The sequence below is a fragment of the Cololabis saira genome, chromosome 14 (assembly GCF_033807715.1).
Source record: "Cololabis saira isolate AMF1-May2022 chromosome 14, fColSai1.1, whole genome shotgun sequence".
Taxonomy (NCBI): domain Eukaryota; kingdom Metazoa; phylum Chordata; class Actinopteri; order Beloniformes; family Belonidae; genus Cololabis; species Cololabis saira.
Genome location: NC_084600.1, coordinates 19,783,840 through 19,913,103, shown reverse-complemented (window position 1 = coordinate 19,913,103; position 129,264 = coordinate 19,783,840). Strand labels below are relative to the sequence as shown.

Genomic DNA, 129,264 nt, shown 5'->3' with positions numbered 1-129,264 from the left:
TGTTCTTGTGTGTACGTGTGTATTTTTGCGTTCTTGTGAAACGTCATCTTCTGCAGCTGAAGTACTGTTCCCATTCTCAAGAACGCATCTGACCAAGAACAGAAGAAATACCTGCAACTGTGCTTGCGCTGCCCATTTTATCAAGGATGCATCCAGTGGAGGCATGTGTAGACGGCTGGTTTTCTTTGTAAGGGGCGCAGCCATGTGGCTCAGCGAACTGACGGGAACATGCCCACCACATGTCAATCAAAGTTAGCTTTGGTCCCAGTTCCTTCAGCTGAACCCCACTGGAATATCTGCAGAGGTGCCGTGAGACGTTTACAGTGGGATATATACCATTTAACATGTTGACTTGACTGCAAAACCAAAATGAACGTGATATTTGATGCTGGGTTTATACAAAGTTTATACAAACGGGTTCTTTTTTCGCGAAGATGGTAGCATGGTGATTACAAATAAGGAACTGATAACTGCCATTAACTGGCTAAGCCGACTGCCAATCAATTATATTAGAAAGAGATGTATTGCTTGATATAAACTCGCCTGGCGTGGTACAAAAAACCCACCCCCTCACAGTTGTCATGGATGTGAAATCAAATTATTGAGACCAGAACTGTTTTTAAACCAGGCTGTAAATTTGTTTATTTCTGCTCTAAATGTGGACATTTTAACTTGGGAGTCAATGGAAACTGACTCACTTTTGAAGACGGTCTTTGGTGGTCAGTAGAGAAACTGCAACGAAACTTAGTTCCACAAAAGCGTCAATGCGGAAGCGAGATGGTTAGCACTTGGTGTAGACGTGAGATGGCAATGTATCCCAGAATGCATTTTGCACCAACAAGCAAACGTAATAGAAGAGGCGAGAGGAGTAAATATGAGGTTATAACTTTTTCTTTTTTTTTTTAAATTTGAACAGAATGTACTTTTAAGATGTTTTTATATTTGTGGTAAAGTTAAAAAGATTTTAAAATTTTCATCTGTCTACTGAACTTTTTTTATAAATATAAATATATGGCTGGCATACAAAAGTGGAAAATCTATTAAAAACACATTGTATAAAGTAATGGTTACAAAAACTTAAGCAAGAGCAGTATACAGTATGGTCCATTCTCAGCAGAGTGTTTATTTTTATAACCAATTAAACTGTAGATGTTACATGTAATGTGCAATACGTGTTGGCCTGTTAGCTGACCTGTGATGTCATCAAGAACACAAGTATGCTGCTGTTCCTACTTCAGAAAGAGAGACATGCGTTTTTGTGTCCTCCAACGTACCTTCTCCCAACTTGTACATGCCAAGTATGGACTACCGGAGAATTCCCAAGGACGCAAGTCTGACTTGAGGTCTTGGCCATTCAGAAACAGCCCAGGTTTTAACAGCACTCCTCAGAAAATCAATAGGTGACATCATAGGGGGTTTGCTTTGTGCTTTTTATTCACTTGATGGGATAATGGAGATTGGCCCAATTTGGGAAACAGCTGTGCCAGTCGAAGACTACAAAATTCTCATCCATCCAGGGTCTTAAATAGATCTTCTAGGTACTTAAAAATGTTTCACCTGCCATCCAACCAGCCTCTTTAATATTGTTAATGTAATTGAGAAACCTTTAATATCATCAATGTCAGGTTAATCTAATTGACATGGCATCTATTCAACACCTAATGTATTGTGACTCAAAACCCCAAAATCTAATAAACCAAATCTTAGAATCAGAGTCATCCCTCTCAAATGTTCAGACGGTTAAAGATTCTGATTTCTCGGTTACAGATTCTGGGTTTTTGTTCTCAGTTTTTTTTCAGCAAAACATTTGATGTTGTATTGACACCATAAAAAGACTTCCACTCGCCTTTTTTTGAAGTCTTCAAGTTGACCCACGGTTATTACAGCAAATGGATATTTCTACACAGAATTCTACCGATCTAAGGAGTATACAGATTTACAAAATTCAACCCATACAGGACTCTGGCATTTGGTCTTTAAAGTTTGGTCCTTACAAGTTTGTTTGAGTATAACGATGAGACATCTGGTTAAGAGTGGTCACTGGAAAACTTTGTGGAGACACTTTTAAATTCAAACTGTTAGCTGGAGCTGTCTGTTGTAATTGGATCACCCAAAATGTATGTTGATCATAGTATGAGCAGGTGCTTGCTCACATGCAGATGCATCTGCATAAGTCTGTTTCAGCTCAGTTCCAGATGAATACTTTAACCCAAAAATGAAACATAGATATTAATCTCTGGGCTTATATTTGAATCTAGTTGGTAGACTTTGTGCATATGCACGCTTCAGTATCTCTGAATTTCAGCTACCTTGTACCATGCTGATACAAATGCAAACCCATTTGTCAGTAAACATTTCAACCCCATGCTTCAAGCTCTGAATAAAATCTGTCAGAAACAATACATTCTGGTTTGTAAATGAAGTGGGCCTGACAGTGTTTGTTCTGTGCTATTCTGCCTGAGCAAAAAGCAAAACATTTGTCACTTATGTTATGGCAAGCTGTAGACACAGATGCAATACCTAGATACATCTTTTTTATGAAACAGCAAATATCTAGTAGAAATGGCAAACACTCAATGTGCATTTTTGTCAGAGAAAACCATATATTTGCTGTCTCTGTTCTAGCCACATTGAAAGAGGACTGAAAACTAGATACATGTTAAAACTGCAAAAGATGGGAGCTAAATGACTTGTATATATTATGGCGAATGTCATCTGCTGTTATATTGTAATTTTTCGATGCGAGCTGAATCCTCCATACAAGCCACAGAAGTTTAGTTTAATAGCTCTTCCAGGACATGCTGGTGCTGTGAATCGGTACATGATTTATTTCAAGGATGGACGAGACTGACAAGAGGGACAAGGGGGTGGAGCCGGAGTCTGATGGCTGATGCCTGATTCGACCAGCTGAATGCTCAAAGTAGGTCATTATTTTCAAAATTACATCAAGGGCATTGATAAAAAGGAGAGAGTTTAGGTATTGACGTCATAATGACTAGTGGAATTTTTTTTATCCATCCATATTATTATTATTTAACTTTCTTTCTTTCCTTATTTCTTTTTAATTCAATTCAATTCAATTTTATTTAGCGTCTAATGGCACTTTTCCACTAGTACCTACTCAGCCCGGCTCGCCTCGGGACGGCTCCTCAAGCATCGTCCCGGCTCCACCCGCTTTGTCCCTGTTTGTTTTTCCACAGCCAGGTGAGAAGTGGGTGGGTTGGGCTGAAGCTGCTGTGACATACTCGATTGCGCAACCCCTTTGTTCGTGTCGGCGCTGATCAGAAATCAGCTGGAGCCGCTGAGAAGAAAACAGAGGGCCTGTGGATCTGATCGTTCCTTATCGCCCGTCTACATCCCTTTTTTAATTCTCTCCTCAGCCACCAGGTTTATGAACATCTGCACCTCAGAGTTGGATCACCAAACAGACGTTTGCGCTGTACAATAAAATCGCCACGAGCCGCGAGTCGCGAGTCGCTCTCCCGCTGACTCCCGCTGACTCCCGCTGACTCCCGCTGACTCCCGCTGACTCCCGCTGACTCCCGCTGACTCCCGCTGACTCCCGCTGACTCCCGCTGACTCCCGCTTCCTGATTCAAACGTCTGACGGCCCCGCCCCCCGACCAATCGGTGGCGTGTACAGTGATGACGTCAGATATAGTGCTGGCTCAGCCCGCTTATGCCCCTTTTGCATTAGTCCCGCTTCAATACGGCTCCGTTTTGCGCTTTTGCACTAGGGCTGAGACGGGTAGAGCCGCTCCAAGCCGATACTATTTCTGTAACCATTCTAGCAAGGTTCTATCCGGGCTGAGCCGGGACTATTTCTGACGTCACCACCCTCCGCGCCACTGATTGGTCGGGGGGCGGGGTCGTCAGATGTTTGAATCAGGAAGCAGGAGTCAGCGCGAGCGCGACTCGCGGCTTGCGGCGATTTTATTATAAAGCGCAAAACGTCTGTTTGGTGATCCAACTCTGTGGTGCAGATGTTCATAACCCTGGTGGCTGAGGAGAGAATTAAAAAAAGGATGTAGACGGGCTGTTTTACTCGCAGCCGCTCGCGGCTCCAGCTGATTTCTGATCAGCGCCGACATGAACAAAGCGGTTGCGCAATCAAGTACGTCACAGCAGCTTCACCCCAACCTGCCCACTTCTCCCCTGGCTGTGGAAAAACAAACGGGGACAAAATGGGTAGAGGCGTGACGAGCCGAGTCGGGCTGAGTAAGTACTAGTGGAAAAGCGCCATTAGAACCTCGGCAGAATGGTTACAGAAAAAGTATCTGCTTGGCACGGCTCCACCCGCCTTGGCCCGTAGTGGAAAAGCGCAAGACGGGGCGTGGCGAGTAGAAGCGCGCTGAGTAGGTACTAGTGGAAAAGCGCCATAATACAACAAAAGTCTCTAGAGGCTTTCCAGAGACCCAGATCATGACCCCCGAGCAATTATTACATAAAAAATGGCAGGTAAAAACTTCCCTAGTCGGAGAAAAAGCCCTAAGCCAAGCAGTAGCAAGGAAAAACTCCCCTTTAGGAGGGAAGAAACCTTGAGCAGGACCTGGATCATAAGGGGGAACCCTCCTGCCGAAGGCCAGACTGGGGTGGTCGTGGACATCAGCAGCACACAGCAGGCATCCACGCAGGCAATACACTTTTACACTTTTACTATTTTATTTTTCATCTTATTGTTAAAGAAAAACATGGTTATGTGAAATAATACAAATGTAGGCAGAATTTGTCCATATAACCCTCTTTGATTTTCCCTGGTTATAAAAGGGTTCATGAAGCTTTCAAAGACTTAAAATTTTCAGAAAGAAAAGAAAAATGTTATTCTACAATTAAATAGAAATGAATGGTTTGGGCAGGTGTCACCGAGAAAAAAAAAAGGCAGTTTGTCTGGTTCTGCCGTACCAAATGTTCATCTTTAGGTGGGGATTGAATTGGTTCCATTTACACAAAACTATAATATTGACCATTTGGGAATTACTGGTATTTTAAGTAAAGTACCTCCACTTTCAGGAAAATCCAAGTATTGAAACAATTTAAACAAAAAGAGGTTAAATGGCCGGTGTGGTCCATTCCAAGTACTCCAAGACCAGTGGAGCAGATTAAAAGGTTTGGAGTTGATATCAGGTGTTGAGTTTACATTTGTCTCTGTTTAACTGGAGCTACTGATATGAAGCCCGAGGAGAACTCAATGCAAGTGAAGAAGGACATTATTAGTCTGGGGTATCTACTGAAAAACATTAGATGTTGGAATATTATCAATAAAAACCTCCTCACAACATGAAAAGAAGTCAATAATATTTCATCCAAGTAAAATTTATGATGGGATTAAATAAATACCTTGTTCATCCACAAGGAAAGACACAGGCGTCCACGAGCTCACAAAGCACAGATGCTCAACACTTGTGCCAAGATAAAAGACAAGATAAAATGAATAATAAATTATCATTAAAAGCATTGCTCAAAGTGGAAAAAAAGTTCAAAGGTCAAAAGTTGGCATGCATGACAATCAAAACAGTTCTTTATTTCTCTGGAGGGTGAGCTGCGTCAGCGGGCATTAAAGAGCCTCATGTGAACATAATCTTCCGAAGCGCCTGGACCTGCAGCGCAGCGACAGCAAGTATTTGCTGCTGCAGCTCCTCTGTCCTGGCAGGAGGCGGTGCAGAAGGTGTCCGCTATTGTCCATCATAGCCTTCGGTTTGTTTAGTGTCTCTCCACCACAGCTTTGAAGGAGTCCAGCCCCCTGGCAAGTCCAGACCTGGCTTTTCTCCCCAGCCTGTCCCACCACTTGGTTCTTCTCCATCAAGCTGCCCCCCCATCATGCAGCAGCATAAAGGAGGGAACTGGTCACCACAGAGCGGGATGTTTGCATGGTTGTATTTACAGTTGTCTCATTTTGTTCATAAACGGCCCTATTTTTCTCGTTTTTCTTCTCTCGAAATGAGGGCTTTTTTGCCCCCCTAAACGTGCCCCAAAAGTCACCAAATTTTGCATGCAAGCCAGGCCTGGCGAAAAATGTGATATTTAATGGTTTGCATTAATGGGCGTGGCGTAATGGCTCAACAGCGCCCCCTAGAAAACTTTGTGCCTCAAGCCCCACAATACGGTTTGACGTACATGCACGAAAATCGGTACACAAAAAAGTCTCTTGGCGCCATGGCCGAAACCGAACAGGAAGTCGGCCATTTTGAATTACATTTTGGCTAAATTTATGCCATTCCTTCCGCAGTTAATGCGGCCCGAACCGTAACGTGCACCCAGGTGTGTTATACATCAAAATGTGTGTCTCGATCCTGCGACGACGCGCATTACTTTTCTCAGTCAAAAGCATTACCGTGGCGACGATAGATGCCAAAAAGCGCGTCCCTCCTTCATCTGATTGGTCCATATTTTGTGTTCCTACTTTCTGCCATAACTTTTGAATGGTTTGACATAGACTCGTGGGTGGTGTCATGGGACTCGGTTTTGAGTCCTTGAACATAATTGGTGCAAATTAGCCCCGCCTCTTCTTCTAATTGGTCAATATTTGATAGTCCCTATTTTCTGCCATAACGTTTGAATGGTTTGACATAGAGAATCGTGGGTGGTGTCATCGGACTCGGTTTTGAGTACTTGACCTTCATTGGCATGAATTAGCCCCGCCCCTTCTTCTGATTGGTCGATATGTGATAGTTCCAATTTTCTGCCATAACTTTTGAATGGTTTGACATAGAGAGTCGTGGCTGGTGTCATCCGCTAAATGTCCAGGCCTGAAGAATCTACATGCAAGTCATACAAGCGCTTCCACTGCAGCACGCCTGAACGTGCACAAGGGTGCGAGGGCCCGTTCATCGCTGCTTGCAGCTTTAATTAGGGCCCGAGCACCTTCAGTGCGAAGGCCCTATTGTATCTGTAGGAATTTTTCTTTCTTTCTTTCTTTCTTTCTTCTGACGAAAGGAGGGCCTTTTTGCCCCCCTAAACGTGCCCAAAAAGTCACCAAATTTTGCACGCAAGCCAGGCCTGGCGAAAAATTTGATATTTAATGGTTTGCATTAATGGGCGTGGCAAAATGGCTCAACAGCGCCCCCTTGAAAACTTTGTGCCTCAAGCCCCACGATACGGTTTGACGTACATGCACGAAAATCGGTACACACCTGTATCATGGGACAACTTAAAGAAAAGTCTCTTGGCGTCATGCCCGAAACCGAACAGGAAGTCGGCCATTTTGAATTAATCGTGTCTGTTTGGCACAATTTATGCCATTCCTTCGGCAGTTAATTCAGCCCGAACCGTAACGTGCACCCAGGTGTGTTATACATCAAAATGTGCGTCTCCCTCCTGCGACCACACGCATTACTTTTCTCTTTCAAAAGCGTTACCGTGGCGACGCTAGACGCCAAAAAGCGCGCCCACCCTTCATCTGGTTGGTTCAGACAGAAAAAACTTTGCGCCTCAAGCCCCATAATACGGTTTGACGTACATGAACGAAAATTGGTAAACTCCTGTATCATGTCGCAACTTAAAGAAAAGTCTCTTGGTGCCATGGCCGAAACCGAACAGGAAGTCGGGCATTTTGAACATTCTGAATTAATTGCGTAATTTTGGAGCAATATATGCCATTCCTTCGAGAGTTAATTCAGCCCGAACCGTATCGTGAACCCAGATGTGTTATACATCAAAATGTGCGTCTCCATCCTGCGACTACACGCATTACTTTTCTCTTTCAAAAGTGTTACAGTGGCGACGCTAGACGCCAACAAGCGCACCCCCCCTTCATCTGATTGGTCCATATTTGATAGTTCCCCAAAAGGCACCAAATTTGGCATGCAAGCCAGGCCTCGCGATAAATTTGATGTTTAATGGTTTGCATTAATGGGCGTGGCAAAATGGCTCAACAGCGCCCCCCAGAAAACTTTGTGCCTCAAGCCCCACAATACGGTTTGACGTACATGCACGAAAATCGCTACACACCTGTATCATGGCACAACTTAAAGAAAAGTCTCTTGGAGCCATGGCCGAAACCGAACAGGATGTCGGCCATTTTGAATAAATTGTGTCATTTTGGCGAAATTTATGCCATTCCTTCGGCAGTTAATTCAGCCCGAACCGTAAGGTGCACCCAGGTGTGTTATACATCAAAATGTGCGTCTCCATCCTGCGACTACAAGCATTACTTTTCTCTTTCAAAAGTGTTACCGTGGCGACGCTAGACGCCAACAAGCGCACCCCCTCTTCATCTGATTGGTCCATATTTGACAGTTCCCCAAAAGGCACCAAATTTTGCATGCAAGCCAGGCCTGGCGATAAATTTGATATTTCATGGTTTGCATTAATGGGCGTGGCAAAATGGCTCAACAGCGCCCCCCGGAAAACTTTGTGCCTCAAGCCCCACAATACGGTTTGACGTACATGCACGAAAATTACTAACGGCTCAACAGCGCCCCCAGAATACTTTTATCTGCCATAACTTTTGAATGGTTTGACATAGGAAGTTGTGGGTGGTGTCATGGGACTCTGTAATGAGTCCTTAAGCTTCGTTGGCCTTAATTAGCCCCGCCCCTTCTTCTGATTGGTTGTCCCTTTTTTCTGCTATAACTTTTGAATGGTTTGACATAGGAAGTCGTGGGTGGTGTCATGGGACTCTGTAATGAGTTCTTAAGCTTCGTTGGCCTTAATTAGCCCCGCCCCTTCTTCTGATTGGTTGTCCCGATTTTCTGCTATAACTTTGGAATGGTTTGACATAGAGAGTCGTGGGTGGTGTCATCAGATTCTTTATGGAGTCCTTGACCTTCATTGGCCTGAATTAGCCCCGCCCCTTCTTCTGATTACAAATATTAAAAAAATTAGAAAAAAAAAGTTCCAGACATTTTATTGCTATGTTGGTCTCTCCTAAGCCAGTAAGTCAAAGAGAAAGGAATAGCTGAGACATAGCTCAGCCAGAAAATTGCAGTCTTCGGTGCCAGAGGTCGGGAGTTTGAGCCTGGCTGTATACCGAAATTTTTGTCAGCAGTTTTTGTGTTTTTTTACATCAAAATGTGTGTCTCTGTCCTGCGACGACGCACATTACTTTTCTCTTTCAAAAGTGTTACCGTGGCGACGCTAGACGCGAAAAAGCGCTCGTCCCCTTCATCTGATTGGTCCATATTTGATAGTTCTCCAAAAGTCACCAAATTTTCCATGCAAGCCAGGCCTGGTGATAAATTTGATATTTCATGGTTTGCATTAATGGGTTTGGCAAAATGGCTCAACAGCGCCCCCTAGAATACTTTTCTCTGCCATAACTTTTGAATGGTTTGACATAAAGAGTCGTGGGTGGTGTAATCAGACTCTGTATGGAGTCCTTGACCTTCATTGGCCTTAATTAGCCCTGCCCCTTCTTCTGATTGGTTGTCCCTATTTTCTGCTATAACTTTTGAATGGTTTGACATAGAGAGTCGTGGGTGGTGTCATTTCTGATATGCTTATGGGGGGCGGTGGACGTGAGTGCGAGGGCCCGTTCATCGCTGCTTGCAGCTTTAATTATTATTATTATTATAATTATTATTATTCCTAAATTAAAGCTGAAAGTCTACACTGATCCTGGTGGTTTTATTTCAAATCAATTGGGGTCTTGTAAAAAACGCAAACTGTCCAGAACAGAATCAGATTCACTTTTAACAATGTCATTTTGCAGATAAAGACATTTCAGTAACTGGTGACAGAAAAACTGCACTGAGAAATGTTTCATAAAGATTTTATTTATTTATCACTTTCCCTATTGCAGCTCTCCTCCTTTCCATGGAAGTATTCATCCGTGTGTCTGAGCTGTTGGTCTTGGAATGTGCACTCTCTTTCTGTCGCCTTTTGTGCTCACAGAGATGAAAGAACATCATATTGTCATGGTCAGCTGGATCACAACTCAAATAACTGTGACCTGAAGGTGGGGGGGCTCATTTCATCCGTCGACCATGAAATGTCATTGTGCAGCCAGATAAAAGGCAAAAATATTGAAATGTTAGAAATACAAATTTGGATATGATGCTGAAACGAGGTGGGGGGTCTTGAAGTTGTTGGGGAGCCTCACAGCAGAGGGGCACACTTGCTTTCCAATGCAGGCGTTTAATTATTTCGTTTTTTCCAAGATTTAGAGAATGAAGCATTGATAATCAGGGAGATGAGGAAGAAATGCCTCGCCTGACTACTTAAGAAGGATGACTGCATTGACACTGACATCACAATCCCCAGCGGTGCACAGAGCAGCTGTTTCAGTGGATCCCTGCGCGGAGGGCAACATTTCACACTCACTCTGCTTTTTCCTTTTAACTGCTAGGAACTTGTTACTTTATCAGTGACAAGTTTACCTGTACTCACAAAATGTAACACGCAGGCACTCAGACCGACCTCTTGTTTAACCTGAAAAAAAAAATCTTGAAAAAATCTCTAATCTATGCTCCTTCGTCACGGTGGTTAAAGACACTTGAGGTGGCAAGAAAAGGTCATCAACTCAGTAGCATTTAATTAAGATTAGAAACAAGGACCAATCACGTCAGTGGCCTCAGTAAAACCTGCAATGTTGTTTTTCAGACTCCCATTTCAGTCTTGACACTGACCATGAATGAGCAGCTGTGGTGTCAACAAATAAATAGCTCACTGCAGATTTGAAGTCAGACTTAATCCCTGTCCCTCAGGGTTAGAGCTGAGCTTGTTTGCGCTCTCTGGTGTGACTGCGGAATGCAAAAAACCCTCCTTGGTCCTATATCTCATGTTATGCGTATACTCTCTTACCTGTTTTGGGTTTAATTTATCTCTAATTATTAACTGGTAAAGTCCAGTTTTATAAGTAAAACTGCATGACTGCTCAGATTAAAGTAACATAAATATATTCTGGACTTTTGCATTAAAGAAGACATATCAAATGACCTTTTGGCAAAAGTGGTAGGTTTCTTGGAAGTTAATAAAATGGCATGGTTTGGTTCAAAAATAAATAAATCACAGAGACACAATGGAAAAGCACCTTTTGAAACACATCTGTTTTAAATTCTGTGTTTGTGTTCTTCAGTCTGTGGTTTGGGCTCAGCTGTGAGACAGTGGTTCTGGTGTTAGCGGCAGCCGAGTGGGCCAGCTGCCTCCACTCTGGTAATCAACACCTCTCCTTTAAAACAGTGGCAGCTGGCGAGCGGATGAGGACCCCCCAGATTGTGTTATAGTGGTTTTAAGAGAGGGAGTGCTCTAGAAAGATGTTTGGTTTTTAAAAATATTTTTTTTGGTGGAATAAACAGTGATGAACACCTGTTACTACTGCTACTGTGCAGCCGTCTCACAGCAAGAAGGTCCTGGGTTCGATTCCCGCTGCTGTGGGCGCTGAAGTGCGTGTTAGTTCCCCCATGACTTCAGTGCCCACACCCTGGGTGGGGTTGGAGAAAGGATCTTTCTGTGTGGAGTTTGTATGTTCTCCCCGTGTTCCCTTGGGTAGCTAATGGGAGCTACCCTCACAAAAACATGCAACAGTCCTGGGCTATACATGCCCCCTCTGGCCAACCGGGGCGCCAGATGGGGTGGGGAGGATCTGGCCGGAATAACGTGATCCTTCCACGCGCTACGTCCGGCCAGAGAATCCTCACCCTGTCTGGTGAAAAGAAGCGGTCCATCACTCCTCAGGATAAGAAGGAGACCTGAGCCCAGTGTAGGGCCCTCCCGGGGTTGGCAGAGGGGAGCAATGCCCAGGACTGTCTAGGTATGAACACTGGGTGATGAAATGGGTAAAAAATCGGGGATAAAAAAAAAATATTTAAGCAGCTGAATCTTGCTGCACACTTTCTTGGAAAAGAGAATGGCCAGTTTATCCCTGTGATCGAGAGACGACCTGTACAGGGTGGACCATTAGTGTTCTGGGGTAGGCTCCAGCACATCCCTGTGTCCCTGCATATGTATACGTGGGTATATTATAGTATAGTTAGTGGATGGATGGATGTTGTTGGCCTGGAAGGCTCCAAGCAGCTGGCAGCTTGCGCTCACTGCGCTCACTGAATGAAATCTAAATGTAGTGGTGATTTTTGATTTCACCACCAAAACAACATTGAAAGAGGACGTCCCCTTTGCAGTAGCTTCACAGCTCCTCCGGCATGGATCAGCCACAGGAGACGGATCATTTGACAACACTTCCAGTGGAAACCTGGTGGGACACGCAGTCACTCATCCAGCGATGCTGTGAGGCTTAGTCAACGGCAATGGGCCTAACTCAGCTGAGCAACTGCGGGATGGATCATTTTACTCTGATCTGGGTCTGTCATGTCATGGCAACTTTCCAGTCGGAACAGCTCACTGAATAAGAAGTTTTCAAACACATTTACCTTAACTAAGTGGCAGGAGTGTTATATTGGACTTTCTTAGTTCCAGTGACTTCAACTGCAATATTCTTAAACTCAAAGTTATTTCTTTAACTTTCAAAAAGCAATACTCATCAAGGCTCTTGTGCCTTTAATTACCATACAGATCCCAATCAAGTAGTGTTATTCATACGTTGTTCAAAAGTCCCAGAGACATATTTGCACGTATGGCTCCAACATACTTGTAAAGTTATTTTTCTGGTTTTCTACAAATCTTTTTTTTCCTAATCAGTTAATGTAGGAGCTCAATTAAGATGTAATGTCAGTGCGTAGGTGTGAGAGATTATGCCCAAGCATTAAATTACTGGCAGCATTATCAAAGGCAAATTTACTGCAGAACAGATTTACTGTAGGTAGCCAAACATCTGTTTGCACAGAGCTATTTATTCTGAAGTAGTTGTAATCATCAGGATGTGGCTCGCATTTCGAAGGTGCTCCTCCAGTCTGGAATCAAAAATTACATTTTGTAAACCAATTTGGCCTTGATTTTTTTACGATTAGATCAGGGAAATATCCCTGACGCACTTGTCTTGGATGGACTTGGAGAATAAATACATTCTAATGGAGTCGTTTAATAAAACTAATATTGTTAAGTAAAAGCTAATGTGCATCCTCGCAGAATTTGTGCAGCTTGGACACTTTTAAGCTCTTGGTTTTTCAAAACAAATAGTCTCGCTGTAAAGATAATTATGCTGTAATTATGGGGATTAAGCCATCAGTTGGCAGGTGTGGACAAGTTTTGGACAGGGTTAGATGCTCTGGCCTGTTTTTGGCTTTTGTTTGTGCGACTAGAATCGAAAGTGATAAAACATCAAGAAACCAGCAGCAGCATTCTGTTTCTTATTGCTTATATATTTAGGAAAATGCTTATCATCATTATCATCTTCATCACGCTTTTATTGCTGCATGCTACAAAAGGATCAATACAAAATGTGAAGCTGTAGTCACGCCACATTGAATCTTGTGTAATTGGGTTTGTTTATTTACCAAATTGCACAAATCTCACTGGTACAGAGGATGTCTTTTGTAAGCAGACCCTGCATACTAATAATCAGGATCATATTTTCCTCTACACGCTCTAAGATTACACTCTAAAATCAAGTCTCAGTCCATTTCCACTCAATATCAGAAGAAATTGTTCATTTACTTTCTGCCAATTATACATCCGAAATGTGTATGTGCTTTTACTCTTAAATATACTCTCAGGTTAACAAGATATATATATATATATATATATATATATATATGATATAAAACAATATGTGAGATGATTTTGGTGTTAAACCCTAAAGTCATGTAAACCCATTTTTCCGCTCAGTCAGTTATCCCGTCCAGCCTACGTTGATGTACAGCACGTCTTCTGTCATTCAGGTCCACTTTTGTTTTTTTTTTCCCCACACTTTCATATCTCTCGCTCCATCAAACTTGATCATGTTGACCAGAATTTTTAGCCAAACTACAAAAGCTGAGCAGGCAACAGGATGGGAACAAGATGGTATTTACCCTCCCGACATACTGTACAGTCCTGTGTAGCAGACCTTCACTCTCTGTAAGAAACCTGTGACCTCACCATCCACCCAACCATTAACTGAGTCATTCTATAATTAGGGGTACATTTCATATCAACCAAAAGTGACAAAATGACTTTTCTTTTTTGATAAATAATCTAGTTGTTTCCATAATATACCCCCTAAATGTGCTAAATTCATTAATTGCCAAGCTTAAACTCTAATTACATATTAAATATTTTAATGAAAATAAACATTGGACTCATTATTTTGTCAACCGTGTTACGGACAAATGTTGTGTCATATACAACAAGAATTAGGTACTACACATTTGATCATACATTTGTTTGAAAGGTTTTGAGTCTATTCACCAGGGGTTTTAAGGTTGCCTGTCTAACTGATTTAAAAATATGAATTTTGAGCTTCATAATGGACATTCTATGGGATGTTATCAGGAGGGATTAATATTTTTTTTCAAAATAAATGCATATTACACTGAATTTAGAGTTATTCACCAATCTTATGTAAGACCTCCCTCTCTACAGATATCCCCCCATCTTTTTTGTTACAGTTTAGTCAATATTTAAAAGATATATGACACAAAAACCATTCATAACACAGTTGACAGGCAAAAATTACTATGTAATTAGACAACTCCTATGTAATTACTATGTAATGTCTGTGTTATAACAATAGTTCATGAATGTTTTTTTATCAACAACACTCAATATAAGCATAAAAAATGACAATAAACTGCCAACATTGTCAACCGTGTTAATCCCTGTCAACTGTGTTACAGTTGGGTAACACAGGTGGGTAACACAGTTGACAGGTAACACAGTTGACATTTCGGCCATTTTAGGGCCTTGTGCTAACTGCAGACCTTGGACCTGTCACTACATGGCCTTGATCAACTCATGTTTTTATACAGTTTCTCTGTATTTTTGTAAAAATAACATGTAAAGCAAGTTCACAAGAACATGTTGATAACACAGTTGACGATCAATTAACCCACTCTATATGCACACAATAATATTGATGAAATATTGAAGAGGAGGAGTAGAAATGTACCACACCGTCTTCAAATCTCCCTCCCTGAAGGAAGTGACATCATATAATTTTGGACATGTGACTTTGGAGCAAACCATTGCTGATTAATAGGGGTTTTTTCAATGGGTAACACAGTTGACAGAGATTTCTCGGACACACACAAAGTGGATGATTTAATGTACATGCATGAACCAAATAGTTTTAAAACACCTTTCTCATATTTTAATGATTATTTTGAACAAATAATTATGGAAATTAAATACAAAAAAATGTATTTTTGTGTTAATCTGAAGAGCAAAACCTGACATTTAGCAAATCGGACAGCACAAAAACAATAAAATCCAGTATAGAATAAGCATCTTTTTTTAAATAAATGATGGAATCTGTTGACATTTTTGTATTAAATGAAAGAGAAATGTGCCCTGATATAAAGTTGATCATTGCTTTAAGTGAATATTTAGTAAATTGATAAATACAGCCCATGGACATGACATGTACCCCTAATTATAGAATGACTCAACTATACTCCTTTATTCCTGTTTAGGGTCATAGGGAGCATATTATAGGTCTTCTCAGGCAAAATGCAGGAGCAGACCCTGGATAGGTTTCCAGTCCATTACTTTGGTTTATGTCTAAAGACCAAAATTATTCACTCTCACATTAATTATCAAATATTAGCATGTCAGCATTGCTAATATAACAAAGAACTGATGACTACAGACAATATTTTTTTTGCTTTTATTTTCTCTTTAGACAAAAAAAAACAGGATTTGATGTCATGCTTTGTTTCATTACTGTAATTTATTTTATGATATACATCTACTTTTATATTCCCTGTTCTTTTGTTTTGCATTGTGAGCAGATTCTCAATTCTTTCAGATTTGGGGTTTATATAGCCTGGAAACGATTTTTCCTCTGGAAACCTCCAATATAGATCTTGGTACTTTCCTGACTTGTAAGTGGAAGTAAACAAGTATGGACTTTTGTAGGAGGTAATTCATGAATCTAATAGTTCCAGCATTATTTTGAACAAGCACAGAATTTAAATCTCAACACTCTTAATTCCGAAAAGAGCCCTCCTTATCACAGTTTTTATAAGCCTCCTCAGTCAGCGGTGTTCGTAAGCAGTTTGCTTGCTACAAGTACGATAAGGAACCAGACACAAACTGCAGATAATGTTCGTGTGATCTGTTAACTGCCGGTCTTCTTTTGAAGATTGCCAGCTGTCAACGTGACTTGGCAGATGTTGTGAGAGTGTGCAAGTTGGAAATTTTCTTCTACATGATGTCCCTCCCAAGTTAAGTGATGCGAATTTGGTTCGATGAGGAATATTTGATCTTTTGTACCATTATACAGCAATATTTGCTCATTGCAGCAACCTGTCATTTTACTGATTTTACTTCATCATTCACAACTTTTTATTTTACACTGTTTCCTCTTCTGTTGATTCTCACAAAGAACAGCTCTTAAAATGAAAATGCAGCAGTCATGAGTGTGGACAGATGACAGATCCCCACTACTCGGCCAAGTTGTTACCCAACCTCTCATACGTGTTTAAAGTTGTTTTAATCTGAAGAAAAAGACTAACTGCAAATCACAGAACTTATTACAACAAATCACACATTGACATTGCCTACAAAATTAACTCTAACTCTATGAATTAAAAAGATGAAATGGTCCTTATAGGTATTCCTCAAAAAAAGAAAAAGAAAAATGAAGCAAAAAATCTGATTATGAAAACAAGAGAAGAGCTGAATAATTATAATAAACTAACAAGTATCATATAAAACTACAATATGTAAGTTGCAGCATCTTCAGTAGAATGTCGATTGCCACAAAAAGCACAACTAGTTGGAGAAAATACCTAGAAAGAGAATTGCTAACACAGATATAGCAGCCAACATTTGGTGCCCAAAAATGAGAAAAACTCAACTGCTTGAGCCGAAATAAAAATGACTGTGTATCGAGAAACAGTGTGTTCCTGATGACAGCCTTTTTCTCATCGGCACGGCTTTTAACATCCCTTTCTCCTCTATAACTACCTACTCATTTACCACCCAACCTGGGAAATGAGTGGAGCAATCAAAGAAGTGAGTGCTGAGACACCAACTACCAACAATTTTTTTTTTTACATCTGGTCCTTTAGGAAGTAACTCTTAAGCCGCTGCCACCAGATCCAATCTTTTTCCTTATCTTAAAACTGCACTCGTATTAAAATCACACCAGGCTATGAATAACAGAAACGGTTTTGACCATTTCCCAGTGGCTCATCTTTATATCATGAGTTGTGTTCAATCCACTGGAGCGCTCATTTTAATCATCTCAGACTGGAGCAAAGCTCTGGAATTGTAGGCAAAGCCATTCTGATCAAACACCACAGAGATAAGTTATACCGACACTATTAAAATGGTTTATCTATTTCTGCTCTGACTGAGCCTATCCATCTACACAAAAAAGAAAAGAAAACAAACACTTTCTTCCTGCACTGACTCTCATCCTGTACTTTTTCATCAACACAAATAAGTGTTAACTGACATGTGGTATTTGAATAGATAAATGGGAATCAAAATGTCTTGTTTTTTTTAAATTATGTTTTCACAGTGGGTGGTCAAATATAACCTGGTCATATCAGAGATGGATGAAGAGTTTCACCCGAGATTCACAACTCGCAATCGCAACCTGAACCCTGTAAAGGGTTAAAGGGTTAAATAAAACATTCATTGTAGTCACCCAGAGATGCACCAGTTGTTGAGCCGAATGTAGAACAGAAAAGCAAGTTTATACTCTGTTATGCTAGGGTTCATCAGGATCAGTGTGGCGTGCATTTCATCAACGTGGTCGGCTGCGTACCCCTTGATTGTCTTCTGATTCATGCGTTCCTGGCCACATGGTCCAGCATCTGGAGCAGGTTTGAGCATTTAACCGGCACAATATGGATTGTTTGAGGAGAAGTTGTGCGATGTGGATGACTCTTTTTGTTTCCAGTTTGCAGTAAGTAAAAGAAACAGTGGAGTTCATCTTCATTTTGTATGAATTCTGCCATTTTTATGCTTCTTATATGATCTGGAGTGCACAAACAAACTACATTTTCCACTTGTTCAGTTATTTGCACTGTGCTTGCTAGCATTGGATGACAGCACAGTGTAAAATATTGTCTCTGAGGCAAATAAAACCAGGGGAAGACAGAGTTTTGCAACAGTTCTTTGAACAGTGTTTTTCTTTTTATGAGCGTAACTCTCCTAATTCTCCTTCTGTATCTCCATAACTCTCCGTGTCTCATCCTGCCAGACTTCTCTTCGAAACAAAGAAAAAGAAGAACTCAACTTCGAAGAAGATGAACTAAAGCAGCTTAAGATTTTTTTTTTTTCACTTGACAGGCACAGATACGTGCAATGAGAAGCAAAGAAAAGAAAAGACCATCACTGATCCCACACCCACCCTATACTACATAGTTTGTTATTGATCATTAATAGCACACATCCCTCCTACTTGCCACAAGCACATAACATGTACGATTAAACAAAACTTAAAATGAGGATAGTGGAGGAGATAAAAGAAAAGGGAAGCAGAAAAGTAGCAGTTTTATTGTACTGTAACATGGCAGTTCACTTGTCCCGTAGTGTCTTTAACTGTATGTAGCCCCAGCCTGAATCAAATCTTCCAGCAGTCGCCCTCAGGTTGTAATTCATTTTCTCTAGGTCTAAGAAACGCTTGAGATCCTTAAGCCACATGGAGGCCTTAGGGGCAAATGGCGACTTCCCCTCCAACATCATTCTTCTGCGTCCCAGGTTCTGCACATGGTATCAACTTCACATTTAACGCTTCCGCAAGGTGATTGAAAATAGCCGTCCAGTAAGCTTGCAGGCGAGGACAAGACCAAAACATGTGGGTCATGTTTGCTGGCGTCATGTGGCACCAGTGCATGTATCTGCGATATTGGGGTAGATTTTGGAAAACTTGGAATTGGTGAAATAAATACAATGAACAACCTTGAATTTTTTATGATTAAGTCTGGAGCAAGATGTACTGTTATTTATTCGGATTAATGCTGAGTCCCAGTCACTGTCATCAATAACCCTGCTGCCACGTTCTAGTTCCAGTCTTTTCTGATTTTATCTAGACAAGTCTCTCTGAGGAGTAATATCAAGGTGTACATTTTGGAGATCAAGCCTTTTTGATTTGTGGGAATGTCCAACATTAGATCAATTGCTGAGTTAGGAGGGCTATTAAGGAAACGTGCCGTTAGATTGTACAAAGTTGTGGATCTGGAAATATCTGAATAAGTGAGATTTTAGAAGGTTACGTTTTTCACAAAATTCCCTAAAGCTAGCGAAGACGTTATTAGAATATAGATCTTTTAGCCTGACAAGGCCTGAGCTCTGCCACAGAGAGAAGGCATCATCAAAGCTGGGAGGAAGGAAGAGATGGTTTTTATGTACGGGGCTGTGGTTAGATAAACCCTGATGTCCAAAAGAATTTCTAAACTGGGACCAAATCTTAAGGGTAGAAATGACAATTGGGTGACATGTGTATTGGGATGATCGAAGAGGCATTTGTGATGTAAGCAAAGCTAAAAGTGAGGTAGATCAGGAGTCAGCTTCCAATTTACACCCATTTAATTCAGGTTCACGAATCCAGAGAGTCATTTTATTTACAGTATGTTAGCTGCCCGATAGTAACATCTTAGATCAGGAAGAGACAAACCCCCAACGGACTTGTGCCTTTGTAAAAACTCTCTCCTTATCCTGGCAGTCTTGCCTCTCCATATAAAAGATGAAACAAGCTTATTTATTAAAAAGGAAAAAAGGAATTTGGCAAAAAGATTGGCAAACATTGGAAAAGATTAAAAAAGCGTGGAAGCACAATCATTTTGATGCAATTTACCTAGCCAGCTGTGGTTTTTATGTAAGTTGTACCATCTTTGCAGGTCTGACTTAAGCTTGTTGATTAGGGGTGGAAAGTTGATCTTGTAGGGATTCTAAATTCTTTGCCCGTAGGTGTGAGTGTGAGTGTGTATGGTTGTCTGTCTCTATATGTGGCCCTGCGATGGACTGGCGACCTGTGCAGGTGAACCCTTACCTCTCGCCTGAAAATTAGCTGGGATAGGCTCCAGCAGACCCCCGTGACCCTGCAAAGGATAAAGCGGCTACAGATAATGGATGGATGGATGGAAGTTGATCTTGTAGAGATCTGAAATCTTATGGCAAATGTGCACACCTACATAATTAAAGCTCTCGTTAGACACTGGTAATAGAAGATACACACCAGGGGTCTTAAGGGCTAAGTTATTAATAAGAAAACATGCACCCTTTGAAAAGTTTAATTTGTAACCGGAAAATGCTCCAAAGTAGTTTAGCAATTCAATTGTCTTAGGGATGCTGGTTACTGGATCAGAAATACAGAATAATAAATCATCATATCTTTGGTTTTCTAGCACCATTTGGACAAATAATTGTAACTGTCGCTACCGCTGTTGCAAAAACAATCAACAGAGGATGAAGGCTATGGAAGCCCATCTGTACCATAATTCACATTAAAGTGGATTAACAGAAATGCCTTTTCATTTTCATAAACAGCTGCATTTTTTGATGCAGACAAAATTAATAAGAAATCATCCAAACTGCATTTTGATTTTCTTCTTTAAGATTCCTCATTCTGTAACTTAATTAAAATGATAAAGACAAGCATATTGTTTTTCATTTTCATGCCCACCCACAAAAGGTTTTCCATAATTCAAACAGAATCAGCTGCGCCGGAGAGTGACATCAGCAGTCGCTCTTCTTCAGTCCCCAGTCTGACCGTACTACGCATCCAGTACGTTGGGGGGCGTTGTGCATAGCCTATTTCACGCTGGAGCAGGAGAGGAAAAAGTAATAGTAGTATGCTGTCGCCCTTTTGGCTGTATTTGGGCCGATAACACCACAAATGTACAAAATGTGTTGTGCTGTAAGGATGTTATGTACAATAAATCAGCCCTGCAACTGTTGGCATGTTAGCTTGTTAGCTTGAAATCTGTCCTCGAGTGGTATGGCACTCAGGAGCAGAAGGTGGCCTTGTTGGTGGGAGTGTGGTCCAATCCTGTTGTTTCCGGCTGGTTTTGTCATTCCAGGGCTGCAGCCTCCCTCAGCAGCTCTGGCAAGGATTTGCTGGATTTTCCTGCCTCTGAACAAAGTGTCACAACCTCCACGGTTCACACTGTCCTCTCGTCTTATATTTCCTCTCTTGCTCCAGCGTCAAATATGCACAAAGAATTTCTGTTAATCCATTTAAATTTGAATTCTGGTACAGATTTGCTTCCACAGAAGGCAGCCGATGATCATTCAAACAATTTTTCAGAGACAAAGACTTTTGTAATGCAGTAATATATATTATGAATGGATATAATGAGGCCAAAAACAGCTGGAAATTTGATTTTGATGACTTTAAATTACGTCACATACAGTAGTGCTAAAGACGTTGACATGCATATAAAGTGTTTCCATTACACTTTTGCGATAAACGGGACCACTGACACATCAGAAATACCACTGCACGAAAGGGTGAAAAGTTTTTCGCAATATTTGGAAGTTTTTTAGAACTTCAAGCGTTTCCATTGCAGGTTTTTCTTTGCCATAAGTTAGGTTTCGCGCAAATCAAGGGGCAATGGAAACACAAGATTACGGCCTCTCCCGCAGGAATGACTGGACTAATGGACATACCACACGGGTGCACAGAAGCAAGTCCAAACGAGGCATAAACGATTACAGTAATGACTACATCCTACATTAGTCAGCAAGCCTCGCGCGAGCCAGGGGATACCATTAGATCAAACACGGTTAGTACACACTTAAAGCAACAACGTAGGACATCTCTGAATAATTCTGTGTCAGGAGAAACTGGTTCTTTATCAAGAGAAAGTAAAGCTGACTTAACCGTGTTTGTATTGTCATGGGGGCACACTCTTGTTTGCATGCTGCTGGTGCAACTATGGATGAACGCTCTCGTCGAGATAACCTCCATGACTGGAGGGCCGTGCTCAGAGATCCACTAATGATACCCCGATCAGACCAAAGTGTCTCATCCAACAACTCTTGTTGTGTTTTATTTATGTTCTAATCTGTTAGCGGTCAATCACGACCGGGGCGGGGAGAGGGACCCCACGCTGTGACACTACTCGAGATTGTTTTAAATTTCTTTGTGCATTATGAGGGTCTGCAGCTTTATCTCGTACTCAACAGGAGCTCACACTGAGCAGTGTCAGTTTTATTTATTGACTCATAAAGCACGAGCCTTTGGGAGTTTAATAGTGATTACAGGCTATCCAGAGAGCCAATAACAGCTGAGAGCAGAGACGGGGAGGATACTTCAGTAATCTGCACCCCTGTTCACTCAGAACAATTCTTCTTTAGCTGCAGGCTTTTCGTCTCCTCAGGTTCGTCTCAAGTGGCCAGGTCTTTGTCGTTATCATCATTATTATTATCATTAATTTGTCTTCCTGTCATTTAGAGAGGTCTGAATAAATAAACAAAGTGTGCATAGAAATCCTGTGAATGTCAGAAAATATCCTACTATTATGGTTCATAACAGGTGTGTGTGTGTGTGTGCATATGTGTGCGTGTGTGTGCGTGTGTGTGTGTGTGTGTGTGTGTGTGTGTGTGTGTGTGTGTGTGTGTGTGTGTGTGTGTGTGTGTGTGTAGCACCGTATTTGACAAAAACCAAACACAGCATTTCAGCAGAAACTCCTCGTGCCTTCTGTGACAGCAGTCGAGGGGTGACGGATTGCAGTTGTTTTCCAGCCACAGAACCTGGACACCTTGCAGTTGTTGAGTGAACCGGGAACTCCTCTGTCTACCAGAATATTCTGGAGGCAAACGATCCCAGACACAGCAGTAAATCTGTATCACAAAGGCTGAAAAATAAAAGAATCAAGATTTTTGGACCAAAATTGCTCCATGACTATGTGAGACTGATAAAGTCTTACAGGAAAAAGACTACTTTAAGCTGATGCTGGTAAAGGTCAATTTACAAGCTATTAAATCATTTGGGGAGAGGGGGTGGTGGTGAAGGGGTAGTATTGCCTTTTTCCTTTTGGCTTCGTATTCAATCACATAGTGAAAAAACAGGATGTTGTTGTTTGTCGGAGGCTGTATTAGCCTTAATCTCAGACCCACTACGATAACAAATGATATATATAATATGATTTGATATATATATAAAGAAAGAGAAAACAACAACAGCAGCAACACAGGATTAAAACAGGGGTAAAAATCTTTGCACATGACCATAAGTGTGTATGAAAAGATATACAGTATCTCAGTCAGGCAAAATGCTCAGATTAACCAGGTCTGTTTGTTTTTATTTGTGCATCCTAATGCAGCTCTGATTTTTAACGAAGAAAGAAACAAAAAGAATCCATTTGTATAAAAAAAAGTATTTTGTGCGGCTGTGTGTTTTACGTTGCGCCCCCCACTGTCCTCACCAAACTCAGAGAGGAGGACGATCTAAGTGCTCCAGACCTCTCAGTCTTTGATAAGATTACATGGTCCAAAATTAAATAGAGACATGAACAAAGGTCTGAGGGCTCTAGCGCAGTCAGGCAGGTCTGAGGTAATGTCACTTCTGTTCTGATGTTTATTGGGAGTGCCACACAAAAACTCCCACCCTGCACACACCCACTTACACCCACGTGCATTTCCCTGTATTGATTAGCTGGGGAAAAAAGAGGGGAAAAAAACAGTTGAGGTCAGCAAGCATATATCTAAATTTCTTTCTCTCTGTCTCTCATCCTCCATTTGTCTCTGTCTGATTCAATACTTTCCTTCCCCCATCAGGAGGCCATGCTTTATCCATATGTCTGCGACTCCCCTCCCCTGACCTGCTCTCGCACTCTGTAGTTTTCTTTGTGTCCATCTCTTTGCCCTTCACTTGACATCCATAAATCAATCAGTCCAATTTCATCCAGAACAAAGCCTGATGGACTTGCTTCTGAGCCGCAGTCCTGATAAAGTAACAGCATCCATAGTGCAATTACCCTCAGAATTAGATGATGTGGTTATATGACCATGGATTTGATTTAGCTTCATTTTCAGTATGGACATAAAACACAAATACACACAAACACACGCATACAAGATAAATAAATGAGATTCAATTTTTGGAGGTGGTCCAAAACCCTGGACTGTCAACAGGCAACCAGGGGACTCATGTTTTGTCTCCATCATGAATCAGTACGTTTCAAACTTCATTGTGATGGTTGAGCTTGCAGGACTCGGTCATAGACAGGATTTAACAAATGCATGTAGCCCCTGTGATGTCAACAGCCGGTTTGTGGACGGTCATTTTGAAACCTCAAGCTCAGCATTTTCGCCATCTTGAGCTGATGCAGGTCTGGATGAGAACTGGAAACACTGCACACATCTACTGGGGGATTTACCCACCAGTCCAAGCACTGCTGAACAGAATGGTGCATATAACGATTGAAATTCCTCTTTGAGAAATATTTAGACCTTGTTAACATTCCAATATTTCTTCTTTACGTGCCAGCTCACATAAAAAGCAATAACAGACAGTCTCCCTCCTCAAGAATTTACGGCTGAATATCTCACATATTGGATCATCAAGAGGAATCTCAAGCCCTTTTGACACAGCCATCGTGCCATATTGGTGCAAAAAAATAATCCTGTTCTGCTTTGGTCATTGACACCAACCAAACGGAAAAAAAACATCAGGTTAAACGGATTTTAGAAATAAAGATTCGTTGTTAAGGGATTATGGAGTTGTCGTGGTATTGGGACTTTGATTGAGTTTGAATCTTGCTCATTTCTTTTGCTTTGTAGGGTTTTGGTCTTGATTTACTGGTGCATCACTTCCTTTGGTTGGTCTGTTTTATCTATACCTGTGTCACCTTATCCATTAAGTGATTGCCCTTTGTCTCATTCCTTCCATGCAAGTCCATTGTCTTTCTGTCCCATCTCTGTCCATCTTTCTGCATGCTTTTTCTTTGGTCCTTTGTTAATTTTTAGTTGCCTGCTATTTTGTTTTGGTTATCCTGCTTTGCAGTGCTTTAAATTCAAATGAAAGGACTTTATTGTTGGTTCTTCGGAGCTCCTGAATCAAAACATGAGCAGGACACTGGCTGTCTAATTTGGGAATCTACAAAGAATGATACACATTTGGGGATAGCTTCAAATGGTCATGAGACATTTTGGATGAATAAAGTTTGATTAGGTAAAAGAAAAAAAAAAGGAAGATGTTTAACTTCCGCACCACCAAGATATTTTTTTATAGTGACTATAACGTGGAGGTCTGACTAACATGATCATTTAGGAAGAAAACAGGGATATTTATACAACATTTATGGTATATGTTTTCAACATAGTGCTTATTTTATATATTTTAAACAGCACCTTGTTTTTGATCGTATGTTTACTGTTTTTGCATAACGTGAACTAAATTTTTTTGCTTGTAAATTTCGCATCTCAACCGCTTTTTTGCATTTACTACTCATTAACTTAATTACAAGCATTGTTTATTGTTTTTTTTAAATGGGTAACAGTTCTAATAAACTATATCATACAATGTATATTTGCAAGTAAATCTACTCTTTGGGCTTATAGTGACATACAAAGGTACTTGGCAGACATTCTATTTTATTAAGTTTTAATTGTTATATGCTGCATGTCCATGATGTTGTCTTGTTTAAAAAAAACCTGAGTCAACACAGACTCCAGCAGACCCCCATGACCCTGAATAGAAGATGATGGATGGATGGTTATTTTTGATCAACAGTTTTCGGGGTAGCAGTGTAAACACAACATTTTTGAATTAACACACGTGTATGTATCGTGCTACTGTCTTCACAGCAGCACATAGATTAATTAAACGAGCCATGCCTGAATATTAACGCTTTCCCTCACAGATGAAGTTGATAGATGGTCAATATGTGCCAGACTCAATCAGTCAGTGATGTCCCCCTAGCCTAACCCCGGTTGCCTCTCAGTAGCCTTTTCAGACCCAGCTGCAGCAGCTCGGGGGCTGATTTGTCCTCTGTCATTTGTCTTTAGATTTCCCTTCCATCTGATAGCTGCAGTCTTTCCACATGCCCTCGCCACTGTCAGTGATTTATGCTCGTCCCCGGTTGTCACTAAGGACACCACAGGTCCATACTGCTTTACACAAAGTCATCCGATCTCATTTTTGCCTTCTTTCTTTTCTTTTTCTTGCCAACATGCCTAATTTTTTAGGTGGAAGTTTCTCCATTAATAAAATGTACAACTATATTAAACAAGGGGATTAAGGATGAATGCAGATGATTTCTTATTTCCATGTATTGAACAAATTTTATTTCATGCACAATAATAGCTTTCCAGCATATCTCTGTCTCCCTCCTTTGCACATTTGTTCTTTTGATTTTCTCAATTTGCTCTCAACGCCTCCCCCTACAGGCAATTCACGTGTGCAGTGAGCCGGAAAGGAAACAATTTGTTCCCTCACTCTCATATACCTCCGTGGCCATTGACACACATGAGCATATGTGCATGTTGTACAGAGAAACGGTCATTATTATGCATGTATGCTGCATCACCAAGCTTCAGTGTCTTGTGCATGCATTATTAGCACCAACATGAAGCCTGTCATGGCTGCCAATCTGCAGGATGTCAAGTCCTAACTTTTTAAAGCAACAGCTCTGAATATTTTTCAGTCCTGTCAGGCATTTCCCTTTTTTTTTTTAGTAGAATTAAGTCACACCTTCTCTCTTTTATGCCAGTTGAGTCTTAAAATATTGCTAACACTAGCAACAGACCACATGATATTCTTCTGTGACAAATGTTATGAAAATATCAGCATTCTGTCTTTGCAGCAATTAGCAAACTTATGCCAACGGACACATTTCAAACCATCATTGATCTTCCACTTGAAATGACTTAGAGGGTCGATATGACAACGTTTTGAGGTAGGTTTGCAGATGAAAGGTTAACATCCTTATCTGAGGTGACAGAGCTCATTTGTCATTGATGCACTCAGGCGTCATTCTAATAGGTGCTTTCAGAGCAGAAAAAAGCAGGAAATCTACAGTAAAAGGGGATTTGTACTGCCAAATTAAGTCAATCAACTTTCAAAATGCCTAGCATCTATGATAGATTATTATTGAACTTTTAAATATCTCTGTCTATAGATGTCCAGGATAATAAGGTAAAATAAGATAATTTGTCAAATGGGTTCAATTAAGAATTACAACAACTAGAATTGACTATCAGTTTCGACCAGTTATTAGACATAATGCAAAGGAGCAACATGGAGGTCATGGTTTGACTACCAGCTGGGCTGTTTCTGTGTGGAGTTTGCTTGTGACGGTGTTTCTCCAGGTACTCCAGCTTCCTACCACTGTCCAAAAACACATAGGTCGGGTTAATTGATTATTTTGAATTGCCTAAAGAAGAGAATGTGTGGCATTGTCTATATGTGGCCCTGTGATGGACTCGCGACCTGTCCAGGGCGACGCATGAGAGCTGGTTTTGAGCAAAAATATGTGACCCTGAATTGGAATAAACTGTTATAGATAACAGGTGGATGGTATTAGATTAGATTAGATTAGATTAGACAGTCCTTTATTCACCCCTCAGTGGGTAAATTTGCTTTGTGCAGCAGCAGTACACACAACACACACATGCAGCGAAAGAAGGATGAAAAAAGTAAAAAATATATAATTACAAAATATAAACAGTATATATAGTGGAATAAAAATAAAAGTAGTGCAGTACGAGAAGAAAAAAAAAGTTACTTGATAAGTAATAATCTCTATATTAAAATCATACATTTAAACAAATTGTTTTATTTTAACTGTAATTAATAATGAATACATTAGTAAACATTTTCATCTGAGGGCTTATAAATAATTTGTAAGGGTCTTGAGCAGATAGATGGGTTTGGAATACAAGCATCAAGAGAGGATCCGTAAATTGTGTGTGTGCCTAAAGGTGTAACTACTTGTTTGCAAGAATTAAATACTTTTTGCAAAACTTTAAAACATCTAGATATCTAATTAACATCCTTAACATACCTGTCAAGTCTCCTGTTTTGGTCAGGAAACTACGGTATTTTACTCCTCTCTCCCGCCGTCCTCCCATATTAGTATTTTCCCGTAAATTTGCCGTTTTATAATATAATACATTTTAAAAAGAATTCCTGTGTCTTTCCTAACTGAATTGTCACTGGCCTCGCAAGAACTGCCACCAGCTGTAGCCTGGTTGGCAGTTCTTGCGAGGTTAGGGGCAACGCGGGAACAAACTCAACAAATCAGAGAGATGGATGAAACAAGACAGGAGACAATTCTGCCAAAAAAGCGAAGACTTCGTGTAATATCTGTAAAAATGGGATACGAATTTAATTTCTTAAAGATGAGCAGGATGGGGCACAGAAACATGCGTCTGTGTCATCAGTCAGTGAAAGCCAGAGAGCCTCATGAGTGAAAATGACAAATTAAAAGAACATGTAAATGTTTCACTTGAAGACAATCAATGTGTATATAAACTGAAAACATTTAAAATAAATAAGTGTGCTTTAATTCCCTTTTGTGTTTTCATTTAGGCTCTGAGTCAGAGTCCCACACCAGGAAACTGGACCACATTACACCGGTCATGAAATCACTACACTGGCTTCCAGTGAGTCAAAGTAGAGAGTTTAAAATCTTACTGCTGAATGGTCTTGGACCAAAATACATGGTCGATCTGTTAGTTCCTATGAAGCTCCCAGACCCCTGAGGTTCATCTGGATCTGGTTTGTTGTGGTTCCCAAGAACAAGAACCAAGCAAGGTGAGGCAGCGTTCAGTTATTCTGCTCCTCACCGGTGGAACAAACTTCCTGTAGACCTGAGGTCTGCTCCAACTGTAGATCCTTTAAATCAGGCCTAAAAACATTACTGTTTACTGAAGCGTACTCCTAAATTAAATACTTACCTGATGTACTCTACTGCCCTTACTTTTTAACAACTTGTGCTTTTTATTATTTTACCTCTTTTCGTATCATTTTATTTCATTTTATTTATTTAGTTATTTACTGTTTAATTGTGTCTTGCTGCTTTTAATGTTGATGTAAAGCACTTTGAATGACCTTGTGTTGAATTGTGCTATACAAATAAACTTACCTTGCCTTGCCTTGCTCTATTATAGGAACGTCCACAGCATTTCAGTGTCAACAAAGGTCGGCCTGTCAGATTCTGAGCACCCAGTCATAGATTTTATGTGGTTGACAGGTAGAATGTAAATACTTAAAATATAATACTGGACCTCGGTTGGACTGGGGGGACAAAATTTGCCGTATTTTTAAATCCAAAATTTGACAGGCATGCATCGTTCTACGTTTTTCTTCTTCTCTTAAACTAATGTGAAAGAGCTTGCACTCCGGCTCGTAGGTGGCAGGATGAATCTGCGAGGACTTGATATCAGACCCACGAAGAAGAAGCAGAACCGGAAGAGACGTGGCACATAAACACAGATGAGATGGAGCCGCCTCACGTGTGGATCTGACCAGACACCTTAATGACAACCACCTAAAGCCAACGGGTCTTGATTAATGCCTGTGTGACAGGTAACGTACATGGTCGTCTCTGAAACCTCCTCAGCTCCAGATGCTCGCTAGATTATCTCACTGACGTCACCTCCCATGACAACTTTAGCTGAGCTAAAGGCTAACTGGCGTTAGCGTCGATTAAAAGTTGTATTTCCGCTGTCAGAGGGTGCACGAAACGAAACGTTGATTATCAAACACCGCATGAGGGATGCGAAACTGCCTCGGGTTTCTCTACGTGTTGCTATTTACTTGTCATTTCCCCAAATAACCATAAAGTTAGTGGTTACCTTTAAAGGTCCAGGTGACGTCAGTAGATAGGAAGCGCTAATAGTAACTAGGTAAAGATTATTGATCATTTGTAAGTATTACTAATTGTTAGTCAGTCTGGTATGGGTCTGTCCAGACACTTGTCCTCACCTGACAACAGGCTGACGTCAGAAGGCAGTGTTTCACTGCTATTTGTATTTAATTTCCACACCATCAATAAAAATCCACAACAGTAAATCAAGAAACTGGTAAATGTGTTAGTTTAGCACTGTCTAATTAATCATTATAACTATTTTTTTAATAATGGTTTTATTGAAAAAGAACATAAGAAAATTTTAGTCGCTGAATTACAATTTACATTTTTCCTGTTAAACATATACATACCGGTATATGCATATGTACGTATAGTATAATAAAAATATACATACCTAGTATATACATACATACTGCTAGAGAGAAGAAAAACACTGTGATCAAAAGAAAGAGGATGAGACATCTTATTTTCTTGCATGCAAGGGTAGGCGCACGAGCAGCGAACTACAACGGTCCTGCCCCCAGCAAAGTTTATTTAAAGACATGAAAAAATGGGTGTGTATTTACAGAAGAAAAGGGTGTAGATTTCAGAGTACAATCAGGAATTAGGCGTGCTGTGGGTGTGTTGCGGATCACATCATCGCACATTGGATTCAGATGAGGCTACCTTGACACGGCTAACATGGTGCAGCAAAGAATGGTGAGAAAAGCAGATAGATAAAAGAAACAAATCCAACAGGCCACATCATGAGTAAATATTTTCCCTAACACATACACACACATGAAAACTTCAAAATAAAAAGCAAATAAAATAGGAAATAATACAGTTAAATTGTGAAAAATGAACAATGAACGAACAAACTACCCTCCATCTCCAAACTACAAATTCAGCTTTGATATTTACATTAACCAGAGACAATCAGATATATTAATGACACTATTAATGTCCTTTCTGCACTGTTTTATGTTTTTTTTTCCACTTCAAACAACTGAGATTCACATCTTACTATTTACCATCTCAGGAGTGATTGACCTGATCTATCAGAGCTCCTTCAGCTTCAGGCTTGTGAGTGCTTATTGTATTGTGGGATGTGGTGGTGATGTTGGTGGCTATGGAAAACAAGAGAATAAAAATCATGAGAATTAAACAGGGACGAATAAGAAATTGATTTATAATGGGATGTTACCAACTGAATCAAATGAGGTGATTTGGATATGATTGATCTTGATTGATCTTGGTGAACAGAGGAGGTTTGATCATAACTGTGATCTGGTGACACACCACCAGTAGGAAAAGCATTCATTCAGTCATGAATGTATGAATTCATTCTTTGTCATGCTCTCTTACACAGTCGTCAGGGCTTGTTTGAGAGTTTGAGCTACCTCTGTGTGTTATTTCCAAGCTGAAGGACTTGTATTACGTTACTTTTCTTTTTAAGATACAACAAAGTGGTCTGTTGGATATACATCAGACAACATATGTGACCAAGTTATATTTACTTTTATTTTAGAATAAAAATGGAGGACTTAATCCTCTCCTCCCTGGTCTTCATTTTCTCCTGCCTGGCAGATCCATCACTTAACCTAAATATCTAAAATGTCCAACCCAAGTTAAATTAAACTATCCTTTGTTTGAATGGGACAAATCAGCTTGTGCTTAATTCATCTGTAAAAACTTAAAGGTTTCAATTTACATTGTTGTTTTACATCAGTGCCATTATTTCAATATCTGATCATCGAATTGTAGCGTCCCCTATGGATGAAATTCATCAAAATTTAATTAGCTTCCAAAGAAAGTCCTAGTGATTTTCAGTGTCGAGTTTTGTTGAGTTTGGATCTTTACATGACAGGATTCACACCAAAGAGTGACTTTGGGCTGCATCCACAGGTTCTATGTGAAATTGAAACAGACTGGCTGATCCAAATTCTTTTAACCACTATTGATTTTTGGGAGACGTGTGGATATAAAGTTATCAGAATTGAGAAGGCTGAGCTGTGCATCTTTAATCACAATGTATTGTTTTGACCTTTCAAGTTGTGTACTTTGTGTTGTCGCATAGCCACATGTGGACCTGCATTATGATCCTTTCCCCAGCAATAAAACTAATCAAAGCCTGCTTTCATTTTAGAATGTACAACTTTTTTATTTTCTTTGGGCGGGTAATTAAGTTATGCAAGTGATACACCATTTTCACATCCAAACTACTATAATAACTTAGTATTCTGAATATAAAGGGAGCTAAGAAGCTCATTAAGCCAAAATTGAAAACACCAGGTGTCTCTGTGGGAATTTATAGTTGCCATGAGATATGGAGTTAATAAAATCATGTCAGTCTCTTTTTTTTCTTTGCTGTATTAGATGAAGGATACTGCTCTGAGGATAAAAAGATTTTCTGCCAAGCTTATAATTTTTCTTCTTTTTTTTCCTGGTGTAAATAAATGCAGATTCCTCTCATTTGGGGCTTTTCACATGAGAGAACTGTCTTTAATTTTCAAGATGATTATAATTTCACTGTTCAGCCTGAGGATGTGTTTTTTCATGAGTCTATAACAACCCTGTGTATGTTTGTCCTCAACACACAGCGCAAGTGGCTATGGGTCTCTGCAAGTGTCCTAAGAGAAAGGTGACCAATTTATTCTGCTTCGAACATCGTGTGAACGTGTGCGAGCATTGCCTCGTCTCCAACCACAACAAGGTCAGTGGGGCGGAATATAGTTTACCGTGTGTGTGTATGTGTTCAAAAGTTGTGAAATCACATTAATATTCTGTGTTCAACCTGCTGCTCTTCAGTGCATCGTGCAGTCTTATCTGCAGTGGCTTCAGGACAGCGATTACAATCCAAACTGCACCCTCTGCAATGTCCCGCTGGCGGCGCAGGACACCGTCAGACTGGTGTGCTATGGTAAGATTGTTAAGTTGCTTTGTGTTGTAACATCATTGTAAATACGTGCTTGGTAACTACACTGGATTTTTAAAGAAATATTTCAACTATAATAACAGTATCATGATTTTAATCTTAATACCTGTCCAGAAGGCCAAACAATGAAGATGAATGAGTTTTGCTTGTCGCCCTAACGACATTGAAAAACAGTGGCGGTCGGTGCATTTCACACTTAGGCCTTCAGTGATGTCCAACTTAGTCAATAAATACCTTTCATTATGCCAGCATTTATAACACCAGGTTAGAAACACACTTAAGCACTAGTAGCCATTGCATCACCTCAGTTGTGTACAAACTGGCCTATTATCTGGCGCATTTTAAAAGTCGACAAACCTGTATCAGCAATGAAAACATATCTGGTATGCTACTGTCATAACTCCAAAACAAAAGGGTCTTTAAAAGGATCTTTCCAAAAAGTTTTATTAAATGAGTCCACAAAATATATGCAAGGTTTAACAAGATTGTACAACAAATTGCAAAATCGCAGTTCAATATCAGAAAGACACTAACAAAACGGCCATACTTTGGCGACAGCGACACAATAAACAAGTCTCTTTGTGAGAAACGTTTTCATGTCAAAACGTGATGTATCACGGCTTTCTGAGACCTGTTACTTTGAGTACAACCACACAGCTGCGCTGCATTTACATACGTTGCAGAAGGGCAAGATTTTTTTGTTCCATTTTCAGTATATTTGTCATTTTAGTCAGTTATTATGGATTTGATATGAACAAAATAAATTAAACGTGAAAAAAATAAATAAAATGTTTGCACTCACCAAAACAGCTGTGTCCCTGAAAACGCATAACACTGCCGTGGTTCAAACTAGCAAGTATTGATATCCAATCACAGGACGCGTAAATGTCACGTTCAACATGACGCTAGCTAGAGGGCCTTACTGACACAACTCGTGATGTGATTCGCTATCGCAACTATCTATCAACTGTATTTGCCCGTTCACTTCCAGTGCACAGACGCCGGCATTGTTGTTTCTAAAGGCCCGGGCAGATTTCATACAGCCTGGCAACAAATGATAGCTGAATTCTGAAAAAACTCAAACCTAAAAACAACAGCACTTGAAGGAGCATATGAAATGAAGAGAATATGAATACATTTAGATATTTAGGGAAAATAAATCAAATCAACCTTTATCACAATTATGATCATGATTTCTGGTTATGTTAGGCCAGCAGAGAAGGCCTTGCTGGCCCTGACGGACCACCACTCCAATGAAAAATGACATCTGAGCCCGTTTTTTTTGTTGTTTTTTTTTCCTCCGTAGATGTGTTTCACTGGTCATGTCTTAATAACTTGGCGTCGCGGCTGCCCCTCCACACGGCCCCAGCAGGGTACCAGTGCCCCACCTGTCAGGCTCCACTGTTCCCTCCTTCCAACCTGGCCAGCCCTGTTGCCGATGTTCTGAAGGAGCAGCTCTCATCTGTTAACTGGGCAAGAGCCGGTTTAGGGTTGCCACTAGTAAGAGCCTAGTTCCTTCACTTTGTGCTTTAAAAACAAATGTACATTGATGTGGATTTATTTCAAAACATGATATTTGGCAGATTGAAGAGCCCATTGGGGTGCTGGAAGAAACGACGGCGAGTGATGTCACTGATTACACAGACTGGTCAACATTTGATGGTGAGCTTTAATCTTTCCACAGACTTGTTCATACCTACTAGTAACCGTTTTTAGCCCTTTCACGCAGTAAATGATTAAAATAAGGTGCAACATGATGTGTATTTCTTTGTTTCCGCAGCCCAGGACCAAAGTAACATATACCCCAGTCATTCTTACACCGCCAGCCTCAGCCCACCCCCTGTCCCACCTCCAGCACAGGAAGATCTGGGTGGGCTTCATAAAAATGGGGATCCAAATACGCAGGAGCACTCTGTGATCAACTTTTCTGCTGCCAACAGCTGTGACACTATTACAATACATGCAGGTAGGGACATGGAGAGCCCCTGGATGTATTTTTTGTTTCTGCATACACATTCTCAAATATTTCAGCCATTTTTTGTGTATAAAGAAGGCAATTCAAAATGTTTTGCTGGTGTTATTGTTCAGCATCACCAAGAAAGATCTACGACACCCGGGACGTTGCTCACAGCTCTGTCACACAGATCGACTTCGATGACGACAAGTACCGGCGGCGACCAACGCTGAGCTGGTTTGCACAAATTCTGAAGTTAGTATCGCGCTGCGTTGCTAGGTGGAGTTCTATCACACGTATTTGATATCTACAAAGTGTATGTGGGGGGGAAATCTTCTCAATCTCAGATTTGTTTGTATGTCTTTTCAGAAACCGCACAGGTGGAAAGCGGACGTCTCTGACCTGGAAACAGCGAGTCTTCATGCTGCTTTTGGTGGGAGTTCTGGCATTCTTTACGCTGATAATCATCATGGCTAAACTTGGACGTGCCTCGGCCAGCTCAGACCCAAATTTGGATCCCCTTCTCAACCCCAACATCCGCGTGGGGAAGAACTGATAACAAGCAATGTTTTGTTTTTATTTGTGTGTTAAACTACTTAAGCCTGTGTGGAGTGGGTTGAAATGGAACTCTCCGGTACGTCATCACCCCAGCAGAGGGAGCTGTTTACCCAGCTTTCAGAGGGCGGTTGCCTCCATTTACGCCAGGCTGTTGGAGCCTATCAGGCCTTTTATGGACCAGAAAAACAAACAAACAAAAAATACTTTTTAGCAGCATTCAGGAGATTTCTGTGATCCAAGCAAACCCCAACGGTGACCACGGCCCAGTCCATAAAGATGACTTTTCCTGCTATTGTTGCTTCGGTGAAGAGGGGCTTTACTTATTCCTAACGTTTGTCCGTGATCTTTGTAAGTTAATAGATTTTTCTCCAGAGGTTGTTTTTAGAAACACTGTAGATGTTGTGAGAACATCTCATGTCTGCAAATGTGTCATAACAATTCTCAGCGTATCATTTACACAGTGACCAACTCGATTAATTCTGGTGTCAGAGATACCCCACAGACAGCATTACTTCTACAAACTGAGTGCTTTACTTTTAGATTTACTATATATACTGTATGTTTTTGTCTCTCCATTAAATGGGAATACTGCAGAAATGAACATTTTGATGTTTTTTCAGTCTGTTGATTTTCTTCAGTTCACAACTAAACTCCTGAACGACTATTTCAGAAGAGTCGGATGTCTTTTGTAGCTTCCAGTGGATTACGTGGGAAGCCCTTCTAAACATTTTGTGCATTCTGGTGTCACAATGACAGTATTGTCTTCCTGAGGTAACTGCGGGGGCATACTGATGGGAACACAGGCTCACATTGCTGAATAAATAAGATAAAAGGAGTGCTCAGATCACATTTTTGAATGAGTCACTTAAGTGACATCCTTGTATGATTCTTAAAAACAACAGGAAGGGTCACAGCAAGACTAAAATAATGCATTGCTGTTAGTCCATGTTTATCCACAGGGCTGGTGTATAAAGAAACATTGAATTAGGATAAGTTTCATTATGACTTTGGTTTTTTTGGTCCTTGTGTTTTTATGCAAGAGCAGTCTCACTTGCTGTTCCTAATGATCACAATCCAGTGTAGTGAGGATACTGTAGACATTTTTGTGACATTGATTTTGTGACTTTGATAAAAGGCCTGAAAACTTAAACTTAAACATGGCTCTTAAAGCCATGTTTCCTGAGAGCGGTACATGATTATTCATGTTTCATAACAGACTGCTCTGGTTTTCAGCACTTTTCTGTTCGGTGACCGAACCAGTGATGTACATTTAAACTGGAGTTAGACACACAGCAATCATTTGATCATCTCGTCTGTGTCTTTTTGTGGGATTCAACACATGGCGCATTGTTCTGAAGTCTTTCCTCCCAAAAAGCTCAACTTCCTCTTACTAAGAAGAAACATCGGGGCCAAACTTTACCGTACTGTCCCAGGCTGAGATGGACTGCACTGTGGATGAGAGGCGTAGTGACTGATGATAAGCAGGACGGCTGCAACAGTTGTGTGTGTGTGTGTGTGTGTGTGTGTATATATATAATATATATATATATATATATATATATATATGAAAATGTTTTGAATGAATAGAGCAATTGTCGTACTTTAACTTTGCTCAAGCCCCTTTCATTAGGCACCCTGTGATGTCATGGTCTGTCCTTGGGAATCCTCCCAGTGTAGATATTGGTCTTTCCATTGTGTCTGTCCCGGCAGCGTGCTGTAGTCCACCATTGATTGTCGGTAGATGTTGAGCTGTGGCGCACGCTCATGCGGGGACCGTTGCTGGCTCTGATCAATTATATACATGTTATTCATTTAGAAATGACATCTGTAACACCACAAAACTCAGATATTTTTGTAGTCTGATACATTTCTTGACAAATTAAGATGTTGAGGATGTTGTGTAACATATTCATATAATGATGTTTATTTGAGTTTCTCTCTATTGGAGTTCAATGCGTTTCTCAGTAAGTGAGTTATTCGCTTGCCAATTGGACTGACATAATAGGGACATTCTTATTGATAATTTGACTTTGGTGTTAACATGCTGCACATTGTTCTGCAGCCTTGCTGTACATGTGACATTTATAGAGGCCAAAAAGACCTTTAAAATATGTATCTAAAGAAATGGCCCTCATGCAGTAATGTATTCATGCTTCCTTAAACTAAACCAGCTCTTTAGATTCCGACAAGTGAGAGAATATTTTGCTCAACGTTGTGAAAACTAAGAAAACAGTGGGTGAAATCTGTTTCCCACCTACAAGAGTGCCTCCGGTCATGCAGGCTCACTTCAGCAGCAGAGTTCACCTCTGACATGTTTTACATCTCCTGTTACTGATGCGTCTCACTGAGGGACTCTTGTTCAAAAAGAGAAACGAAAGCTGGAAGCCAGAGCTTTTTGGCTGCCACAGCAGCTCAGATCTGAAACACTGAAAGATCCATGTATTTTATGATGTGCCCGGGGCAGCTCTTGAATAAAAATATCTTTGACATTATACAGATATATTAGAAATGAAAAGCCAGTCTGCAGAAAATTGTGATTTACGTCAATATTTTGCACATTGACTTATCAGATAAAATCTTCAAAATATCCCCATGTTGAATAATTATCACACTGATGTCTTTAAAGTTACACAAATTCTTTGAGAAGAAACCAAACCATGACATGTGTTTGAATGTAGAATTGATATAAGACCACTTTTTTTTTTAGGTTTTACATCTGAACTTCATAAAACCATCAGCAGTAAAAAAAAAAATTAAAAAAAAATGTTGAACAACAGCACATGAGGTGCTATAAAGATATTAACCAAGTAGTGGAATCAGTGTCTTAAAACTCTCACTGCTCCCTCGGTAATCCAAAGGGTCAGTAGTACCCAGGTACTGATAATCAAATGTAACTGATCCGTTGATAATCAGCAGGTGTGAGCACCTCTATAAAAGCAGAAGTTTTGACAGTTTGAACATTCAGGTGTGTATAACACAATGCCAAGGAGAAAAGAAATCAGCAATGAGCTTAGTTATGGGTAATAAAAATTACATGTTCTTAAGCCTCAGTTCTCACTCACCTCATTATTTTCTTTCCTTATTAAATTGCTTAATTTTTACATCAAGTAGTGTCTATTTAATTTGTTTAATCTCTTAGGTTAGTTATGATTACCAAAATTATTTTCATTAGATAAATACTAGAATAATGATGGAGAGAATTTCTTGAAGGTTTTTATTTCTTTCTTCCTTCAAAGTCAGAGGTTCTCAAACACTAACATAAGTATATCAATTTGGGAAAGCCCAGATGATGATGTCATGGCTTTGGAAGCTTCTAATAGGTCAATTGACAACATTTGAATTAATTGGAGGCACCACAAACACATTGCTTCCTTGTGTGACATGATGGGGAAAAAAAACAAACAAAAAAAATCAGCCAAGACATCATAAAGAGAATTTGTGGAAAACCAAAAGTCTGATTCATTCTTGGGTAAAATTCCTAAAGGTACCAGATTCATCTATTGAAACAATTATACGCAACTATAAACACTATGGGGATGTCCGAAAGACAAACCTGCTTTGGTGTGAAATATGTGAATCAAGCCCAGAAGCAAAAGACCTTGTGAAGATGCTGACTGAAGCTGGTAAGAGCGGGTAATTATCCACTATAGAGTGAGTCCTGCATCGACATGGGCTGAAAGGTCAGGCGGGGAGAAAGGAGCCATTATTCCAAAAGTAACATAAAAACCAGATTAAAGTTTAAATCTAAACAGGGGACAAAGACCCTAAGTCACATTCGGAGGAAAAAGAAAGAAGTTTGCAAGCATGAGAATACAATCCCAACTGTGAAGTATGGGGGTGGCAGCATCATGATGTGGGGTTTTTTTGCTGCAAGTTTTGGAAGTACAGCTGCATTTAAAAAAATAGATGGCATCATGGTAAAAGAACATTATGTAGAAGTATTGAAGGAATATCTCAATACACCAGCCTGGAAGTTAAAGCTTGGGTGCAACTGGGTCTTTATTATATACTATATACTATATATATATATATATATATATATATAAAAGCCACATGTGTATGTAACAGTGTACTATGGAATCTGCTCATGTTCAACTAATGTATCTACCTACCCTTAAGCGACAAATTCAAATGTAAATGTAAAAATGATGTACTTTCTTTACATGATTGTCTATGTCCCATACAATGCAGCACAATTCAAATGAATATTTCCAAGCTGTACTTACATAAGCTGTCATGCAACACAGTATTCAGCAGGGTGTAATAATGTTCAGCATAGATTCTCACAGCAACGATTCCCTGTCATTGGATGGCACACAAGTATATATTGATAGACATGTGCATGTGTTTCCAAAGTACCTCCCAGTTCAATGAGAAGGTGCATCACGCAGGCAGAATCTGTGGATCTGAATAAGCAGCAGTGCCGTCGTAATAGTGTAAGTACAGCTGAAAAGTTTGTTACGAATATGAAGCGTAATTTATTTCTTCTTTTCCTTGGGAATGTTTGATTTTCTTTGAATTTAGTGTTTCATTCTGGTGTTTGCGACTTAACTCAGTTTGAAGAGAGTGTTGCTCCCTCTGAAATGTATCAAACAGTCTTTATATTTGAATTTTTCCAGCAGGAAGCCTTGCTTTATATCTGTATTACAATTTCAATTTCATTTTTTTTGTCATTTTGGCTGTTTTAATATTTTATTGTTTCAGTAAACTCTATTCCTAGTCTTAGTCTACACGTATCTGTAATATCTTGTGTTTTTATGGACACCATGACTCTACTAATCTATTGCAACAATAGAATACAATTTGAGTTTGGATGTATTTCTGTTTTTGTGCAGGTTAAAAGAAGAAAGAAAGATTAGATCTTAGATGAAAGTTGCCGTTGGACTATTGTCCCCAAGTTTTTATGAAAGCAGTTGTTTTTCCAGGGACTGATAATTTGCCAGTGTCAGAAGTCAATTACGAGAACTACGAGAAGGTTTGGTGGGGGAATATTTCACACCTGTGCATCCCCATCAGGACAGAACACAGGCTAAAGTAACCATGTCCAAAATGTGCGACCCTAAAGAAAAGGAAAGCAAGCATGGAAAGACCACCAGCTCGAAACCTCAGCATGTGGGACACCATCACCACAACCAAGGCCGTCGTCATCATCATTATCATCATAAGTCATCCGACAATGTTCAAGAGTAAGTCTATCTATGTTCTCTATTCTCTATGTTTTAACAAGATCATAAATCTATTAAATTAAAGGAGTTGAAATAATCTTAGGTCTATAATTAGGTGGTAAAAAGTGTAAACCAATACAACATGAACTGAATCATTTATGAGTGAGAATGGGCTATGTGTTTTCAGTGAAATAATAATCAGTTTTAGCACTTGGGGCTATTGACCTATGACAAAATTAGATACAAGTTTAAGCCTCTGAGAAGACTCATAAATATCAGTGTTAGAAATTGTTAGTAGGGTCCCTACAGAAAAACTGAACTGTATAGGCTTCTTCCAATCGCTGAGTTCATGGCCTCTGCTTCCATAGACATGGATCAGTACTTTGATATTTAAGACAAAATAAGTAATTATTAGACGGCCACAAACACTTCTAATTTTGCTTTTATTGACAGTTGACAGTTTGAGTGACATTGTTAGTCAACTTGATCAGATTTATATTAAACTGAAAGGAAATATCTCTACAAACATCTTTTCATATGTTTTCTACAGATACAAAATTAAAATCATCTCATTTTATGTGCAGATATGTTCACACTATCACCAAGTGGGATGACATTTTTGAGTCTTGTAAGAGGATTATTACAGCTATTTATTTTTATATGGTTTGGTTGTCCCTAAGTGATAAAGTTTATTATCTGCTTTGTTTTGGTCCTGAAGGAAAGCACTAATAACCATCAAATAATAGACCCAGGGTTGATTTAACAATTTGATGCAATTATGGTTTATTTTGAAAATAAATTCTAAATTTTACATCTATTTCAGTTCATACATATTATGTATTATGAGTTCTGATCTTCTGAACAAATATTTCCTTTTTTAAATAGCTCCCATTCAGCAGGGGACAAGGTTTTCAGTGATCATCATTCAAACCATCAAATCCAATGTGATAATGCCAAAACCCGTCCCCTTCATCGTCACCACAGCAACCACAGCAACCACCGCAACCACCGCAAGCCAAAGTCACGCTCTCTTTCAGAACCATCCCCAGGCTCATCATCAACATCTTCATTAACTTCCTCTTCCTCTTCCTCTTCCTCTTCCTCATCATCTTCTTCTTCTTCTCCATCGTCTTCCTCCTCCTCTACGTCTTCCTTTTCTTCATCTTCCGCATCATCTTCTGCCTCTTCTCTCCTGTCCTCTACGAACAGCAGTGAGTGTTCGGATAGACATGTTCCTCAGAAACCCCAGCACTCTCAGTCTTGTACAGACATTTCTGGAAAACACAGGCACTTTGAAGAAGGAGATGATACAGTCCCTCTGATAAACGAAAGCGGTAATCGAAACATGCCATCTGCCAAACAGAAACCAAGCAAGTCCTCTCACAGTGGCCCTGTCAAGAGATCCTCAAAGAATAAACGAAAAGTTAAACAAAACTTGGGTAACGACGGAAATGTCCGTAAGGCCAAATCAATGGAAAATCTCACAACACGAAAAGACAAAGAAGGGAATGGAAGCGATGATGAAAAGGAACAAGAGAGGTACAAAATGGAGGCCAAGAAGAATATGATGAAAGAAAAAAGGCAGTTTTCTGCATTCCTAAATGAGATCACTCGGCAAGTGCTCAGTCCCATGAGACTCACCTCTCTTGGGGTTACAGTTGCTCAAAGACCCAGTAGTCCAAGGCAAGTCCAAGCTAGGTCAAAGGAGGCAGACAGCAGTTCTGAGAAATTCATTCAGCAGAGAAGTCGACCAACCAGTGCTAACTCAGTTAGCTCCAGCAAGCACTCCTATACAAGCAAGCATTCACACTCTTCTGGGTGTTCTCACTCTAAATCTTCTCACCATGATGATCACCATTCCCCAAACTCACGTGATCATGGGCATCACAGATCTAGCAGCTGTCACTCATTGTCTCCAACTCATGAGCATCACGCTCGTTTGCCTTCTCGGAAGCACCATCACCACCATGACCACCACCCCACTGCTAATCATCCTCGCCATCACCATGAAGACTCCAACAGGCCAAGCCATCACCATCACCACAGACACCATCGCAGTCCTACCTATCAACACAGAGATCACCATAGCCCCACTTATAACAACCAAGACCACCAAAACCCATCACATTGCCAACACTGTGGAGACCATTACAGCCCAACTCATCACCATGGTGAACGCCAAAGTGAAACTTACAGTCATGACCAACATGGCCATGGTCATGAGTATCACCATGGAGTCTGCCATGACCATCAGCATGATGGTGACCAAAATCCAGGTCATGAAGATCACCGCATTTCCCCATACCACCATGAAGAGAGTCACAGTTCCGGCCACAACAAAACCAACTCCCGCCCCACCACACCACATCACCATGGACATCATAGTCCAACCAGTGACCATGAAGATCGCCACAGTCCAACACATCAGCATCACCATGGACATCATAGTCCAACCAGTGACCATGAAGATTGCCACAGTCCAACACATCAGCATCACCATGGAGACCAGCACAAAGAACCTCATCAGCACCATCATGGTGATCACAAAAGTGGACCCCACCATCTCCATAATAGAAGCCCCCACAGTCCAAATGATCACCATCACCATGGTGACCAGTACACTGAAGCACATCAACATCATCACAGAGACCAGAAAAGTCCAAGCTATGAGCACCACTCTGGACAGCACCACAAGGAATCTCAACACCATCATGGAGATCATCATGAAAACCAGCATGGTTCAGGTGATCCCCATCACCATGGAGACCTCAAAAGTGTGCCACATGGACATCACCATAGAGATCATCACAGTCCAGGTCAACACCATCACCATGGAGAACACCACAGTGAAGTTCAACACCCTCACCATGGAGAACACCACAGTGAAGGTCAACACCATCACCATGGAGAACACCACAGTGAAGGTCAACACCATCACCATGGAGAACACCACAGTGAAGGTCAACCCCATCACCATGGAGAACACCACAGTGAAATTCCTCATCATCATCATCACCATAGAGGCAACCAGAATCTAGGTCATCACCATCACCATGTAGACAAGCAAAAATCAGGCCATCATCACCATGGAGACCACCAGAATCCAACCCATCACAATTTTGAAGATCACCACAGTGAAGTGCATCAGCATCATCATGGAAACCACCACAATCCAGGCCATCACCATCACCATGCAGATCACCATAGTGAGCCTCAACAGGATGACCACGGAGGCCACCACGGAGAAGCTCATCACCAGCACCATGGAGACCACCACAATGAAACTGATCAACATCACCACAAACGTTGCCATGGTTCAGGCCATCAGCATCACCATGGAGAGTATTACAATACCAGGCATCACCAAGACCATCATCCAGAGTCAGAGTCAGAGTCTCTCGTCAGTACAAAGGATTCACCGGGGAAAATCCACAGCCCATCCAGTCAAAATGAGGCACAGACAAGTTTCACTGGCCCATCAACACACAAAGTATGTTACGTTTTTAAATAATACACATACACAAAAAATGACAGTAGTACTTACATAAAATCTGACATATTATGCAGCATGTTCATTTAAAAATCACTGGATATGGCAATAAGCTGTTTAAAAATGATGAGCTACATTAATGGGTTATATAATGATTTTCCACTCATTTGCTTTCTTATTGATTTTGGCAACTTTGTGCACATTATGTTTGAGAATAGATTGTCTATTACAGAACAATTGATTCATTGTCATGCACAAACTATTAAGGTCAAACTGACATCAGGAAATTAAGATATATTTTATTACATCTTTTTTATTTTCATCACTTTGAGCCTCATCGAAAGTCCCTTTGAAATATTATTTTAATATCCAAGTAATTTTATTTACTTTTTTTTCCATTTAGGAAAATGCTCATGAGTTGGGTAGAATCCCGTAAGTATGATCTTTATTTTTTATTTTTTTTGGAGGGGCGGGGGGCGTGACAAGTGATAACCATGACTGTTGTAGATTAATTGGCTATATACACCTGCAGAAGTAATCAGACAAAAAAGCAAAGTAATGTCTCTATTAAACATCGAAAGCTTTTCTGTATTGTCTCACTTTTTCAATGTATACACCCCTTATAGGATCGTACAGGACCAAAATAAAGGTCTGCACCAAAGTCTGTTGAAGACAGCAGTGAGGATGGAGTGTTTGGGGGAAGAATTCATCAGCAGCCAAAAGCTGTTGGAGACTGATCTTCAGAAGACACGCATGGAGCTCAGTGATCTAATGGAGAAATTTCAAAGGTGCACAGTACACTTTTAAAATGATTTCTCCAAATGTTGACGTTTCGTGTATTACTTAAATTGTTTTGGTGTCTCTGCTTTATTCAAGACTCCATGAAACCTGCTCCTCCACACAACAGACCAATAATCTTCTGGAGCTGAGGCTTCAGACAGTGGTGAGATAGAAATCTCTGTTATATGTGAGAACATCTATTCCTTTTTCTTTCTTTTTTTGATTTCTTGCTTCTACTTTTTTGTTTTTTCCCCATCTATTTTTCTACTGTATTTTTCTATATTCAGTTACTTTATACTACTGCAAACGAGGAATTTCCCTGTGGTGGGACTAATAATGGATTTTTAAGTCTTTAGATTCATTTGAAGTGTTTAAAGTGTCTAAACGTAAGTAATTTGAAGGACTTGTTGAACACTGTGCTTATTTTACCTTCTCCATCAGGCCGAAAATATGGAAGGGGAGCGGGTGAGGTTGAATCGGCGTATTTCAGAGCTGACTGAGCAGCTCACTGATGCAAGCATTGCCAGCAGCATGGGAGTATTGAATGTGAGGTCTTTATCTTCACCTTTACATTTCAGTAACAGAAGGAACAACCACAATAAGAGAAAATGTTCAATAAATTCTGATGATTTTCGTCAGTTGATATAGAAAAAATAGCCGGATCAAGCAGTGTACATGAATAATTAGAATAAAGAGAAAGAGATTACAGCATTTACAGCATTTTGCATTATGTTTTTACATTTTCAAGATAATGACTGTATTTTGTCTCTTCATCATATTTGATTAATCTAATCTGCTTACCGTAGGTAACATCAGCGCTACACAAAACCAACCTTCATTCTCAAACAGATAGGGCTGTCATTCAGATGGTTCCATCCATCGCCCCCCCTCCAGCTGAGTTCATGGACAGCCAGAGTTATGGAAAGGACAAAGCCTCTGTGCAGGAGCAACCTTTGGGGTCAGTTCCAGAGGAGGAGGAGTCCGACTGGTCAGAGATGGGAGAAGAAACCCCACGACTCATACTGACAGGATCACACAGAGGTCAAGTATGGAGACGGCAGGAAATAGACATGGATAAAGACAGTGAGTCAGGAGGTGAAGATGTTGTCAGACCACACTCTCCACGCCCGCTGCAAATACCTCACCTCCAGTTCACTGTCCACAATGAATTCATGCCGCCGTCCCACACAAATTCTGTCGCTTCTGGCTTTAACAATCGGTCTGACGGCATACCAGGTGAGGAAAGTTACAGGATCACCAAGAGTCCAAACCTCGGATCCATCCTGATCCGGTCAGCAAGCCTGGAAGAAATCCCTCTAGCACACCATCACATGCAAGAAGAGCTGAGAGGCACGGAGGCCATGATGGACCTCCATCACTCAGGGCATGAGGCTATAGAGGTTTTAGATACTGAAATCATTCATCACTGGAGAGTGAGCAACGCTAGGGACACAGTTATCAGAGGAATGGCAGATAGCAGCCTGTCCAGTCTGCAGTCAGCTGAGCAGATGCTCAACCATTTGTTGAGTGATCTACCTTCCAGCCAGGGCAGAGTGCCAGGCATGGCTGAGGTGCATGGATGGGGCGCAGGGATTCCCGAGGAGGTGCTGAAAGGGGAGCGAACAAAGTTGTGACAGCACATGGAGAAGAAAAGTGGAGAATTGACGGTGGATTTTCAACAGTGAATTATTTGATTTCTCACTGACTGTAAACTATTAAATTCATATCCCTTTCAGGTACTTTATCCTAGTAGTTAACAAATTAAGTAGATGTCTGATATTTATTGCTATTAAACAATGTTTCCTGGCAGACTGCCACCTCCCTGACGCCCACAAAGTCACAAGGACACCTTATTTAAAATTGTGGGCTGTTCCAAAGGTAAAATAAACTTGCAGATAAACATGTTAACATCACACTATTCGAGCAGCCATGTATAAAGAGAGATGTTATGTAAAAAGCTCAGTAATAATGATAACAATAAATACTAGTTCAGATTGCTCATAAACACCAAAAGGTTGTGTTGTTTCACAAACTTGATAGTTTGTAGTATATTATCATAACTAGTTTAGATTTTTTTTCCTTTTTAAATGTATTGTTTTTTTCATTTGTTTTGTTGAAAAAAGAAGCATTAAGAGTTTAAGAAATCACTCTTTATAAATAAAGAGGGACAAACTGTAAAGCTGTAAAACTCACCGTTGATCAACTGTGATATACTGTAATTCATGTAGAGTAGTTGGTAGGCAGTAAAATAACCGTCCATTACTGTCATCTCTGCTACGCATAATTTACAGTTATTTTATGGTGTAATTCTATACGGTGAATGGAAACAGGCTGTTTGACGCCTTGATGCTTCAGATGGATGGAAGATTCTTCATACTGAGACCAATTAGAGCTGATCGTTAATACAGTAATAGCCGACAGAGAGTAAAATATTATGTACAGAAAAATGTCCTTTGCCAACGAAATGTAAATGTGTTGTTGCTGAGAGGAAGTTCGAAGGAAATATAGTTACTTACCTATTTTTGATCAATGTAATATATAGAAAAGTAGTGACTGTGTTATTTTGACTTTATTCTAAGAGGCATTATATAATCATATAAAGTTCATTTTATGTATATAGATATTATGTGTTGCTGGATACTCCAATGCTCTATAATGAAAGTATTAAACACAGTGTAAAAAAGAAATCTGAAAAATATCCTTAAAAATTCCATCTCTTATGTAAAGTATTATGGTATGTAAATTCTGTAAAATCCTTGAATTTCCCTCATGATTAATAAAGTATCTATCTATCTATCTATCTATCTATCTATCTATCTATCTATCTATCTATCTATCTATCTATCTATCTATCTATCTATCTATCTATCTATCTATCTATCTATCTATCTATCTATCTATCTATCTATCTATCTATCTATCTATCTATCTATCTATCTATCTATCTATCTATCTATCTATCTATCTATCTATCTATCTATCTATCTATCTATCTATCTATCTATCTATCTATCTATCTATCTATCTGTACTGTATACCAGTTAAACAAATTACAACAATTGTTACAAACTACAAATACATCTCATATTACACACATGTAGTATGTCTTTTCCCTGTAATTAAATGATTAACCTATTAAAAACTAGTTCTTTAAGATGAACAAATTAGTACAACAATATCTGTGTTGCATCTAATGAAGCAAATAATAAAAAAGATCATGAATACACGATGTCAAGTGTATGTACTGTATATATATATATATATTGAGATGACTGTTGCACATACATAAGTGTTTGTGCCAAGTTACAGCGACCGTATTCACCAAGGTTAAAGTCAGAAACAGGAAAAATATTCTGTTGTGTGATTTCTTTTGACACATTTTTTACTATTTTAGAATGATAGGAGTCTGGAGACTTTAGAAAGGCTATAAATGAGATAATGAAATGGGATGTTCACACCTCAAGAAATGATTTTGTCAAGTCTCAGAGCAGCGCTCACTGTGCTCTTACATACTCTGCCAATGTTCTCTAGAATTTGATTACACGGGACAGAAACGTTAATTTGCATGATATTGATATTAAATTATAACAACTGCATGAACTGATCTCCACTTTCGATTAACATCTAATAGACATTAATGATGTCCAGAGAAAGACTTCCAATAACGATGATAATGATGAGTTTTATGGTGATAATGATTTTTACATTTTATGGCTGATGCCTCATCAATATTTATTTAAAAAAAAAACTTCACCTGAGACAGGATGAATTTTAATAACTCATAACTCCCAACTCATGTATTACCATCATCAGGTCAGAATTTTAAAAAGGTCAGGTTATGCATTTAGGATCTTTCATTGTTTTCCTTCATGTCAGTGTATTATTTAGCTTTTACGTGCACATAAAAACTTTTCAAAGTTGCAAAGCCCAAAGTCCTGCTGAAAAGACTTATTGTCTCTTGTTGAGGACACTGCTCTTGACATGTCTGAAATATCACATTTAATAAAGTAACAGATAATGAAACATGTTTATGCAGGCTTACTGTCACACCACAAACAAAGAATGATCTAAATATTGATGCTATGATGCTGTGACCATTACCCATACTCGTCCATTCATCACCATTGCAATAATAGAGCAATAATAGATGATCTATTTATCATCTATTATTGCTTTTATTTATTTAGTTTTTAGCTACATAGCATCTGAATTTTCTTGTTTTTATTATGCACTCTGCTTTCATCTGTTCTTCTGAATGGTGACCTTGAGTGCCATGAAAGGCGCCTATAAATAAAATGTATTATTATTATTATTATTGTTATTATTATTACAATATTTCCTATATATGTATAGTCAATGACATCACATCAGTGACATCTTGTTTTTTTTTCCTCAAAACTCTTTATTCTTTACCTTAAGTTAGTATAGGATCCAGAAACCTGGAATAATCATGGATCAAAAGTTACAAACTAAAATACCCATTTCATTTTTATCTCATGGTGTATTTTCTTGAAATGTTATTTTTACAGAATCTTCTTTGATGGATCTGAGATTTCTCCTTGTTTCACAAATAACAACTTATATACTAATAATAGCCTATAGGTGCCTGTCAGATTTGATTTGGTTTGTCATCCGTGTCCCTCTGCGTGAGTAATGGGTGCTGAGATGACAGTGGCCTGGATCCACAGCCCAGTTTAATAGGATAGGTAGGCATTAGTGGTAAGACGCTCGCAGCCTTCAGGTTTGCCAAATCCAGTGTGCCAAACCCCACTGCGTGGCACACTGGAAGGTGCACAGTGGTCGGTGGAGATAACTGGACTTTTTTCAGCACTTTTTGGGGATACAATTAAGGTGAACTTTGACACACTGACATCTCTGGACTTTAAGCTGCACCGTACGAGACGTGAAGCTGAAGATAATATCCAAAAATGTTACTTGGAATAATAAATCTTTTTAAAACCTTTTTTTCCTAACTAATTTATAATTGGTGTGGTTCAGTTGTTTTTATGCTGTAGCTCACATTACTGCTATCGTTTGAAAGTTCAGTGTTGTGTTTGAGTCGTCTTCATCCTTAAGCCTCTGGAGACCTGCCTCTCACTTCTCCTCTCCTCTCGCAGACAGAGCACAGCATCGTCCCTCATTGCCTCGTCGTTCTCCTTCCCCTCTTCCCCCGGTAAGACTCGGACTCCCTCGCTGCAACCATGGTGGTGATGAAGATGAAGTTCCCCTTTGAAAAAAGGGTGAAGCTGGCCCAGGGACTGTGGCTCCTCTCCTGGTGTGCCACGGTTGCCGGGGCCACGACCTTCACCCTGGGATGCCTCCTCAAGACAGAACTCCGCCGGAGGGCAGAGGTACCTAATGTTTTAAATACTAAAGTAAATGTTTCTGAGTTGGCTGTTGATTTTACCTTTTTCAAACACCCACTTGAAAATCACCTGAATATCAGAATGATTTGAAGTGCCATTACTATTTTATTACAAACGTTATTGGCTTGAAATAGTGTCTGAGCAGTCCTTTGTCTATTTTGGTAAGAACCATAATCCAAGCTCCATAAATGATAATTGCAATTGTTGAAAACAAAACAGATAATCAGATAACTATAATAACTCACACTATGATGCCATGCAACAGAAATAAATTGCAACAGAGATATTTTCAGAATTGTTCAGGTGATATACTGCTGACGATGAATAATTTGCATCTAAGTATCATTATGAATAGACAAATGCAATATATGTGCGTGTGTGTGTGTGTGTGTGTGTGTGTGTGTGTGTGTGTGTGTGTGTGTGTGTGTGTTAATTTGAAAATCCTGACACAATATTTTAGTGAAAAGAGAAAATATGTGACATGATCACATGAATATCCCTGACTGAAGACTGCCAAGAGGTGAATACACCTGTGACCCACTTTGGATCCTGACTAATCATTTCATAAATCAGGCTCTGTCAGTCTTAATCAAACTAATCCCCTCTACTGAAGACTGCCATCTTAGTAGTTTCCATTTGTCTGATTTGAATCAATGCTGAGTTCACATCAAAATTATTTTATTCATACATTAACATATTTGGAAAATGTCCCCATGTCATGTAACTCAATAATAAGAAAAAAATCTTTAAATTTCATTATACTACAAGTACCCACAGCAGGAATCAGTAAACTCAACGTGGGTGTTGTTCCCTGTATGAACCAATGGAAATACCTCTCAGATTGAACAAGAACCTACCTAATAGGTCTGTGTTTGCACATATTAAACAACAAAAACATGATAGTACAACATTTAGGTTGGTGATCTCCACGATAATCACTTGACCGGTTGACTGAAGTGTTTTTGGACTCACAGTAATGCTGATGATGAGAATCATTAAATATTTGCTCAGGAAATCAATGTAAAAGAGGAGAAGAGCAAGCAGTCCGTCCATGCTCGATCACCTGGGGACGATGATCCCTGAATGATCAAATCACGCTTTGGAGGGCACATGTTTCTACAAGGGGTGTCAAGCACATACATTAGGTTTGGTGTCAAAACATTTCTGACATATGATCTCACTTCCTGCTTTGGCCTGCTTTGGCCAGGTTTAATCAATTTGATAAACTTTGTAATAGGTCGTCTGAAAAATATTTCAGTGAAGATCTAAAAATACAAACCTGTGATTTTTCTTTTTCTAAACAATGTCATTATAGCACTGATATGACAAAATACACATTTGAACACCTCATCAAAAGAAAAAAGAAAAATCAATGGCCAAATTTTGTTTTCATAAAACTTTGAGCGAAAAAATAATGAAACTGTCTCCAACTGGTGTACTAAATCTTAAAACCCTGAAGATGAAAAAAGATATCTCATTAACCTTGACTGGTACTTGACCTACACACCTACACAGTTCCTCTGTTTCGCTCTGTCATAATATCCAGCTATATATGTCTGAAACTGTAATCATAGAAGACAACTGTTGTACCGATCTAAACGTATACAGCATATTTTTATTCCTTTGTTGAAGAAACAATCAAATAAAAATGTCATGCCCTTCATTTTAATTTCAGGTAATGGACAACTCAGATATACATATTGTGCCCAATACCCTCATGATCGTTGGCGTGGCCTCCTTGGGCATCAACTACTTTGCGTCAAAGATCTGTCAGGACGCCCTGGATGCAGAGAAGTTTCCTCGCTGGAAAACCTTCCTGAAGCCCTACTTTGCGGTCTCTTGCTTCTTCACCGTGCTCATGCTGCTAGCCGTCATCATGAGCTACGCGATGAAGGGCAGTCTGGAGTCTTCTCTGAAGGCGGGCCTGAGGAACGGCATCCGGTTCTACAAGGACACAGACACCCCAGGTCGCTGCTTCCAGAAGCAGAACATCGACCGCCTGCAGATGGAGTTTCAGTGTTGTGGAAACAACGACTACAGGGACTGGTTCGAGGTCCAGTGGATCAGCAACCGCTACCTCGATTTCGGCTCCAAGGAGGTGAAAGAGTAAGTGAATGTAACACAGGGAGTTTCGCATCAGGGTATTTATATGGGGGGATAGGGGTAACACACCTGATTAGAGTACTGCATCCAAAACAGAAACAGAGATAATGTAACATTGTTGATATTCTCTCACTTCCTTCCTTAGCCGCGTCAAAAGCAACGTGGATGGCCGTTACCTGGTAGATGGAGTCCCGTTCAGCTGCTGCAACCCCGGTTCTCCAAGACCATGCATCCAGTATCAGCTAACCAACAACTCAGCTCACTATAACTACGAGTACCAAACCGAGGAACTCAACATCTACCTTGGAGGCTGCAGAGAGGCCTTGGTCCACTACTACATGGGTTTGATGAACACCATTGGTGGTGGGGTGTTGTCGATCTTCCTTTTACAGGTAAGAGATGAGAAAGGTTTCGGCAGTCTCACAACAATTTCAGACAGACTTGGTGTTGCTATGATTAGTTGGGATTTTTTAGGGGGCAAATCAGGACATAACATTGGCTTTTAAAGGGATTTGTACAATTGGAACAGTTAACATTAAGTTAACATTAAACGACTGATTGAAATATGCCATCAATAAGAATCTGACTTCACTGAAATGTAGTATCAGGTGTTCCCTTGTTCGTTTATATTGTCGCAATGTAAGTGATACAAGCCAATCCCAAATTTGATATGGTGGACCTAATCCATGATTGTTTATTGTGTTGAAGCCTTTACTACATCTCAATGACTCCCTTTTCTCCCCACTTTCATCCTCCGCAGGGCTCTGTGCTGGTAAGCTTGCGTTTCCTGCAGACTGCCATGGAAGCAATTGAAGGGAACGAAAACACAGAGGTCGAGACAGAAGGATACTTGCTGGAGAACGGAGTGCAAGAGACCATCATGGAGTACTTGAACCCTGTGCTGAAGTTCTTCCTGCTTACAAACAATGTGGAAGAGGGCACCCCTACCACCCCTGAACCCTAAACCATGGCATGATGTACACACATGTAAATTATTTTCAATGAGAGATGGCAATTGATTAATTATTTCTATTTAATGAGAAGATGCAAATTTCAATGAATTTCATAAATTTAGATACAGTATTTTTTTATTGTCAGATGAACATCACAACACAGCTATTTTCCTACCTGCATTGATCCATCAGTAAAGGGACCCACATATGTCAACATAAACCCACAATTTCTCATGGTTTTGGGGCACTCCTTAAAACAAATAATATGCCCAAAATTAAAAAAAACTAAAGAACTGCAATCTTTTTTGTATTATTGCATATTTACTTTATTTGTCCTGTTCCTTACTATGTATGAGTGGCTAATCCTTTATTGTTTCACTGTATTTGTTTACAGCCTCACAAATACACTTAACCACCTCACTGGTTTTTGAAAGGGATATGCACTGCTATTTACATTTTCACAATCTCTGTCAAAAGCAACAATCCAATCATCATCAACCAGTGGAAAAGCAGTATTTGAGAAGGCGGTGTGCAAAACTTATTCTTGTTCTTACAAAAACAAAGATGTAAAGCTGACCGTAGAGAGACAAGAGGCAAAATGCTCTGCTGTGCAACAGGTCTATGACATAATTTTACAGATGATTTATTAAAGTTTGACGTTAATAAATGCCTTATGGAGTGGAGTCACTTCTTCCTTCCTTTACTAATGAAAATAAAGAGCGTTTAGAAGCTGCAAAATGTCATCCTCTACAAAATGCTCTCCTTCCCCTGCCGCCCTTCTCACGGTCAGTGAAAGTAATAGGATTAAGAAGATGGGTTAATCAATGTCAGTAATGCAGTGAAAGCTGTTAGGTGTGTCCTCTGTCCTGCCACCTTTGTTAAAGCTACCATAAGCCCATTTGCTGCCATAATCCCCGACCTGCTGCCCTTGCATACTCACCCGTGTCAGGTGGCTGCAGGGGTAGAATGAACAGTGCAACTACATTTTAAAAGCTGAAAAAAGAAACTACTGCTATGATGGATCAAAAAATAGATAGTTTTGTTGAACACATTTTTCTAATTTAATCCCACACCGAAAAACCGCTGGGGATACTAAATAATACATTTTTTTGTATTCTATTTTTATTTTACCAGTGCAGTTTAATAGTAGCGTTTCACCTCCGCAACAGCTTTTTTGCACTTTTATTTTTTGTTTATTCGTATTTATACTACAATGTAGTGTGACTGATGTTTTTATCATTAGACTATGTGATTTTATTCTACTTTATAATTTAGTTGTTGTTATCTTAAACTGAATCATTAAATAATATTAATTGATATTTACAATTGATGAAATATAACCCCTTGAGACTCAAGCTTTGGTTTAACTTGCATTTTAGATTTCTTTTCGCTATTTAGGATCCATAGAAACTGATCAATATAGTTTTGGTATCAACTTAAACATGTATAACAGTAAACAGTATGATTTATATTTGATATATAAAGTATCAGTCTGAAATTTGGGCACATGTAAGTTGAATGAGTAGGCGTGCCCAAGCTGTTGACTGGTACAATATTATACGTACCGGTATATTATTATACATATATAAATTTATGAATGTCATTTTAAATAATGTTTTTATTTTATGATAGCACCACATAGCAGTCTTAAGTTTCCACACTTTTGTACAACATTCCAGTTACACTGAATGGTCAGACAACCAAAACTAGGATGTTCGCTATGTGGAAGCCAGGTCTCAGGAAGGTAAACAAACTATCAATCACTTTGTAGAATAATGCAACAGCACATATTGGTCAATCGGCGCTGGAGAAAAATCAGCTTTTTTTTTTTTTACATTTTCAGTTGATGCGGTTTCAGTGCAGCTCTGATCTCAGATCACTTTAGTGAAAGCAACTTTGCAATTGCATCAGGGGTTTATTGTATTTTCTGTTGACCTAACAGGCTTTTAGTGCAGTTATAATCTCTTGCTTGTAGATGATTCAACAGGCAAAGAGGAATCTTTGTGGGAGTAGGATTATATTCTAATACACAGAATAAGACAACCTGATCTCACAAAAATCTGTGAAATGCCCACGACCTCTCAGCACTATTTTCTGTGGTACCAGCACGGACAGTGGTAAAATTCCGTGTGATTACCACGGATATTGTACCTATGCGAAGTCCAACCTGGTTGGAATAATAATAGCAAAAACATAAATAATAATAATACATTAGTTGGGAAATGTTTCAGGGGAAAAAAGTATTTCCAGGTATGTATAAATATGCTACTTTTCTCATTATCAAGCATTGACAAACATTTAATAAACAAGAGTTCAACTCTACACAGACGGGCTGAAATCTGAGAGGTGATCCAGCGAACATAACATTTCTCAAATAAGATAATATAGTTAAGTACATTCTAAAATTTGTTCTCTTGTGGGTCTTCAAAATATGAGAATACATTTTTAAGATAGCATAGATTTATCAGGAGTTTGTCTGTGTCTCCACAGCTCTGATACCCTAACCCTGACCCTTACATGAAAAACATCTTAGCTAAAAAAAACTGTGGCCCAGTCGGCATCAAATAATGTGGGGAAAGTGGAAACATAGAGCTGGGGGAGAACTGGGAATAAGAAGATAAAAAAATCTTAGAAATGTGGGATGATAAGGGTATGGGAACATAGGGATTACACGATTCCTAGTTCTAGTTATCGAGAAGTGTGTCCTAAGGTCTGCGCAGAATTTGCTGGAGATCTCCTACTAAACTGGTAGCCTAGTGGCTACACAGGAGGTTGCAATCCAGGTTCAAGCCCCTGGATTGCAACCAAGATCAACCACTTTGGGCCCCTTAACCCTTACTGCTCCCCGGGTGCCGTGCCATTGCATGCAAACCACTGCTACTAGTTTGACTAGAAATGGGTTAAATGCAAAGAATAAAATGTCCCCATTGTGGGATTACTAAGGGACATTTTTTTTTTTATTTGGTTAAATGTGGCAAAAAAAACCTTGATGATTGGTATTTTCTGTGAAGAATTGTAATATGCATTATTTCAGCCTTGTTGGAAATGCAAAATTTGAAGATGTAAAATACTTTTTTCCCCATAGATAATATTTTCAATCGTCGATCTCCAGATAAATGTGATAAAATATCTGGTAAATACAGATAAATGTGTTTTTTTAGAGTGACCCTCCCAGATAAACATAATCATCAACCTGCTGGATTTACAGCTGCGATGACGCGATGAACACGTGACATGAAGAACCCGCCCACAGACATTTGATTTGTTTTTTCGTATCAGATATTTTCTTAAACCCTCATTTATGTTGTCTAAAGTTTAAATAATAACCCTATATACGCTTTGGGTCTCACATTAATATATCTATAATACGTGTTTTATCAGTAAATATTGTGACGGTAGTCAAGCCTGAATAATGGTTCCGCGTTAAATCGACGCAGAGCCTACGCCGTAGAGTACGCCGTAACCTACGCGTAGGCTCTGCGTTGGTGTAACGCGGAACCATAAATCAGCCGTTAGGTGTCTGCGGCGCGCCTGGAGCGGGTCGCTGCTTCCTGGAAGGGGTTTTGAGGTTTTGAGGCGGCCACGGGACTGAGACGAGCTGCGGGGATCTAATGTACTTAGCAGTGTTTACACAATTACCACAGCACGTTCAGAGCAAAACAAACCAAAGGAGGGAATACTGCGGTAACTGAAAAGGTACGTGACGATCAGACACATGCTTTACACACAAACACCTCAAACAAGTTTAGGCTGACAAACTCTGTTTCAACAGCGATAAATAAGCATCGGTAGGTGTGGGACGACTTGAGTCGTCATCGTTTGGTACTTTGGTGTTAAAGTCGTTTTTACTGTCCTTTTTCTCTTGTTTGTTAGCTAGCATGAGCTAACGGTATGGTGATGGTGGACTCTTCCCCCAAATGTCTAATATGATATAAACAAACAAAACTACGCCCTTTTTAGTACTTGAAACACAACATAGTGGCTCAAGACGGCCGCTGGTGTTGAGATGGCGCCAGTAAAGAGCTGTAGGTTTGGTATCATCTGTGTAGGGCCAGTAGAAGTGCTGCAGGTCTGTTTATAAAGTGACATGTTTGTGCTAAAGAGCAGCAGGGTGAGGCCCAGTCCTCCTGTACGGGATCTTCACTCAAGTGGAGATTGTCCAGTATCTTACATTTTAAGATAGGTTTACAATAAATCCAAAATAACTACCTGTAAACCACTTACAAACTACAAATATGTTCTCATATCCTGATAAGTCTACCTTTGTTGACACTGAAATGCTGTGAACATTCCTATGCATGTAATTCCTATAACAGAGCCTAAATGAAAACACAAAAGTGGATTAAAGCACATTTATTTATTTAAAATATTTTCAACAAGTTAAGTTGTCATTTTCACTCATGTGGCTCTCTGGCATTGACTGACTGATAGGGGTGTAACGATACACTAATCTCACGATACGGTACCATACACGATATTGAGGTCACGATAACGATACGATATTATAGCAGTATTTTTTTAACAACCTTGCATGAGGAACATATGACTGGAAAAAATTGTCTTTTATTCGAAAGACACAAAATACAAAACATACAAAATACAATGCTGTGCATTTGCCCTATTGTTACAGTTTGTAATGCTTTATAACTATTTAAGTTTTAAAGAGAAAACCAGGCCAACCATTTTCCGCAAACTGAACTAAAAGTAAATGTCAGGTTTTTATTATGCATCTTCAGTTTCACACAAGTAAAAATATTTTCCCGTGATCGGGACCGCAAAACAGTATTACTTTCTTCTGAGCGTAGTAAGATTTTGGTCCGCGGGTCGAGGCGCAGTCGGCACGCGTGGTCGGATGTGCGTTACTAGTCAACACAATAGATTAATATTAATAACCCAATATCGTGATACACTTTGTCACCTCCATGACACGTATTGTGACGTTTTTGTATCGTGAAATTTCGTGGCACGATATATTGTTACACCCCTACTGACTGATGATACAGATGCATGTTTCTGTACCTCCTCTTTAGGAAAGTAGATTTGGTTTCCCGTTTTTAGACATATTTACATCAAGTCTTCTTTTTTTGGCTGAAATGCCTTCTCTCTCTTTACATCCATCCATCTCTGAGTTGTTGTTCTGAGTTTGCTCCCGTTGTCGCCACTAACCTCGCGAGAACTGCCACCCAGGCTACAGCAGGTGGCAGTTCTCCTGAGGTTAGTGACAATTCAGTTTTCTGTTTAAAAATGATTATATTATAAAACTGGAAATTTACGGGAAAATACTAATACGGGAGGACGGCTGGAAAGAGGGGTGAAATACGGTAGTTTCCCAGCAAAAACGGGAGACTTGACAGGTCTGGATTGGACGGGATCTTCACCACTTCAAAAGCCTGGCTTGCCCTGAGAACTGGGTAGAAACTGCTGCATTCCTGTCTGCATTTAAACAGGACTAAAATAAGGGATGAAGTGTCATATGTGACTAAAAAAAAACCCCTCCAGTTCATGTTGCTATTATCTGTCTGATCTTTTGAAACTGTTGCTTGACTGTCAGTCCAGTAATTGAAGGTAAATGTGGCGCATTTAAATTTAAACAAATATACAAAACTATTTTAGGTCACATACTATTTTAGTCACATACCCATATGACCATTTGCTGGCATGTTACTTAAAACTGTGTCCTATATGTGTTCATAAGCACAAGAGGGAGTTGCAGATGTTAGGATTTTATGAAATTGTTTGAAGTAAAGGGTAAAGGGTTTTTCTATAAGATTCTACACTGGTGGTTCTTCTCTATTTGGAGGGTCACCTCTTGTTCAGGAGTTTAGCTATAGTTCAGCTATTTTCTCCAGGGTCAACTCCTGTTTTATGACTAGGCTGTTAAAATAGTTCAGATATTTACTCTTCGTTAGGTCAGGACAATGAAGAGAAACAGATATCTGGGGATTGAGAAAAGTGTGCCTCCGGCAGGAAAACATTGTGCATGATAAAATAAAGCTTGTAATAACTTTGATTCTGTTCACTGGTTTTCTTATGGTACACCAGACAAAAGAACATGAGGATCTTTCACAGACATATGACAAAAATTGTATTTGCCATGTTGTGTATGCAGTTTTGACATTCGTGATGTGATTTTTGTTTTTTTCCCCACCACCCATTGTTTTGGTCTGTGTTTTTCAGATAAGAGATGGAGGGAGATGACAGCAGTTTTCCTCCAGATTTGTCAGATGATCATTCACAAAGAGGAAGTGTTGCTTCCTCTGCAACACTTTCCCGTGGTATAATTCATCTTTAAGAAAAAAAAACCCAACAAAATTCATTAGAATTATTTGGCATAGTTGCCAGTTTGTCAGGTTTTGGAAATAATTTTATGTTGTTGTTTTATCCCCACAGCTCAAGATGTGCTTGTGTACTTGTTTGGTGAAAGCGCCGTACACTTGTCCGTAGAAGGGCTCTCTAGCGTCAGTGTGCAGGAGTTGGGACGAAGTGTTCGTGATGCCCTCCATATTCCCGAGTCTGTGCAGGAGGCTTTTACCTTTTGGCTTTGCTCTCCACTGCTAGGTAAAAATTGTTTTGGACATATTCTTCTTTTGATGTTATAAAATGCAAATAGCTGACAATACAAATGCACCTCACTTAATCACCCCTCTCCCAACTCCACATTCTTCAGAGCTGCAGTTAAAGGCAAGGCATCAACCATACAAACTATGTCGACAGTGGCAGGACTTGCTATACCGCTTCACCGAAGCATCAGAGGAGGACATTTCACAAGGTGAGAGCTTGGATTGGTTTGTTTAAACATCACATCAACACAGTTTTTATCCTGCTGGGGTGCTGAGGCATTTCTGTGTGGAGTTCCATGTCCTCCCTGTGCTCATGCTGCTTTCTACAAGTTGCTCTACAAGTTGCTTTTAGTATAAAGACATTACTTTATGCTAACTGATGATTTTAAATTGCTCTTAGGCTTGAGGGCAAGTGTGAATGGTGGTCTCTACTGACGGGTGACTTGTCTAGGGTTTGCCATCTTTTGCCTATGGACAGCTGGGTTAGGGGAAAGGAGACCCCCATGGCCCTGATAGGATTAAAGGGGCACTGATCCATGGATGGAGGGATTCCTTCCTCTGCCTCTGGCCTGTGATGGACCAGTGACCTATGCTGGGAGAAACTCTGCCATCACAGCATCTCAGGTCTGAGAAGGGGTGGCTGCGGCTGTAAAAGGAAAGAGATCAAATTTTCCAGTGTGCTTGTCAGAACTTGACAACCTACCCACTCATTTTGTCACAAACTTCAAAAAGTCTGCACTAAAACAACATAAAAGGATAAACAGTCTTAAGGACATACTATAATAAACTGCATTCCCTAACGTACACAAAATATGTGAGCTTTCTCCGCGGCGTAGTTGGTAGAGTGGGTTTGCTTCCTTTCCAAACCCCCAGCTCCTTCATGTCCCTTGTGTAGGATAGGTAACGACCAGCCACGCCTCCTGCCCCCATCACCCATCACCCCAGCCATTAAGAGCTCACAAAGTAAGACTATGTTCTCATACTGCTTCCCCCAGAGCTGGAAAGATGGGGAGGCTTGGGTCAGAAAGGGCCTCCAACGTAAAACCTATGCCAGATACCGATAAGCGGAAGACAATGATCCGCAGCCCTTTGCTTGTTATTGCAGAGGTTCAGTGCTTTTTAATGGATATGGGTTTAGAGCTAACTTGTTTACGGCTTCCCAAACAACGCATGTGTGTCTCTGCAGGCCAAATATAGCTGGTTTCTTCAACTGCAGCTGCTTCCTCTTTATTTGTGGCTGGATTCTAAACTGTTTCTGCTTAGTTGTTTACGTGGAATAAATGCACACTTAGCTTTTGTCTAGAACAAGTTACAGGAAAAGGAGACCTTGTTGTGACTAAACAGGAAAAATACAATTTTGAACGTGCAGACAATAAAGCATTTCTTTTTTAAGGGTACTCTGAATGATTAAGAGAGAGAGAAGTTCACTTAAATTGCATTGAAATTCAGTCCAGCTCATTTAGATTTAGAGGAAAACTAGTGTATTTATGTGGCATCTATGAACGTTACTGCCTAAACTTCTGAAATCAGTCCTTGGATTTTTGGACTTTGCAGGATACTTGGATGTGTAACTTTACAGTTGTCAAAGGTGTTTGTAGTTGTCGAAGAAATGCACCCATAAGTTTTCTGTGTGCTCTTCATCCATCTCGGGGTCGTTGGAGAGCTGCAGCATGTCCCAGACTCCATTCAGGTGGGAGGTGGGTTAAGTCTCGACAGTTCAGGAGACCATCATGAGGCCACAAATAGATAAAAAGTTAGAAGTTGAAACAGAAAATGGGAGCCAAATATGATTTTTGTTTCCTACTTTCCATTTATAAGTAAAAAAGCACTCAGGAACAGCACTCAGCAGGTCAAATGTTGCTATAATCTTTTGTCATATGTCTTCTTCGTGCTATCGATGTATGCCTGCTGCAGGTGGGGACCCTGCAAACCCCATGTTGGTTTGATGCAGGGAAGCCATAATGGTAACATACTGGTGACTTCAAAGATGCCAGAGGCTTCAAGTTCCTCCTGCTCTGCGTGTTCACTAGTACAGATCACCGTCTAAGCACATACAGGAGAAAAACTAATCTGAGGGAGCAGTTTACGCAGATCACAGATCATCTGTTAAAGCCCTAGGGACCAGTCATGCTCACTCATACAGTCAAACAAGGATCCCCAAAAACCCTAATGTGCATGAATTTGGACAATGGTATGAAACAGAGTGAACATTTGAAATCCACACAGAAATAACCCAGCTGGAATTAAACCACCGTGCTGCCTTGCTACATAAGTATTAAACCTTTTAATGTCTTATGGTACATAATCCATTAGGATCTCTAGAGATATAATGTATTAGATGTTATGTAAAAGTAATACGTAATAATAATTTCTCTGGGGTCAGAGCAGCTGTTGAGATACAGTATATTATAATGGGTTAAACGGTACACTTTACAGTAAAGCATTTAAACACAGGTGCCAAGCCATGAAGGCACATTGTTGAATTGAAATGACTGGAAACTGTCAGTTATCAGACATTGATCACTCATCAAAGTGGACATTTGTTAAAGGATTACACATTTCTGTCAGGTGTGAGCCAGTGACTCAAAGTCTGGTTTTATTTTGGTCGTCATTTTACCAGTCTGAGTGGAACTTCCCACGTGTGTTGGTGGTTTGTCAGGTGCTATTAGTCTAGCAGTGTTAAAGATCGGGTGATTCTTTGACAACTTACTGAGGGTAATCCAACAAAGGATCACAAAGGCGTTGCGTAATCACTTAAATGCTGTTATCTTTCTTTTTGTGGAGTGGATTCCGCCCACGATCTAGGACTGTGAGCCAGAGCAGAGTGGGCTGGAGGGGGCTTGAGTTGTCTCTACATCCCCACTCCTCCACTTACAGTGCGGCTGGATCTTGTCCAGTGTCAACTTAAATGATCCTGAAAATCACAGAACACTGACTCACCGTTTCTCTGCTTTTTCCTCAGATGAAGCATATCTCCAGTACAGACGCAATGTGTTTTACCCGAAATCTAAAGAGCTGCAGGTATTATTAACTCTGGCAAATATGCAATTATCTCAGATCTGAGTGAGTTATAAAGATCCGTCATGTTCAACCAAGAGTTCCAGTTTCACCAGAGCCTGTGTGGGTTGTAATAGAGACTTTTTCTGAAAGTAGTGAAGACTGTATTGTTCATAATGATATTCTTTATCTCATAACTGCCATCAGAGGGTCTTTTGTATGTAAAAATATCACGATTGTAGAGGACTATTAAAAAAACAGTGTTGGAGCTTCTTCACACAGCACCAGATCCAAATTGGCTTTTAAAAACACATTAATTAAACACAAATCTATAAAAATGAACTTCAGGAAGTCCATCTTAAATACATTTTTTTTTTCTACTATTATTTAATCTTTGCTGTTGTCTCCTTCCTGAGCAGATAGAGGACGAGGGAGTGTTGAGACTTCTTTATGAGGAAGCCAAGAGTAACATCCTGACGGGGCGATACCCATGTGACCCAGAGCACTGGGCTGTTTTGGGAGCCTTGTCTCTTGCTCTTGATGAGGGAACTGGTCTAGAAGGCCAACAAGTCACTACTACTGTAAGGTAAGTTACTTTATCCATCAGTTTATATGAAAGGAATAGTCAGGATTTATGCAGTCTTATGCAAGTGGTGATAAATATCCATACCAGTCATTGGCCAGTTCACACCTTGCATTAAAGGTATTGTGACATCATTTTTAACATGCTTTGAACACTATTAAAAGTCTTGGCCAACATCCCTCAAATGTGTCTAAAAGAGTGTAACAAGAAAAACTTCACTCTAGTTCTCTTTTCCTGGCTTTTTATTACAGTGTTTTTTTGCGCCGTGAAAAATGCTTCCTTTCCCCCCTTTCCTGTCAATCATTGCTCCGCTCCTCCTCCCAACCTCCTCCTCCTCCAGCCATACGCTCACAGCGGCGTCGGAGAGCGACAGGCGAAGCATGCACGGAAAAGCAGGAGGGCGAACCACAGCAAACAATCATAAAAATAAAGGCATGTAAATAAAGTGTCCCCTTATCTTAAGTCCAGTCAGTGGCCGCGGGTCTTCTTAGCAGTTTTCCTCCGGTGATGAGAAGAGAAGAGGCTCTAAACAGCTCCGTGTTAAGCCTGATTTATGGTTCCGCGTTAAATCGACGCAGAGCCTACGCCGTAGGGTTCAGCGTACGGTGCGCGTCGCCGCGTAACCCTTCGCCGTAGGTTCTGCGTCGGTGTAACACGGAACCATAAATCAGCCTTTATGGCGCGCTGGAGAGGAGAGGAGACAGGGAGCTGGGTGGAGGGGGCGGTGATTTAGCGGGCCCTGACGTCACGGCCCGCCAGCAAACCAGGTGCGCCGTTTTTGCACAGTTATGCGGAAAATCCCAGAAAGCACACAATACACTGAATGTTAAAAGTTCGTTGTTTTTTGGGTGTAATTGATGTCAAGACACCCAACAAAACACAAAAAATCAAGAAAAATTTGTTTTTCATGTCACAATCCCTTTAAAATGTGACTCTAAAGCATCTTGAGTGATCATATCTGATCTTTCTGCTAAATGTGAAAATTAACACAGACATAACTTTAGCTTGGGAGGATAAAGGCCTTATTGTTAAGGCACATTCATGCTCAACGGAGATGATGAATATGCTGACGGACAGACCCTTTCGTCCTTCTCCTTCATCGGTTACGTGCATAGTTTGGTCCCTTTTATGTCCCTTGCAGATCCGTTGCTTGAACAGCAAACACAGCAACACCACCAGAAACCGTGTTGAGCAGTTTAGTTGACATGTGACCCGCAAGAGGAACAAACTAGAGAAGAGAGTTTCGCTGTCTACATGCCACGATGTATTAAATGGTCAAACAGACCTCGCTGTCATCTGCACTCCCTCTTTCTATGTCTCTTTCTAAGAGCGAGCATTATCCCGATCTCCTCCACCATGGCCATGTTTGCTGAAGCTGCTTTTTCTTCATCTTTTCCTTCTTTTTCTGGTGTTTTTGGGCAGTTGCAAACAATTTTGTAGTGGTCCGTTTCCACCACCAACAAGTGTCTGAAATTGGCGTAAAAACGCGGAAGATAACTCTGAACTCAGCACTACCCACCGGTGGATGAATTTACTTAACAACCAAGGCAACATAAAAGATGGATGGAAGTATGAGGGCTGTGACATTTGACACTTGAAACAGACGTACGTGATTATGTACCAAAGGGAATATAAATGGGCTTTTAATTGCCTGACCAGTTGGAAATAATTAGGCCTAACTCTGAGAAAAAAAAAGGGTTAGAAGTATCAAGGTGATACTACAAGCTTTTTTTTTTTTTCCCCCAAAATATTATTTATCAATAGATATGAACCATATGAAGTAGGGTGTCTACCTCATAAGATCCGAAGTCTGAACAGGGTCATTGTTGCATTATTACCTGGATGTAGCTATTGGAAGCTGGAATAGTTCACCTGGTTTTGATTAATGGTATCAAAAACGACCTTATTACATCTTGATATTTTTGGGAAGATTTTATGGTCCGTTTGATGTTTTCAGCTAGAAACTGAAAAAAGCTACACGGCTCTTCTAACCTCCTGGAAGGATGCAATTTATATGCACATTTTCTGGAATTTCATTAACTTTTCCTTTAAACAAAATGGCAAATGTTGCATAATGATTTAAAGCTGAGAGTGTTTGAATATGTATTTGTGTTATAACCAAGTGTAAAGTCATAGATACTAATTTAATAGCAATCCAGTAATATGGCACTTTGAAGGAGAGTTTGGTCAAATATTTGATTTCCTTCCTAAAACAGACTAATGCTTATAATTGGCCCTCTAAAGACCCATTTATGCCTGATGCAGAAGACCGATACGCAGACCGACTGACCCTTTCATCCGTCTCCTGTGTGGTTTATGCTCGTAAAATCATTTTTATAATTAGAGAAACTTTATGCACCTTTTCATTACTTGCTAGACTGTAGAATATCTGACACGAGAGGAACTCACAAAAACATCTCCTGACAAAAACAGATCCCATATGGATTAATGCAGGCAAACTTTCTGGGAAAGTCAGCTGAAAGGACTGAAGTCCCTGATTACTTGAAAGGATTAAATGTTATCTTTCTGCCCTGTGAATGGAGGATAACCAGGACATTTGGTGTTTCTAAATTTAATTTGTCCAATATGTCGTGTCCCATGTTGTCTTATATGCCTTTTAAAGTTTGCGGTTATTTTGAGTTTCTGCTGTTGATAATTTTGTACGGTGATGAAATGATGTTGCTGCAGCGTTAATATCCTGGTTATCCTTCATCCACAGGGTAAAAAGATAGCATTTAATCCTTGCAAGTAATCAGGGACTTCAGTTCTTTCTCAGAAAGTTTGCCTGCATTAATCCATATGGGATCAGTTTTTGTCAGAAGCTGTTTTTGTGAGTTCCTCTCGTATCCAATAGTCAACACTAGAGTCCAGCAAGTAATGAAAAGGTGCATAAAGTTTCTATACATTTTTTATTGACATTGCACAGCAAACTACAAATATATTAGGCAAACAAATAAATACAAATATATGAAAAATCTATAAAATATTCAGCAGAGAGCAAGGCTAACGTCAGCTTGCTGAGCAACATGCTTGGTCTTTTGTTGCATACAGTCTCTACAGTATGGTCGCATGTTACCACTACTACTCTACACGTACCCAGCAGTCTTAGTTGGTATTACTCTATTTGCTGCGTCAAGAGCCGGCTCCGCAAAGGCCCTGAAATGAAAATTATCTCCGTAACCGACACAGGAGGTGGACGAAAAGGTCTGTCCATCTGCGTATCCATCCTCTGTGTATAAAAGCCTATTTATGTTCGATGCACACACAAGTGCGTACGCACACTAAATCAATGTAAAAAGCACCAACAATCTTAAGGCCCTCAGCCCACGTTTCTAAAGGGCATTGGTTTATTTAGCAGCTTCAGGTACCTGAACACAAACATTGACAGTTTGCTCTTTTTATTTCATTGGAAGGAGTTTTTAATGTTGAACACTTGTCTTGTGGTGCTGCATGTTTTTTTCCAGTCTGTTAATAGTTTTAGGTGCAAGAATGCACCAAATGACATTTCTGATAAGAACATTGATCATTTCTACCTCCTCTGTAAAACCTTTCAACAATGCGTTCAAGAAACTACAGAACTGTAGGACTGGAGTCTCTGTTCTTTTCAGAGTTACTCAGCAGTACAGTCAGAGGCAGCACTTGATTACATACATAGATAAGGAGTTTTGAGGAAGTGTCACATTTGCAGGGTCACTGTGTTGAAGTGTAAAATATAAAAAGTTGACAGTCTTGGTATATGTTGAATATTTCTGGGCACTATTTACTGGTTTCAGATCCTATTTAAGGTCAAGATGCTTTTAGTGGACCTCTCTGTAATCCTCTGTTATATAAGTGAAGTATTCCTCACTCATTAGTTATAACTTCACTAACTGTGTTCTGAGTGAGTGAATGGAGATCAGTGCATCCAGGGTGCGGAGACAGTTCAGTGCATTCCAGTACAGCAAGAGATTTAAAAGAAATGAGCAAATCAACAGAACATAGTCACTCTGACATTTCACTACATCTTCGTCCTGAATCTTCGTCCTCTGTTCAGGGAAAAGAAGCTGACTTCTTTCCTGCCGGAACATGTTGTTATGGGGAGCGGAGGTTTACTGTCCACACTGCGAGGGAAGTCGAGCCGCCAGGCAGGACTGGAGCAGAAGCTCCTAGAAGAGTACAAAAAGACAAGCACATCTGCCGGGAACTGTCTGGAACCCACCCAGCTCCTGCACCAGTACCTCGGCATGTGCCACACGCTGCCTTATTATGGGTAAGAACGGCTGTAATGAGCTATTTACATGCAATATATTTGTCAACAAAACAATCACAGAAAAACTAACCTCATTTATGTGTGAATGTACCATTTAATGCAAAAAAAGATGCGCTTTCTTCTTTGGAGAGATTGACAAACCAACGCAGGGGATCCTCCAACGGGTAAAACGTAAAGCTGTCAACGTTGGGATCTGCTTGGATGGAGTTTATGTGATGGATATGAAGGAGAAGGTGAGCAGTGGATTGGAATTGCAGCTTTGAGAAGCAGCAGCAGCACACGCCATGACTCCAACTTCCTCTGTAGTTGGATAATAATGCAGTCTATAGTTTTACTTGTGAAAAGTACCTTATTTCCTCTTATTGGTCATATTCTCCTACAGCATGTTCTGCTTGGCCTGCGATTCAGCGAGCTTTCCTGGGACCACAGCTACCCCGAAGAGGAGGGGGACTCTCACATTCTGTGGCTGGAGTTTGATGGAGAAGAAGATGGCACTCCTGTCAACAAGCTGCTGAAGATCTACTCAAAACAAGTAAACATTCCCAAAGGTTTTGGAACCATTTAAAAATGTCTTGTGGCTTGACCGGGTGACAGATGCGGTCTTCTTACGTCATCGACTGCTGTAACAAAAAAGCCTGCTTGAGCATCCAGATGTTGAAGAGACATTACATAACAGGATAGGGAGTAAAAGGACATCACAGCAGGCTGTAATCCAAGAACGCCAGCGTAGGAACACATGGGTCACGTGTTCCTCCGGTTCTCTAATGCGCTGTTTCCCAACCTGCTGTTGGGGCAGCAGAGACCACAGAGGGAGCCTGAGATTTAACACTGCACAGTTAAAATCAGAGAAACTCATACAAAATACAGGGTTTCTGTCGATCTTTAAAAATACTTAAGTTATCAAAATATAAGGCCTATAATATGTCTTGAATTTGTATGAAAAAGTTTTTTCTGAAAGCACCTAATAATTGCAGACATACTTCACTATCACTGGATATGGTTAGCGGCCACTGCATTGACTATAGTTCATTAGGAAATGCACATTTATGAAAAACGACTGGAAAACCTCAAGTTTGCGTCATGGTTAAAGGCAGCAGCAGATACGAGCACGCTGGAAATCATAGCTGTGGAATGTGAGAAAGACGGAGAAGCAACAAAATCTGAATAAAAAACCACTGGAATATTGACATGAATGCATTACCTGGATGTTTTTATCAGGTTGAAGTCCATCAAACTCAGCTTTTACACACAGAAGGAGCCTATGTTAAAAAGGAGCTTGTGAATTTTGTGGAAATGTGTGAGAGATACAACTACACCTGTGTAAAATAGTTAATAAGATTTTTACGTTTTTATTTATTGGAAAACGTGCCACACAGGCACATTTTGTCTGCACAGTCACCGTGCTTGTGCCCTCCTTTGGCGTCCTGAGTAGGTGAAGTCGGTCAGACAGCTTCTACATCAGATTCCTGTTCACATCCACCAGCATAAGCAGCTTTCATCTAGGACTGTACATTAACCAGTAAAGGGTTAATGGCTTTTTCTTTCCCTCCTGTCAACAGAAATTGACAAAATAAACCTTTTATATGACAGATCTTGGTGGTTTAAGGGTGATTCATATTTTTTCCCCCTCCCTCCAAGACAGTTACTTTGCCACTGGTCATCTTAAGTTAGTTAATGGCAGTGAGAAAAGAAACGGTCCCACTAATGCCTGAGATATACTTGCAGTTCAGACCGCGTACGCGTACGCATCATGGCCGCCACACGTATCCTGCGTTCATATCCTGCGGTCTGATACCAGCTGGCCACAAGTGAGGACGCGGAGGTCGCTGGCGCCGTTTTCTTTGCCAAGATCGCAACCAAAGCAATGTTATAATCTCCTACATCATCCAATATTGTCATGTTAACTTGTTTGTTGTTCAAATCTGCTACTGCTACTGCCGCGGCTACTACCTCTACTACTAAATATTTAATCACTTTTCCAACTGTTGCTCTGCTTACTGCCCCCTATCGGTCACCGCCAGTACAACGCGCTCTCCTCGCGTACTACGCAAGCGACGTTGTGGTTGGTGGTGCATGCGGACGGACGCACCAACAGCAAGTATATCTCAGGCTTAACTCTCTGATACCTGCAAGTGAATGCAAGGTCTAAATTGAACATCAGTGCAAATACACTCGTGCAGCGTTGTGAAAAGATCAAATGGAGAGGTGCAACAATTTCTGCAGTAGATGAAGCATCTGCTGGCACTCAGTGCGTTTCTTCACGTACCAATTTGCTCAGCATATGAGCATGCCTCGTTACTCGTTCCATCTTTGAGTACATGGATGCGTTTGATAGCAAGCTAATTTGGTGTCAAAGACATATTTACAGAAAAATGCATTCAAAAAGCTTTGGATTGTCGAGGAATGCCAAACATGCAGTTTCAGATGATCCTCTCGCCTCGTCCTTCATGCCTGTTTGAGACTTCAGCATCCTTGCAAGAATACAAACACAAACTTTATACCCAACATCTTGTCCCTAAACAGAAGTTTTACATGAAAAGAAAAGTGTCTGACTGTTCTGAATAAAATGAAGAAAACAACTGTTGCTTTATATTATATTTTAAAAACTGGACGTAATAGTTTTCCTGTTATGTCAATCAGGCCGAGCTAATGAGTGGCTTCATCGAGTTCTGTGTGGAGCTGAAGTCTGCATCTGAGGGAGGAGCTGCAGCTGTGGCGGACGGCGAGGCCAGTCTGTCTCGGCAGCCCGCCGGGGAAGGGGGCAGCAGCAGGAACGGACGCGGAGGACGGCGCGGGAAGCTCCACAGGCAGGGCAGCGTTGTGTGCAGCCGGGTCCACTCTCTCAACACCATCAGCTACGTAGACAATGGTGAGTCCAAACGGCCCAATCACTGAAATAAATAAGAGAAAATCCTGAGGGGACATTCTTTACTTAATACTTTGTTTTTCTCTTTTAGGAAAAGAAATCAAACGGTTGAAGCCAAAAAGAGCTGCATCCTTCTTCGGCCGCCCGGCATCTACACCCACCTACTCTGCTGTGCAAGTGACTGAGAGCCTGGAGCAAGGTTAACGCATCTGCCTTGTTCCTGTTAAAGACCAAATCTGAACATTTGACACTGAGATTCAACTAAAGACATATTGGACACAAGTTTGAGATGTTTCATTGCAATTATATGAACTTGCAAAGGACCAAGGCATCCAAGCATGAACATATTTATTCTCTGAAGTGGTGTATACTAAGAGAGTACGGTAATGTGAAAAAAGGAAAGGATTTACCCAAATACTACATGTAAGGTTGAACTGAAGTGGCTATTCAATAGATGGCCCTAGACTTATAGGAGTCTACCAAATGCTTTTTATTGGGGTTGAGCCTCAGAGAAATCTACTTCATAAATGACATTTTTTGACCACTGGTGCAGCACGCTACAGTTCATACATGTTACACCTCAAAGAAGTTTATCCACTGCCTTACCTCTTTTTAGACTATTGGTATGTAACATCAAGAATGTTGCAATACATCCTCATAGAGTTGAACCTTTGTTTCCCCCTCAAAGCGGTAAAGGTTTCAGCAGCCTCCTCGCAGTCAGCATGACAAACACTTTTAGGGGACGGTCTGAGGATGTGTTGACACAATTCTGCTTTTTCAAACTGCCAGTGCCTTGTTCTCTGAAAGGGGTGAAGCCACTTGAGAAAAATACTGGTGGAAGCATCAAGTTTTCATTGTTATGGAAGCGCATTTGCTGTGTTGTGGAGGGTTCTTGTAAGTAGATATATTTAATTGATTTGCAGGCTTTTTATTTGCAGCAGGTTATCATGGATAGAAGTGCAGGTAGTATGTCCCACATTTTCTAAGTAGATTTTCCTGAGATTTTTGCTTTGTAAGGAAAGAAAGGGGTGACGTTAGTTCAAAATATAACACAAGAAAAATTTACATTTTACGATGTCTGGTTACAGGAGGCATAATTGAATGTTCATAGTGTTAGATTTGACGCTGATTTAGAAAGAATCTGCATTAATGTTTGCATTAAATCTGTAATTTTTGCAACATCTGCTCCACAAGTGCTGCTGATGTTGATTCAAAGCTGGCATTTCATGCATGTTTGACTGTCGTTTGCCTGTCAAGTCATCTGACCTGACGAGCAAATGAAGACTAATGTTGTACTTGAGTTGAGGAAAAATGACAGGAACCTCACTCGATACTTTTTCAGCCTTCAAACAATGCTTTTTAAAAGCTCCTAGTAGGTTTCTAATGGCTTATTTAGGTATAATCTATCCAAATAGTAGTGGTAGAAAGAGAATAATATGCACTACAGTTTATGTGAACAAGAACAAAACGCTAAATCTGTAGATGTGTGGTTTTATACCCAGAGAGTGACATAATGATCTGTGCACGGTCCAACTTTTGACCATACAATTCAAATCTTGGTCTTCCTGCCGAATCAATCCTAACTGACGTGCTGCAACCTGCTATGCTACCTGAAGAGACTCGATTTAGAATCCACTACCTACTACCTGACAGTCCTCCAGGTGTCTCTGAACATTAGCCTGATGCAGGCAGCATCTGTCTTTGTTGTACATTTGATAAACAAACCTTCATTAAACTGCAGTAAAAGTAGCTTCATATCGCTAATCTTACTGCCTTCCACTTGAACACGTCTTCATTAGATGGCATCATGCATTCTTCCCGTTTCTCCTCAGCATTAAACTGCAGAATGCTCTCATATGTTCAGCGCTTTGAATTGTATCTCAGCTACAGTCTGTAACCTGCAGCAGTCCAGTACGTTGTTGCTAACATACACTATGCATGTCACACTGTAGAATAGGCATTCCGACAGTATACACAACATGTTGCACTATTAACACATATTTATACCTTTATATATCTTTTCCATCAGCAGACTGTTTGTTTTTATATTGTTTGTTGGCTTTAATGAGATAAGATTTTTACTTCCATCTTCATATACTTGTCTATGTTTGTATACAAGAATGAAGAATTGGCCAAATCAAATTTTTGTCTTTTCAAGGAGTCACTTTACAGAAGCTTAAAGTGCCTTTTTGTTACTCCTAAATTGGGAATTGAATGACTGTTTTGGTGCTTGAAAGCCAGGAATTAACCATTTTGGTACTGCTGTGGTTTAAAATAAGTTTATTTTGATTTGTAATGTATTTACAATGTGGTCTCCTGATTAACAACCCATACTGTTAAAGTTTAATGCAGTAAAGCAGTATTGCTGTCTCTTTTTTTTTTTGTATGTATGTATGTATGTATAATAAGCAGAAGGGCAAGGTGTTGTACATTTCTGTCTGCCTGTTAGTGTTTGAACTTTTCCACACTCCTTTGAACCAACATGTTCAAGAGGCAGACTAACACCTCAACTATAACGCCTTTCCTTCATCATTTTTGCCACATGTTCTACTTATACCGTCACAGTTGCAGGTTTATCTAACAATTAAACTAAAACTACTTTATCATTTCTACTAAATGCATTTCATAATATTTGGGAAAATGTTCCGTTGTCAAATGTTTCTTGATGTTAATGTGTGCAGAAATGTCAGAGTTAGGAGTTATTTTGTGTTTACTCTTGTGAAAATGACCCTTACAATAACATCATTTTTAAATGTCCAAAAGAAGTCATGAAATAATGTTCCACTATAACATTACTGCTCATGGTGCAGCATTTTTAATCATTGTGCAATAAAATTAAATGCTTAAAATTAACAGGTATTGAATGTATAGTGATTTTTTTTTTATCTGTTTTTATAAACATTCATCTTTCTTGTTCTTCTACTTTCAGTAGGATTATATCTGCCTGTATATTCTGAGGCCACAATTTGCCAACATATTGTACAGTAATATTCTCATTGGAGTAATACAGCAATACACATCAGTTACAACATTACAACCACAGTATTCAAGAGATCCTATTTTTTTTATTTTATTTTTTTTCCTGAAAGAGCTTTTGACTAGTCGGGATGTTAACGATTGATGCCTTCAGTCCTGTTGGTTGTATGACAAGGTCTACATGGACTGGAATCACTTCCCTGGTCCCATTGACTTGATATCTGTGGAGTTTGAAGATCAAATTCACACGTTTTTTTTGTGTTGATTGAGCACTTCCTTAAAAATAAAAAAAATAAATAAAAAAAGATCCACAGTTGACCTGCTGGGGGAGGAGGATACCCAGTACTCGGGTTGAGGGGGGATGAGGGGCGATGAGGGGGGATGGCATCCCCCCCTGAAATAAAAACGGTCAAAATCATCCCCCCTGTAAAACTGCCATCCCCCCTTTCCATCCCTTATGTCATTTCATCAATGAATGTGGTTTTACTGCTATTTCAACATTTAGAGACCAGATAAATAACACCAGAAAATAACCTATTTGACAATTTTCACCTGTTTCCAGTAAATTTTCACTTGAAATAAGTAGGAAAATCTGCCAGTGGGTCAAGATTTATCTTCTCATTACAAGCAAAAAAATCTTGTTCCACTGGCAGATTTTTCTACTTATTTCAAGTGAAAATCTACTTGAAACGGGTGGAAATTGTTGTTTTTTCCAGTGATGAGTCTTGTTTTAAGTGTAATGAGATTTATTTTTACTAAGATGAGACATTTTAACTACAAATAGGACAAATATTCTTGTTAAGATTTTGAGTTTTTGCAGTGATCCATTTTACTTATCCTGTGAAGGACAGAGTCATATTGATAAGTTCAGAAAACTGTTTTTTATTGTTGTGTTTTGACGTATTAGATGTAAGCAGTGGATATTTAAAGCTTAGGCTGCATTTAACTGCTGCTATGTCATTCCTGCAGTATTTCAGCAGGTGTTTTGGTCAGTGCTATTATTTGTAATATATTATATTATTTGTAATCAGCACAAATTATCTGTCCCCATATGATAAAATCCACCATCCCCCCTGATTTTTTTTTACAACTCGAGTAGTGAGGATACAGGAAAAAGCTGTTTCAAAATAACATTCATATTAACGCCAGGATGCAGGTTTCCCCTGCACAACATTGCATTATAACAAGACTAACAGTTTTTACCTATGATATCTGTTTCCATAAAGTTTTTCTATAAGTGATTGCCGTTAAGGATACAATACAATAAAAGAACATTATTTGGGTAGTATTGACATGCGTACTAGTGCACATCCGGGCCACATCACGCACAGTTTTTGACTACGTACGTTTGGATTGGCTACAAACGCGGAAATAATAACTCCAGCAGTCCGACACTTGTATCAAGGAAGACAACATTCTCTGAACATTTATATATTTAAAAAAATAGTTATTTAGGGCAGATAGCAAAGGTAAATTAACATCAGTCACGTTTGTGTGAGAAGTTTCCGTCTTCAGGTAGTATTCTTGAGCTGTCACTTGTGTTTGTGAAGGCTGATTTATGGTTCCGCGTTACACCAATGCAGAGCCTACGGCGTACGGTACGCGGCGACGCGCACCGTACGCCGTAACCCTACGGCGAAGGCTCTGCGTCGATTTAACTTGGAACCATAATTCAGGCTTGTGTCGTAATTGTAGTGTAAATGTGTTTTAGCTGGCCGCAGTGCAGTATGGACGCGGAGAGAGACGGCTCGGTGATGGTGTCCGAGGACCCCGGGAGGAAGCGCAGGGTGCACGGCATGCTGAAGCTCTACTACGGGCTGAATGAGGAGGGAAGGGCCCCCGAGCAGGCGCTGTCCCTGGATCCCTGCGACATCAATGGACCGCACTTTGACCCGGAGGTCTACCTCAACAAGGTGCTGCTTAAACCCCACATATCTGCAGAGTCTACCTCAACAAGGTGCTGCTTAAACCTCACATATCTGCAGAGTCTACCTCAACAAGGTGGTGCTTAAACCTCACATATCTGCAGAGTGTACCTCAACAAGGTGCTGCTGCCCCCTAAACCTCACATATCTGCAGAGTGTACCTCAACAAGGTGCTGCTGCCCCCTAAACCTCACATATCTGCAGAGTCTACCTCAACAAGGTGCTGCTGCCCCCCCTAAACCTCACATATCTGCAGAGTGTACCTCAACAAGGTGCTGCTGCCCCCCACCATGGATGTATTATATTAACCCCCTCATCCTAAACCTCACATATCTGCAGAGTAACGCCTTATCTTCATCTTACCTGTTCGGATTTCTGCCGACATGCTGATCAATGTCTTTCCTTTTCCACTTTTATCCACAGTATTATTTTCTGTTTCTGTTCTGCTTTTAATAGAAATAGAATAGAAAGCCTTTATTATCATTATACTGGTACAATGAAATTAGGCAGCAGCTCCGTAAAAGTGCACACAAAGACTATGTAAAACAAGTACTGTAAACAACAAAATGCAAAACAGGAAACATAAATATATATATATATATACACTATAAAAAAAAAGAGTGAATGGGAGGATAAAAATGTACATGAATGGGTGGAGGAATATTGCACTTGAAAGGATGGGAGAGTATTGCACATAGATAAGTAGGGAATATTGGAACATTATGGACAGAAAATAGAAAATATTGCACAGTATGAGGTAGTTTATTGGTTGAGAAACTTCACAGCTTTGGGGAAGAAGCTGTCCCTGAGTCTTTTTGTTCGGGTTCGTAAGGACCTGAAGCGCCTCCCAGAGGGCAACAGGTCGAAGAAGTGGAAACCGGGGTGGGTGTTGTCCTTTAAAATGTTCCTTGCCCTGTTGAGGCAGCGGGAGCTGTAGATATCGGACAGGGAGGGCAGAGAGGGCAGAGGGCAGCCGATGATCTTCCGTGCTGTGTTTGCCACCCTCCGCAGCCTCTTCCTGTCTGCTTCTGTGCAGCTGGAGTGCCACACTGTCACGGCATGGGTCAGCAGGCTCTCGATGGAGAACCGGTAGAAGGGAGAGTTTGGACTTTTTTGGACTTTTTTCAGATTCAGATAACTTTTTAAATTTTTTTTTTTAATTTTTTAATTTATTTATTTTATTTATAAGTTTTATTTTTCAAAATGAAGACAAAAAAAGAAGTTAACAACACCACATTTCACATAAAAAAAAGAAAAACATTACAATGACAAAAAAAAGACAAGGGGGTGGACGGAAGGGTTGGTACAGATAAACTTTAGAGATGATGGAGCCTCTAGCTTCAGTTCAGGTCCAGCTCTAAAAGGAAAATGAGTTAAATAAAATAAAAAGCATGTGACCAACACAACAGGTCATGTTATTGTTCTATTATTCTCAAGTGTTTTCTAATGACCGTCCATGGGGCAAATTGGCCATTTTCATTGTCTTTAAGGATTGAGGTTTCCTTTTCCATTGGCAATAAATCCAAAAAGTCCTTCAGCCAATTGTATTTTTGAAAGCAGTTTTGGCTTGCGAATCTTCCAATTCATAAGTATTGTCCTCTTCACAGACAGAAAAGCTAGGGCAATGATACGTTGCATAATTTTTACATGTATATTTTCCACTGCACTTCCCAATAAACATACAACAGGACATTGAGGAATATGAATATTCAAAATAGCTTTTAAAATGTAAATTATTTCAGACCAGAATTGTTGGACCACTGGGCAGAACCACCATAGTAGATGCATAAATGTACCACGCTCACCACAGCCATGCCAGCACAGTTCAGAGACATTTGGGTCCATTTTTTTTAACTTATGTGGCGTGATATAAGCTCTATGTATAATTTTAAATTGTATAATTTTATATCTCACAGATACAGATGACTTTATTAATGCCTGTGGGAGATTCCCTCGGGGAAATTGACATCTCCATCTCACACACACAGCACTGTCATACACAAATCAAACACCCCAAAAGCCAAACACCCATATAAAGATAAAAGTAAAAAGTGCAGTGCCATAAAAAAAAATTATATGGATAGATAGGACTGTGTGTAAATTGGAAACACGACTTAAAAAAAAAAAAACAACCTTCATGCACTCTCTTTATCCACAAAAAACAACGAAAAGATCCAATGTTAAAGGTTACATCTTAAAAAGAAAATACGGTTGTTTGGACCTTAATGACTGCAATACATTTCACAAAAGTTGCTGATACTGTGTAATATTTCCTCTTCTTTTAATATACAAGTCTGGGAACTGAGACGAGTTTCAGGAGGGGAGTGTTGTCTCTTTCTTATCTTCTACAATACACAACAACAACAAATGTTTTTATTTGGTTCAAGGTCTGTATGCAGTGTGCAGTTTAGGGTTGCTGAAGGGTGCAAGGCCTTCCCTGAGAAAGGTGATTGGGTAGGAGCATGTGCTGCTCTAAAACCAATACCTTTCAGTATTGTTGTTTTGTTTTCAAAGGTGCACGAACCCCTTTCGATACACACTAATGCACCCCCTTTTCATCAGAGATGGCTCTTGAACCCATCAGATGACCCCCTCTTCTCTTTAGTCCAGTTTCCAAAAATCTTTGTTAATCCAACCACAGGACAGAGAATCATGCCTGTTTTTAATGCTGAGCAGTTCTTAAGGTCACAGGTAGTCTCTGTCAATTCCATCCTTGTGCATTGCACAGAGATTTCTCCAGATTCTTCGACTCTTTGTTGATATTATGTGCTGAACATGATTAAATATTCAACGTCTTGGCAGTTGTCAGCTGAAGAAGTTTAACAATTTCACAAATTGGTGTTGAACCTCTTTCCATCTTTTCTTCTGTGACACTGCGTGTCTCTAAAAAGGTCTGCGTATATCAGCCACGTCACTGACCTGTTGCTAATAAACCATATTAGTTTTTAGATGTTCCTTTAGGAATAACTTGCAATCTTTTTTTGTTTGCGTGTCCTTACATATTTTGTTCTTTTCCCAATTAAAAAAAAAAAAATTACATTTCTGCCATCAAATGAGAACATTTTTAATGAAACAATCAAATGTCTCAGTTCAAATAATTTTTACAAGATTTCTTTGTTTGATCATTAATGAAATATGGATTTATTAGATTTAGAAAACATTGCTTTCTTTTTTTTTTATTTTAATTTTATTTGATTTATTTTTTTATACAGTTTACATAGTATCTCAACTTTTTCTTTTTGGTGTTTTAACATCTTAATAGAAGAAAATTCCAGGAATTCCCCCCCATTGTAAAATATGATTTTCATGTAGTTAAAGATGTCGTCTGTGACGAGGTTGATATGTTATAATTTTTAAACTTGTGGCCAGTTAAGTCTCAGTATCTAAATATTGTATTTTATTGCATATATGCTGTTCTTAAGGGTGTTTGACCTGTTTAATGTTTTGCATTTAAACACAGCTTAGACGGGAGTGCTCTCTTGGTGAGCTCATGGATCAGGAGACCTGCATGGTGAAGCAGATCCGCTCTTTAGACAGCGACATGCAAACTCTGGTGTATGAAAACTACAACAAGTTTATCTCTGCTACAGGTAAAAAAACAACTGCTGTTGGGTTGTCAGTGGTTGTGAAGGCTGAACGGATGTTATATACTTGTTTTCTTTATCAGACACTATTAGAAAGATGAAGAATGATTTCAAAAAGATGGAGGATGAAATGGATTGCCTGTCGGAAAACATGGCAGCGATCACCGACTTCAGTGCTCGAATCAGCGGCACTCTTCAAGACCAGCACACGCAGATAACGAAACTCTCAGGTGAGACCTAAACTGCTTGGTTGTTTTGTTCATTAATTTTTCAGGGGCTTCATGATGGTTATGATCTTTTTCCCCACTCTGCCATGTTTTGCCTCAGGGGTTCACACATTGCTAAGGAAGCTTCAGTTCCTGTTTGAACTGCCTGCTAGACTGAATAAGTGTCTGGAGCTGAAGGCTTACGCTCAGGCGGTGAGCTCCCACCGCCGCGCCCGCTGCGTGCTGCAGCAGTACAGCCACTTGCCCTCTTTTAAGGGAATTCAGGATGACTGTCACGCCATCATGGACAAGCTGGCTCAGGAGCTTCGACAGAAGTTCAGGTGGGAATTTATCAACCCCGTTCTGAGATAATCTTTAGTGGAAACGTGACTAAAAAGGGTCCCATTTACATTTGGTTTAGCAGATGAGAATGTGTGTAGAATTACATTTTTATTTATTTTTTTTAATATTTATGTGCCAGAAAATGTACCCTCATATAGTTTGTAAATCATCCTTTTTCTCATGCTTATAGGGATGGTGGAACAAGTGCTAAAGATTTGTCGGAGTGCGTGGAGCTTCTCCTGCAGCTAGATGAGCCAGCAGAGGAGCTCTGTGATAAATTCTTGAGCCATGCTCGGTCTCGACTCGAGGCCGACCTCCAGGGCCTGGATGCCGAGATAAGACCGTGTCCTACTGCCTCGGCTGTGAAAGATGCTTCTGCACGTAGGTCATCATCCTCTGCAACCGTGAGATCTCCGACCGATAACTCCCCTAAAACAAGCTTTCTACCATCTCCCACCTCCAACACGGACATCTTGGAGTTTATAGACAGAGGCTGCAATGAATTTGTCAGCAGCTTGTGTTTAGTTATTACATCCTATCAAGAGCTGTTCATCAACCACCCTCAGACGGGTGAATTGGCATCAAAGAATATCCCTCAGATGGCAAATGGTAAGCTGCAGGTATTTGTGGATGATCTGGCTGCTGGTTATTTCTCACTGGTGGAGAGGAGGATACAACAGGAGAGAGGGGTGGGAGATAACTCCCTCCTGGTTCGCGCACTCGACCGCTTCCACCGCAGACTCCAGGCCGTGTCCAAACTGCTGCCAGGCTCGGCTGTCCCGAACAAGGGGACAGAAATCGTGGTGCGAGCAGCAACGGAGCGAGTGAAGCAGTACCTCTCAGCTCTGCAGAGCTTCTACATGGACAGCCTGACGGATGTGAGACAGGCCCTGGCAACGCCTCGCCTGTCTGTGGCCGGAGCCTCCGTAGCCGGAGGTGGATCCCATCTCGGGGTTCCCACGTCTGGCAGAGACGCTCCAACCAGCCTGTCGGAGCTGCTCTCGTCGCTGTCTGCCTCTATTCTCAACCAGATCAAGTCAGTGCTGGCGTCGGTGCATCTCTTTACAGCTAAAGACATCACATTCTCCAACAAGCCGTACTTTAAGGTAAAAATTTGTTTTCCAACAAAAATAACATTACTGAGTTTTCCTTTAATATGAACTTTCCTGTTGGGTTGTTCGTGTCGCTCCTGCACAGTGAGGATGAAAGTTATTTGTCCGTGTCCTCTCCTTGCAGGGTGAATTCTGCAGCCAGGGTGTACGTGAGAGCCTGGTGGTCAGCTTTATCAAGTTTATATGCCAGTCTTCTCGCCAGTTTTGCGAGAGCGCCGGAGACAAAGGGGGTTCAACTCCCCCAGCCCTTCTGTTGCTGCTGTCTCGCCTCTGTTTGGACTATGAAACCTCGACTATCTCCTACATACTCACACTCACAGATGAACAGTTCCTCGTGCAGGTATTAGATCACAGAAATGCTGGATTTAACTTCACTGGGATGTTTCAATTCTTAACTGTATGATGACTACCCTGGAAAATATCACTGGTCTTCTTTTTGTCTTGTTTTTTTCCCCCTCCAGCACCACAATCCTGTAACACCAGTAACAACTTTATGTGGAGAAGCCAGGGAGGCAGCACAGAAACTCCTCAACCATTACGTAAAGGTGGGTTTTCAACAACCAACCTAATACAAAGTAGCCTCAGCACAAAAAAACAAGGACATTTGTGTTTGTGTCTCTGGAGAAATTGTTAAATTGCCAACATCTGTTGTTCCTTCAAAGTTCAATCGTCCAGTCCACCAAACAAAATAAGCTGTTTGGCATCGGCAGAGAAGATTTGGCAAATATTCATGGGCACAGCCCATATACTCAGCTCTGCCGCTCATCCCGTGAATGCCTGTTCCTTACAAATGTGGCATCATTTAAAAGGGAAACAAACAGGCTTTCCAACCGTATAAGATTTATTGCCAAGAAGCATTGTTACAAGAAAGAAATAATCTACCAAACACAAATTTCCTTACTATTTGTGCCAGGTTTGGAGAACCATGACTGCCTGACTGAACCTTTTCTCCTTTTGTTGTAATTTGTTCTTTTATCCAGGTCCAAGGCCTGATAATCTCCCAGATGTTAAGGAAGAGTGTTGAAACTCGAGACTGGGTTAACACTATTGAGCCACGCAACGTCCGGGCGGTGATGAAGAGGGTGGTCGAAGACACGACCTCCATTGATGTGCAGGTGCACAATGAGCACGTTTCACAGCCTTTAAAAGGCACAGTCCTTCTGTTTTCATTGCTGTTCATGAACAGTCAGTTTTATGAATCTCCTGCTCGACAGGTGGGTCTTCTGTATGAAGAAGGTGTGAGGAAGGCGCACAGCAGCGACTCCAGCAAGAGGACTTTTTCTGTCTACAGCAGCTCCAGGCAGCCAGCTCGCTACGCCGCCAGCTACACTCCAAGGTACTAGAGCAGGTCCAACGATAAATGAAAGCGCATACTTTTCTTCGTTTCTCGTGTAATTTTCAAAATACTGTTTTAAACGTGGATCATCTTTCTTTAGTTGCAGGTGCGCAGGTGTTACAGAGACATATTTAATGCTAATTTGCATTGTTAGATTATAAATTTGAACTCCAGCTGTTTGTGTTTCGCTCACCCCCAGCGCTCCGATGGACACTAACCTGCTGAGCAACATACACAAGCTGTTTTCTGAGCGGATCGACATCTTTAGCTCAGTGGAGTTCAACAAGGTACGTGCTGATCTTCAGGAAGCTGTGAGGGGAAAAACATATTTGGTTTATCAGTCTCAAAAGCTCTGCACAGAGAAAATTGGCACATGGATGTTATATAAGCACAAAAATTAGTACTGTATTTTGTGGACTATTAGGCATTATAAGGCGCACTACCAATGAATGGGTCTATTTTCATACATAAGGCGCATGATGAAACATATATAAAGTGAAACAAAACAGTCTGGTAAGTCCAACTTTATTCAACTCATTCACAATATCGTTCAGTTGTGACTAATAGAGAAAAATACACTCACATTTTAAATAATTCGTCTTCCACAATCCACAAATAAAAAGTGGAGAATGTAAGCGTAGTACTGCATCCTGTTCTCTGATTGGTTCATCGTTGCCAGCGATAGCGGACACCTGAAGTTAGTGTGAGGTTGGAACAACGTTGTATTCCAACATTTGATGATAATTGGATTGTGATATAGATTTGAAAATTGGGTTTGCGCTAAAAACCCAATGTTGGCTTGATGTTCAATGATAGTAAGGTAACATTGACCAGAATGGTTGCTTGCCAGCACGACATTATTAGTTATCTACCATTGTATACAACCAAGGAAGGACTTTAATACAACGTCCCTGTGTCAGCTGAATGATCCAACAATCAGCTAAGCGGGGTGACTTCGTCTCCGCCAAAGTTACACTAAAACATTTTGACAGATTTTTTGAGCGCACTGTACCAGATGAAATTGGTTCGAGGTCAGTAAGCACGACATAATTCATACACAAGGTGCACCTGATTATGGGGCGCACTGCTGATTTTGGAATAAAATTAAGGATTTTAAGTGCACCTCATAGTACGGAAAATATGATATCTGCATGTAGAAAACCTTCTCACAATCTCAACTTCAACACTGCAGGTAGACATTTCTGACTTTAGGCACAAAGGTTGTATGTGCTTTTCATGATAAAGGGGCTAATTTAGTCTCCTTCATGAGAAGATACATGAGAGAGAGGTAAGGAAGCTCTATACAGATTCTGGAGCTGGTTCTCTTGTGCTGGTGAGGTTCACAACACTTGATAAAAGACCTGTTTCCTCATTTTGAGTTCCTCCAGAAGGGGTTCTTTATCCTTTCTTCTCCTTTCTGCAATACTTATGTAATTATGGCTAAATTCCTGAAGATAAAGGAGAGAGAACCGTTTCTGGGTCATGTGAGAAGAGGGAGCTTCCAAAAGAAAGTGGGTTTAGTGAAAAGCAACCAGCGACTGATGACTTCTCTCGAGCACAAACAGTCGAGAAAGTCCAGTGTGTACTCGTCAGTCTTGTGATCATGTGACCACATGTTGACAAAAAGGAGGTTTGCTTCTTAAAAAACATATTTACCTGCTTCTAATACCTGATCTGTGCACTTTCAGTGAAAAAACTATCTTTACATGGGTAGTTATTTTTCCTTGCATACTGTTCAACACACTTGGATCCTGTTTTGGAGGGGGTTTTCCTGTTCATTGGTTTTGAGACTAATTAATCTGCATAAAAAAAAGTATATCTCACTCTGTTACTCATCTCTCCACTGTCCCAGGTGTCCGTGATGACGGGAATTATCAAAATTAGTTTAAAAACATTCCTGGAGTGCGTTCGCTTGCGAACATTTGGCCGTTACGGGCTGCAGCAAATCCAGGTGGACTGCCACTACCTGCAGATGTACTTGTGGCGCTTCGTGTCTGACGAAAACCTCGTTCACTTCCTGCTGGATGAAATAGTGGGGAGCTGCGCCCACCGCTGCCTGGACCCTTCTCCGATGGAGCAGAGTGTGATCGAAGTCATCTGTGAAAGAGGTTAAGGCTCAGCTTACACAGCTGGAGCTGAAGTGTACACTGGAATCTTGCCTCCAAGTTTAGCACTTTTTAATATTATACTGCGGAAATCTTCTCCATCCAAACATTTGTGGAAAAAATCAAGGAATTATGAAGAACTATATATTGTAAAGCTCTTGGTTGTAATGATTCTAAGAGGTGAAAATTGCTGATTCGGTTAGATTTACATTGATTCATCATCCACGTTTACTGTAGTTTGATTTAATGTTACAGCTTCCTTCTAAAAAGCTAAAAGATATGATAAAAATCACTGTAGTGCTTTCATTTGCAACCAGAGGGGGAAAAAAATGTGGATTTCCCATAATACAATTAAAACTGAATGTGATTTTGAATAAGAGAGAAGTCCTTTGCAAAAACACATCAGTTAAATCAATTCAAGGTTGCTCTTGCTGATTAACTTATTTATGTAATTGTGATCTAACACTACCTTCAGTTTAGTTGTTTTCTGTGCATGTTTAAACAAGACGTTGTTTAAAAACGGATGGAATGTACATCTTAAATAAAACTATGAATATGGGAATTGAAGCGGCGTGTTTTTCCTGACCAAACAAGACTTCATAAAAACATCTGATGTATATAATGTAGCGTTTTAAAGCCGCTGCTTCAGCGATCATTTATTTTGTCAGTCTTTAACTACATATCAATCAGGCAGTTGCAGCTGAACCAGAACGCTGCGGCCAGAGTCTGACTTACAAACACCAGGAAACTGGACCGTATTACAAGTCATGAAATCACTACACTGGCTTCCAGTGAGTCAAAGGATAGAGTTTAAAATCTTACTGCTGGTCTACAAAGCACTGAATGGTCTTGGACCAAAATACATGCTGGATCTGTTAGTTCCTATGAAGCTCCCAGACCCCTGAGGTTCATCTGGATCTGGTTTGTTGTGGTTCCAAGAACCAGAACAAGCAAGGTGAGGCAGCGTTCATTTGAGTTGCTCCGAGCAGCATCTTTATATGATGATACAACATGTCATTCATGAGTGAAAAACCACACAAATGCTTGGGATTTAAAGAACAGATCACCAGAAGTTCATGATTAAACCCTTTTATTGTGAAAAATATGCATATTGCAGTTAATCTGAGCAGATTAAAAGTTATTCTGCTACTCACCGGTGGAACAAACTTCCTGTAGACCTGAGGTCTGCTCCAACTGTCAGCTCCTTTAAATCAGACCTAAAAACATTACTGTTTACTGAAGTGTACTCCTAAATTAAATACTTACCTGCTGTACTCTACTGCCCTTATTTTTTAACAACTTGTGCTTTTTATTATTTTACCTTTTTCTTTCTTTCTTCTAATTGTGTCTTGCCATTTTAATGTTGATGTAAAGCACTTTGAATTGTGTTTAATTGTGCTATACAAATAAACTTGCCTACAAAGGTAATGCAGGTGTATTTTACAACATGCCCTCCAATGCTCTGGCTGTCGCCACCTAACGCCCACCTGTGATTGGCTGAAGCCTGTAGCCCCGCCCTCTTCTGATGACCGCGGAGGGATCTGATTGGCTGAGCGTCAGCTGGCGCTCTGAGCGCATGTCAAGGGCGTTTCTTTGTGTAGATAGCGGAGATGGACGCACGGTTGTACTGAAATCCCCGGTCTTAACTCCGCAGCTACGCCGGTAAGAGACTTCACTCACTACAAACTCACAGCTTTTCACGCTTGATCCTAACTGTATGTACCGCGTTCAGACCCCTGCACTGCGGTCAGCTGCTCCTTGTGTCGGGTTGTGTGCAGAAACCCCAGACTCTCAGGAACTAGCAGCACTTTGACCAGAACTTTGTCGCTGCAGAAGTGTTGCTGGGTTTTTAAACCTCCGGTGGCTCAGTCCAGCCCAGAAGTCTGTGCATTTCAATTCAGCTCATGTTGAAGTTATTTAGGAGTTAAAAGAAGATGCATTTTGCAACAGAAAATAAAGAAAGAATGTTATCAGTCAGCATTTTCATTGCTAAACAAACAAACACAAAAAGAGTCAAACATTCTGCAGAAATTAGAGCCTTAAATTGTAGTTTAACACTTTCAGTTTTCTATTTTACTAATTACTGTCTCAGATTTGATCTGATTTGATTGTGACTAGGGTGCATTTAGCTTTGGATCAGTTTTAGATTGGTTGTTAAAGCAGCAGGAATAATTCACCTTTCATTCAAAGTGAGTGCCATTTTAATTATAAGGGGTATTTAATTACTTTTAGGAAGCATCATCCAGCCCTTATGATCCCCTGCGAGGGCGAAAACTATCAAAAAAAAAAACCTTGAACACTGTTCCCAGTCATCTATCTGAACAAGTTTGTTTGTATTGACAACTACATATGGCTTTACTGTTTATGAGGAGTTTAAATCACGTTCCCTCATTTATTACATAGATTAACTGGATGATGATGATTAGATGTTTGAGACCTCTTAATAACATGTGTCCATGGCGATTATATGTAGTGATATGTGATCGATATTTTCATTTTGTACCATGAAACTGATTTATCAATGTAGACTGATGAATCAATATGTCCCTAGTGATAATGTGGTTGTTATGGATTGCTATTGGCCAATGATGAAAAAAGTGATGACAAACGAGAGTGATGAACAAGAGTAAATCTTGTATTGTAAAAGTGACTTGACCTCTATTTATCTATAGAAGTGTCCAGGGATCTAACTTTGTTTTAAAGGGGAAAGGGCAGTTTCCAGGTTTTACTAGCAAAGGAAAAACAGAGGGACTTTTTTCCTGCATGTCTACATAGATTTGGGTTATAGTGACACAGAACCCGGATGATTAACCTGGCCATACTTTTACAGACCAGCGCCCCTTCTATGTTTCTACCGATGTGCTCCCCAGGTGATCAGCCGGTGGGACATAGTGTGTGTGATCTGTGTGGACACACACACGGACAGCATGATACATGTTTCCATGGGGATAGGGAGGTTTACATGATGATGATGATGATAATAATAATAATAATAATAATACTACATTTGATTTATTTAGGGCGCCTTTCATGGCACTCAAGGTCACCTTTACAGTGAATACAACATCGATTAAAAGAGCACAATATACGGTAAATGCAATAAGATCAGGAATTAGCAGTAGCCTAAGGGGGGGAATTAAAGTGAGTAGGCTAGTTTGAACAGGTGGGTTTTTAGATGGGATTTGAAGATTGATACGGGGGGGTTGTGAATGGCCCTGAAAGTGTGGAGCAGGGTTACATGTCATGGTTTAATATCTCTGCGTTGTGGACCCCATTGAAGAAGGGGGGGGATTACTGATAATCTGCAGGTTCTGGTTCCCAAGTCAGTTGGATACGGTTGTTTACAACGTCATGTGTGGGTTTGTGGCCTCCAAGATGGTGTGGTACGTGTTATCTAGCAAAACTCCTCCCACAGGTGGGCATTTATGATGAAGTTGTCGTACCATCACATTAATTATGCACATTTTTATTCCTGCACTCCAGTTTCTAAGCGTGATCGTTCCAGCGACACTCCTCGTACTTCTGTGGGGGAGAAATTCTCGGAGTACGGTTAACTTGGCTCATCGTATTGATGAGGTAGCTCTGGATCTTGAAAATGTCACAGCATTGACCTCTGAGGGTGTCCAAGCTTTCTTAGTTGAACAGAAGGCCCTGCGTAATGTTACATTAGAAAATAGAATAGCCTTGGATCAAGTCTTGGCAGCCCAGGGGTGTTTGTTACATTATTGGGGAAACGTGTTGCACATACAGTACGTGCCAGATGTTACTGATAATGTGACCCATGTAGTATCCCATCTTAATGGTCTCCTCCAGGCCCAAAAAGACTGTGACGCGTCGGGAACCTGGGGGTTTGATGCCAGGCAGTGGTTAACATCGGGCTCCTGCTATTCTGTGATCTATAATCTGTATAATTTGCATTCTGTTTTGTTGTGTTATTCCATGTGTACGTTCCATGATTATGAGAGCTGTTAATACTTCTTTCACGATGACGCCAAGTCTTTTTACTGCCCCAGCAACTGCCTTGCTGGATATAACCTGCCAGGCAGATCCGATCTGTTCTGAGCTCAGCTCAGAAGATGAACTGTGATGTGTTTTTAAATTGTTCTGTTGTTCTATGTATTTGTAGTTTAGTGGATTCTGTCTTTTTTTCCTTTTGATAAAGGGTTTCACCTATAGAGAGAGTAGTTAGTCGCTAGTAAGTCTTTTTACAGTTTACAGACAGTTTTACAGACCTCTGTCATTTCTGGGGTCTGATGTGGTGCTGCATTTTTATAGGGATCCTATGAACTTTGCAACACCCTTTGCCCTCTGTGGTGTAATAAGCAAGAAAGGGGGGAAAAAAAAGTGTTTCCCATACTTGATGAAAACAAAACTGCTGAGAACCTCAGAATATAGCCTTGGCCGACCAACAGTGCAGAGTAGTACTCTGCCTAAACAAAGATTAGCGGTGGGAACACCAATGTTTTCTCTACTAGAATGTATCATCCTCTATGCTTCAAAATCAGTATCCTCCTCTGTTTCATTGTCATTCTGCATCGAGACGCCTCATGTATGTTCTGACCCTTTTGCATGCAACTGTTTAATTCACCGGTCCATCACGGGACACTTAAAAATAATTAAAATAAATAAAATAAAATTAGAAATGTTCACAACTCACATGTTTGCGTGTGATCAAAATAATGTGAGGTTCAGTTCCATTTGATTTTCCTTTATTTAATATAACTTTGAGGTTGAGAGGGTTGATCTTTTAGAGGCACTTTACAAACTTGTTTAAGAAAAAAAATGAACTAAAAAAAAAAAAAACAAGGGGGGAAATGGCTTAAATACCAGAGGTTGAGAGATACGTAATACAACTTTATACAAAGAATATGTACGGATGTCCTCCTTGTACCCAGTGGAAATTGGTCACTTTGTGAAATAATTGTTCTTTATTAAATATGTTTTAGTTATGAGTTGTATTCAGTTGCTTAAAATAAAATTATTTCACCTATAGAAAATGTCTTTCTTACATAATCTCTAATAAAGGTGTGCTTTTTTTTTTGTTTTTTTAATAAAAGGGATATTTTTGGTTCAGAACATCAGCAGGACTATCTGAATACAGATTTCTTCTCTTCACTTTTTGAGTTTATAGATGAGACTGTGATTTTAATGCTGTTATAGTAACAGGAAACAGCCTCCTCAACTCCTCCTCAGCTGCACTGTTAAGTCCTAAAAAGAAACTTCTGATGTCTGCAAGTTAACTAAACTACCACTCTGTGCTTCAATATTGATCATCTTCATCATCATCATCATAAACAATGGCACTCACCCACTTCATGCCCTGGAGGGGTTTCGGCGGAGCAGCTTCAGTGGCTGCTGATCCCACCACGATGCAAAACCCAACGCCACAGAAAGTCGTTCCTTCCAGCTGCCATCAAGCTCTATAATGTGCAATAACTGTCCTATGTGCAATACCCCAGCACTTCACTACTCAGCACTTTATGTGTTGAATGTATGAATGAAAAACGTACTGATGCTGCTGTAACACCTTAATTTCCTGCAAAGGATTAATAAAGTATCTAATCTAAGTAAAGTATCTAAAGTAGTAATCTAATCTTATCTTTCTTCAAATTAATTATGCCCACTGACAAGTTTTTTTTAGTTTTTTTTCCATATATGTAAGGAGGGGAAGGGTCCATGGGGGTCCCCAGAGTTCAGGTCCGAATCAAATCCATCCATTAAGTGAGAAAGTAGGAAGTGCTTTAAACGTTTGGGTTGTCATTACTGATCTGTTGTTTTGACTTCATCAAAGCAACACAAAGAAACCTTTTGAGTCAGGTTCAGTTGCTTTCATAACGTTGTCCCAGTTTTACTTTAGTTCAGCTCTGCTCAGTGACACTCAGCCGATCATTCACGAGACGTTACAAAAGCTTTAGAAAGATTTTTAAAGCTATCGTGACAACGTCTCCCATCTAAAGACTATAAGCCAGTTTTAAGTCTAAGAGTAAAGATTTTGAAAAGATTAGGTATCCTATAGTCACTTTTTATACAACAGAGCAACAAACAATGCTCGGATTGATAATTTATTATCCCTAACACTGTAGGGATGCTAGAAGCTGGGGGGCTGAAGGATGATAAAAGTCCAAGACAAAAGGTTAAAAAAAATCATCAGTTATCTACACTGCAAAAACTAATTTCCAAGAAAATTAATGCTGTATTTAAAGAAAATTAGAAGATGATTCTAGATACTTGGGTAGTTTTAAGAGTTTTAGCCAATCATTTTTTTTTTTCCATTTTGACTAGATTCAGGAACATTAGGTTTTTTCCTAGAGGGGCTGGTTTGGCAGAATGTACTTAGTTATTCCTACTCAGGGAATGACTTCTAGTGCTCTTGAAGAAGACTAAGAATATAATAAACATATTTGATGTGTTCATAGTCAAGATGAGAAAATACATGAAAAAAAGATTCCTTGAAGTTGCTTTAATCTAAAAAATGTGTTGCGATATGACATGTCAGTTGATCAAATGTTTGTTCATAGAGAAAAATACAATTTTTAAAAAATAAAATAATTGATTCAGCAGTGGAGTATTGGGACGCATTAGATGTATTCAAGTGTAAATATGCTAAATGAAAGATAGATAGATAAAAGGAATCCGTTTTTTTTTTTACTTATTTGCTTCTCAGATTGCTCTATTTTGATTTCTCATCAATGTTAATGGTTTGAACAGGTGCACAAAGATGAGATCAGACAGCAAAGGACTGAAGAACAGACTGTCACAGGACACCGAGAGGGAGTTTGGAGGAGCTCTGGGTAAGTAACAGCAACGTGTCTAATCCGGGAACGATAACAATCACAACTTTGATTTAATTTAGGATGAATTACCATGACCACTGCAACAAACAAAGACCTGCATAACTCTGTTCCTGCTTCCTTTGTTCAACATACATATAACATCAGGATCTTTTTTTTCCCCTTAGTAATCCCACAATGGGGAAATTCTTTCTCTGCATTTAACCCATTTTCTAGTCGAACTAGTAGCAGTGGTCAGCACGTGGTTGACCTTGGTTACAAGACTCCAGCCCTCCTCTGCAACCACTAGGCTGTGTTTTAGAAAAGTGGCTGCAGTAAAAATATTATTTCACATCTTGGAGTGTAATAAATATCAGTTGCTTCACAGTGTGTGTCCTTTTAAATGCATGCTGGAGTGATTGAACAGAGCCATCAGAGCTTCGGAGCTTTCCTGCTGCGCTCCTTAAATTGAGGATCACAGTCAAATAGATTTAGAGCTGTGTTTTAATCATACATTCGTGTTTTGCTTTGACAGCTCAGCTCTCCAGAGACATTATCTTACAAACGTGACTTAATCTGCTCGTCTGCAGTCATTTGAGATGCTGCGCATACATTTTTTCTATTAGTGTGAGACAGTAGGTGTCCCCACTGGAGAGGCCACACTCCCTGTTTTCCTCTGCAGTTTCCCGTCTTGTATGTCTTCAGAACTTCTCACTTCTATTTCGTGATGTCCGTCGGGTAGCTGCCATCTCACTCATCTGTCCTCATGTCTCAGGTGCCATATGCATTCCCGTCTTTCTTCCACTGACGGTGCTCTTCCTGATCTGTGTGAGCCGGTCTCCCGAGGCCAGCGTGCTCCAGTGGCCGCCGTCCCTCCCCTCCACGGATCAGCTGTGGGACCCTGTGGCCCCCGTTCTCCTGCTGGGATGGATCGCCCTGCATGCCCTCCTCTATTCGATGCCATTAGGAAAGGTATGGCATGTTGATTAGCCTGCGCTGCAACCATCTGTGGCCTTGATCACCTGTGATGTGCTAAATCAATAGACTTAATGATTTGTCAAGAGTTACTATTATTACGCCTGGGGCACTGGTCGAAATGTAATACATAGATGTAATATTACTTATTCCAAACAATGAATAAAACTAAAGGTAAGCCGCCAGATCCGTCTTTTACCATTGGAGTCAGTACAGGACCCAACGCAACAGAGCGAGTCTTTACTCCAGCACTTCACTACTCAGCACTTTGTGTGTTGTATGTATGAATGAAAAACGTACTGATGCTGCTGTAACACCTTAATTTCCTGCAATGGATTAATAAAGTATCTAATCTAAGTAAAGTATCTAAAGTAGTAATCTAATGTTATCTTTCTTCAAATTAATTATGCCCACTGACAAGTTTTTTTTTTTTTTTCATATATGTAAGGAGGGGAAGGGTCCATGGGGGTCCCCAGAGTTCAGGTCCGACTCAAATCCATCCATTAAGTTAGAAAGTAGGAAGTGCTTTAAACGTTTGAGTTGTCATTACTGATCTGTTGTTTTGACTTCATCAAAGCAACACAAAGGAACCTTTTGAGTCAGGTTCAGTTGCTTTCATAACGTTGTCCCAGCTTTATTTAGACTAATTTCAGTGCAGGCTGTCATCATATCACTTTGTTGTATTTGAACATCTTTGAATTGTGTCAATTATCTACAGAGCTTCAAGGCCTTCTGCAAACGTTGTTGACTTTACTAAGGTTGCTGAGTTGCTTTCTGTTATCACAACAGATTTTCAACATGTTATCATCCCTGGCGGTTTTATCATATTATCCTTGACAATTCTGAAGATAAAAAATAATTCTGTGGTCTGTTATCAATAGGCTTGTGAATATCAAGGCTACTGATATTTCTTAAACTTGTCAGGGACATTTGCCTCTTTGATCATCTCTGGGTTTTCTTTGAAATGTCAGTTTTTGTCCTTTTCTGTGAAGAAAAGGTAAATACAATAGATATAAAAAAAAAAAAAGTCTACACACCCTTATGAAATGGAGGTTTTTAAAATGTAAAGACAGAATAACAACTACAGGAATGTCAGAGTGGTTGTGCTTTAAAGGAATATTCCATCCATCCATCCATCCATCCATCCATCCATCCATCCATCCATCCATCCATTTCCTATACAGACTTATTCCAGCCCAGGATTGGGGGGGTTTGTGGGGCAACAGTTCTAACCATCCACTGTGTTGCCTGTTATTAACCTCAACAAATATGTTATTTGCTCCCAGAAAAGTAAAAACCTGATCTAACTAGTAGAAAGTACCATCGAGAAAATGGGAGAATAGAATCTGGGAAAGCTGATGTCAAACAGAGAAAATATAGTGTGCAAAGCTGCAATGAAATTAAAAGAAAAACTTCACACAGCTTTGTTTCAAAAAGGCTCAATAAGCCTTTTTTCTGACATCATCAGCAGCAATATCAACAACAATCTTCTGCAATTGGCCACCATTCAGAAACGATGGCCCAACACTGTTCAGTCCTGATTTGATATGTCATAATAATGTAATGATGTTGCTTTTTTGTTTTTTTTTTTATCTAAAAACGAGACTTTCCAGCATGTATGTCAAACAGTAGACTCTTAACAGCACTGCAGCCACTCAGCAACAATTTGATTCATCAACATTTCATGGTATCAGTACTAAAACCCTGGATGAAGTTAATAGTTAAGTTTAGTTAAGGATTTAAATTCTTCCACAAGCTGCTGAGAAATGTTGCCAGGCAACCTCTTTAAAACCGTGTCTCGAAACAGATGCAGTGAAATTGTCAAGGTTTTGCTCTAATTTGACACTTTTTCCATATCTTTAAAAACTGCAGTTATAAACTCACTACTAATGAAAGCAGTCAGGGTCATTATAAACACAGTTAATCACAGTCCGATTATTTCCTTTTTAGAATAAAAAAATATTGTGAAGGCTGTTTTGATACAGCTGACCAACTTTAATGCGAATGCTGCTTGAAGTGCAGCTTTTGACACTGGGAACCATAAAACCCTGGTTTAAAGGTATGGTTCTCAACTGGTTCATTGTGTCTTAAAGATCCCTGCTGTTTCCACGGGTGGGCATAAATCTCAGCTCATCATCATGATCTGTGGAGTCCCTCAGGGGTCGATACTTGGGTTGCTGTTATTCAACCTCTTCATGCTTAGGGTTTCAACAGATCACATACCTAACAGTTATGGATCATATCATGGTTTCTCAGTCATGGTTCAGATTGTTTTTTGAAAGAAATTTAGAAAAGTAATGGAGAAGAAAATATTATTTTAGTTTTCTATTTTCCATTTATAAGTCAAAACACTGAAGGCCAGGGCAACATTCAAAAGTTCAAATGTTTGAATAAACAGTGCCATTTTAAGAGTGAGACAGGAACAATATCCGATTATATTTTAACACTTTCATAGCAAAGGATTTGTCTTCTCTTAATTTTCAATATTCAACAAAAAAAACAGCTATAGCAAATAAGCAAAATAGGAAATAAAAGTGCAACAAAGAGGGACGATACTTGCTTTTCTTAACAATGAGCAACTTAAGGCTCTCTTAAATTAAATCGGATATCTACATTAAATCCTATCTTCAATAAATGTAAGTTTCTTAAGCCTTTCCCCTGTCAATGACACAGTGGGAGGTTGCCTCAAGTGTGTTAATATGCTAGTATTTGCATGTTCATATGACTTCCTTCAGTGACATAATGTGATTGTTTTGTCCATCACTTTTAAATAAAGCATAAACCACATATTAAACTTATCTGTTGACCCAACAGTGTATGTCCTATGTCTACCAGGGGCTGCTCTACCTGGCAGGAGACTCCTCTAGGTCTCACCAGCAGAGGAATCACTGCAAATAGGCTGCACCTAGTCTATTGTGATGCTCAACTGCACCAACTCTGCATCGTTACACACAGCTTATAAAGCTGGCAGGAAGTCAGACACAAGTTCAAAACAATACACCACGAGTGGGGTCCAACTGGGATGCTGACATTTAATTAATCAGCAGAGTCTGTGGCTGAACAATTCAGAGGGTTGTAGAACAGATTTCAACCACTTACAAGGAGAGTCTCAGTAATGTTTACTCTGGTGACACTCCGAAACACTGCACTCATGAAATGCTGGATTCTCAGCGTGGGCCTGCCTAATGTTTTCTTTCTGGCAAGAAAACTGAGCACATCACTCTTGTTCTCAAATCTTTACAATGGCTACCACTTATCTGCAAAATTGACTTTGCTGATATTAATTTCTAAAACGATCAATAAGGTCACACTATGTGTCTGATCTCCTTGTAGAATATAAAGCAAATAAGCCACTCAGATCTTTCAGTCTTTCAGTTTCACTGGTAGAACCTCAAGTAAAATAAATCAGACAAGGTTGAAATTCATTTTTCACTGTGAACTGTCATTGTTATTTTTTTGTTTTATTCTTTTTTTGTCTATTTTTTTCATTGAAAATGACCCATCTTAAAGGGGACCTATTATGAAAAACACGTTTTTCTCTTGCTTTAACATATATAAAGTGGTCTCCCCTCAGCCTGGCAACTCAGAGAAGGAGGAAAACAACCAAATTCTGCAGTGTCTGTACAGCCGCCCGGATGAGCCGTCCAGTGTGATGTGGATCTACGAGCCGTTCAGATTCTGCTCCTGTCGTTACGTAACGACGGGCACGATTTACATCGGTTGGCCTCCGATGCGTGAAACCACGCCCACAACTAACTCTGCCGGCCGAAGCTTCCACCATTTTTCCGTAGCGGTGTATCGCGTCATTCAGGCAGCCAATCAGCACAGAGCCTCATTATCATAGCCCCGCCCACTCAGAATCCTGCATAGATAATGAGGTTAGAGAATGGGAAGATAAAGACATGGCTCAGAGGCTGAATTTCTAATTTATTTAGCAAAAACAATCAAAAGCTTGTTTTTAAGACATTCAAGGCTTGTTTAAAATAGGTATTAGATGCCATAATAGGTCCCCTTTAATGTTATTATATAGTATTTAAAGATCTCAGTGGTGCAGTCAGTTATTTCTGACTCAAATGTTACTAGCCAGATTAAGAGCTTGTAAGGGAGAGTCATGGCTCATGTTCTTTGACCTTCATAATACTGCAGTGTTGTTAACTCATGGTGTTGAGTTATGTTTGCCTCTGCTTATATTGATTGTGATCATATTTGCCTGCAGGTGTCTGAAGGGTTAATGCTGAGGGATGGAACGCGCCTGAAGTATCCCATAAATGGTAGTGTTTGATTTGGGCTTTCCTTCAATGAGCTTTATTGACATTGATAGCTATTGTTGATGGGATTGTGTTACTGAAACAAATTTAAATCTTTATAACTTGAATGTGAATAGTTTTATGAGACTTTACTGCTTTGCTGTAGAATAATGATCTTGTAGATTGTAAATTCTTAGTTTACATTTGTCTATTTCAGCTAAAGTTTTATTATATGTCTCAACTTTGCCAACTCTTGCATTGTTTTCTTTTTTTGCCCTGACACTAGCCTCCATCTATTTGCTTATCTTTCTCCCCTGAGCTACAACATTTGGTTTTGTTTGTTTCCTCCCTCAGGTTTTCACAGCCTGTGCGTCAGCGCCGTGTTGCTGATTTTGTTCCTGGGTCTCGGGGCTCCACTCGGATATCTGTTTGAGCTGCTCTTGCCTCTGGCAGCGTCTGCCATCGCACTATCATTCCTGTTCTCCATCTACCTCTACGTCCGCTCCTTCTGCGCTCCTTCCCAGGCTCTGGCTCTGGGGGGAAACACAGGTGAGACGATAAGGTTCATCATTAAATACTGAATCCTCATTTAAAGTTGATTTAAAAACAGCTACTGACAAATGCACTTCTCAGATGAAGGCCTGTTTTTACTTTATGAGGATTTGGAGGATTTTTGTATTCCTTTGGGTGATTATCTAACGGCAAAGCAGGAGCTTCCAGGCATCTTGCATCGAGTGAATGCTTTCTCTCAAGTTAGCCGACCCTGCTGCACCGGCTGCACTCTACTTTGCTGCATCAGGAGGCAGAAACTGTCCAGAACTATGATTCATATTGCGCAAGGGTTACTTTCATCGTAGTTTGTGTAAAGAAAGGAGAAAAAAAGTAAAGTAACAGAAGGGTAATGATCATTTAAAAAGATGCAATTCAATTCACTTGTGGTTTGCAGCAATAATAAAAACTAACGCCCCCAAATCTGATGTCATGGTGCTCTACTGAAAAATGGTGGAAACTTGTCAAAAGGCAAGACTCTGTTTGTGAGTAGCACTTTAAACAACGAGCTTGCAAATGCAAGCAGCTAAAATGAGTTCTCTGAAACCGGGTTTCTGTATTTTCCCTGAGAGGTGGGCTGGGAGGTTGAGCTGGAGTAGAGATGCTGTTTCTCCATGTTGAGAGGAGCCAGTTGACCCCTGGGTCTTCCTGATAGGCCGATGGAAGTGGTTTGGACATATGATTATGATGGGTTCTGGTTCTGGTTGGGGAGGTGTTTTGGGCATCACTGAGAGAAGGCTTGAGGCAAGCTCAGTTCACGGTTAGATATTTGTCAGACAGCCTGGGAACACTTCTCATCCTGGAAGAACTGGAGGAGAAGTGGTTAGGAGAACGTCTGAACCTCTCTGCTTCCGATGCTGCTCCCAGAACACGAAGCTGGATAAGCGGAGATGGATGACAAAGTTTACACATTTTTAATTCAGTCCAGAAAATGATGCAGCCCCAGCTAAGGAGCTTAACAGACCATGTTGAATCTCCGTTCAGTCCTCCATCCTGTGCAAGCATAAGATGACGAGGAAAACAAACTAGATACCGTAAAACTTCAAACAATGGCCGAGTCTCAATTTGCCGCCGGTCCCAATTATCCGCTGGGTGTAGCAAAATCTTTTTTTCTGGTTGCCAAAAAATATTGTACGGTATGGAAATATAGCCTACCTATTCTGTTTTACACCACATGACCATGTTAGTCAAAAGCTACAACAAACAATAACAACGATTATGTTACTGTGTAGCTGTCAGGCCAGTGATCTAGCAAGATAGTTCAGCTCCTTGTGATGAAACATCTGAAATGAATATTGTTGTTAGCTGAATCTGTTAGACAGCTCAGCTTTTTATCGTGTGGCATGAGTGAAAAAAACTATTTAAAAAATCAACGTCTGTTAGTGTAAAAGTGGATCTAATGAAGCTTTTAAAGAGGAACAGCAGGATGCTAAGTGCTAAGAAGCTATTATGAGCTCATAGTTGACTTTATGGAGCAGAGCTGGCATGAATATAGATGTTTTCACTAAAATTATGGAGTTATACTGTTTGAAATGTCAGTCATTCTTTACATCCTTTTTTGTAGATCTGTATTCATCCCTGTGTTTTGTTGCAGGGAACCCCCTGTATGACTTCTTCATCGGCCGGGAGCTGAACCCACGCATCGGAAGCTTCGACCTGAAGTATTTCTGTGAGCTCAGGCCAGGGCTCATCGGCTGGGTGAGTCCAAGTGCAGAGACGGACCAATACTACTCCACTTTTCCTTAATATCAACAGAAAACATCATACGATGAAGGAACGATAGTAGGAGACATTTGTCAGGAAAAGATGGGTCAACGAGAATCCAACCACATTCACACTGATCTGGGATTTGGGGCGTAAAACTGAAAAAGACCATGAAATACTCAATGGAGAATAAATTAGAAATCTAATATTAATTTATTTGCTTTACAGTGTTTCCTTGCTAAGACAGTAAATGAAACATTTAGATAATTTGTCTTGCTCTTATTATAATGCCACTGATATACTACCAGGGCATTTCAATGATTAAGGAACATTTGTAAGAAGACTTTCCAGCTGAACACTGTCTCGTAATACAGTACACACTGAATGCATGGGCATGGATGGGGATTTGTTTTTGAGAACATTACCAACAGGTGGCAGTGTTTCTCTGCTCTGATCCTACAGGGGGAAACATTCAATCTGAGTTTGATTCAGTTAAACTCTGAAGCTTTTTTTCTTCCCTTATAACACAGCCAACGGGTTTCTAGAGGACACAGGTGTACAGTATACAACATAATCTATCTGTGATATGAGAAAATAAGATTTTCTACTGATAACTATAAACAAAAACAAAACCACACTGAGACAGGTAAAGGATCAAATCAGAATGGAAAATATTGAGTCTTTTTCCTCATCTGTATTTACAGAACAAACAGTTAAACCTCTGTACATTTGAATGATTTCAAGTCTTGTGCGTGGGAGAGCACCGAAAAGCCTCCAGCAACTGGTTCCAGACATGGTGTGGGATATTTTCACTTTCTGTTTGATGTTAAACCACTCAGGTTGAACATTCTGAATATTTGAATTACAATTTGCAATTGATTAAATGTATATAACTGAGTATGTGTGTGTATATATGTACAGTACAGACCAAAAGTTTGGTGTGTAAATAGGAAATTAATCATTTAAGTATACATTTTTATCTAAAATGGTGAAACATTCCCAAGTTTCAGAGTATTTAGGAGACTGAGGTTTAAACTGTTGCCCAGATAACTCAAAAGACAGCTTAGACTTAAATTGGACTGTTTGATTGAGTGATTATGGAAATTATGTGTGACTTTGTTAAATAGTAGTAATCCATGGTCAGTTACAGCTCAAATAAGGACATTTGTGAATAGTAGGGTTTTGGAGTCTAAGGGTAAAACATAATCAAGACTTCTCAACCACTTTTATTTAAATATTATTCCTGCGTCATCAGGTGGTCATAAACCTTGGGATGCTGATGAAGGAGGTGGAGCTTCGAGGGTCTCCCTCTCTTGCCATGATCCTGGTCAACAGTTTCCAGCTGCTCTACGTGGCCGACGCTCTGTGGAATGAGGTGAGCTGGGAAATGGCGATTCCTGATTTCTTAAATTTGTGCAGATATTTAAAAAGGTCACCCAAACTTTCGCTGTGTTTTACCAGGAGGCTGTTCTGACAACCATGGACATTGTTCACGATGGTTTTGGCTTCATGCTGGTGTTTGGTGACCTGGCTTGGGTCCCCTTCACGTACAGCCTGCAGGCCGCCTTCCTGGTGGTGCACCCGCGGGTGCTCACCTCCCTCCATGCTGCAGCGATAGTGGCACTGAATGGTGAAAATGCTTTTCATTTGACTGAATAATGTTGTGTCCTGGGTTAGTTGTTAACATATGTGGGTGCTTCCCATCAGGTGCTGGATATTACATTTTCAGAAAATCCAATTCGCAGAAGAACCAGTTCAGACGAGACCCGACACACCCGAGCGTTGCAGGTTTGTTGTTTATCTAATTCTGTCAGTCTTCTCTTTGTTAAACTGCCACAAATACACACTTTAATTTAAAGGTCATACAGTTCTTCCTTGTCTCAGTAGAAGAGGGAGACAGGAAGGTGATTTGTGAATATTTACTCGGATATCTGCATTCTCCACATCTCCTTACAGGACTGGAAACCATTGCTACGGCAACGGGGAAGCGGCTGTTGGTGTCTGGCTGGTGGGGTCTCGTTCGCCATCCCAATTACCTCGGTGATCTCTTCATGGCCCTGGCATGGTCCCTGCCATGTGGTAAGATAGCTTAAGGCCCACCACCTGGCTTTTTTGCAATTGCACCTCATCAGAGTAACACGGAAAATCAGCAATATGATGGTATGATGGTAGGTTGCATGCAAAGTTATTTCCAGCTATAGAGTGCTTTTTATTTATTTATTTTTCTTCCGTCTAAAAATTCAGCCTGGGTCAAACGGAGATGCTGCGATGAACTGGTGACCTTTCCAGGGCTTAACCCTGACTTTCATCCAAATAGAGCTGGGATAGACTCCAGCAGACCCTTGTTACGCTAAATAGGAATAAGCGAGAGTTGATAATAGATGTATGGATAAACTAAGAGGTCAAATTTACTCTGACCTCTGCCTTTAACCCAGTCGAACCTCAGGTCAACTAAACAAGCGTACATCCTCCTTCTGCTCATCCTACTGTCACTGCCTGACATTTTTGTGTGGGTAGGACAAAGAAACTCAAATAACTTAATTGTGAGTTAGCAACAAAGTCAGTCTTACAGATTTTACAGTCACATGTGCAGTTTAGTGCAGACATAGTGAACACAGTCACCACTTTGTTTCTCGCTCTTAAAACAATCTGTTCACTTCAGTTTGTCTTATACAAGAAAGAGTGACCAGTTTCATTGATTCTTGTGGATTATCCCGCAAAAACAGCCTCAACTGGTTCATTTTACTGCACTTCTTGCATCTACACCTGTTCACATGGACGTGTGCAGAATAACATACCACGGCAATAGATGCTGACTGACTGAAAGACGAGATGATCAGCAGGTAATGAGCATAGTATTCTCCAAACGGATGCGTCCAGCGGTTATCTTTGTTGTTCTGTCCACTTTCCTATTCTGAGTCTGAGTCTGGCTGAGACATGTATGCAAGGATTTGACGTATTGAGGATGTTAACAGGAATTGTGGCAACACCGTTGATTGGGTCACAGACGTGTGTCTGTGTGTTGTACGTGTTCATGATCCATCAGCTCTGGCCATCAGCAGGCCTGCAGGAACTGAACCAGTCCAAAACCACTCAAACCAAATCTTTTTCCTTTTCAGGCACAGCCTCTCTTTGTCAGTCTTTCCTCGTTTCTCAGTCTTTGTTGTTGAATAACTTCAGGCTTTTGAAGTTATTCTGGATGAAAAGCTAGTTTGGAGCTGCATGATATTAATATTAAATGGTACATATCAAATATTCAATTAAAATGTTCAAGTTTTTAGTGTGTTGGTACAGTTTTCTGTCACTTGCCCCTTAGTTTGTTTTCTTATGGCTTCCTACTTGCATCCACCTGCAGTCGTAATTTCAGCTCCTTTAAAACATCAGCTAGTTTTTGAGCTGTGGTGTTTGTGTTTTTTCCTGCATTTGTTTTTGGTGCATATTCTTTTTAAACATTTTATGAGGCTCATTTGGCATTAATTGATAAGTAAAAGAGAAGAGGAAAGCATGCCGAGAGAGCTCCCTGGTACCCGGCCCGTGACATGCATGTCTCTGACAAGTCAACGAACCGCTTTTTGGCTCTTAAAGGTATTTCTAATGTGCAACTAATGAAATCTTTTTTAAATTGTAGCTTAGTAAGCCAGGATAGTTAATAGACTAACTTAAATGAAGATATTTAGAAAGGCTGCTGTGTGAGATGTTTGGAAGGAGAGATAAGTTGCCAGATGAAACAGGCCAGAGAGGATCGTCAGGCTGTTCACACACGAATCCCCTTGTGTTTGCTACTTTCCTCATGTAGGTCATTGTGTTTCTTGTTGAAGGCCAGTGTTGCATACTTACGCCTGTTTTCAACTCTTTTGATGGTGAATGAAGTGGATTTGAGCTACCGATCGCCCTCGTTTCCCCTGTGCCCGAAGTCTATTTGAAGATCACCCCTCACTTTGTATGCCAGACCCCTCCAGAGTTGATAATGATGCACAGTCAACTATTGTGTCAGGTCCTTTCATTCTTTTGATTTTTCACGACCCGGAGAATGTAGCCGCTGCTTATTGTCAACCCTGTTCACTGAGCCGCGGGTCATTTTTGCATCGATTAAGTCCAACATGGAGATCAGTAGAACTACTTAAACTACCAACTATAAACCTGGGGCCTCATTTATAAAAGAGCGCGTAGGATTCATACTAAAAGTGTACGTGCGCTCAAAAGCCGAAAATGGCATGCGCACAAAAAAATCCTGATTTATAAAACCGTGTGCACGCACATCTGCACGCAATGTTCTCTTTATAAATCACAGTCCACTTGGAAGGTTGCGCACAGTTAATTTGCCTCATACCCTGCCCTCTACACGCCCACTTTCTACCATGAATGGTCAATGCAAACTACTTGATGACTGTTTTTGCATATGAATGAGCCTGCTGATTATGCGCAGCGCCTGGCTGCAGTCTGTTTCCTACACTGCTGCGCGTCAGGATGAATGAAACATGTGTCGAGCCACCGTGCCACTAAATTTGTCAGAACCATGTTTGAGGCACAAATGACTTGTACATTTATTGAATGCAAATTTTTATGGTTTACATAGACAAATTCATTTTTGCTCGGAGCCCTTATAGCAATGTGAGTGCGGGTCGACCCGCCGATTCCGGGTCAGTCTGTCTAACACTGGACCCAGTTCAGCACATAGATCCAAGAGCACTGCTCTAGGGAATCGAAATCGGCTTATTCATGGGCCAGGAAATCTTCATGGTCCCTAAATACTCTCTCCATCCTGATCCATTTACGCGATCCTCAAGCAGTGCCAGCGCGTCCATTGTGCAGCATTACGCACGGCTGTCACCACGCAATTTATATTCTTACTCAGCAACTAGACTGAATGTTACACACCTTGTCACGATAAATAATCAATCTGGTGCTATTCACCAGTCCATACCATTTGAAGATGGAAGTATGAAATATGAATGTAGTACCTACTGCAAATACAGACGTAATGGCTCACTGACGGAACACATAGATCTATAACACTGCCGGCTTGGGTGTACATGGATCTATAAGTCTGATATGTGATGACATTACGTGATGACATTGCGTACGCATCTTTCAAGCCCTGTTTTGTGTGCACGCAAGCTTGATAAATGAGGCCCCTGATCTTTTCCATTTTAGTTGACTTGAAAATGTTAATTTCTCTCCTTTCTTTCCCCCCAGTTTGTCAACCTCCTATTTTCACGTCTCAGCTTCAGTATCACATATCTGTCTATTAACCCGTTCTGGCCTGATGCTGCATTCACTAGAAGAAGACTAGAGATTTTCCTTTTCAAAGCTGGCATGATGCTCAAAAGAGCAAAATACACCACATTATTTCCAAAATGCATGTAAATAGAGATCAGTGCAGCTGCTTTGTGGTCAGCACACTGCGGACTTGACTAACATCCTGCCCACAGCGCTGGCTGATGTTAGACTTCACTGGGCATCACTCCCCAGAGTCCAGGAAGATGTTTGCAGACCGGACCAGGTGGACTTAGTTCTGAAAGCTGGTTGAACTCGTAACACATCTTGAAACATGTCATTTATGTCATCAATAAGGAGTGAAACTGATCCTGGAACCTAGTCGCCCATTTGAGTTGCTGTTAACACATAATAAATAAGATAATAACGCATCAATAGTCGGTAACAGCTGCTCTTTTACGACACAAGTTACAATGTTCATTTTTTTTAAATTTATTTGTTTAAACAAAAAAAACAGACAACTGTTTTGCTGCTGAATGCTCCCTTCACGTTCTAAAGATAACATTTCATGTCATGTAAAAAAAAAAAGAAAAGGCATTTCAACAATTTTTGTACTGGACTGTGTGTTTTGAATTTTGACACCAAGGTTTTTTTATTTTTTATACTGCAAATGGATGTTATCCTCATCACTGGAAATCGTTATCAGCACCAGTCCTGTGAAATTCCTCTCTGTCAGTCCTTCCCCATTTAATGAACATTGGATAACTTTTAATGGATTATGTAGGTGTTTTTTTTTTTTTAAACAAAGCCTCAGTTGTGGATAGGTTAACCTCACTCCTCCCAGATATGAAGTACTCTGTCTCGGTCACCATGGAGGTAAAAGTTTTTTTTGTGAGCTAGATGTGTGATTTAGTTTCTTTCTTAACTGCTTCCGCAGCAGTTGCAAACTGTGAAACGATGCATTTAGAAAAAGAACCTGTTCCAGACCGATGAGCGATAAAGACTGAAGAAACAACAACCCACAGACAAAAGCTATAATTATTGTCTCAAAAAGCGATCTGCAAGATGAATCAACACAGAACATTATGAACACAATCAAACAACTATTCACTGCGAGGCTTTTGTCTGACACGGATTGAAAAGAAAAAGTTCAGCTACTTGCAGAGGAGGGTGCACATTTGATTATAGGCTGTCTAAGTGTGGCTCACATCATACCCACTGATGTCAGTTGTAAAAGAAGGTTTGAGTTTCTCTTTGTTAGAAAAAATGTAATGGCTGGCACACACACACACACACACACACACACACACACACATACAATTGTTGTTTGTACCTTCCATAGCAAAAGTTGATCCATTTCATGAAACATTTCAGTGAATTTTGAAAGTGATTGCAGGATCACATCTCAGAAAACTTAAGACATGAGCAACGAAAGGCTGGAAAGGGAGAGAGGAGGAACGCCTCATAATTTATTCGGTTCACCGGCTCGAGCATCAAAAGAGCTTCTGAGAGAGGCCGTCCCTCAGAAATGAAGATGGGCAGAAGGACACTAATCGGTCAAAAACGGCATCCACAAATTATGAAACAATACTGTATCATCTGTATTACATAATTGTATTAAACCTTTCTGTTAAACTGGAGAAATCTCTTGCCAAAAAAAAAAAATCAATATTGGATCCCTGTTATCTTTGAGCTTAGGAAGATGCAGACATGATTCAGCAAATCACAGTGTGGACACAGGAGCGAATTTGGAAATCTTTGTCTAAGAAGACCATGGAATCCACAAATGCGGGCTAAACCTCTTATCATGCAGTAAGACGTGTAAATAAATTACTTTTGAATTTAAATTAAAAAAATGCTCCAAGGCCACCTTCTATTCCGGGTCAAACTTATTAATAATAGGCTGGGACAAAGTGTCAAACTGCCCTGTAGGATGAAACGAAGTTTCATCATTTATTGATTTATTGATTTATTGATTGAGACCATGGACGCCATATCCTCCAGATTGAAGAGGAGAAAGACCATCCAGCTTGTTATTAGATAAACTAGTCTTTATTGTCATTTAAAATCTAAATTTTCTTCGACAGCATCAAATAAAATATCACTTGTAGGTACAAAGAGTTTTTCATATCTTCATCACCAAAAGGGCAAGTAATAAAAGTCTCAAGGTTAACATTTAAATATAAGGTGCATATGATTACAAGATAAATATAAGGTGCAGTGGAGTGTAATGTCTGTTATTAGCACTCAAAGTTCTAAAAAAAAAATTATTTTCCTTTTTTTTATATATATATATATATATATATATATATATTTATTTTTTTTTTTTTTTATTAAAAAAAAGTTCTAAAATGTGCATCTCTAATGGTATGCAGGATGATCAGTGCCTATGAGGACCTTAATCATCCCAGTTACAGGTTTTACAGCAATAATATCCAGGATAATATCTTGCTTCTGTCAGCAAGACGATGCTAAACCGCCTACTGCATCCAATACAAAAGCATGGCTTTGTAGTAGAACTGTCCCGGTGCTGAACTGTCCTGCAACAAAGTACAACAAAGACCCGGGACTGGTCACCTAAGATCACAGATGTATATGGACGTAGTGAAAGAATAGTGGATGGTTCACAGTGGTAAACGTTGTCATGTCCCAACTTTTACTGAGATATGTTGTTGTCATCGAATTCAATTTTTTTTCTTTTCTTAAGATGATACATTTCCCTGTATTTGATATGTTAAATGAGGATTTGAAACCAAATCATTGCACTATTCTTTTTTTTAATTTATATTTTACAACATGTTCAAACTTTAAAAAAAAAAAAAAGTATAATTGTTTTTACTGTCTGTGTATGTTTGTTTTGTCTTTAGGATTCTCACATCTTCTGCCTTACTTCTACGTCATATACTTCACCATCTTGCTGATTCACAGAGAGGCTCGCGATGAGAGACAATGCAGGGCCAAATATGGAGTAGCGTGGGACACTTACTGTCGCCGGGTCCCCCACAGGATCTTCCCTTACATATACTGAAAAGGACAGAATTTACAAGAAACGGAGCAAAAGTGACGTACAACATTACTACTGGGAAAGAGGACATCACAGTTTTATGCAGCCTTTTTGTGTATATGATGGATCTTTTGGTGCGTTTTGACATTTAAACTGTGTAACAAGCGCTGTAGCTAAAGTCAGTCAGGAGCACTGCACATCTCTTTTTTTAAAATATGAGGGCAAAAACATTTTAGTGACCAGAAAAATAAAAAAAAATCTGTTCTTTTTGTCAACAAAAAAAAGACTGTCATAGCATTTGTATTACATTTTCTTTTCTGAGGTGTATTGGTGCTTTTAAAATGCATTTTAAATAAAAAAGAGATACAAAAACTGCAGATATAATTTGATCTTGTGTCCTACCTGCACATGTTATGTGAGTGTTTTACACATGACAGCTGATGGACTGGAGCAGCTATAAGCTATTAGCCATCACCCACATTCACATGCTGTGAAGTTGGCAGTTAATAGCCATGTCGCTTTTTAAATAACCTTTTCTAACCCTTTATCATCATCTCTTCTAAATGGATTCTCTCTCGAGCGTACAAGCCTTAATAACGGATGTTCACTTAGCCTTGAGGCTTTCCTGTAAGGCTTCAGCTCTCAATCCGCTCTGCACCAAATTACTCTGAAGAAACAAAAGGAACCAGGTACGTCTTAGTGTGAGCGAATGCAGTCGAAAACACTTCAAGAAAGTTTTCTGAGCAGCAGCTTATTTATGCCAAAGCTCCCATGGTGGTCCTTCACTTCAGCTAATCTACTGCTTGAATTTGTGCCTCCCAGCATACAAACACTTCTCTGTTGGCATGCTGTGTTGCTTGGTCTAAAAATATTTGCCCTTTTTCCATTATGATTCACCTTACATTTTCTTTTCAAATTATACGTCTCTGACAAGCAGTTATGTTTGTGCGTATGGATAACAGCTTTCTGCTGATGCCCACCATCATTTTTCACCTTTTAAGCCCATTTGCAGCACAGTTGGCTATTTTCTGTTGTTTTTCATTTACAGGGTACTAATCATAAAATGGGGTTGTATAATCCTACAAATGTCTACATGATGTCTAGGATTATATGAAATTAACACATACATTTCTTACAATTTTACATGTGTATGTGTAAACTGAGATTATAATTGACGTTTTTTTTCCCCGCTTTTACATTATCTATTTTTTTCTATTTTTTAACCTGTTGTGAAAGATATCCACAGGATGTGGTTAACTGATTGTGAAGAGCTGTATTCCCCTATATAGATAGATTGCCATGAAAATCTGTCCAATGTTTAACCACCGTCATCATCTTTACAGGAACCCATCATCGGGAGTAAAATTAGACTGTCATGGTCATTACTGAGAGGAACAAGTGGGCTGTAAAAAACTTGCATATAAAAGTCTCAGTACCTCATTTATAAAAAATAATCTTTAATTTGATTTTAAAATTTAATTTCAAAATTAGATATTGGCAGACATGTCTGATTAAAAAGCCATTGCAAGCAAAGGATGATGTGTGGTGACATTAATCTTATTATTGAACAGGCTTCAGTACTTTATGAACTAATCATGGTTGATTCATTTGTAGTTAGTTAACCACAAATTAATCAACCTTGATTAGTCCATAAAGTATTCAGCCCACATAAATATGATTGAGGGCAAAGGCCATGATGTTTATTTTCATAAAGAAGTCTACTTTCAATTCATGCAAAGTTAGCATCACTCCACAATGAAATTATGGAGAGTAAAGGCACTGAGTGTAAGTATACAACTTTGATTTGTTCAGAAGACAAGTATATCAAAAAAAAGACAGCAAACATGGAAGAGAGCAGATGGTGAGTTAAAAATAATGTTTAATACTAAAATAGTTACCCACTGGAATTACTGAATGGCTCTGCGAGACTCCCTTTTTCAAGGTGACGTCAACCAATTCCTTTGGCTGTAGTTTGAAAGGGGATTCCCCCTGATGAATTCAGATATTTGGCACACAATGATATCCGTTGGCAGTTGGAGACGGCTTGTTGGTGAGCATTATTCATGATGATGATTGTGAGCTGAAAGGCAGCTGACTGGGATATTTCTGCTGCATTTCTGAACATGCAAGGGCAAACTTTGAGCGCAGAAACAGACTGTGCGGAAAGTTAAACTAGCAAAAACCTATAGTTGAGCAAACAATAATCCATTCTGTACCCATCAAATATCGTTATGTGTTATCTGTGTTATAAGAACCCCTCTCTCAGTTTCACTCCATGTCCTCATACGGCTTCCTCCGCACGCCGACAGCCTACTGTACATTCACTCAACAAGCCTTTCTCACTGCTCAACTTCACTTTGAGCTCAAACCAAGCCATTGTTACGATTGGCAACCAATCAGAAAATTCAGGAGCAATACATTCTGATTGGCTGCTTGGGCTCCAATGAGATTGCAGCATTTCCTGAGTCTGACCAATCATCAAGGACATGGAGCTTCAAGAGCCATTCTTCTACGTTCTACATGAAGGATAAGGTTGGCAAACCTAATATAAACACTTCTTCAGTCAGTACGTTATTGTAATTCGAGTCTTCAACTTATTTTACACAACATTACTACCACATGGCCTTTTTTAGATTACAACTTATCCGTGTAACTTCAAACATCGGTTGATGAGTAACTAACCTCTAAAACCCTTGTTAGCAAAATCCTGGGTGCTAACTACAGCGCTGGAGATGTCTTCTGACCTCGTCCGTCTTCATTCCTCAGCACAGTATTTTCAGTGGCTCTTCCAGCGGATATTTGTACTTTATTTAACATCCTCACATTCATTTGGTCGATATTTACACCTTGCAGCTTTAATATAAACGAGACAGCATCTGACAGCGTGAGTCACGCTCGTGTCTCTGTTTGGGCCAACGATTCACCGTCCAAAATAAAAACACAAGTGTGAACGAGTGTGACACATTCTTGGACTAAGAAATAAAACACTGTTAAGACAGCATATCTGCTCCATCTGTGCCCCTTCAAGGCGACGCATCAATTTAAAGAGTTTTAATAATGCAGCTACAGAAGTCATCAATTTGATCCATTGATTTATGAATGATATGGCCATGTTGGTGTATTCCTCGTTGTGTTTGAGAGAGGATCACCTCAGTGGATGCAGAGGGTGCCAACAAAATAATATCAGGCTTCAGGTCTGTTAAACCACAGTGATTGAGTGATTGTTCAATTGTTATTCCTCTGTCATGTGGTTATACTCGGTGTCTCCTCTTGGTAACCTGCCATTGCTCCTGCATGTCTTGCATAATAATGAATGAGCACAATGTGTGTGTGTGTTTGCGTGTGCACATGCAGTGGCTAATTCTGCATGCTGTTTCAAGTCCATCGGTTGTAGCCAGTTTCCATGGCAACATTTCTGTGAGAGCACAGATGTAGGAGAGAGGGGAAAGGAGAAGATAATCATGGTGGAGGGTGCTGAGGAAAAAAAAGAAAAAGCCTTTACTGGTGGGAGTGAAGCGATGTGAGCCGTGGTGGGCTGAGATGCAATGGGAGACGGATGCATGTCACTCTGTGCTTCTGTCTGGAGCACAGGTATGATGCATAAGGGCTCAGGTTGCCATGGCAACTTGAATATTACTATTATGTATGCAGTGGCCATAATGTGAATTTTTGAACATGTACAAAAGAGCAGGCCTCCCAGGCATGTGCACCAACATGGATTTTCCTGCTTTCAGTGAGAGCCTCTGAGTGAGTCAACAGGAATTTCTGATATCATTTGGTTTCCATGGAGACAGCAGGGAGTGATATGTTTCCTTGAAATAGAGGGGAAGCACTAGCTAGAAGACTTGTTGTTTCTCTGTTTTCTGTCTGAATCGTTATTTAGACAAGTGATGGCCTGGCAAACCTTAGAGTCACAGAGAGACACATTTCTATGCTGTTCCTTTTCTTTAGTCGGAAATATGAAAAGAAACTCTCTCAAATCTGTTGTATAGCAGCAATGTTACTTTTGAAAACAGTGAAGTATTTATTTTCTGGGTTACTCAGACAGTTTAGTTTCATAAGGCACCTCTGACAGTCATCCAGTGCCCTGTAATTGCAACTGTTGGTATTCTGGAGGTGCGACATTAATGAACAGCTATCATCCTCTTTTAGCAGCCTCTCAGGCAGAGGCACTTTCCGTCTCGGTTAGAAATTTTCATGGTTACTCGCGAGGCTGTGTGAATGCCTCTGCAACCACTTCTATGTGCAGCTGTTAGCTTTGGATGTGGCAGCTCGTCCTTCATCTCCATCTAATGCACCTCTAAGTGTCCCCGTCAATTCCCCTCAGCATCCTCGGAGTTAGATTTTTCTCCTCAAGTACACCAGTGGTGTTGGCCGGGCGTCACATCTGCACAACTCTTCACAAAGAACACAACACACTCATACTCATGCAATAAGAGACATGTGACTGAACACTTTGGCATTACTGTTTTATTAGAATATGGCATGTGAATAGCTGCACATCATAGTGTAAACTAATAAATAGAAAGTCATCCACCAACTTTACTGTAGCACACATTGATGTGGAATGTATAAAAGACAGATATAAATAGATATACTTAAATTAAAATCTCTAAAAGGCTTTATTTAAAGCAACTACGTCATGACATTCAACTGAGCTTTATTTTTCCTCATGTTCCTGTGCTTTGATAGTGATTGTCCAGACTCACTTACACACTGTTGGCAGGGTTTTAAGGTCTCCATGTCCCGTGATTACTCTTATATTTGGATCATTTGACACATCTCCAGTCCAACTCCACGCCTCCAAAAACACTGACAGCCTATTAAAGTTGCTTCATTGGTTGTAGATTCGGTCATGCTAACACAAAATGATTAAAAGTAAATCGTTTTTTCAACTGAAGCTAATATAAGACAATGTCATTTGTTAAAAAAATAAATATTTATTTTATCTAAATGGATACTTCTGCTAAGACTTTATTTTTTTGTTGAAACAACAAGTATTTTGGGGAGAAATAGACCTCATTCTGCTATTTCTTTCTCAGAAAAGGCCCACATGAATCGAGAGTTAAAGAGCTACTGTGCCTCGTGATTATTACTTTAGCTAACCTTAAGAATCAAACAGAGAATACATAACAATGGCCCTGGGATTCTAATCACCACAAACAGTTATCTATTTGTAATTAGACGCATGTTTTCTGAGTGATGGCTGCAAGCAAGCATCCACCCCTCAGATATCTGGTAACAGCTAGATAATGAAAACACGGTGGTGTGTCACAGCCTTCTATTCTAGCCATGAGACATGTCGTTTTCCTCCCAAAAGTGTTGCACGAGTGGTATTTATCCTCACTGAATTTAGCGCATGCTTCTTTTCTGGTGATGCAAATTTGTGAATTGCAAGCGGACTAAATCACTCTCCTGTGATTTCTTTTTAAAGTCCACTCCTGCAATCTTTCATATACTAGCTTTAGCACATAAGCCACTGGATCAGGCGTGAAGATCACATCATTCTCACCTTGAAGGCGTTAATTTACCACCCTGCAATGCTAACACAGCGTTGGAGAGAAAAGTTATAAAATTGGATGTTCATGATCACAGTTTCCATCAGCGATTTGTGTCAATGGTCATTTTGGATCAGTGATGCAAATGCTGTTAAATCATGAAAGTTTAATTTGTAAATTTTATCTTTAAATCCTTTTTTTTTTTTTAAACAACAACTAGAAACGACTTCATTAGGCCGCAGTGCTCAGGATGTGTTTTTCCTGCTGTCTCCATCAGTTATGACACGTGGAACTGGCAAATAACATCACAGCTTGTTCTCAGGCTACTACAGCATCTATTTTTCTACCTAAATCACACATTCGAACCGTCACTTATGTAGAATAGACCAGACTAATAAACACATGTCAGCAAAGACGGTGCCAGCTTTGGAAAGGCTTTGCTAATCACAATCATCTTACATCTGTCCTCTCTGAAACAGCATGATTGTAAAAGTATTAGGATGACTTCACACGGCGGTTCCACTTCTGAAATGACCAAGACACCGTCAGAGAGTCGTTATTTTCACATCTGACGCTTGTGTACCACTCACTGCTAATGTGACACTGAATATCATGCCATCGACATGTCTCATGAATCATATTACAATGCTAGTTTGCTGTTAATAATTGCTTTTTGTACATGAGATCACTATTCTACCTCTGATCAGAGAAAAGTTGCTGTGCTAAAATAACTACTAGTATAGATGAGTAAGAGTAAGCTTCACTGGAATATTGAAATAAGGTGCTCTCTGTAAACTAAAAATACAGCCGGACAGTTTTTCCCCCCTTTTTTTCAGGGAAAAAAAGGCAAAACCTTGTGCCAAAATTGAAAGTGTGTTACAGAAAGCGAAATCAAGGTCAAGGCCCAAGGTACTGCAACTTCTTGCTGGCCTCGTGCTTTTTCTTTACACTCGTCCTAATTAACTTGTATTTTCTACATTTGGCACAATGTTTTTTAACTCTCAAGTTTTGGTAATATTCTTTGAGAATGAAGCTTGTATGAATCAAGCATGAAGCATGTCCTCACACCTACAGTACACACAGACAAATTTTAATGCACACTGCAAGCAATTGACCCTGAAAGTCAAGCTTATTAGAAGTTCCTGGATGTTACTGTTATATGCGTCATCTCCATTCTGGCTACAAACGTCTGTGCCAAACCTTCTGCATCTCTTTCAGTGGTTCTTTGCACAATTTAACTCCGTTCTAACACATAAATGCATGAGGTTCATATACACAGAATAATACCAAAACAATCCTGCTTTTACATTTTCAAAGTCAAAGAATACAGACATATTATTTTCTTTTCCAGCCCCAGAGTGTTTTGTAGATTCACAGTGAGTTGAGCGGCTGGATCAGTAAGAGCAGCATGGGGTGAAATCCAGCCCTTCAGAAGATATTGTTAAATCCTGTAATGGGTCAAAGGCATCATAAACATCACTGTCCTCTGTTTCTGATTCTTTATAATCCTTAAAAACTTTGGCCAGCGGTCCGAACAGAGGCAGTAACATTACACTCACATTCACTCAGATTGCTTCTCTTATTTTTGTCCAAGACTTGACAGCCAATATCCGAAGAGATATGTAGAAAGAGAAGAGTTTGTCTGCTGTTTGCTTATCTTTGTCTTTATCAGAGGTCCCTCCATTAATCTTCAGCTCTCTTGTTAGTTAGAAGCTCACGAGGGCGTAGACCATGCTACAGTACAGAATAGTGCAACAGATGACAAACAACAAATCTGAGAGCAATGCTGAACTGTAGTTAAAGGTGGGGTAAGCCATTCTTGGGTGACACACCTCCCTACCCCTCCCTTCAGTCAGTGCGGTTCCATGCACATCTAAATAAAGCTATTGGCAACAATCTAGCTGAGGATTAGACTGGAGGTTCAGAGAAATCCAACTATACATGCGCGAGAAGACAATCGATTATTGAGTGAAGTGCGTTCAACTCCGCGACACTAGGTGGCGCCACACGCACTTTCGCTTTGGCATTCTTCCGGTACAATTAGTAAACAAGCATGAAGGAGGAAAACAACATGCAAAAAAATGGACGTTAACGATGCAGCAGCTCTGTAAATTTCGTACATACTAAGCCTGATCATGTTGCAGGTAAGATGCAAGCAAAGTCTCCCTCTTCTTCTTCTGTTAGCGTGTTGTTGTGATGCCGTGACTGTTATTATTCCCACTACCGCGGCTCGTCATTTCCGGAATGGGGGGTCCCAGGGCAGTCACTAGCTCGGTTCAGCATGGGTTGCGTATACATGCCGAAATAACTCGAATTAGGACACATTATCTTTCACTAAAAGCTCGATCTCAAGAGCTTCAGTTCGGACCAGCTAAGATGTATACATGGCTTTTAAACATTCGAAATTGGTAGGATTAAGGCAAAAATTCGACTTTCTGTTAGTGCATGTAAACGTACTGAGTGCTGCCTTATTTTGTCTCCAAGAAAGCATGCCCCGTCACAAGTACAAGGCTTCCTTTTGGTGATTGGCTGGAGAAATGTGTGTTACTGTTTGGGGAAAGCCAGTTAACACAGGTAGGGCTGTGTGTGAAGTTTGTATTCATGAGAGGGGAGCTAGCAGATGAGGAGATATTCACAGAAGGCGACAGAAGTGTCCTGGGTTAGAAATAGAATTGCTTACCCTACCTTTAATAAAAATGTATGTGAATTTCTTCTTACCTGTAGAGATAATAGAAGAAGGAAAGCAAATAAAAGCCCAGTTTACACCACGACTCCTTCTGACAGTAGTTGAGAATGTCTGCGTTCATCACGCTGACGGGATCATACATCACCTCTGAGCCGTCAGCCGGCCGATGAAAAAACCTGAAAAGGCAGGAGGTTTGACTCACTCAACCTTCGTGCCGACAAAAGCTGGTCAGACATCTTCTATGGGACCGTACCTCCACAGATGGTAGAAGAGCAGCGGGATATTTAGGCCAAGTGTGACCCACTCTCCAGCACACATGAACATCAGGCAGAAGAGTCCGTGGATGGAGTACTCTGGTACCACCAACTAACCACAACACACATACGGACTCTGTTATCAGTCTGCATTTTTACACATCTACATTTTATAATAAAGAAGCTGAAGTGATATATGCTCTTAGGAAAACAGGGTTTGAGGTGTGATGTGATAAATAACTACAGTCTGCAAAATCAGTCTCAGAGCGAGGCAAACACATTCACACCAGAAGTGTCAATGTTGCTCATGAATATCTGCAGTGACACGTATAGAAATGGTTTCAAATACTTGTTTCATTATTTTTCTCTCTTTTTTTTATAATTAGTCAGTTCATAGAAATCCCCTGTAACATCTGTACAAAGGTGTTGTTGTGCTGTGTGATTTGAACCATTATTAACCACTTGTGTCCGCAACTGCAGTTTTTGTTGGTGGTTTTATGAACAATTTATGTGGAAAGTCTTGATGGGACTGATACGGTCATGGCTAATTTAGATTTCTTAAAATGTGCTGCTTTAGTATTTTCATATCATGTTTTTTAGTTTGAATATTATACTGAGTGACATTATTTAAATGTTTTAATATCTGAATCATTACAATAAAGTTGTATGACATTAAAGCTTGGCTCAGTTGGTAGAGCGTTCGCCCATGAACCTGAAGGTCAGTGGTTCCTCCTGTGTCCAAGTGTCCTTGGGCAAGACACTGAATCCCCAGTTGCTCTTGGGGGTCAGGCCAGCGCCGTTGTATGGCAGCTGTGCCGACAACCAATGTGTGGGTGAATGTCTACGGTGTAAAGCGCTTTGGGGCTGTAGTACAGCTGGAAAGCGCTATATAATTGTAAATATTTACATATGAAATGATTCACAAAATATCAGTTTTTTTTTTGTTGAAGTGTTTATTATTTAATTACATTTTAAAAATGTCTTTAACAGTGTCTAATTTTTTGTATCAATATGAATACACTGGCTAGTTTGATGAATTATTTTTTATTATTATTATTATTATTATTATTATTATTATTATTATTATTATTATTATTATTATTATTATTATTATTATTATAATCATTATCATTATTATTATTATAATCATTATCATTATTATTATTATTTTTTTCAGAAATTAATCTATCAAATAGGCTACATTATAGGGTTAACAGGATTAAAATTTAGTGAGGACTCTTTCTCTTCAAAACACTTGGAATTCATTCCGGCAGGTTGATTATCAATTTCTTGGCTAAATCTGGACTGGAGATCCATTCTCTATTGTGCTGATTGCAATTTTCTGCTTGGCCACCTCCTTTTTAAGGACTTATCACAAGTTCTTGATGACATTAAAATCTGGAGAGTTACCTGGCCATGGATAAAAACTTTCAAAGCCAGGATATCTGAGCCACTTTATCACTTTTTAGTTATGACAAGGTGTTCCATCATGCTGGATTCTGCATGGATCTCCAAATTGCTCCTGGATTGTTGGGAGACGTCCCAGCTGGACGAGAACTGAGGCAAACTCTCCCTTTGATGATGAAGAAACCCAAACATGGATGCCTTCAAGATGTTTTACTGCTGGCTTCTTTTTGCTCCTGAAATATCAAGTTTCCAGATTTCCCAAACAGTTCGAAGGGGATGTCATCTGTTTGTTTGTTTTGTTTTTATTTATTGTATCGCTACTAAAGCTTTTGGCCTTTGCTGGTTTTTTTGTTTCGTTTTAAGCCATTCTACTTAGATACACAGGGAAATCTGTCTTGTTGACAAAAGAGCCACTTACAATATTGTACAGTGTAGACAAGCTGAAAGATCTTGTAATGCCACTTTCTTCCACTAGAGGTGTACTTTAACGTGTCTTGTGCAAGGCAATGCGTTGCCTTCATGTGGTGAGAAATTATGTTGCTACATACAGTGGCTTTAAAAAAAGCATGACCTGAGATTATTATTATTACTATTTTGGGTAGCTCAGGAAAACAAAATTCAAGATGTGAACTTAAATCGAGACATATTGTTTCCAAGTGCGTAAGATTTAGTGACATCTAGTGGCAAAGCTGAACTTTGCAACAAACTGAATCTGCTTCAATTAGTTTCTGTTTATTATTTGCACACGCGCATCATGTAGACTAAAAGAATAAAAATGGAGAAAAAGGCAAAACAAACAAACACAAAACAGGGAGCTGAAAGATGCTGTGATGTGATGTGTGTGAATATATGTGCAGGGTTCGATCATAATTCATGGTGAATTTGTCATTTACTGTGAATTATGGTTTTGTGAGGAAAATGTTTTATGGGACATGTTTGCCTGAAAATGATTCGGGCAAATATTCCTGCAAGTTCTGTGATTACCCGCTCAGATTGAAGCTGAAAAGCACACCACTCACATCTGTCTACCTCTGCAGTTAAAAGTAATTGAAACAGCACTTGCATGACAGCGACAATACTGAAAAAGCATCACCGAATCTCTTCCTCATTTATATGGTAATGGGTGGTTAGAGGAAAAAACAATGACCATAAAACAATCTTTCAGCATCAAACATCTGCGGTGAAGCAGCTTCATCGAGGTAAATCCCAATCACACACCTCATACTTTTAATTGACAAACACTTAATCCAGTTTATCATTAAAATATTGATGAACTGTTTCTCAGATGAAGACATACACATTTTTATTCACAATATAAACCTACAGAAAACCTGTTTAATGTGCATTAATAATGTACACAGGCCAAAACAATGCACTTAGCATGTTACCCTGCTTCTTGTATCAGAGCTCCTATTGTCATTTATTTATTGATCTTCAGCCTAGTTCAGTTACCCAATGCTGCTCACAATCTTCCAACCCACATGTCAAGAAGGGAAACAAGAATAGGAGTTTTCAGGGACACTGAGATGTGTTGTTTTTCCACAACCCTTGAAATATGCATAAAAATATGCATAAAAAACTATCCTTGACTGCTTCTCCATCACTGTGTGTGTGTCTGCCCAGCTGTAATGGTGGGTTGTCGAGACTGGATACATATGAATCAGTGTGCGTCACGGTCTTCGCAATAGCTAGCAAGACAAATGGTCATGGTCGCCGAAAGGCCCTCAGCTATAGTCATCCACCATCAGAAGGAGAAAAAACAACTATTACTCACTCTGCGGAGCAGGTTGCAGATCCTCTCGATGTTGAGAATCCGTTCCCTCTGTGGATGTAAAGAAAGTCTAGTCAACAGTGTGTGTTACTGCCTGTGACTCACAATTAATAGTGCCTCAAGATAGAAACAGTAAAGGCTCTTACTTAAAAAAACATATTGAAGGATTTGAAGGATTAAAATGTAAAATGGTAATCATCGCAAACACTTGAATAGTTCTCTTTGCCTTTGTTTTTTCAATCATCTAACAATTAAATTTTTCATAATTGTGTGCTGCAGTCATGTGAAAAAGAAAGTACTGTCTCCTTCTCTTCTAAATTGTTATTTGACAGGATCTAATTACAATCTTCCGGTCTTATCAGATGGTGTTATTAATTAGATAGATACAACCTCAGATGAACATTAATGCGTGAATCATTATAATGTGTCATCAGATACTGAAAAGCAAGTACACCTCCACTGCTTTTATAGGAATCGAGGGGAAGAAGCAGCCGGATGCTGCTAATCAAATGCACTTAATCGGTCATCAGCAAGTCTTCAATCTTCTTTAAAAGCAGAGGTTTTGGCATAATGCTGCTCTGAAGCATTCAGGTGAGTGTTACCAGGATGCTACACAGAAAATAAATCTATAATGATCTCAGAGAAGCAATCGTTTTGGAAAGATTACAAAGTAATTTCTAAACAATTTAAATGCCATCGTTTCACTTTGGGAAAGATTATTCATGAATAGAAAATATTTAGGACAGTTAATCGTTCGAGGAGTTGATGTCTCAGCAAGTTCAACCCAAAGTCATACCATGAAACGATCAGAGAAAACGCAAAAAATACAACAACAAACAAAGAAAACGACCAAGAGCAACATCCCAGTGAGGAATTTAAATGTTAAAGTTCATGACCTTTAGAAAACTATTGCACAATCATTGCTTGAGATGCCAGGAGAAAGCATCCTCCCTCTAAAACTTGACAGCATGGCTTACGTTTGCAAATCTGAACAAAAACTTGGAACGTGGAATAATTTCATTTTGTCGGGTGACGTGCGAAGATGTTTGGCCGCGATGCCAAACCAGACACAGCATATCAGAGTATCAGCCCAGCTGTCCAGCATGGTCGTGGAAGGGCAAGGATTGGTGCAGCTGCAGGACATGGTGGTTGACTCCACCGTGAACATCTCTGGGGGGAGTCTGTTTGATAACTAAAGCTTCACAGAAGCTGGTTTGTTGAACAGGACGATTCAACGATTCAAAACAGACTGACAGATGCACAGCAGGGTGGCTAAAAACCAAACTAATCAAATAAAAAAGTGTTGTAAAGGCCCAGTCAATGTTGCTGAAATGATGTGGCAGACCTTAAAAGAGCTGTGCATTAACGAATACCTGCAAACCTATTCAATTCACTTCAATTCAATTCAATTCAATTCAATTCAATTCAATTTTGTTTTATATAGCGTCTATTACAACAGACACCCAGAACATGACCTAAAACCTAAAAAACCTAAAGTGTCGCAGTAAAGAAGATTGGTCCAAAATTCCTTGACAACCGTCTGAGAGATGAATAACGTCATATAGAAAATAATGACTTGAACTGATGCTAAAAGCGTCTCTCCTTAAGATTCTCAGTCCTTCTGTATTTTTGGCTTAATTTGGGGCAAATGATGATACGGCACATCATTGTTCTTCATCTTGAGCTGTATTTAACTGATGTTAAGATCTGGTGAAGACTGTATGATGATAAATTATTAACTGAGTCTTAAAACCTGAGTTAAGAGATTAAATAGGGTTGATCTTTTTTCATCAGGCTGTGATTTTGTTCAGCAACACAAAAACATGGATGCTACATCTGAAGGACTGGGATCTTTGCTGAAGATGTTTTGGAGAGTAATGTTTATTGCTCGCAATCTCTTGTGAGCCACAACAGAGCCCGTGAGAGCAACTGCACGCTGTCCAATCAATGTTGTAATAAAAGACATCTGTCTTTTACAGCATCGATTAGACAGCGTGCAGGTGATCCTTATGTGGACATTTTTACTGGTTGTAAATTGATAAACCGAGAAAACAAATGGGATGGTTTGCTTGACCTCGTTCACCTTGATTAATCTGTTTCCATCAGGTCAAAAGAGCAGGGATGCAAAAGTACAAATACAGTAAATTCAGTATAAATGAACATCCTCTGTATTTGAGATCGGAGCACTCTTCTAGGCGGAATATCAAAATGCATCTGTGTAAAGATGGATTCATTCTTCTTTGCAGGCGGCAGACATAGCGTATGTAAAGGACCTGACGTGTAGTAACTTTTCTGGACAAGTGTACATCAGGGCGTGGTGTCGCTTACAGCGTAAGCCTGATTTAGTAACGACACATAGCCTTTGTTCGGGATCTACGTCATTTTTAGCGTTTATACTTGCTCGTTGTTGCGTCGCTCTGTAATTATACCAACAAACACTAGGTGGTGCTGTGGGTTCTGGTCTGCAGTCACATAATAGTGGAACAATTAAACCATGTCTTGCATGAATTAGAGCAAATAAAAGTGTAGCATCGGTCACTTTTACTGACACTGCAGTCTATAACAATCTATCTTTCTTCTGGGCTTAAAGATGACAACGTAAATAGTAGCAGGAGATAAGAAAAAGAGGAACGACAAGGCTTCTAAGCAGACCAATCCCATTTGTTGTCTTCTGCATTGACGCGACTTCTTGTAATATTTTACCGTCTCTTTGACGCTAAAGCATGAACCAAGCTTACGTTACCAGTGGAGGCCACATGATGTCATACCTAAATCTGCATTTGGCTTTTACAAATTCGGACATCAGATCTTTAACCGCTGTAGTTTTTCAGGTTTATGCAACTTTGTGATTTTCTTAGCTTCATGTTCAGCTCCAGGCTTCAAAATGGAAAGATAAGTGCTTTCCCTTCCAGCTTAGCTACAACTAACATATACTGTGCATTATTTGCTTTCTTGTTGCACCTGTAAATTCATTTAAATAGGTCACAATATAAACAAAATTAATCATTTATAGCGATCAAATCAATTTAAACACTTTCTGTTTGTGCTCTTTATTGACTTTGGGAGAAACTGGCATCACTGCACCCTAACAGATCACGTTACCTCCGTACACATCTCCTGTAGCTGACATGTTCAGACTGCCATCGTACTGTACGAGCGGATGTAGTCCAGCTCAGAAACCTTGACAAAAATACATCCACCACAAAGCTTGAAAAGTAATAATTTATCAGAGCGTGATTTTTTTTACTTCACAGGCGTTGCAGCTATTCCATCCGCACGCCCACACTCTGTTTTCACAGCTTCCTCTCCCACTCCTCATCAGTCAGATGAAGGCTCCTGCCAGAACATTAGCTCTCTTGTGAAAGAGAGATTCATGGCTGCTGTTAACTTGCTAAACGGATGATGGCAGTCTCTTTTGGCTCATAGTGTTTCATTGTAAACACTCACAAGTACACATCCTTTTCCAGAGGCAGTAGCTTAAGCAAGAGGACCAAACTGTCTCAACATTTTGGATCAATTTCTCTCTGAAGAACTTCACTTTAGATCACAGGTTTATTCCTCAGGTGCGACCTGCCTGGACAGGTTTGTTCTGGCCACAGTCCGCTGAAATTGTGGCGACAGCAGCGTATCTCATTCTATAAACAGCAGCTTCATTTGCATGGACCTCTTTAACTGATTAACCCAATGAACCCACATCTTTGTAGAGCCTGATTACTTTAATCTGCATGCAAATAAGTGCTGGAAGCAAGGATTAGTAGGAACGATTATCAAAGTACTGAAAATACACAAAGTTGAAAGATTTGACTAATGTGCCCAAATTAAATCTTTGAAAATCCCCAAAGTGTCATTGTCCATAAACGAGGATCATCACAAATAACGCTTCTGAAACAGGACCCTTTATCAACTCTCAGTGTTCCTGTTTGCAGATCTCAGAATGTTCTTGAAAGCAAAAAGAAGGGATTCCTCTGTGAAGGAAGTGAAACAGCAGGGTTCTTACCGCTCTGGTGGGGTTGCTCTGATCTATGGGGTTCTTGAAGTCTGTGCGGAGCTCATCAAATGCAATAATCTGAAAAACAAGATTGAGGTGTGAGAAACTTCTCATTTAGGAACCACTTGGCTACACACACTGCATCGGTTTTTGAGTTCAGCCTCTCCGCCACTATTTGTGAGATCTATCCTGCCTCCACATCCAGCTTCCTGAACAGCTGCAGCCACATTGTTCACACATACACACACAACCAATCATTTAGTAGTAAATGTGTCCTCTACTCTGATTCTGTGCCTCATTTTGAATCTTAGCACCTTGAATGGTCAAAAGAAAACATCAAAAAGGCACATTATATAGTTTAAAATGCAGCCGGCTTTTAATCTCTTCTGAAAGTGTATCATTAAAGGAATACTCCGGAGGAAAATCAAACAACTGTCAATAGATGAAAAAGGAGAGGAGTTCATTGCCTCTGCTTCTAACACTTACTGATATAATTGTAAATATATATTTGCTGATCCTGTTCTACGGCAGAAGAAGCCATGAATTCTCCTCCTTTGTTAATATCAGGAATCTACTTGTACAGACTTATGGCAACTTATCAACGACACTATCAATTAAGTGGAATGACGCATCTGAGTCTTATCAGAAGCATAATAGTTAGTTATTCTGAGACCACAACTTTCCTTCTGGGCTGCTGTTAAAGCTCATAATGCTGCAGATGTGTATCCTGTTCTAACTTCAAAACTCCTTTTATTCAGGTCACTTGGCTCAATAATGAAAGTTTGCTTTCTTTACCATGTAGCATTAAAAACAGTCCTTTAGGTCGGACAATATCCTCAGAAGGGAACTTGTAAATATTCATGAGTCTATAAATTCCATCATCAATTATATTCACCAGGGCAATCGATTGAGCATCTTAAGTTATGAATTTAAATGTTTGTTTGCTCAGTCTATATTTTGGAGGGAGAGCTAAAATCTTGATTTCATTTCTGTGCACATCAAAATCTGATTCATTGAGGTGACTGGATGTAAACAATGTATTAGTGCCAAGACAGTGTGGTTTTATTTCTGTGTGTAACAGAGACTGTTGTGGTAATTGTCCCCCATGTGAGTCTCATACAGTTCCTCCTCATCTTCTGTCAAATTCAGCTCCGTTGTAAACAGATGCAGTTTCCATGGCGACAATGGTGAGTCCCTCTGTGGGCGCCATGGTTACTCTCATGGTAAAAAAAATGTGATTGGTTGAGAGCCGCATACGTTTAGGGTGTTACACCCGTAGGAGGATGCAAGGGGGGGGGGGGGGGGGGGGCACTTCCATCATGGTCGACGCCGAGCCAGACATACTTCTCGCTGTCTCTGTCGCACACAGACAGACGTGACTCACATGGAGTCTCACCCACTTAGTCAATGAGCACTTTAGTCATTTCAAGTCTTCTGTCCTTACGACGCCTTCCATATCTCACATTATTCCTGCCTCCGTTCAGGGGCATGCTAAAGGTGAGACATCAGCGCCTTGGTGTTTGTTGAGTCTGTTGTTGTGGTGCAGGCAAACAGAGAGCGCCGGTCTCCTGTGATGTCTGTACAAATTCCACTGGAAAAGGGAGGCAGACTCGCAGCAGCCTGGTCAAGATTTGCGATCGCTGAGATTTGCTGGGCTCCCTGTACTCATTACGCGCAGTTTGCTGAAGGCTCAGCACTTTGTTTAAGGAACTGCTTATTGTTATTAGCTGGAGGGACGGCGTCAGCTGGAATCTGTCTTTTTTGCTGAGCGTAAGGAGGTCAGAAGAGCTCAAGTTAATTATACCATTGATGTCCCACCCAGTAACCAGGTCACTGTGTAGAAACATAGAAAAAAAATGTGGGGGGTTTCCTCAACCTCAAAAATCATTATCCATCCAAAAATGTTTTCCCAGTGATCAGTTTAGTCATCTGATCGCACTTTAGAGTTTCACCGTGCACATTTATTAACTTCATCCCTCTAAAAGGGCCTGAGAGTTGTGTGTGAGTGTTTCTGGCAAATACATGTAGGTGGATGTGTTTGTCTGCCTGTGTGGGTTGATGGGGAGCGGACATTGCAGGACTGCATACTCGCTTCACTTTCCTCGTGTGTTCAGTGTGCGCAGTGCTACTCACCTGCCAAATGACAAAGAAGATGAGAGCTGCACACAGCACCAAGGTGAGCATGTAGCAGAAGGCCGCGAAGGTGAAGGCCATGGCCGCGTCCGCCAGCGTGACGACGAGAGGGATCCAGACAGGGGAGAAATAAAGGGAACCCCCTCCCTGCTTTCTGCCTCTCTCTGTTTCTGTCCCTGTCTCTCTCTCTCCCTTTCTCTCTCTCTCTCACTGGTCACTTTTCCTCTTTTCTTCTACTGGACTTGAGGTTATTGTTCGTTCTGAAGGTTATTATCTGTTTTTCTTGCTCAGGTACAAACTGATTCTATTTTATCCAGGTGGGTAAAGTTAAAAAAACAAAAAAACAAAAAAAAAACCTCCAGTTTGAGTAACAATCAATAATCCCCTCAAGCTGTAGCTTTGCTGCTTTCACTCTTTTGTGTCTCTGACAGCGGGACGGCCGCTTCCTCACTTCTGCATCCACTCGCAGTCACAGTTTCTGCCTCCAACCTGGAGCTCCTCTTTTCACTCTCACACAGGCAAAATGTCTGTCTCCTCTATCAACCCCCTGCGGTTTCTTTTGTGGCAAAATCTACACTTTTTTCTCTCTCTCTCTCTTTTTCACAAGTTAAAGTCTTGGATGAGCACACTGGCAGCGGGAGCACAGGATTCTCGTCGATATCAAGCGCAGTAAAAACAGAGAGGATTATCATCTACGATGTTATGGCTTGTGCTTGTTCAGTATTTACTTTCATGGCTCACAGTTCATCTGTTGCTGCAAATGCAAATCAACATCAAGGATGTTCTATTTTTAAGTCATATTCATCATTCAACATTGGTAAATAATTAATAGATTAGCTGTGAGTTATTATTTACAGAAACACCTTATTTTTATGACTTAATTATTGAACTTCTACCTTCGCCTCTAGATATTGCTTTTCTCACTGAACAGTTGTATTCTGGCCAAACAAATTACTGTTTGTCCAGTGATTTAGCAGATTTAGCAAATTATAAAGTATAGTATAAATCAGTCAGGCAGTGTATATAGTAATTTAAAAGGTTATTCAGCATTTTATTCCGTCACATACAAGAAGATTTAAAAATCCCAGATCAGAGAGCAACACTGAGTAGTTTTAGATGGCATGGATCATCGTCTTAACTGACCTTAATATCGAGCAGAGAATCCCTGTGTCTGGTCGGAGACCGGTCTGCCTCTGAGCAGTCCACTCTGTCCTCGGCTCTGTCAGTTTGGGTCGGCACCATGTCAGGATCGATTGCTCTGTATCTATCGCTCAGACGCATCCCTGAATCCCCCAAAGACATTAAGACTTGTCTTTGCCGACATGCAGGCTGAATGATTCAATTCTGGTGGGGGAAATGTAACCGGCTCCCTGCAGAGGGTTCAAGTGTTGACGCGCACTGTTGCTGATTTTGAAAGCTCTTTAATTGTTAGGTAGGAAATCTCCACAGCCCCCAGGAGTCACAAGTTAATGATTCCAGCTGTGTGTCATCTTCCCCCTCCTCGTCTGCCTCATCTTTCTGCCTAAAGTCCCCTCTCCTTTGATTCCTTGGTGCGTGTTTCCTGGCTCTTCTGTCTCTTCTTCTAGTTCTCAGACTGCAAGAAAAATATTTCTATCACAGTTGATGTTATAACGGTCAACCAATAGCATTGCGCCATCTCCCGCCCTCTAATTTTCTCTCTCCTCTCTTCCCTCCTCCTTCTCGTCCTCTCTGTCTGTCAGTCTCCCTCTCTCTTGAATTTGCACATTTCCATAATTCCTCATTCCCCAGAGATTGAGGAGGGGGCAGGCAGGCTGAAAATGTCTGCATCAACCTCTCTGCTCATCTGCCCCTTTCACCAAAGCCTTCAGATATCTGTCACTCTGTGAAATACACATCTGTTTCTGAGAGGGGTTTGCTCTCAGTCACCTGTCATTTATCACCTCCACACCATTTTCATTCACTGAATTGTTCTACTTTATTTTTCTTTTGTCATTTTTATTCCTTACTCCAGCTTTGCAATAAACACATGACAAACTGCTGCTGTAAAACACATGCTTACTAAAACCGAATCCAACATGCTAACTGAGATCATGTAGAGTCTCAGATGTATCTCTCTGGTTTTTACCAATTAATTTTCTTGTTGGACAGTTTTACATTAGGGTGAACTCGGTTGTCTACAGTAAATCAACAGATGCCGAGTTGTTTGAAAATGGACTGATGACTTTCCAGACCGATGAGCAACAGCACTTTTCTAACATCATTGCTGATGTCTTTCCTCACTGCCATTGTGTTAGGACCTCTGAATGTTCCATAAGAGCACAATAACAAAATGTCAGCCTAAAAGAGCAATTAACATATGCTGTTAATAAATCAATCAAACCCACCCGAACAGCAACAAATTTATTCAACAAACCCTTAGGGTTTGTTTCGTTCCCACGTTACCTTGGAAGTTAGTAGGCTTTCACACTTACGGCAAATGTGCTCCAATTGCAAAGTTGGAAAATTGCGAAGGATTCCGGTTGTAGTTGGAATCTGAAATTTTCTTGTTCCAAGATGGAGGTTTCAGATGAAACTGAAATATGAATTCCAACTTGGAAAGTCAGAGAAACCTCCCCAGCAGGTGATGGACACCTGCTAGCATTGAGAAAGCAACCACTTAGTCCTGACAGTTCTATCATATTTTATTTGGATTAAACCATATATAATATAGATAGCCTATGGTATTGATTGTATTGAAACAGTGGATATGTTGTTGTACTGTTTACGTAGTAATGCACGAATGTACAGCGTTGTTATGAACAATAGCTGGCCGCGGCTAGGCGCAGCAGCATCAGGTCCAACATTTATTGGAAAAGATCATTTTCTAACGATGCAACTGGAGTGCGATCAACCCACATGTGGCATCATTCTGATTCTAAATGTCCTACTTCCAAGGTAGATTAACGACGACACAACATTTGTTAGTAATGCTAATTCAGAGCAATACTGTAGGGGAGAGAGGTAAGACGAGCCACTGACTGAATAATGCGAACTGTGCATTTGCATTGTCATGTAACTATATTTTCTCATAGTCATTTCAGAAAGCATGTGGGAAGAAGCACATGGTAGAAGTGGGAAACACTAATAACTAAAAACTGTAGCCTGTCAGAGTGAAGTTTTAGAACATCTGATGGCTGCTACATCACGTCTGAAAATATTTTTGACAAGTTCATGCTCCGCCCGTGTATAAGTCCTGCATTTCATTTGGCTAAATGTTAGCCTGAAAGGAGAAGCAAGTCTTTTTTTCCTCCAAAAGAGCAGCTGTGGAGCAATAGGAGGCAAGAAGAGTTGGCAGTACAATTAAAATATTTTGATGCTGTTGCTGTTAGATTTTAATTAGTCTAATATCAGACAGGAAATTGGCTTTTCTTAGTTTAACAACATTAAACAGCTCATTTCACATATGTTATGAAATACTGCTCAGAGATACTGCATAATCTGTACTGTTGTGAAAAATATCAGGTTTGTGTTTAGGTAGGCTGGACATTTTTAACAGAAATCCACATGATGAGATATGGATATTGGCAGGGTTCAATTGTATCTGGAAATTGCTTTGGGTATCTATGGGATTCTAACGGTTTAGTCCCAGCTTTGCTTTCCAGGAACATTATGTGAAATTCTCCAGAGGTTCGTGCTGATGAAGCTACAAACGCTTGAGGGAACTGCAAGGAGCGAGCAAAAATCAACTTAACCTAACCTAAACTCAGCCAAAAATGTTTTGGATGCGTTCTGATTATTTAAGCTTGTAGAGAACATCCTGCATTTAAGGTTAGACACTCTAATCCCACTTTGTTTCCCCTTATCTTGAGGACTACATACTGTAAGTAAAACGTGATCTGTTTTACCCCACTCTCACTAATGTGGTATTTAGTGCATACAAACAGTGTGAAACATGTTCACTAAAAGAAACAAACAGTACCATGTATGTGTCTGACTTGTTCCTTACGATGAAATTAGATGATTAAATGTTCATTTTATTGATCGGAGCATCAGCCACGTTGGATTCTGAATTCAAGGTGATTAATGTTTCTTCGATTTTCCAAGTTGGAACACCAACTTCGGGGGCAATTCAATTGAGACTTTTGACCTAATCAATGGGTAAATTGATTTAATGATCTAAAGTATGCTTTTTTTATTCTCGATACTATGCCCCTAACAAGTCTGGGGCAGCTCCTCTTAAAATGTTGTCTTCTTGAATAGATTCAATGATAGCTTCTAAGAGGATACTATAAAAAAAGCAGAATGTGGGAAAAAAAACGTTCCTGTATATTGTATTTCTATATAAGAGTTCTCACCCTAATAAACTCTGCAAATACACAAAAGCGCTATATTTAATAAACAAGATTTGTGTTTAGATTTCTTTTGAATCTTATTCACTGTTTTCTAAATCTTTCCCACTCTTTGTTTCCAGCCTCTTCTGCTGATTATGATTTTTTTATAATCAAAATTTCATTCATGAAAGATCATTGGTCTCTAGATGCATGAGACAAATCACAAACAATGTTTCCTGCTCTGTTCACCTACATTTCAGCCATATTTCAATGCTAAATCTTTAGGTGGTATCTTGGCAGATGTGTCCTTTCTCTTGCCCTGCTGGCATTATTCTTCAATTAGGTCCTGCAGGCCATTCACACCTGCAATATCTATAACAGTAATCACTTTTTTCTTCTTGTTTTGGCTGCTTAATAATAATTTTGAAACAGCCCCTTAGTTGCCACAGATTTGGTTAATAAAAAGCACATTTTGAAATTATTGTTTATTTCCAAATTCTTGAGAAAGCTGCCATTTAAAAGCTTCGCTGTTTTCTAGAAGAACACAAATTTATAGCACTAAAACTGAACTAAACATGAAGAAAGACATCTGCATGCAGATAAATAAAGATTATTCTTTTTTAAATAAAAGTGTTGTTCATCTTCAGCGTTTGCCGTCGCTGAGATCCCTCTCATTAATAAACAGGTGCACCTAATTGAGATATCTACTTAGTTGGCTTTCTTCAGACCTATCTGACAGATATTTGAATGCTCACATCAATAATTATATGGCTTTTTCTCCTTGGAGCTATCCTTAATTTTTTTGTTCTTATACTGTAAACTTGACCATCTTCTCAACCCTAATCCATACCACTAGCCTGGCCAGCCATACCAGTTCACCACCTTCACAGCCTTTT

At 40.0% G+C, this 129,264-nt stretch overlaps 6 protein-coding genes across 7 annotated transcripts; 5 read left to right on the top strand and 1 right to left on the bottom strand.

The window, feature by feature from the left end:
• Positions 1-29,326: 29,326 nt before the first annotated feature.
• On the top strand, positions 29,327-35,776 carry zfpl1 (zinc finger protein-like 1). Its single transcript, XM_061740956.1, has 8 exons — positions 29,327-29,463; positions 32,329-32,441; positions 32,537-32,648; positions 33,970-34,163; positions 34,247-34,325; positions 34,444-34,629; positions 34,752-34,872; positions 34,987-35,776. Exons 2-8 carry the CDS (start codon positions 32,340-32,342, stop codon positions 35,171-35,173), a joined length of 981 nt encoding a protein of 326 aa, XP_061596940.1. The 5' UTR covers positions 29,327-29,463; positions 32,329-32,339; the 3' UTR covers positions 35,174-35,776.
• Positions 35,777-49,313: 13,537 nt separating this feature from the next.
• Positions 49,314-53,715, top strand: LOC133459780 (peripherin-2-like). The gene is made up of 5 exons (XM_061740064.1): positions 49,314-49,461; positions 49,728-49,961; positions 51,652-52,082; positions 52,225-52,471; positions 52,840-53,715. Exons 2-5 carry the CDS (start codon positions 49,812-49,814, stop codon positions 53,041-53,043), a joined length of 1,032 nt encoding a protein of 343 aa, XP_061596048.1. The 5' UTR covers positions 49,314-49,461; positions 49,728-49,811; the 3' UTR covers positions 53,044-53,715.
• Positions 53,716-56,537: 2,822 nt separating this feature from the next.
• Positions 56,538-73,155, top strand: frmd8 (FERM domain containing 8). Its single transcript, XM_061740063.1, has 11 exons — positions 56,538-56,728; positions 59,210-59,307; positions 59,423-59,590; positions 59,700-59,801; positions 62,555-62,613; positions 63,009-63,175; positions 67,206-67,421; positions 67,531-67,654; positions 67,804-67,953; positions 70,062-70,290; positions 70,379-73,155. Exons 2-11 carry the CDS (start codon positions 59,217-59,219, stop codon positions 70,489-70,491), a joined length of 1,419 nt encoding a protein of 472 aa, XP_061596047.1. The 5' UTR covers positions 56,538-56,728; positions 59,210-59,216; the 3' UTR covers positions 70,492-73,155.
• A 1,480-nt stretch (positions 73,156-74,635) lies between these two features.
• vps51 (VPS51 subunit of GARP complex) lies at positions 74,636-84,431 on the top strand. 2 transcript variants are annotated; one of them, XM_061740062.1, is made up of 12 exons: positions 74,636-74,732; positions 74,975-75,176; positions 78,649-78,778; positions 78,856-79,002; positions 79,100-79,319; positions 79,511-80,426; positions 80,557-80,772; positions 80,894-80,977; positions 81,413-81,547; positions 81,647-81,768; positions 81,968-82,055; positions 83,621-84,431. In XM_061740062.1, the coding sequence occupies exons 2-12, from the start codon at positions 74,991-74,993 to the stop codon at positions 83,879-83,881; spliced, it is 2,505 nt and encodes an 834-aa protein (XP_061596046.1). In that variant the 5' UTR covers positions 74,636-74,732; positions 74,975-74,990; the 3' UTR covers positions 83,882-84,431. The 2 variants fall into 2 exon arrangements, with proteins under 2 accessions (XP_061596046.1, XP_061596045.1); XM_061740061.1 differs by having other exon boundaries at positions 74,640-74,778.
• Positions 84,432-85,472: 1,041 nt separating this feature from the next.
• tm7sf2 (transmembrane 7 superfamily member 2) lies at positions 85,473-106,706 on the top strand. The gene is made up of 11 exons (XM_061740955.1): positions 85,473-85,535; positions 90,582-90,664; positions 91,419-91,615; positions 95,835-95,889; positions 96,220-96,414; positions 98,009-98,112; positions 99,374-99,493; positions 99,580-99,748; positions 99,826-99,906; positions 100,075-100,197; positions 106,203-106,706. The coding sequence occupies exons 2-11, from the start codon at positions 90,592-90,594 to the stop codon at positions 106,361-106,363; spliced, it is 1,278 nt and encodes a 425-aa protein (XP_061596939.1). The 5' UTR covers positions 85,473-85,535; positions 90,582-90,591; the 3' UTR covers positions 106,364-106,706.
• Positions 106,707-110,879: 4,173 nt separating this feature from the next.
• Positions 110,880-125,634, bottom strand: cnih2 (cornichon family AMPA receptor auxiliary protein 2). Its single transcript, XM_061740954.1, has 6 exons — positions 124,077-125,634; positions 121,953-122,021; positions 117,959-118,006; positions 114,777-114,889; positions 114,556-114,699; positions 110,880-113,571 (listed from the first exon to the last, which is right to left on the bottom strand). The coding sequence occupies exons 1-6, from the start codon at positions 124,155-124,157 to the stop codon at positions 113,544-113,546; spliced, it is 483 nt and encodes a 160-aa protein (XP_061596938.1). The 5' UTR covers positions 124,158-125,634; the 3' UTR covers positions 110,880-113,543.
• Positions 125,635-129,264: the final 3,630 nt, after the last annotated feature.

What these genes read in the sequence shown, in the direction of transcription:
- zfpl1 (XM_061740956.1), top strand. Translation starts at nt 32,340, where the DNA reads ATGGGTCTCTGCAAGTGTCCTAAGAGAAAGGTGACCAATTTATTCTGC. An exon ending in TCGTCTCCAACCACAACAAG is followed by an intron (nt 32,442 to 32,536) that starts GTCAGTGGGGCG and finishes GCTGCTCTTCAG; the next exon opens with TGCATCGTGCAGTCTTATCT. An exon ending in TGGTTTGCACAAATTCTGAA is followed by an intron (nt 34,873 to 34,986) that starts GTTAGTATCGCG and finishes ATGTCTTTTCAG; the next exon opens with AAACCGCACAGGTGGAAAGC.
- LOC133459780 (XM_061740064.1), top strand. Translation starts at nt 49,812, where the DNA reads ATGGTGGTGATGAAGATGAAGTTCCCCTTTGAAAAAAGGGTGAAGCTG. An exon ending in AACTCCGCCGGAGGGCAGAG is followed by an intron (nt 49,962 to 51,651) that starts GTACCTAATGTT and finishes TTTTAATTTCAG; the next exon opens with GTAATGGACAACTCAGATAT. An exon ending in GGCTCCAAGGAGGTGAAAGA is followed by an intron (nt 52,083 to 52,224) that starts GTAAGTGAATGT and finishes TTCCTTCCTTAG; the next exon opens with CCGCGTCAAAAGCAACGTGG.
- frmd8 (XM_061740063.1), top strand. Translation starts at nt 59,217, where the DNA reads ATGGAGGGAGATGACAGCAGTTTTCCTCCAGATTTGTCAGATGATCAT. An exon ending in AGAGGAGGACATTTCACAAG is followed by an intron (nt 59,802 to 62,554) that starts GTGAGAGCTTGG and finishes CTTTTTCCTCAG; the next exon opens with ATGAAGCATATCTCCAGTAC. An exon ending in CAAGTCACTACTACTGTAAG is followed by an intron (nt 63,176 to 67,205) that starts GTAAGTTACTTT and finishes TCCTCTGTTCAG; the next exon opens with GGAAAAGAAGCTGACTTCTT.
- vps51 (XM_061740062.1), top strand. Translation starts at nt 74,991, where the DNA reads ATGGACGCGGAGAGAGACGGCTCGGTGATGGTGTCCGAGGACCCCGGG. An exon ending in GCAGATAACGAAACTCTCAG is followed by an intron (nt 79,003 to 79,099) that starts GTGAGACCTAAA and finishes GTTTTGCCTCAG; the next exon opens with GGGTTCACACATTGCTAAGG. An exon ending in CCAACAAGCCGTACTTTAAG is followed by an intron (nt 80,427 to 80,556) that starts GTAAAAATTTGT and finishes CTCTCCTTGCAG; the next exon opens with GGTGAATTCTGCAGCCAGGG.
- tm7sf2 (XM_061740955.1), top strand. Translation starts at nt 90,592, where the DNA reads ATGAGATCAGACAGCAAAGGACTGAAGAACAGACTGTCACAGGACACC. An exon ending in GGCCAGGGCTCATCGGCTGG is followed by an intron (nt 98,113 to 99,373) that starts GTGAGTCCAAGT and finishes CTGCGTCATCAG; the next exon opens with GTGGTCATAAACCTTGGGAT. An exon ending in CCGACGCTCTGTGGAATGAG is followed by an intron (nt 99,494 to 99,579) that starts GTGAGCTGGGAA and finishes GTGTTTTACCAG; the next exon opens with GAGGCTGTTCTGACAACCAT.
- cnih2 (XM_061740954.1), bottom strand. Translation starts at nt 124,157, where the DNA reads ATGGCCTTCACCTTCGCGGCCTTCTGCTACATGCTCACCTTGGTGCTG. An exon ending in TCTTCTTTGTCATTTGGCAG is followed by an intron (nt 122,022 to 124,076) that starts GTGAGTAGCACT and finishes CTTGTTTTTCAG; the next exon opens with ATTATTGCATTTGATGAGCT. An exon ending in AGAGCAACCCCACCAGAGCG is followed by an intron (nt 118,007 to 121,952) that starts GTAAGAACCCTG and finishes TTACATCCACAG; the next exon opens with AGGGAACGGATTCTCAACAT.